This window comes from Mauremys reevesii, linkage group 2 (genome assembly GCF_016161935.1).
Source record: "Mauremys reevesii isolate NIE-2019 linkage group 2, ASM1616193v1, whole genome shotgun sequence".
In the NCBI taxonomy this organism is placed as follows: domain Eukaryota; kingdom Metazoa; phylum Chordata; order Testudines; family Geoemydidae; genus Mauremys; species Mauremys reevesii.
Window position 1 is genome coordinate 155559942 of NC_052624.1, and position 118544 is coordinate 155678485.

The window sequence follows — 118544 nt, forward strand, 5'->3', positions numbered from 1 at the left end:
GCCCTTGTCTCTTTTACCTACAGAACACAACCCTGGCTGTACAGAAGACAGAAAGCAGAGTTATCTCTGTGAAGATGAGATGTTGTGGGAGTTTCTTCCCTGCAGTTCTCAGTGGAATTTCTACTGCCTGCTCCTCTGAGAAGGATTAGATCTCTGCCTGTATCAAACACTGAACACCTGCCCACAGAGCGGCTGGTGGTGCTGATGTGAGAGGGATGCCTTCCCTCTCACAACTATACTGTCTTGTTTCCAAATGGTTTGGCAGGGAAGTGTATTTAAAGTGGTTAATATTGTTATTTAGATTATGGGAACACACAAAGGTCCCCACTGAGCTCAGAGCCCCATTGCGCCAGGGGCTATCCACATAGAGAGAGACAGTCTTGTTCCCGGTCTTCCTTTAGCATCTATTCCCCCTCCCCCACTTCTCATTGTAGTCTTTTCCTCCCTCCCCTCCACTGGATGCAGAACACCATGTTTCCCATCCCAGGCCAAACGCAGCTGAGTCCAAAGGGTTAAGGGAGGCCTAGGTCTGGGAGCGAATTCAGGCAGCACTGGGGGGAACTGCTGCAATGCTGAGCAAGGCCGTGATTTGTGAGGGTTGGCCACTGGCCAGCACTGGGATCAGCCCAAGCAGTGGCCACTAGGTAGAGCTCCAAGCTTGCTATTGTCAGTAAAGGGCAGCACACATGCAGGGCTGAATTGTTACTAATTTGTATCACCATAAGTGCCTGGGAGTCTGAGTCCTGGACCAGGCCCCCATGGTGCCCAGCACTGTACAAACAGAACAGAGGGATGGTCCCTGCCCCAAAGAGTTTACAAAACCCATACAACTCCCTTAAAATCAATGGGCATGATGTGCATCCCCATGTTTTGATGGGGTAGGATAGACTAGGGGTTCTCAACCTTTTTCTTTCTGAGGCTCACCCCAATATGCTATAAAAATTCCATGGCCCACCGGTGCCACCACAATTGGTTTTCTGCATATAAAAGCCAGGGCCAGTGTTAGGGGGTAGCAGGGAGGGCAATTGCCTGGGGCCTCAAGGCCCATCTCCCCCTCCCCCCAGTGAAGCTACGTTACTTACCCTTTGGCTTCAGCCCTGGGTGGCAGGACTCAGGGCACTGGACTTCAGCCCCGTGCAGTGGGGCTTTGGCTTTCCGCTCAGGGTTAGATTCTGAGCCTGCTGTCCTGGCTGGGATAGGTGACCCGAGCTACACAGGAGGTCAGACTAGGTCATTTAGTGGTCCCTTCGGGCCTTACACTCTGTGTGCTGTGATGCACTATGCAGCATACAGCGTTCCAATTTGCTAAGGACTTTAAATGCACTGTGAACTGCTCTTGGCCCTTTTCCATGACGAGGCTCACAACAGTGCACAGTGGCATCACAGGGGCTTGGCTTAGCTGCCTGAACTCATCAGGTTCACTGACCACTGCTTCTGCTCTCACGTCCCTGAGGTGATGCTCCTATAGGACCCAATCCTGCTCCCGTTGAAATTGATGGCAGATCTCGCAGCGGGATGAGGATTGTCCCCAACTTGCAAGTACAAATGGTTTGGCAGGGAAGTGTATTTAAAGTGGTTAATATTGTTATTTAGATTATGGGAACACACAAAGGTCCCCACTGAGCTCAGAGCCCCATTGCGCCAGGAGCTATCCACATAGAGAGAGACATTCCCTCTCCCAAAGAGCTTGTGTTGTAAATAAGAGAGGAATCAGAAATGAAGGGACTTGCCCAAGGGCATCCAGTAGATGAGTGGCAGAGCCAGGCCTAGAAACCAGTTCTGTTGACTCCCAGTCCAGGGTCCTGGGCATTAGGTAATGCTGCCTCTCCGTTAAACAGTCAGGTTAATATTTTGCCCATTTGTGTGACAGTCTCAAACTCCTTTGCAAACATTAACATTCACTGCAGGTCAGTGTTGTTAGTCACAATACAGAGACTAGGACAGAGGCACAGAGAGGGCAGGGCCAGCCTCATTTTCAGTGGGCTGAGCACCCTCAGCTCCCCCCGATGCCAGCTGGAGTTGCATGTGCTCAACTCCTCTAAAAATCAGGCTAGAGGTATCTCAAGTTGGGTGCCAAAAATCTGAGGCCATTTTTGGACAAAGTGCCTGACGTTCCATAGTGAGTCAGTGGCAATGAAGAAGATAGAACTCAGGAATCCGGGGTCCCAGATTCCTGCTCTGGGTACTAGCTAAAACTTTCTTCCAGAGATGGGAATTGAACCCAGGAATTCCAGCTCCCCCTTCCTTTTCCTATCTGCCAAATAACATTCCTTGTCTCCTGTTTTCATTTCAGTAACTGTTAAATTCAGAATTCCTCTCATTCCAATTCCTTACTCAAACATCACTGCTGAGGGGGAAAGCCTGTCTCTTTAATAAATCACCTTTGCTGTATTTCCCCTTTGTTTCCCCCCACCCATCCCGGGGTAGATAATGTCAGGATATACACTACTTCAATTACACAAAAGCGCAGGTTAATTTTAGACCCAACATTTAGATTTTTGTAAAAATGAGATTTTAACGCTAAGTGCCATTAAAAAAAGTTTCCATTCAACAAAGAACCCTTTGAAAACAGTGGTTTTTTGTCCCCCCCTCCTTTCATGGTGTGCAACCCATACACTGCAACATTGGGCTCGTGCACGAGAACGCACAAGGGCAAGAGGCAAACCCAGTGTCATTGTCTGTGTAGTCTTGAGAGGAGACAAACAGCGTCTGCGGTGAAACGTTTCAAATGTAAAAGCTGAATGTCTCAGACACTTTACATGTTGATAACTTCAGGCTCTCTTAGGATTACAGGAAAAGATGTTTGGTTTCTGGACGCTATTGGGCCAAATCCTCAGCTGGTATAAATCAGCCTCCACCTATTGATTTCATAAGTGGCCTGGTCTCTCATTCTGATTGCCACTTAGGAGAACTGGAAATCTCACTGATCCTGTCCTGGAATTTCATTCAGAAGGCTTCATTCTATTCTTTTAGCAAGAGGTACTCCAATGTACAGAAGTGCCCTTTAGCAAGTCCATTCCTTAATTCTTTCAAGTGGGCTTGCTGGAAACTGGATATTCTGTACCCACAACAGGACAAAAATGAGAACCCCGCTGGCATTATAGAGTGAGTGTAGTGCCATGTGGCATCATGCGACCTGGGGAGGTTAGGTTGACCTCACATGTTCTCTTTAAGAACCAGAAAGCTAAAATCTGGGAAGTCCTTGACAGCCAGTCACTGGGCGGAATGTACTTTCTCCTGACGTAGCCATTTATTTATTTATTTATTTAAGCTGTGGAATAAACAAGTAAACCTCCCAACGCTGAATGTCCCGAGTTAGCAGCCAATTCTCCTCCATCCTGCAGCCGACTATCAAATAAAATAATTCATGTGTTTCTGTCCATTTTGGATAAGTCTCTACGGATCCCCAGGCACTGCTGCTATTACGCGTTGCCGAATGGTGCAGTGAGGTAAGAGGCTATGCTTTCTATCAAGAGAAAATTTTACATGGGGGGGGGAAACTATAGAAGATAGCTGGAGATATCAACCAAGAGCTGAACCTGAAGACAGGTTCAGCTCTTGGGTGGGTTTTGTTCTTGGCTGGCTACTTTGCTAATTCCTAAAGGTGTTTGCATTTAAACAAGGTTCTTTCGCTTTGATCCTTCAGTGAAGTTACGGTGCTGAACCAACAAAGTGACTGTTGTGCTGTCATAATAGAGGTAGGATGGTCTAGCAGCTAGGGCAAGAGGCTGGGAGTCAGGACTCCTGGGTTCTAGTCCCAGCTTTGGCTGGGAATGGTCTGGGTCAGCAGCCTTTCAGAAGTGTTGTGCCAAGTGTTCATTTATTCACTCTAATTTAAGGTTTCGCGTGCCAGTCATACATTTTAACATTTTTAGAAGGTCTCTTTCCATAAGTCTATAATATATAACTAAACTATTGTTGTATGTAAAGTAAATAAGGTTTTTAAAATGTTTAAGAAGCTTCATTTAAAATTAAAACACAGAGCCTCCCAGACGGGTGGCCAGGACTCAGGCAGTGTGAGTGCCACTGAAAATCAGCTCCATGCGTACTATAGGTTGCCTATGTCTGGTCTAGTGGTTAGACCAGAGACTAGGAGCCAGGATACCTGAGTTCTATTCTCAATTGAATCTTAACCTCTCTGTACATCAGTTTTCCTATCTTTTAAATAGGGCTTTTTAAAGAAGCTACTTAACCACCTTGGGAAAGCATGTTGAGATTCTCAGCTGAAAGATGCTGCATAAGATGCTGTAGCCCACAAAAGCTTATGCTCAAATAAATTTGTTAGTCTCTAAGGTGCCACAAGTACTCCTGTTCTTTTTGCAGATACAGACTAACACAGCTGCTACTCTGAAACCTATATACATTCAAAGCATTATTAGTATTATTTATTAACACACTGCAACCAGAGCCGACTCCAGCTTTTCTGCCGCCCCAAGCAGCAAAAAAAAAAAAAAAAAGCTGATTGGCAGCAGCTCAATCGCGCCGCTTGATTCTTCAGCGGCAATTCAACAGTGGGTTCTTCACTCCCTCTCTTCCTCTTCGGCAGCACTTCGGCAGCTCAAAGAGGAAGAGAGGGACTGAGGGACCCGCTGCTGAATTCCCGCAGAAGACCAGGAGGTGCCGCCCCTTTGTATTGGCCGCCCCAAGCACCTATTTCCTTAGCTGGTGCCTGGAGCCGGCCCTGACTGCGACATTGAAGCAAAAGATGTATGTGGGCTGTGAGCTAGTGAAGGGTTGCATTTGCATCCATACAGCCTGAGAAAGGACCAAGAAACATGAGATGTATATGGAAAAGTCATTTTTGTACACTTAGATACATTTCAGATATCATTTGGGGTAAATCTCCCCATACTCGGTGTCCCCTCTCTCCAGACCACAGCATCAAATCCATTGCACAATATTGGGAACTGACACCCATTAGCAGAGGAATAAAATGCACCCAAATGTGATTCTGTAAACAGCAAAACAGACAGACAAGAAAGGATGGGGTCAGGATCTGCTCTTGCAGCCAGGGCTGGAGAAAGCCAAAATCAGCTTCTCAGCTGGGCTGGGCTCTGTTTGTTTTTCATGAACAATGATGGAGAGTAGGAAGTGGTGCCAAACCCAGAGTCCTGACCCCAGTTCACATGGCAGGTGCTTGATTATTATTATTGCTATTCGTTATTTATATTACAGTGGAGTCTCCAGGCCACAACGGAGATCAGAGCCCCACTGCTCTAGGCCAGCGGTTCTCAAAGTGTGGGTCAGGACCCCAAAGTGGGTCACGATCCCATTTTGATGGGGTCGCCAGGGCTGGCTTAGACTTGCTGGGCCCCGCTTAAGACCCACACTAAGAGGTGAATCCTGCTCTTCCCATGACTGCGGAGGGCTCCCGGCAGTAGAACAGGTCTGGTGGGATTGGGGGAGGGGCTCTGCAGGGATGCTTGGAACCGTGTCCTCTGGGAGTTCCATGCATGTCGTGGGGCCCGGGAAATCAAGGCCCTAGGCTCCCCAGCGCTCATTCCCATGGGAAACATGCATAAGGGCTGGTGCACTGGAGTCACCTCCAAGGGATGGCGCTGCAGGATACCTCCCCATGTCCACTGTGGACCTGCCCAGGACCCAGTTTGATTGGTAGCTGGACTATCAGGGTGAATGGGAGGCTCTTCCCTGGGTGAGTTTGTAGACTGTCTGAGGGCCAAGAGCTCCGGGAAGGTGATCCCTGTGCTTTCCCCACCCCTGCCTGTCCAGCCCAGGTCCTGCCTGCAAGGATGCAGGGGATGGTGCTGTTCAAACGCTGGCTCGCTCTGTTTCTGCTCGCTGTCGGAGCTGGAGGGGCTCAGAGTCAGGACACCGGTAAGTGGGGACTGCTCCCGGAGGGGCATTTATTCCAATATACTGCCTAGGAGGGCAATCCCAGTCCTTACAGGTAGGTGCTGATGACTCCCAGGGTGTACCCCAATGAAGACCCCAGGCCTTACTCTCTATGCACAAGGAGGGGCAGGGACTAGTGAGGGGACCCACAAAGTGAGACCCCAGGCCTTGCTGTGGAGGGGACTCCCAGGGCTGTACCCCCTTTAGGGACCGATGTTTAAAGACAGAGGGCCAGATCCCCAGCCGGTGTAAATCAGGGGAGCTCTATTGACTTCAGTAGAGCTACCCCAGATTTACATCTGCCATGGATCTGGCCCACAGGGTGGATTCTTTGGGGGGGATGCGGGGGTGGGCGAAGGGCCCCTGGCTCATGAGAGTTCCTTAGTATTTTGGAACAGCCATGAAAAGTGAGCGGGGAGGGCATCATTTAGGGGATGTTTGCACTGCAGCTGGGAAGCCTGGGCTGACAGACTGAGTCACAGGGGTACGCCTGCTCTACAGCTGGGTCAGCTGACTCAGGCTCAGGGGCCGGCTGCAGGGCTATGACATTGCAATGCAGACCTCCAGGCGAGCCCGCCAGCAGGAGGGTCTCAGAGCGTAGCCCTGCAGGGCGAGCCTGAGCCAACTGACCTAGGCTCTGAGACTCAGCACCGTGCGGTTTTTTATCACAGTGAAGACACAGAGCTTAAGGCCAGAAGGGACCATTCTCTAGTCCAATCTCCCATATAGCACAGATCACGGGTCCATGCCTCTTCCACACTGAGCCCAACAACCAGAATTAGACGAAAGCACCACAGCCCCCAGGAGACCAGACGATTACGTGACACAGGCAGAGAACAGGGACCGAGGTGCGCCTCCCTTACCCGCTAGCTCTGAGCTCGGCTGGCTAGCTGAGCCTCCGTTGGTGCGGCAGCGTCCACACTGCTGTTTGTAGCCTGAGTCTGTCTGCCCGGGCAGGAGACGCGCTCCCAGCTCCAGCGCAGACATCCCAGAAAGGTCCCGAAGTAGGGCTGAGTCCTGAGAAGCCGTTGACCATGATGGGCAGGTGGGCGAGACCTTGGCACACAAGTCCCCAGGCGAGTGTGGGAGGGAGACGGACTCCTCACCCCTGGGGCTGCTGTGGAGATGTGGAGAGGGCGGTGGTGAGTGAGAGGAGGCCGGGAGCTGGCTGGGTCTCCATGTTCTGCCCTGCAGGAATATGCCCCCTGCACCTGCTCGTCGGCCTGGACGTCACTGATTACCAACAGTCCAGCCTACACCAGTACCTGGAGGGCATCATCTGGGAGCTGTCCTCCCTGACCAGGGTCAGCTGCGCCCAGCTCAATGTCACCCTGAGCATCCAGAGCGTGGACCAGGGCGGCGAGGTCCTCTTCCGAGCTCGCCTCACCAAGTACCAGCACGAAGTCTTGCAGCAGCTGCGCGAGGTGCATGCCTTCAGGCGCACCTACCTGAACCAGCCCTCCCTGCACAGACTGCTGGAGATGAACCGAGGCCTGCCAGAGAGTAACAAGGTAGAACCTCAGCTGGCCAACAGCTCCGCATAGGCACATCCTGCAGGCCAAGGACACCCGCTCAGCGGGCTCCCTTCCTCGGCTATCTCTAGCCATTTAACTCCCTTGCTGCCAGTTTCCTGCTCAGCTCCCATTGTTCCACCACTTTTTCAAAGAGGAAGGCTCCTAGGAGCTCAGCAGAGGGTTCACCTGGGTTGTTTGGCTGCCCGGGTCAGCACAGCAGGTGCATCTGGCTTGGGCAGAATACCTGCTACATCAGGCAGAATCAGAGCTGCATTGCTGCTGCTGGGGAGTGCTGTGTAGTCCCAGGCTGGGGGACACCAGCTGTCTCTGCCCTGGATCCTGCTTCCTCCACAGCAGCCTGTAGGCTGATGTGTCCCAAACATGTCTGTGCCCCAGGTGGTGCTCCTGTTTACGGACGGGTTGGACGATGATGTGAGGAAGCTGGAGGAGATGTCAGCTGCTCTGCGGGTGCAAGGTATGTGGCTGGATCACACAACTTCCTGGTGACCGGTGGTTAGATCTGGAGGGGAAGAGGTTTTCAAAAAGTTAGCCCGGGGCACAGTCAGACCTCAGGAGGGGATTGAGCCCAGGGGTATTGATGGAATGTGGGGATCTCAGGACGGATTGAGTGTGGTGCCTCTGTTCCCCTCTTATCCCAGGGACTGTAGTCTTTCACTAAGTTGCATCTGGTTCCATGATGCCACGTTTTACCATTGCCCCATGGTGCTGATCTGCCCTGGCACCATCCACCCTTTCCCTCTGAGGATCGCAAAGCACTTTACAAACATTTACTAATCCTTATCCTCCCTGTGCGGCGGGACAGTGTTATTGCCTGCACCCTATGGGTGGGGAAACCGAGGCATGGAGCGGTTGAGAGACAGAGTCAGATAGGGAGTCATGTGCCCCATGGTGCCAAGTCACCTAACCCACACCCCGCTGCAGTCGGTAACCTGTGTCTCCCCTGCTCCGTATGCCACGCTGACCCCAGCTCTGGCCTCATTTCCGTCCTAGGCCAGCTCGACGCACTAGTGACTATTGCAATGAACAATGCTACCAACCTGGAAGAGCTGCAGCTCATTGAGTTTGGGCGAAGGTTCAGGCACAGCCAGCAGCTGAGCATGGAGAGCCCCGAGATTGGCAGCGTTTTGGCTCAAGAGCTGGTAAGGGAGGGCCCCTTCCCAGCAGGTTGGCTCATGGGCCCAAGGGTCTGACTCCTTCCAGCAGAGGGCAGAGATACTTGACAAGTATCAAGGGGTGGGTCTATCTTTTGGGGTCCATCCCTGGCCCAGCTGTCTGGGTTGCACAGAAGCTCCTCTGCTCTGAGCGAAGGAAGCCTGATGACCAGGCTTGTCTTCCTAGCAGTGGTCAGTCACTTGCTCTGTGTCAGCCTGCAGCTCCCCTGCGCCTCGCACGAGACCCCAGGGGACTCGCTCTCCGGGCCATCCTGGTTGTGACGCTGACGCTCTCTGTCCCGCTGCAGCTGGCTGTGTCGGAGAGGAAGTGCTGCCACCCGTGCCCCTGCACCTGCATTGGATTGCCAGGCTTGCGAGGCCCCTTGGGCATTCCAGGGCGCAAGGTAAAGCGCTTGCAGTGGGTCACCGGTACTGGTGCTGCATGCAGGGCTGTCACATGCAGCCTCTGCTTTGGAGGGCGGGGGGTTGTGCTGTTCCCTTCCAGTGCTTTGGACCAGGCTCTAGCAGGAGTGTGAGGCTGTGTGTCTCACAGCCTGCACCCCCCGACTCTGCATGGAGGTGATGAAGCAGGAGTTGTACACTGGGTTTCTTTACACTGGTGCAAAGCTCCACTATTCACATGCCACACCAGTGTAAATAGCGACTCCTGCAGATGAGGCTCCAAACCATGCTTGGGCACAAACTGCTCTGCACGGTTTTGCGGAGTATCTGCACTGGTGGTGTGACACCAGCAGAGCAGCCAGTGCAAAAACACCCTGTGCAGAAGAGCCCTAGGAAAACGATTGTTCCCAGCTACATGCCTTTTGCACTTACTCACCGGTCTGAGAAGTCAGGATGAGGCCAGATGTTTGCACATCTGGATCTGCAGAACATGGGGGAATGATATAAAGGCACAAGGGGATTTTTGTTTTCTATGTTTCTGAGAAGAATTTAGAATGTTCTCTTTCCCTTCCAGTTGGGATAAATCTCCTGGTGTCTCCAACTTCCATTCCTATTGGCCTTGCTGGGCCTATGTTGTCTGACCCAGCTGGCTGGTCCCTACACAGCTGGGACCTTGTCAACTTGGCCTCTATGTTGCCTGAGCTCTATCAGCTGATGTTGTGTCAACTGGAGTCACCAGACATTGAAACTGGTCTTAACCACTTAGTCATAGTGATTAATTCTTAGCTCTTCCATACTGAGTGCTTTCCTCTGGAGATCTCACAGCACTTTACAAACATGATTGTTTTACTAGTGGAGAAACTGAGGCACGGAGGTGAAGTGATTTGCCACTAGACTGCACTCCATCCCAGGGTTGGAGAACCCAGGCATCCTGAATCACAGTACCTTGCTCTAACCAGAGCTGAGGATAGAAACCAGGAGCCTTGACTCTCACAGCCTCTGCTCTAGCCACGAGAGAACTCCCTCCCTGAGTCAAGACTAGAACTCTGGGGCTCTGACTCTCAAATTCCTGCACAGAGCTGGGAAGAGAACCCACCTAGTCCTGATTCCTAAGCCCCTTGCTCTATGCACTCCCCTGCTGTGCCTAGAACCCAAGACTTCCAGCCGTGTGCTCAGTCCACTAGATCACTACTGTCCCTTCACTTGAATCCCCAATTAGGCAGCTGCACACAGCACAGCTGTTACTCAACCCAGACCCCCACCCCTCCCAGTTCTTAAGCTGCGGCACCACCATGTGAGCCAAAGAGATCGCTCTGAGTGAGGTGGTAGGAGCTGTGCAGAGCTTGCCCTCAGGCGCTTGCCTTAATTCTGCACTGATGCTCCCCTGTGTTGTCTGGGGCTCACAGGCTGGGACTTTATGTCCTGCTGGGTCCTAGCATTCTGGGCACTGGGAGGGGAGTGAGCCCAGAGCTGATGCCGCTGACTGTTCTCCTCTAGAGCGCTCAGACTGGAAGCTAGTGGTGTAGGCTGTGTCTCAGGGGAGCTGACTTCAAATGTTCTGCTGTCTTGGCTCTAGGGGAGGAAAGGAGCAAAGGGGCTGGTTGGAGACCACGGGCACTATGGACACAGCGTGAGTAGAACTGTTGTCTGTTTCTGAAATCTCCAATGGAGGGGTGGCTGCTGGGCTCCTTGACCCCAGGGTGGGGCCCACTTTGTAGAAATGGGGTGTGTGGGATGTACCCCACAAACACAGATCGGGGCCGATATCCTCTTTCAAGGGCAGAGATGCTGTGCACAGGGTGGGAAGGCCGCTGGGCATGGCCCTTGGCGTGTACTGGTGAACAGAGCGCTGGCCATAAAGACCCGATCCCCTCCCTGCATCTTCAATCGGAACAGCATAGGGGTGGGGGCTCTGGCGTAACTTTGCCACGCCTGGTGTGGACACTGGAGTTTGCACACCCTGTTTAGAGCTTGGTGGCAGCAGAACAGCTTGAGCAGAAACCAGAGCAATCATAAAGCCTGGGGATAGTGCTGGAGCCGACACTTGTAAGTATCCCACCAGCTGAAGATAGCCCTCTCACCGGCTGCCTCTGGCATCCCCTAGGCAGTGCAGGCTAGAGTCCCAGGTGCCAGAGGTGGAACAGATCAATCAGAGACCATCTAATTCTGTCCCTCATGGGCCGGTGCAGGATTGTGCCCTGGAGATTCATCTACTCTGCTTCTAAAGTCCACGTCATGGGCTCCCACTGCTTTCCATGCTTACACTGGCCCATGAGTCCGCTGCCCAATGGCACTGGACCGTCCCGTGCTCACTCTTGCCCCATGAGCAATCGAATAGCATTCACTGCTAGGGAGAGCTTCCTGATACCCAGCCTGGATTCTCCTTAGCTCAGCGTTCTCCCATTGCAACTCCTGCTTATACTCCCTAGACATTCCCCCAGCTAGACAAAGCCAGCTCTGAGGGACTCCCAGCCACTCATCTCCGTAGGGATGTATGTGTTGCTTATCTCTGAAGCCTCCTTTTTCACTGGAGTGCTTGAAGGTCTCTCCTTTCCAATCCCAATTCCAGGGGGAGCAGGGACTGCGGGGGCTCCCAGGGAGCTGGGGAACCCAGGGATGCCCAGGCCAGTGTGGACCCAAGGTAAGATGCCAGACCAGCCTTGGCAGCTGCTTTCCCTTTGGTTTGGAGATTCCTCCACCTCACTGACTTTCTCTCTCTGTCTTGCTTCAGGGACTGATGGGATACCCTGGAGAGCAGGTACAGAGGCCTCACTGTTTGGTGTGCGTGTAGAATCTAACAGGCAAATACCATGTACGTTGTAGAGCAAACCTTAAGATGAGCATGGCAGGACTCAGCTTCGTGGCTCATCTCCACAATAGCCAGGGCTGCTAGTCATGCTCTCTCCCTAAACATCTCCCTGCATGTGGCACTCCAGGCGCACTCCTCTGGGGCCAGGCAGTGCAGGTGTGCCGGGGAATCTGCGCCATCCCAGGCAGATGGAAGGCCAACACCCGGAGCCGTGCTGTTTGCCAGCCTCCAAATATCCACTTGCAAAACTGGTAGGCGCAGCAGGCCCCTCAGTGCCTGGTGTTTCCCTGTCACTCCTGGCTGCACAGCGGTGAATGGAAGGGGAGGAGGGGCTGGACAATGAAGAGCAGAAGGGGAGGTGTCTCGAATGGGAGGAGAGGTGTCCACAAGGCATCCTCTCTGCTAAGATGCAAAATGTTGAGAAGGCCTGGCCCTAATGGATGTGGCCAGCAGGGCCGCCCAGAGGGGGGTGGAGGGGGGCAAGTGGGTCAATTTGCCCTGGGCCCCACAGGGGCCCCCACAAGAATATAGTATTCTATATTATTGCAACTTTTTTTTTATGGAAGGGGCCCCCGAAATTGCTTTGCCCCAGGCCCCCTCAATCCTCTGGGCAGCCCTGGTGGCCAGGAAGGACATGAGCTGCTCCTGAGCCTGCTGCAGAGTGCCTGTTTATTCAGACAGGTCCCAGGTAGCATCCAGGACTAAGACAACTACAAATCTCTTTCCAGGGAGCTCCCGGGGAAGCTGGATACGATGGCATCCCTGGGGAGAAGGTGAGCTGTGCAATTGCATGTCCTGCAGCAGAGCTGGGCAGCCCCAGGTCCCTGCGCCACCCCCTTTGGGCCGCGCTCGCTGTGTGTCCCCTAAAACAATCCACCCTATTAACCTCCACAGCTCCTGGAGAAATGACAGTCCTCTGCCAGAGCAAACCCAGGCTCTCAGGGGTGAATGACACCAGCCTCCGCTGCTGGAGCTATAACTCCAACCCAGAACCTGTGAAATTCATGGCCAGACTCTCAGTGAGCTCTGGCTCATGCCCTCTGTCCTCTTGCTGGCGTCTCCTAGCCTCTGTGGGACAGGCACTGAGGGGAAGATGCAGCATGCAATGAGCACTCGGTCTGGAGCTTCCCCTACCAGGAGGCAGAGGATCAGCCCTTAGAGCCCAACTATCAATCGTTTGAGCTCTCCCAGGGAGACTAGAGGGCATCAGCAATGACTAAAGCACAGCAAGGGTTCACCCCTTTCCCGGATTCTCTCATTCCCAGGGGGAAGCCGGCCCATTTGGGAATCCTGGGACAAGAGGATCCCGCGGGAGGCAGGTGAGTGGGCAGCAAGGCTGAGCGGGTAAAGAAGCCCCAGGAGGAGGAGATGGTCCCGTGCCCACCTCCCCCAGCCCTATAGCATCGTGACCTCAGACCCCTGATCCAAGCATCACCCCACTCTGTGTGGCCCAACTCCCATTGTGATGCTGCTTCCCAGACAGCCACTCATCTTCAAGCGGGTGCCCCGGCAATGCTGACTCAACAATAGACTCCTGCACTTCCCAACCCTTCTGACATTCACCCCTGCTGGCTCTGTGCTGCTAATCCCTTCCTCCTGCCTTGATCCAGGGGCGGAAAGGCTCCCAGGGTCTCCGTGGTGACGCAGGGCCTCCAGGACCCCCCGGCGATGCTGTAAGTGTGCCGGAGAATTGCGGGGAGTTAGCTCTTGCAGTGCAGACCCTGTGGGCAGTGACTCCTGCCAGCTCACTGGCCTCGTTCTGCAATGAGTTCAGTGGGTCTCAGTCTAAGCCCCTGAAATCACCGTGGCATTTGGCACTAATTGGCCCACTAGTCAGTAGCCTCAGTGGAGAGGCCAAGGGCTGGCTGGGCCACAGAGGAAATGGGGTGGTTTTGAGAGTCGTGCTGGGGCGCGTTGGTGGAGCCGTATAGGGAGGAGTTTGCCCTATTGTTGCCTATGCCCTGTGAATACATACACAGACCTTCTCCCACCCTCACCCTCCCCACCTCGGGCAGGGAATCTGGCCCCTTCCACCCGTGCTCAATTCGCCCAAGCTGTCTTAGCCAGCAGAAAAGCAAAGTGCGAGGGGAGGGCTGCAGAGTGCACAGCTGGGGTCCCTGGTGGGCAAAGGGGACATGTTAATCCCAAATGCCCAGCTTCAGAGACAGCATCCCCTGTGCCCTTCCAGAGAGGCACAGACTGGGGCCAAGTGGGCATGTCCCCCACGCTGGCCACCCTGCCACTTGCCGCTGGATCTTGCTCTAGGCAGCGAGTCTGGCTTCAGAGCCTAAGGGGAGAAATGAATGCTGAGTTCACTGGCAAGGAAGGGGGTGGGACAGTGTGTGGGCTCACCCCCTCTGATTCCGTGCTCCACAGGGAAATCCTGGGAGAAGCAGCACAGAGCGTGGAGCCCCCGGAAGGAAGGGAGAAAGAGGCACCCAGGTAATGGCAATGAAGCCATCCCAACTCTCTGAGCCATTAATGACTCCAGACAGATGCTCCTAGCCAGCCCTGTTTGCTGCAAGTCCAGATAAACAAAAGGCGGCAGCTGTAGTACCCTGGGCCATGCTTCATTCAGAGCTCGCAAGCTGAACAGAACCAGACCTGGGCAGTACTTGGCTGGGAAACCTGTAAAGAAAATGCAGAGTGGTGCACTGGTGATTCAATAAGGAGAGTCTGACAAGAGTGACCATTGGCAGTAATTTCTGCAGGATCAGATGTTTCAGTGTTGCCAAGCAGCCAGTGGGAAGAGGTACAGGCAGGAGCCGGAGCCAGGGCAGTGTGTTGGCCCAGCTAGCAATGGGAATGCACCCAGTCATTGAGCAAATAGGAGCCTGCTTCCAATACCTGCCTTGGGATCACCTGGGTGGGTTCTTGCCTGTGGATTGGCTGAACCCTGGTTGAATGGCCTGGGGCCTATCACAAGACCAGCAGGTAATTGCGTCTGATTCGTCACACTGGCCCAGGGATGACTCATCAGGCTGAAGCAGGCTCAGGCTGGGAAGTATCACAGATATAAGCCAGAGATCCTGCCTTCTAGTGACTGGTCACAGGAAGCCTCCTGGAGCTTTTGGTGATAGTAGAAATGTTAATGCTGGCTGAGGCCCTGGGTTGGAAATTGCTCCCCACAATTTCCCTAGTGCAGGGCATTCATCTTCTCTTCCTGGCCCTCACCCGGTGTATTGCGTTGCTGCCAGGTTGTGTTTGATGGCCAATGAATGGATTTTTCTCTGGGGAGACAGCACGGTCTGCTGGTAGATTTGCAAAGGTGCAAGGTGGGCAGCTGAGGGAGATCAGTGCTGTTTGTGGAGAAAGGGAGTTCTCTGGATAATAATGGCGAGGTATTTGCTCCCCCAGGCTGCCCCCTCCAGAGGCTGGGAGTGCTCTGGGGAAGGCGTGCGCAGGGCCTGTTGAATGGTGCAATGGGGTCAGAGAGCCCCCTGGAGAGCAGGGGAGCCAGTTCTCCCCTTAGGCACCATCCACACCAGAGCACGGTGCTGATTTTGCACCGGTGTAAATGGCAGCACAGGGCAGTGCAATGGAGAATTGGGCTCCTGCTGAGGGGCTGGGAGAGGGAGCTTGCTGGGGAGACATCCCTGTGCCTAACAAAGGAAAAGAACCAGAGTCTGTGCAGGCAAGGTGGCAGTGTGGAACCCTGGCCCACTCTGCAGCCTGCCCCACTTGGGGTCTGCAGGAGGTGGTGAGCTGGCTCCGTGGCCCTGGTGCAATCAGACCAGAAGCTGGACATTCTCATCCCAGGCCATTTCTCACAGCTTTGTTCTGCTTCTCTTTCTGTTCCCTTCCCTGACCAGGGGAACTCGGGACCAGAGGGCAGCCCTGGGCCACCTGGGTCACAGGGGCCAACTGCAGATCCGGTACGTTTCGCGCTCGTCCTGTGCGGGATGTCCAGTGCCTGTCCAGTGCCTGTCCTAAGCCCTTTGTGCCCTGAACGTCCCCCAGCACCTGATACCCCCAAACCCTGACCGTTAGCAGGTCACTGAGACCTCTGCCCCTAACCAGGTGAAGGTGGGGAAAGTAGCTGGCCCCTTCCCTAGCATGTGTGCTTGATGTCAAGGCCCATCTGCTCAGCTCCTTGTTCTGTTTCCATGGGGCAGGGGAGGCTGGGACGCACTGATCTGTAGCTTGTACAGTAAAGCCATGACGGTCCTGCAGGATCTGAGCTGCCATCAGCTTCTGGAGCCTGCTTCCTGTCTGCTGGGAGCTGGTATAATTGCAGGCAAGGTCCCCCCTTGGAGAGCCCCTCCCTGTCTTTACTTATACCATGCATGCTCCGGCCCCATGGAGGTCTGTCATCCCAGAACTGGGCAGAGCTCCCCACTGAGCCCTAGGTTTCAAAGTGGGGTCAGGGCTGGGCTGTGCAAATGGCACCCCAGGAGCTGGGTGAGAGCTCCCACAGGCACCCAGCCTCCAAAGTCTGGCCCTGGGATCAGAACTGGCTGTTGAAACTCTCTCTCTCTCTTAGTATCCCAGTGTTTGCCCAAGGCCACTGGGTTGAGCCACGAGGGCAGGGGTAGCTTTGGACTCCAGCATAGTGTGAACCTGGCTGGGTTGTGTAGTAAAGAATCAATTCTGTCTTCTCCCCAGAGCACATGCCTGAAGGGGCAGAAAGGAGCCCAGGTGAGAACTGATGAGTCCCTGTTACCTGCCCCGAGGGAGGGAAATATCCTTATCCCCAGTTTGCAGATGGGGAAACAGGCCCAAGGGCAAGTGACTTCCCCAAGGTCACAGCGAGTTAGGGGGATTGCTGGGGCTAGAACCTAGTCTCCCAGTTCCCCACCTCTGACCCACACAGCTTCCCAGAGAGAACCTAGGAGTCCTGACTCCAGCCCCCCTGCTCATTCTGGAACAGGGGCGGCTGTGGCTCTAGACATTTTGCCGCCCCAAGCAGGGCGGCATGCCGCGGGGGGTGCTCTGCTGGTCGCCAGGAGGGCGGCAGGCGGCTCCGGTGGACCTCCCGCAGGCGTGCCTGTGGAGGGTCCGGTGGTCCCACGGCTTTGGTGGTCCACCGGAGCCGCGGGACCAGCGGACCCTCCGCAGACGTGCCTGCGGGAGGTCCACCGGAGCCGCCTGCCGCCCTCCCGGCGACCGGCAGAGCACCCCCTGCGGCGTTCCGCCCCAAGCACGCACTTGGCGTGCTGGGGCCTGGAGCCGCCCCTGTTCTGGAATCTCTCCTTACTAGCTTTTGTTGTTTAGTGGAATTGTTTCCCACATGTCTCCTCTCCTCCACCTCCCCTGGAGCGGACCTTTTGGTGAGGCCAGTGTACACCAGTAGCAAGCCCCCCCGCACCCCTACAGCGGGTAGTAATGGGCCACTTTGCAGGTCCCTGGAGGAGTTTTCATCCCTTCCCAAGGACACATTCTAGCAGAGCCAGTGGGTCGTTTTCCACCCCAGGTCAGGTTAGACTGGCCGGCTTTGGGGGTGGGGAATGCTCTGACAAAGTCCAGGCTCAATGCCTGAGCTGCATGGCAGACTTGGTCCCTCTGGATCCCGGTGGGTGCAACAGCCCAACAAAGGCCATCCCGGCCTGTTCAGAACCAGCTGCCTGCCTTTGGCACTCTCTGACCTAGTGCATCCTGGCTGCAGGGTGTCCCTGGAGGGAGGGGTGAGACATCTCACTCTGGTCCTTCGGCTGCATCCAGACTGAACCTTCCTGGTCTCTCCATAGGGCAGGAGGGGCATCGCAGGTGCTCCAGGCGCTGTTGGGGAGAAGGGCTACCAAGGTGCACAGGTGAGGCCAGCTGGATCCACCTGCGGGCGCCTGCCTAGGACAGTCTTCCTGAGCTTGCGCTTGGAGCACCCACATTTCCCCTCTGCTGCTTCTGTTCCAGGGGCTACGAGGTCTCAGAGGGACAAAGGGCGTCACAGGTCACCCGGGGTGCCGTGGAGCTCAGGTGCCGGCTCTCGACTGCCCCTGCTTTACAGCTGGCCAGAGATGAGGACGGTGAAATGAGGGAGTGGTGCTTCTGCTCAGTCCCTCCAGTGCTGGGATCCATCCATTCATCCTCCAGCCCCAGCAGAGACCCAATGGTGTTAGAGGGCAGAGTGTGTTCTCTGTGGTTTAAATGGTTCCCTTGCATTGTTCATGTTTCCCCGGGGACATACGGGTGTTTGCTGCAGGCTCCAGGGCATCTGCTTTGCCAGTGATGAGCCTCCTCACCACAGGACCCTGTCTCTGCTGGAAAATGGTCCTAAGGACTGCCCTGTCCACGCCAGCTGCGGCTCTAGTGACACAAGCCTCCAGGCAGCCCCGCTCTGCCAATGCCTCCTAGCGGTGGGTCCTCCTTGCATCTCCCAGCTGATCACCCCAGCAGGTGGAGTGAGCTGAGCTAGTTGCCGGGCATTGCCCCAAGGCATTATATTTAGTTCCTCTTACGCCAGGGGGCTGGATGTCCTGGTACCAGAGCCGTTTTCAGAGTTACCGTTGTCTTTTGCCTAGGGGCTTTCCGGAGATGTGGGCTCCCCAGGAAACACCGGCCCCGCTGGTCCCCAGGGTGAGAAGGTCAGTGAGATCACGGTGTATTGCGTAACAAGGCCATGCTGCAGATCTCTCCCCCAGGTGCTCTTGACTATTGGGTGCGGCTCTGTTTGCAAGAGCCCTGCAGGGTATTTCCTGGTGGCTAAGGATGTTACCCCTGGCCCAACGAGTGTGTGTGTGTGGGGGGGGTGCATTAGTTAGATCTGGGTTCAGGTGGGGAATCTCCTGAATTTCTCATCACCACCCCTGAAGGTTTGCCTGGGCACAGCGTCCCCTTTTCAGCCCTGTTGGTCCATTAGCACTTCCCCTGAGCTGGCAGGCTTCTTTCTCTTCCAGGGGCAGGCCGGAGGAAGAGGCGAAAAAGGGAACGCAGGGTCTCTGGGGCCCAAGGGGGCACTGGTGAGTTGGGTGCGAGGAACGTTGGCATTGCTCTGGAACAGGTATATTTCTCATGGTGCTGGACTTGGTCAGCCAAGCATCCAAGAACGGGAGCTCCTGGCCAGAGGCCACTGCAGATGGGAGCTAAGGTTCCCACCCCTCCTCTTCAGGACCCAGCTCTTCCCCCTTTGAGACCCAAATGACTTGTGGGAGTCCCCTCCCAAATGCATTGCAGCCACCCCGCACCAGTGCAGAAGGACCTAGGACCTGGGTGTTGGGTGAAGATGCTCCTGGTATGGCTCCAGCTGTCCCTTAACGAGGGGATGCATGAGAAAGAAAAGTCACTTCCATTCCTGGTCCGGGGTGCCTGGGAGAGGATCTCCAGAGCACTTTGCAATATGTTCCCCTCCTGCCAATGCAGACCCCCAGCAAACTAGGGAACTTCACAGGACAGGCTGGCGCTTTCGGGCTGGGCTGGGACAGAGGTATGTGCAGGTCCTACAGTAATTGTGTGTGTTTTCTAGGGGGACAATGGATGTGATAAACGAGGATCTCAAGGGAGGAAGGGCCCAAAGGTAATCGCTGCTGCCAGCAAACCAGCAGCATTAACCCCACGTGGGCAGAGTCCATTCTCCTCTCCCCACCCCCTTGCCCTCCGCACTTCCCTTATTGAGCCTGATTCTGGTCTCACCGACACTGGTGTAAATGAGCAGTTGCTCCACTGAAATCATGAAACCAGCCCCGGGCCTGGAATTCTTCACTTTGCCCTAACTGTTGCTGTGTGCTGCAGAGCCGGCTGCATTTCAGTGCCAGGGGAAGCTGTTCCTGAGTGTGGAGTGTAAGGAGCTTTGGGATCCTACCAGCCAAGGGTCACTGTGTGGGCATAAGGTGCTTATTCCAAAGGCTTGGGCTGGTGATTGAGGGATTCATGGAGGAGCCCCATTCCTCGTGGCATTTTGACTGCAGATGGGAGCCTCCATCCCTATACACCGCTGAATTCCAACCTCTCCATTGTGGCTGTATGCAGCGTGAGCTTTGCCTGCTCCCCTGTGATCCAAGGGCCCCGCTTAGCTTCGCTTCCTGCCGGGATCCATTCCCTGGGTGCATTCACCTCTCTCCTGCTTTCTTGTGTAGGGCTCCCGCGGAGGCCATGGAGACCCTGGTGCTCAGGTGAGTGGAGAGCCAGCGGTGCCCTCTTTGCTCAAGAGCTGCTGCCATCAGCCTGTGGCTACAGCAGGAAGGCGGCTGCTTAGCATTGTCGTTTCACAGTGACTGCGTCGGGACTAGGGATAACTACCCAGAGTCCGGCAGCGCTTCCGTGTTACCTGCCAGTTGCTCAGCACGGGCCGTGGAGGCAAGGTTAGCATGGAGGGCATAGGGGACAGGAGGGATGGGGACCAGCGGGGTTGCTATGCAGTATCTCTATAAGTGGGGTGTGAGGGATGTCCCTGAGGGACATCCCTAAGGGACAGGCAGTGGCTTCCTCTCACCCAGTGCTGGTGCCTGACCCTGCTGTCTATTTCCTTCTATTCTCAGGGTGAAAGAGGCGACAAAGGTGCCAGGGGGGACAAAGGTTGGAAAGGCCTGCGTGGATCCAGGGTGAGTACGGTGCTGCCATGGCCTCCGATACAAATCAGGCTTCCTTCTCAGGATGGATCCAGCACATACGCAGTCTGCCATGTCACAAAAATGCCCATCTCTCCCCCCAGTGCCAACCCTCACCCCACACCCTATGCCTAATGTCCGCCTGCAATCTCAGCTGGTCATATGTGAGCAGCCAGTGCTCCCCACAGGAAAGCATCTCTGATCCACCTCTGCTAAACACACCACTCTCCTGCTGCCAAGTACAGACCTAGGGAGAGGGGCCCTTTGCCCTGGACTGTAGGTGCTAACACGGCACCTAACAGGCTCTGGAGTGGGGGAATGGGGAGGAGTGGCACTTCCTGCTGACTGAGTTTAGCTGATAGATCTCATTTGTTCCTGCCTGTGAAGCACGGGGCTAACCCCGGGGTCTGTTTCTCCTGTACGCTGTTTTTTTGCTGATCTGCAGGTCTCTAAAATTGCCCCTGATCTTTCAGGGGCCTCTTGGGAGAAAGGGAGACCAAGGGCTGCGTGGAAGCGTGGGACCTCCAGGAGAGATGGTAGGGTCTTGATGCATGGACTTCTTGGTGGGACTGCATTGGAGGGGTAGGGAAGTGGGTCTGGGGGCACAATCAGCCAGCAGCTGTGTCTGGGCTTATAACAGGTATGGATGATTTATTTTGGCTATTAATAACCCAGCTCTTCATGCTGAGATAAGGGTCACCAAACCTCATGCTTCAGGGCATAAACAGATTACCTGCCAAGGTCAGGAAGAAACCCATGTCCAGCATGGCCCTGATTGGTCAGGTGTATCAGAGGTATGTTTCTCTGAGGAACTAGATATAGGCCCTTGCCAGAGGCAGGACACTGGCTCTGGTGGGAAAATGCTCCCACTCAGGCAAATAAGATTCACCCTACTGAGTGAGTGCTTGTGTGTGTTGTGATTTTACTGCTCTGAGTTCTCTGGTGCTTTCTCAATAAGGTTTCTCACTACCTTTTCATTCTCTATTTTTCCTTTCTGCTTCAAGGGTCTGAGAGGTTTACCTGGAGTTCCCCTCTTTACGGTAAGGGGTTCTTCTGTTATGCAGTGTCTCGCTAGCTTGGCTGTGTGCTCGTTGGGTGGGTCAGGAAAGGCGTGTGATGGCTTGCGGGGAGTGCTGCTGCAGGCATGTATAGTAGCCTCTTCCCTCTGGTGCTCCCTGCCATAAGAGGTTGCTATTCATCCTTTAAATCCGCACCAGCTACTCCTGACTCTCACCACTGTACTGGGTGCAGCTGGCTTGCCTTCTGAGCTGTTGCATCTCTCTAAAGGGCCATGAGACATCTGAGCAGGAGGAGAAGCTGTAGAAATGGCTGTCCTTTGAGAGACAGGATGGAGCAGGACTTAGCAGAGATACTCCAGCACAGCCAGTTATGTGCTGGGTGTTTGTGTCCGCATGAGCTCCTCCATACCTGGGGGAGCTGTTTGTGGGGTGGATGGAACCCAAGAATTGCCCTGCACACAATATGGGTGGATCTAAGTCTGAAGAGGCAGCATACCATACAAGGTCATAGTTTGAATGATCACATGCAGGTGGAGCTTGGTTTATGGGCAGAATTTGGGTAAGTACCACCCAGAAAGTTGCCCTCTAGTGGAAATACCCCAAGGATACAAGATCTTCTGTTAGTTCAGTCCTGTGAATGACTCCCATCCCTTTTGACAGAAGGAGCTTGCAAAAGACCTAAACACACAGAGAACCCTGGGTCTAGTTGGGTCTATTGCATCACAACCTCTGGGGTCAGCTCTGACTGGCCCACAGGTCTCCCTCCCTGTGTCACTTGGGAGAGCTGGGGAGGCAGAGGGGGAACCCCACTGGCTTGGAAAGAAAAAGCAAGGAACAAAACTAGAACTGACCCGGCTTCCCACTCTCCCTTCCAGCCCTGTGAACTAATTGCCTCTGTCCGAGAGAGATGCGGTAAGTGCTCTGCCTGCTTTGTGAGGAGCTGGCAGAACTGGGGATGGGAGGTCTGCCCGAGTGAGAAGCACAGTGAAATCAGCAGCATGAACTAAGACCTGAGATATGTAGTTTGCTGTGACAGACAAAGGTGCTGGGAGTTTTGGAGTGACAGATGGACATGCTGGATGGACACACTTATGGATGTGGCCGGGACAGTGGGACATGGATGGATGGACAGACAGGTGGATGGATGGACAGAGGGACATGGTGGATGGGTGAACATGCCAGGGACAGACAGATGTGCTGGGTGGGTGGATGTGGCAGGGACATTATAAGATGTAATGGCTGGTTCATCCTGTTCTCTGCCTGGCTAGTGGTAGTAACTGGCTCACTCTCTAAATGGGCAGCGCTGCCCTCTGAGGAGTGCTCTGTGCTGCTCCAATGTGCAGCCCCAGGGACAGCCGCCATAGGGTCTTTACTTTTTCCTTCTCCGTGCAGACCCCGACTCCCTGGCCTGCCCGCTCTTCCCCACCGAGCTGGCCTTGGTGGTGGAGACGTCCGCCAATGTCACTCCCGCTGAGTTCGGCCGCATGAAAGATGCCCTGGCCTTCCTGCTCCGGGACCTGCGCATCTCCCAGGGCAACTGCCCCGCCGGGGCCCGTGTGGCCCTGCTGTCCTACGCCTCCACCCCCACTTACCTGCTGCGCTTCACCGACATGCAGACAAAGGGGATGCTCCTGCGGCTGGTGGGAGACCTGTCCTATGTGCACTCTACCCAGAGGGGCCGCCTGGCTGCTGCCATGAGATTTGTGGGCCGCAATACCTTCAAAAGGGTGAGGCCAGCCTTGCTGGGCAGGAAGGTGGCGGTGTTCCTGACCAGTGGCCGGGGCCAGGCCCAGGAGGGCATTGGCAAGGTCGTCCTGGAGTATGTGGCTCTTGGCATCGTCCCGGTGGTGGTAACCTTCAGCTCCCTGCCGGTAGTGGAGCAGGCATTCCAGGTGAGCAGGCTGGGCTAGGGTACAAGACTGGTACCTCCCTTGTAGGGGGCCAGCCGTACATTACATAACGCTGGGCTTTTTTAGTGATTTTTCCCACCCATTCACCCCCTTGTATCACAAAACAAACACACTGTCCCATGAAATGAAGGATCCATCCACCCTCTACTGCATAACATAACTTATGGACAGCCCCTACGTGCACTGTGCAAAGGGGACCCGGCATGAAGTGCTGGCACAGCCCATGCTGCGCCCTCTCTGGTGGCTGGTCCAGGGCAGGACAAGAACCTACTAGAGCTGCCAGCTCTTTAGCTCAAATGGAAGAGTCCTGGGTTCCTGCTGGCAGCCCATGGAGATGGGGGATCTTCAGAGTTGTCACCTCTAAAACACTGTCCTCTGGGGTAAGCTGGCTGCCTCCCCTTGTGCCAATGGCTTTGTGCCACATTCTGATGCACTGGCTTTGCGCATCTCCATGGATGTTTGGGGATATGTTCATGGCCTGAGCTCTCAGGGACATCCCCCAGGCTTGTGCCCTGGTAAATAACGGCTTGGCCAGGGGCTGCAGGCAGCCCGGTGAGTGCCATTGCTTGCACCTCTTCTGATTGACATGTGCAAAGTCTCACGTGCGGCTGTTGGCAAAAGCCAAGACGCCTGTAAACAAACAGGAGGCCCCTGTGGCCAGGCTTGTGCTGTGGTGCCAGGCTGTAGGACTGGATGGGGGGTTCCGTGCCTCTTCCCCGTTGCCCAACGGGGTCTGTTCTGTGAGTGGGAAGGAAGAATCTGCTCTCCCAGCAGAGCTTTGGGCGGGAGCTTTGGGGCTCTGGAGCCTGCCCCCTTGCACTCTGTTTCCATCACGGCCACTGGGCCAAATCACCCCTCATTTACACCTTGTCCGTCTACCTCTCCTGCCAGATGGACGAGACATTCAGAGTGGTCCAGCTGCCGGCTGCGGACTCGTCTCGGGATGTGGAGGCGCTTCGGGAAGCTGTCTTCCTCTGCACGCTTTGCTTTGGTAAGGGGCTTTGCTGCTCCATGGGACTCTTGGCTGAAGAGCCTAAGAATCAGTCTATACGGCAATGAAAGACCCATGGCACAGCTGCAGCTGATTTGGGCTCGGGCCGCAGAGCTATAAAATTGCAGTGTAGACGCTCAGACTGGAGCCCAGGCTCTGAGGTCCCGTGTGGGGGGAGGATCTCAGAACCCAGGCTCCAGCCCAAGCCCCAATGTCTACACGGCTATTTTTAGCCCGAGGAGCCCAAGTGCTGCAGTTTTATGGCCATGTAGATGAATCTTAGAGGACCAGAGGGAGTCCCGGGCCAGCTGAGATACACCTGCAGGCTTTGTTATTTCCCCATGTCCTAGAGACCCTGCTGCAGAGCTCCCCCTTTCCCTTCCGCTTTGGCCAGCAAAGTTCCGCATCTCACAACTCCAACCTGAGCATAGGGTCTTTCCCAGACCTCCTTACCATGCTGCTGTTGGGCTCATTGCTGTGAGACAGGAGCAGTGGAAAGTGCTTTGGGATCTTTGTAAGAAATACCCCCCTCCTCCAGCGCACGCATGCTGCAGAAGGAGGCAAACCCTCTCCCGCCCAAGGTCACTGCCGATCTTCCTTCCTTACCCCATATCTGATGCTCAGTTAGACCCTGAGCATGTGAGCAAGAACCAGCCAGCCAAGCACCTGAGAGAGACTGAGAATACTCAAGTATCAGAGGGGTAGCCATGTTAGTCTGGTTCTGTAGAAGCAGCAAAGAATCCTGTGGCATCTTAGAGACTAACAGACGTTTTGCAGCATGAGCTTTCGTGGGTGAATACCCATTTCTTCGGATGCAAGCAGTGGCACCACAGAGCCCTGGCCCACCCCCATGTAGTGTCCCATCTCCAGCCATGGATATCCACAGACTGATGGATTTGTCCTCCCCTCCAGAGCTAGGGCAGTGCTAGTCTATCAGTGACTTGCCCAAGGTCTCCCAGGGAGTCTGTGGTAGAGCCAGGAATTGAACCCAGTTCTCTTGAGTCAGAGCCAGAACCCCCAAGACCACCCTTCCTTTTCCCCCTACAAGTGACATCACAATGAGTAGCTTCCTGCTTGCGGGCGTATTTCAGCTGTTGCTTCAGGAAAGATGCACCATTATTTTCTGTCCCACCCCTCTTCTCCCCAGATATATGCAAGCCTGGGAACTGCACGAAGGAGCCCCTGCTGCAGAACCCGCTGGGGCTGGACCTGGATTTGGTTCTGCTGGTGGATAACTCCCCCCTTGCCCTGCCAGTGGGGAGCCTTGGGAGAGTCGCCCATCTCTTCAGCAGCATCCTGGACCATTTGAAGATCTCCCCCCGCCCTGAGCTGCCTGATAGTGGTGCCCGTGTCTCCCTGGTGCTGACGGGGCCCTCAAGGGCTCACCTAGCTTCTGAAGAGGTCTTGTGGGAGTTTCCTTTCACCCAGCATGGCTCTAGAGAGAGGATCAAAGAGCATCTGCAGCTCTCACTGGCTGCCAGGGAGGCAGCAATGCCGGTCAGCCAAGCCATGGAATGGACCCTGCGCCAAGCATTCCGGGAGAGCCCTTCACACAAGCTACGGGTGCTCTTTGCTGTAGTTACCAGGGAAACTGACCTGTGGGACCAGGAGACACTACCAGAGCTGTCCCGCTTTGCCCAGTGTGGGGCATTTGCCATGTTCATCCTAGCCCTGGGCCCGGACGGGGCTGGCAAGCAGGAAGGGATCGTGCCAGAGCCGCTGGCTTTCCCAGCGTGGAGATACCACTTCCTGCGGCTTGGCTCAGTCCAGGAGCCGGAAATGGAGTATGCAGAGAGGATGGTTCTGGGGTTCCTGAGAAACCTGCTGGGTGAGTGACAGCTGGGGCTTAAGGATGGGGGGAATTCCCATCTGCCATGGAAACCACAGCAACCCACCACCTCCTCCAGCCATGGCACTGATTGCAGCAGTCATGGACAAAGGGAGAAGGAGAGTTTGTCCAACGACCCATCAGCAGGGACCGACTCTGGGACATCCTTCCCCTCAGCATGTGCCAGTATGCCTTGAGCTGAGGGAGTAACCCCTGCTAGCTGGGGACAGTAGTAGGCAATTATCTTCTATATGAAACAGCCACTAGAGGGGCTGGTGACTCACTTAGCCAGTGTGCTACACTTGGACTAAGTCTTTCTCCAGGACATAGGAGTGCTCCAGGACATAGGATCCAGGGCTGAATATAGATGGGAGGCAGTGAGCCTCACAAGGTAGGGGGCTGGACTGGCTGGGAGGCAGAATGGAGGCCTCGCTCATTCTGTACCTGCTTGTGCTTTACAGTGGAAAGCCGACGGCATCCCCTGGAACGCACCAGTGCTTGGTGTGAGCTAGAGCTCTCCCCGACCAATCCTAGTGCTACGCCTCCACCTCCAGTGAGCCCAGATAGGTGAGTGGATGGCATGTATTGATTCTGCCTTCCTAGACCCTCTTCTTAACTGCCTGGAACACAGCAGGGGACTGCACCTTGGCCGAGCTACCTATGGCTGCACTGCAGGCTGGAACCTCTGCATCTCTGCACTCAGGGCAGCTGGTGCAACTTGGCTAGCCCAATGGCAAATTTTCTTCCTCTACTGTTTGTGGGGGGACCATGGTTCTCCAGGTGTGGCCTCCAGTGCCCAGCCAGCCGGCTGAGTCAGCAGAGCACCCTCCCCAGATCAGCGACTCCTAGGAAGTACTGGCTCCAGGAAGCAGGGGCATAAGCAGAACACAAGCTGTCATATTAACAGTCAGGAGCTGCAAGCACAGCAAGAGCAATGGGACCTGGGAGATGGGAGGCTGAGGAAGGTGGGGAGGGAGGAGGCTGAGAGGAGTGTCTGCATTCCTTACTCTTTGCACACACCATTTCTGGAGTGGGGCAGAGGCTGAGGCTGCATTCCAGGCACCTGGAATTTTTTCATTAATACACTGAGACTTGGTATTAATGGACCACTGGGGTTATTGGAGGCAGCCAGACACCTGCCCAAAGCTAATGCCAGTGTCGTGTGCCAGGTCATACTAGTTCTCTCTGTCTGGGAGGGTTCAGTAGCACTATTGCTGTGGGATCTCAGCACTTGCATGGTATTCTTGGGGGCAGTCTCCAGTCCAGATCTGGGCCCGGAAATATCATCTGAGTTTCTGACCAGGCCTTTCAGAGACATCATTTTCAGAAGCCTTACCAGCCAATCTGGATCTGTCACTGAAGAGTCGAATGCTTTAACAGGGTCTCCAAACCTGGTGCTCTGCCTCAAGATGGGATGGAGGCAGCCACCATCAGCCCCAGCGAGGTGAGAGGTGTTGTGGACAGTGAAGATCCGTGCTTCCTTGGCAAAGACTCTGGCGTCAAGTGCACCAGCTACTCCTTATTGTGGTACTACCGGGTGGACATGGGTTCCTGCAACCGCTTCTGGTATGGTGGCTGTGGCGGCAATGCCAATCGGTTCAACAGTGAGCAGGACTGCATCCGCGTGTGCATTGACCGAAGTACGTGGGGCAGCCTGTGACTGTCCATGGCTTGGTGTCAGGGAGGGATGTGTGGAGGCAAAAGGACCTGTCCTGGGGACATGGCACCAATTGACGAGATGAATTCAATTAGCTTTGTCACCTGTAAGGCTGAGCCAGAGTTTGTTCCAAGGCAGATGGGCCAGAATTGCAGTGGATTCTGGGACCGCAGCTATCTTTGACGGAACTCTGGTTCTCACACACTATTTTCCTTGGCTGTACAGCTTTTATCTTGCCTATATGCTGCCTCACCAAGCCCATTGCAGCTGTGGCTCAACTGCTTTCAACACCTCACAATCCATAACAACTCCATCTCAAATGGCTTTGACTGAACGCTGGCGCAACCCACTAATGTATTTAAGAAGTTACCTCAATGTACCCAACACCTTTGCTTCTCAGCCAAGGTGCTAATGACTTTTAATGTGCTCTTGCTCCAAGCAGAGACAATCCTGACTGATATTTTCACAGGGAGAGCCGGCTCCATAAGGGGTGGGGGCTCAGCCTCACCTATGCCAGTGTATCCCCACCTCACCTCCTCAGATAAAGGGAGTGAGTCCAAGGGGTCACATGATGGGAGTGTGTGACTCAGAACCTGCTAAGGAATATAAGGGCAACCAGAGTTCAGCTACGTGCTCCCATAACATGACCCCTTGGAATTGTTCCCTTCACCTGGAAAGGTGGGGCTACACCTGGTACAGGTGAGCCTGCCTCAACTCCTCCTTAAAGGGGCAGCTCACCTTTTGACAGATGTCATGGTTCAGAACCCAGTCGTGCTGCTGCCATTGTCTAATATACCATATACTCTGTGCCAGCACAAGATTAGCCCAAACATCCCATGGCTGAGATTGCTCCATCCTTGGGTGCAGGGGGAGCGACTTAAGCAAGAATCATCCTGCATTGGTTCCATAGCCTGCGTTAGGTATATCTCCATATATTATAACATATCTCATAGAACTGGAAGGGACCCAAAAGGTCATTGAGTCCAGCCCCCTGCCTTCACTAGCAGGACCAAGTACTGATTTTTTTGCCCTAGATCCCTAAGTGGCCCTCTCAAGGGTTGAGCTCACAACCCTGGGTTTAGCAGGCCAATGCTCAAACCACTGAGCTATCCCTCCCCTCGTCGTGTACTGATGCTCTGACTGTTGTGATTCTCTTGGATACAGGTACGCATGCAGCTGGGCTTGGGGAAGAGAAGAACTTGACTCAAGGTAAATGCTTCGTGGAAGGACCGAGGGTGGAGCTCTAGCATCTTTCGCAGTGGTTCTTGTGAGCTGAGCTGCTCTGCAGGAGGGACTGTCTGGAAGCCTGGCATAGATGGCACATGGAGTTTTCAGGGGAAATAGGGCACTGAGCACACGGTCTATAGGTTTCCCTGTGTAAGCCTCGTGTATCTCCCGGGAAATCCAGTGTTTTGCAGTGATGGGCCAACTCAGAGTTTGGAGGTCCAGGGGGATAGGCATGGAGGGAAATCTGGTCTAGTGGAGAAGGTCCTGGCCTAGGAAGCCTTGGCTACACTTGCAAACACACCCTCTCCAGCGCTGCAAATTGCGGCGCTGCAAAGCGCCAGTGTGGTCAAAGTACGTTATTCCCCACAGGGAGGTGGAGTACGGACAGCGCTGGGATAGCTCTCTCCCAGCGCTGGCGCTTTGACTACACTTAGCGCTTCAAAGCGCTGCTGCGGCAGCGCTTTGAAGTACAAGTGTAGCCAAAGCCTTAGTTCCAGCTACGGTGTGATCTCAGGTGAACCCTTCAGTGCTCTGGGATCCTTCAGCATGAAGTGAGCTTGTGTGGGCCAAGCCCTGCAGACCTTGATAATCCATTGACTTCAGTGGGAGTTCTGCCTGCCTGAGCAAGTGTAACCCCTGGTGAGTGCCTGTTACAGGTCCCCCTCTGTGCCTATCCACAGGGCATATCGGTCTGCTGCAGTCCCAGCCAGAGAGCCCTGGCTCTTCAGCTCAAGCTGCAGCAGCTCCCACTTTTAGCTCTGGAGGTCCCTGTTGTGTCTGGTTTGGCCCTGTTAGCAACACCCTGTGATGTCTCCGACTGCATCAGGAGCCCTCTGATACCTGTTGTGTTTTGCAGCTGTGTGCCTGGAGGACAGAGACGCAGGCCCCTGCCACTCCTTCGCCTTGAAGTGGTTCTTTAACAAGACTCAGCCTGCGCGCTGCACCCCCTTTTGGTATGGTGGCTGCGAAGGGAACAGGAACAGGTTTGAGACCCGGGAACTGTGCGAATCCACATGCCTGCCCTTAGCAGGGCAGATGCTGCTGCAGCAATCTGCTGGGGAGTCCGTGCAGGCTGACGAGTCCAGGCCTGGCTGTGCAAGTGGGGCAGATGTGTGAGGAGCAACCGGGAGAGAATGGGGAAGCTCCTGACATTTTTTGTCATGCAGTCAGGTTAAGCTGCTGCCCATCCTCTGCTACTGAACAGCCAGCCACCCTTATGCACAGGGCACATGTTACACGGAAGCTGTGGCTTTTAATATGCAATGAACTAAATCTCCCCCCCACACACACACACACCCGCCCCAGGCTGCAGCCAGCAAGTTTCCATAGTATTCTGCTTGCTGTCGCTAGTGCTCCCTTCATATCTGCTCCTTGCCCATCTGCTGCCCATGTGGCTAGCTGGAACACCACATCCCAGTTTCCAATACACTTATGCCAAGAGATCCCAGAGTGTCTTCCCCTTCACGCCCAGGGTGGCCTCCAGCCACAAACCCGATCTCACTTTTAATTAATATAAACAGCTTGTAAAGGTGGCTCAGCTGGGAGGCTGGAATGACACATGGCACACGTTAAAGGGACAGATACCAGGATGGGTAAGGCTTCCTGGGCTCTTGATGTTACCCCACATTCTTCATTTTGGATGTTTGTCCCCAAAGGGTCATCGCTGATTTGGAGGGAACAGAGCAAAGCGAAACAGCCACATGGTGCGGGAGGGAGAGTTTGATTTGATTCTAACCACCCCTGTATTAAACCCTCATGATGTTTGCAGATGAGAGAATCGGCACCTGGAAAATTGCACAAATATGTTGGGGGCAGATTTTTAAAATAGCTGTGCATCCTACAGCTCCCATTAAGCCACTTAAACAAGTGGCTGGAATTCAGCAGGAGCTGCTTGCAGCTGAACCCTCACGAGGATCTGGCCCTCTCTCTCCCTGGGCTGTTGTGTCCCAAATCTTGGCTCACTTTTGTATATGCAGATAAATGAGGCAGTTGTATGACTTGTTGCCTGACTGGCATGTTTGGGCATGCCCAGCATGCGGGTGCCCATTTTTTATTTTTTTTTGCAAGTGCGGTCTATCGCAGCCACAGAGCTGGAGAGTGGCACTGAAACTCGGACCCTCATTCATGTAAGAGATTTTGCTGCTCTGTGCCTAGAATCTGTTAAAATGTAAAATATTTTTTAAAAAAATAAACCCATGTTTCACACTCACTGGTGCTGCTTGGTTGTAGAAGCGGCGATGGAAAGGTGTAGGGATCTGGGTGGTAAAGCGGCTGTGTAACTCTTGATTTCTCAGGCTGTCCCTGTGTGCCCAGCAGAAGATGAAGCCACAAGAAGGGGAGAGGGTTTCTTCCAGTTGCCCAAGGAGGGGTAACGAGGGAAGATGGGATGAAAATGGAGAGAGAGTATAGGGGGATGCATTTCCCATTGGTGAGGAACTGGGATAATCTCCCAAGGGAATGGGTGGGAGCCTTATTGCTTGAATCACTTTAAAAGTAACCAGAGCTGGGGCAATTAGACAGTAGAGAACAATCCAGCATTGGCCAAGGAGTTAAACCAGAGGGGACCTACTCCGTCTCTTCCATCACTGTCTGCCTGGTCCATGCAGGACCGTGGGCTTTATATAGGGGGTAAGGAGTCCAAAAACCACAATGCTTTGGAAAGAAGCAGGGATGGCTTTCAGGGCAGCTAAGTACCATGAACGGGGACCATGCAAGCACAGGCTGCATGTGAAGCACATCAGAGAATGTAAGTGTGTGAGAGAGAGCGAGCATAACAACAGTCTGTTCCAGTGGAAAATCAAAATCCCCTCCTGAGAGAAACCATCCCAACTCCTGCCAAGTACTGAGCACTATTAGCACACTCTGGGTGGGGCCCAGGCACCCCAATTCTGCAGGGGGTTGTTAGAAAACAAGCTCCCATGTAATCCACACCACCTGGCTTTCCTTCCGGCCCATCAGTCACCAGCTGATGTCTGAATGGGGGCGAGCACCGAAATGTCTGTGACAGAAGCTAGTTCATAGATCATGTGTCTGTACTCTGACTCTAAGTTGGTGAGATGTGCTGTTGTACGTCCCTAAGAAACATACTGGAGGCGTGTGGGGAAAATACAACCCAGCTCCATAGCTACAGATGCAGGAGGGAGGCAACTGCATTTAGGATGACCAAATGTCCTGATTTTATAGAGAGAGCCCTGATTTTTGGGTCTTATTCTTATATAGGTTCGTATTTCCCCCCCGCCCCCCCCATCCCCTGTACCAGTTTTTCATATTTGCTGTCTGGTCATCCTAACTGCATTGCCAGCCTGCTCTAGATCCCTGGGGTGCGCTCACTGGCTTGGGGAAAATCTGCTGCCTATAGGTTTGTTTCCCCTGCCTCTTCCCCTGGCTGCTATGGATTCTCAGCCTAAAGGATCAGGCCCGGGCCTGCAAAAAATGCTGGAGAAAAGCCAGATCCAGAATTTGTAAACAAGCACACGCCCCCTTGTGGTTGCCAGAACCTTTCCTCTTCCCCCAAGGTGCAGCTGGTGATGCATGAGCCTTCTGTGCTGACTGGGATTTAGCCTCCATTATGCTCCTTTACCTCCCATCTGTGTCTGGCCTGTTTATAGCATGAGCTCTTTGGGACAGGGGTTGTTTCTCACTAGATGTCTGTACAGTGCCTAGCACTATGGGGCCCTGATTTTGGCTGGGGCCTCTGGGTGCTACTGGAATATTGTTACTACAGTGTCAAAGGCATCCCACTATTGCAGCCTTCACCATCCCATGCTGAGGCTAAGTCCTAAGAACCTTGGGCAAGTCCCCTGGTTTTCCTCAGCTGTAACACCAGGGGGATAATATTACCCTACTGCAGAGGGGCAGGTAAGGCTGAGTTAATTGCATGTCTGCAAGGGTGAGGGGGTATTCCTATGGCTAGAAAGAAGTGTGATGAGGATTAGGCATTGCTCCTTCACCAATCCCTCCTGAGCCCCAGCACAGCCCTCCCATCTCTTGGCCTCTACCCAACAGCTAAAAAAGTTCAATCTTCTGCTTACCCCACCCCTGGCAGTGAGGTCTTTGTTCTCAGGTGCAGAGCTTCCTAACCCCCCTGAGCTGCAACCAGCAGGCCTGAAGCTGAGCCTGCAGGAAGGGACAGAGGAGAAGGTCCCCAATAAGCACAAAGGTCAGGGCAGGTGTATTTCAAATGGCTCCAGTGCTGTGTCTCTATGCCTGCCCTGTCCCCTTTTTGCTGCCTACTAGGAGGCTCCATAGGCAAAAGACATGACCTACTAACAAGGATGCCATCCATTAATCTATTATTCATGAGCCTGTAGGGTTGCGGTGCCACTTTGAGTTAGTGTAAATCCTCTATCAATTATGTAGCCCTCTTACAGTTCAGTGCCAGTCCAACTAGAGAAGACAATAACCCGGTAATTCAGGGCAGGCGGAGTTGGCCAGTCCAGAGTCTTTGGTACCAAGGACCCAGGCTGTGCCATCTGCAGCTGCCTGGCCACCATTAGTGAAGGCCAACAGATCCCCCTGGAGGATGTTTTGATCGTCATAAATTGTGAAATTCAAACTGATTCAAATTCAGTGGCAAGACTCCCTGTTTGGAAACCCCTTCTTCTGCATGCTGATTAAAGCTATTTTGGGTGCCTGTTTTACAAAGACTTTGTTTAATTGTTTCATCTCCAACTTCTAGCAATTACTGTTGGAATGCTAAGACTTTCTTCCTTAATCCCATCTATATAGTTACAGCTTCCTTCAGCTTTTGCCATTCTTTGGACTGGGGGTAGTAAATTTTTTTTATTGCGGTCCAGATTTCTTGGTCAAGGTCCAGACTCCAGAGAAAATAAAAAGTAAATAAAAATATTTTAGGGTACATTCAAAAGCAGCTGGCAGTCCAGATTTGGCCGTGGTCCACCTGTTGACTACCCCGCCTTAGATTTTTGTACAGTGGGTGAACAATCACCTAATATTGAGTAGTTGCTTTTCAAGTTGCCCATTTTTTAATAAAAAAATCATAGGGCAAGATTAATAAATCAAAGTGCATCCCCATACATATTTCAGTGGAACAAAAAGCATCTGGTACGCTAGAAATTAATTAACAAATGCCAAGAGTGCGAGACTGTTTCAATTCATTATTCACCAAGATAGTTTTCTTCACAGCATTAGCATAATTAATACTTACTTAGTGAATTATATCTTTATGCACCCTTACCAAAGATAATCTCTAGTTCTCTCCTACCCATGTGGAGTCTCATTTTTAGTAAAAATTCTGTTTAGTGCTTTTCTTCAGCTCTCAAAACACTTCACAAATGAGGTGAGTACAATCATCTATCCCCACCCCCCCTTTTTTTTAAACAGATGGGGGAACTGGCACAGGGAGGTGTAGTGACTTGCCCAAGGACAGACAGTGGACCAGTAGCACAGCCAGGAATAGAAACCAGGTCTCCTGAATCCCAAACCAGTACTTGAAACCACTAGACCACACTTCCTCACATGTAGCAGCATATTAACAATTTTGTACACTGTAAAAATTAATTTCTGACAAACATGAGATTAAATTAAATATAAAAATATTAATCAACTTTAAAAAATGAATAAATTCTGAACTGGAATGTTGCAGACAGCGCCGAGGACCTTGCCAGAGGACCATACTGCTGTCTGCCAAAAAACGCGTGATGCAAGAGGAAAATGAAACTTGCAACATTATAGGATAGTTACTTCCAATGACCACACAAAACAGGGTAAAAAGATGATGATTAAATTAAAATTAATGATACAAAAATTCTTCACCAGTTTACCAGATTCCTTTTTATTTAGCCAAAGACAGAACTGAGACCATACCTGAATGTATGTTTTATTAATTGAATTACATAAATATTAATAAATTAAATAAGGAGTTATAGAAAGCAAAGTAAGGTGATATGACAGTCAAAGTTAAATCTATGAATTTAACATGAAGTATTCCAACTTTTGTCAAGTAGGTATAGTCAAACCTAGTTAATTCATTTCACACATCATAAAGTGGAAATATTAGCAAAATCATCTTAGTACAGAACAGAATTAACTGTCAGTATAAATCTCTTAATATAGGTCATTGTTCAACACTTAACTGGCAGAAGTAGAAGTTTCCCACAATTATTACACTTTGTAAAGCTCAATAAGGTTTAAGGAATTCCATGAAGCTGCAGAAATGCTAAACTCTTGAAAGTCTCTGGAGATATCTTTATTCTGCCAGGTCATCTTCATCCCAGATTTTGGAATTCAGAATGACAGTAAGAACTGAAACGGGTACTGGATCCCTGTACAGCTTAAAATTCAAACCTCAGGGTTTTCAAACACATACTCTAAATTAACTTTCACACCAATAAAATTGCACCAAACAGGCAACCTCAACTTTGCCCTCTAAGTACATCTAACAATGTACATATGCAAAAATCATCTAAATTTTTCAACAATTCACACTAAACCAATACCTGAAAAACAGTCATCACCACAAAATACTTCACCTCTACACGAATACTAACTTAACAGAAAAATACCTAAATAAAACATCCACATCGTCATCCTCTTAATTCACTAAGCATAAAAACCCATTAAAACACCACTATTACCATGTACATCAATATACACAACTACCAAAATATACTCTAACTGTTCTGACACAATAGGTGCTAAGTTAAAATTGCATGTGTGGTACAGTTTGGTTGGTGTGACCGTTGAAGTAGAGTAGGTGTTTGAAAGTTGTGAAGTTGAGGGAGTAACTGCCAGTTTCCAGAACATTTAATTTTGTTTGCTTGTTTTTAGCATGTGTGAGAGATACAGAGTTTTAAAATATTAAGGTAGGTGTTACCTGGAGTAAATGTTAATCTTTCCACCTGAACTATTTTTGAATTGGGGGGGGGGAATTGAGGATGAGTGGAGAATACAAACACATGCCTTCCCTTCAGTTTCATCTTTGTACTTCCCGTAGGAAATTATTATTTATTTTTAATAATAGTAAGCTATGATCCTATAGCGCTTGTGTGATCTGCATTACAGATTCACAATTATTCCTTGGTGCCTAGTGACAAACTTGTTAGTAAAAACAAAAAGTACATAAAGCATTAGTTGCCCAACTATATAAAAGTCACACACTTAAGTCAAAGGAGCACATCTTCTAAGATGTGTATAACTATTTTACATAAAATCGGGTAGTCACCTGGTAAAACACATTTTAAATACTTGGTTACATAGGTACATGAAATCAATTTAGATGCAAATAACCAGTTCTATTGACAATTTCTAATTGGTGATAGATAGAAACTTAGTTAAATTCCATATGGCATCATAGCTATGGTACTATTTTGGTATCAAAAATGGGCTTTCTTATGAACTGGGAGAAATATTAATAGAGTGCCTACTGGAAAAGGTCTTCCAACACTCTTCAGGGTGGCCACTCGCACCCAACATCTCAGTTTTCTTCTATCATTTTCAAATAACTTTTCTTCTGTAGCCAACAGAGACTTTAAGAAAGTAAGTTTGACTACTTGCTAAACAGAAACCCAAATCATCAAGCAATGTCATGAAAGCCTAGTAAAGATTAAGTTTCTTGAATTAAATAAAAAAGATACATCCTGCTTTTCTACCAGAATATGAAAGTATGATGCACAAAGCATGCTTTATGGACTCATTAGAAAAGACAATTTGAGAGGACATACATCATTATAAAATAAGATGACATATCAGTTCTCATGTGGCAGAGGTAGTTACTGAATTGAAAGGTTATAGAAGGAAACTGTTTGCCACTCTTCAGTTTTGTGAAGACACAAGTAACTGAGCTTCAGAGTTTGTTATATACTGTCTATTAACATTGATCAGCATTCAAAAGGTAACAGATACTAGTCACATTGTTCAATTTATCCTTCCAATGCATATATATACTGTGGTGCTGGACATGGTATAAACCTGAAGAGCAAACAAAAATATTATTTTAAAGCCATGTTAATTATGTTGCAAATAAATATTTAATATTGCTTAAGGAAATCTATTAATGAACTACATTAGATGAATTTATATTCGTTATGTGAATTTATAGTATGATTTACCTTTGAAATAGATCACACAACTATACTTTGCTCTCAGAATTTGTTTCCTTTCTTGTTCTTCACAGGTGGTTAGCATCTCTTTTCTTGTTTTTAAGTTGGTTGGTTCTGTTTTGTCCAATTCTCTTAAGAGGATTTAAGAGTGTGCAAGACAGTTATAGCAGACTTGCAATGCCATTTGAAATTCTAGATAAAAATAACAGAAACATGTTAAATGTTTAAAGACAGTACAAAATAAAATTAAAAAAGAAGTAGACAAAAATACTGTTTCAGTTATTGAAATAAAAGATTGATTTTCAAATTACTGGTATTCATTTCAAACTCTGGAATGCACCAATAAAGTGGACAGATGTACAGATTAACAAATGAAAATGTATATTTGCAGAGAGCAAGCCTCAAATGTAAAAGGAGAATAACTAAAAGTGACTAAATATGTATTTTAAGAAAAGTAAATCTAGCTGACTCCCTAAATTAGCACAATACACAGAAAGCAAAAAGGAACAGGAATGTTACAAAATAAATCCTATCTAAAAGCCAAATTCTCTAAATTACTTGATGATTACTGCACCAAGAAGTTCAAAACTCTTCATACAAAATCATCAGGAATTAGATGATTGACAGCAACATAGAATTAGCAAACATTAATATCAAAATTAACGGAAAAAGGAAAACTGTACAAAAAGATTTATTACAAAAGTTCCACAGAACCCTTTCTTTCACAGCTTACCAGTAACAGCAGCAGGATGACGGGTGGCCAAGATCAAAGTAAGCAGGGCAAAATACTTGGATGCACAATTCCAGCAAGCTGGAAGTGTAGTGTGAAGGGCCAAGACTCTGGACACAGTACGGGAGAAAGAAAGCAGGAGACTTGGCTGCAGAATACCAGGCAAGTTGGAAGCGCGATGTGAAGGGCCAGGACTCTGGACACAGTTTCATGGGGGCACCATAAATAGTGTCTGATGAGACCTGTACCCTGTTTACAGGGTGCTCATTCAGACCAGTTGGCTCACTTGGCCTAGTGCCAAGAGACCAGAGGGCCAAGACCAGATTCCCAGATTACAGGACAGTCACTCGCCTCAGGCTGTGAAGAAAGCACAATGCCAAGAGACCCAAAGGGCCTCAGAGACCAAACCCTAATTACAGGGAGGTCAAGCTGCCCATGGTTCTAATCCACCAGATTTCAAAAGAGAGATGCAACCTGTACCCTGATTACAGGGTGGTCACTGGGATTAGCCAAATAGCAGAGACCGTAACCTGAATTACAGGAAGGTCAAGCTCCTCAAAGTACCAAAGGGCACAATATGTCCCATTTTACAGATACTTGAGACATGCACCCTAATTACAGTGCTGTCAAGCTGACTAGTGGGCCGGAGCACGGCGTAATGCCATATGAGCAAGTGGGCAAAGACCTGAACCCTAGTTACAGGGTGGTCACATTACTCAAGTTACAAAGAGCACAATGTCCCTCAAAAGCGAGGAGTGGAGGGTGACTTCCACCCTGGTTACAGGTCAGTCACTCTCACTAGCCAGCTAACGGAGCCCAATGTCAAAAGAACAAAACAGCACAGACCTGGACCCCGCTTACAGGGCGGTCACGCTGCTCAAAGTATTAAAAGGCTCGAAATTCCCATACAGTGTCATTACATGACTTGAGATCTGATTACAGGGAGGTTACTGTGCCCAGAGTCCCTTTCCTCCTTCTCCATCTTCAGTGACTTGTTCTCCTTCCTCCTCTTTGCTTGACATTCCTGACACTTCCTTCTTGTCCACTTGTGCTTGGAGCTGCCTGAAACAGAGAGAGCACACAGGAGAGTGTAACTCAGATGCACTTATGACAACTCCACATCCCAAATGCAAACTGAGCGTAAACTACAGATCCAGTGTGGTTTTCCAGGTCTGCAGACAGCCTGGATATTCAGCTCCTAGATGCAGTCCTCAGACACTTAAATAAGGACTCTCTCCTCCTCCTCAGCCCCACTGGGTGAGAAAAGTGCCAGACCCATCTGACTCCAGAGCCACAATCTCCAGGTTTCCCCTTGACAACTATTACACCAGGCAGTCTCCATACAAAATGAAGAGTAAAAAGCAATGCAAATCTGTAATTATACTGGGCTAAGTGCAGCATGAGCTTGCATGAGTGAATACCCACTCTCTCTCATCTGAAGAAGTGGGTATTCACCCACGAAAGCTCATGCTGCAAAACGTCTGTTAGTCTATTAAGAGCACCAGGCAGTCTCCATACAAAATGAAGACGGCTACCCCTCTGATACTGGATAATTAAGGGCAGTATGGAATTAATTGACAAGTATTCCAAAATCTATGTCAGGAGGTATACTGCTGGGATTGACTTAGACCCAAACTGCAACAGGACCCTCCCTTTCTCAGCTTACCTGCAACGGGAGCAGGATGTCGGGTCTCCAAGAGCACAGTACATGAGGAAGAAAGCAGGAGACTTGGCTGCAGAATTCCAGGCAAGTTGGAAGCGCAGTGCGAAGGGCCAGGACTCTGGACACAGTTTCATGGGGGCACCATAAATAGTGTCTGATGAGACCTGTACCCTGTTTACAGGGTGCTCATTCAGACCAGTTGGCTCACTTGGCCTAGTGCCAAGAGACCAGAGGGCCAAGACCAGATTCCCTGATTACAGGACGGTCACTCGCCTCCGGCTGTGAGGAAAGCACAATGCCAAGAGACCCAAAGGGCCTCGGAGACCAAACCCTAGTTACAGGGAGGTCAAACTGCCCGTGTTACTGAAATGGTTCCAATTCCAAAGATTTCAAAAGAGAGATGCAACCTGTACCCTGATTACAGGGTGGTCACTGGGATTAGCCAAATAGCAGAGACCGTAACCTGAATTACAGAAAGGTCAAGCTCCTCAAAGTATCAAAGGGCTCAATATTTCCCATTCTGTGGATACTTGTGACATGCACCCTGATTACAGGGTTGTCACGCTGACAAGTGGGCCGGAGCACGGCGTAATGCCAAACGAGCAAGTGGGCAAAGACCTGGACCCTAGTTACAGGGTGGTCACATTGCTCAAGTTACCAAAGAGCTCAATGTCCCTCGAAAGCGAGGGAAGGGGGTGACTTGCACCCTGATTACAGGGCAGTCACTCTCAATAGTCAGCTAACCGAGCATAATGTCAAAAGGACAAAACAGCACAGACCTGGACCCCTAGTTACAGGGCAGTCACATGCTCAAAGTTACTAAAGAGTTCAATTCCCTCGAAAGCAAGGGAGAGGTGACTTGCACCCTGATTACAGGGCAGTCACTCTCACTAGTCATCTAACGGAGCCTAATGTCAAAAGGACAAAACAGTACAGACCTGGACGCTGCTTACAGGGCAGTCACGCTGCTCAAGGTATTAAAAGGCTCGAGATGCCCGTACAGTGTCATTACATGACCTGAGATCTGATTACAGGGAGGTTACTGTGCCCAGAGTCCCTTTCCTTCTTCTCCATCTTCAGTGACTTGTCCTCTTTCCTCTTCTTTGCTTGACATTCCTGACACTTCCTTCTTGTCCACTTGTGCTTGGAGCTGCCTGAAACAGAGAGAGCACACAGGAGAGTGTAACTCAAATGCACTTATGACAACTCCACGTCCCAAATGCAAACTGAGAGTAAACTACGGATCCAGTGTGGTTTTCCAGGTCTGCAGACAGCCTGGATATTCAGCTCCTAGATGCAGTCCTCAGACACTTCCATAAGGACTCTCCCTTCCTCCTCTGCCCCACTGGGTGAGAAAAGGACCAGACCTATCTGACTCCAGAGCCACAATCTCCAGGTTTCCCCTTGACAACTATTACACCAGGCAGTCTCCATACAAAATGAAGAGCAACTGGATGATTAAGGGCAGTATGGAATTAATTGACAAGTATTCCAAAATCTATGTCAGGAGGTATACTGCCGGGATTGACTTAGTCCCAAAGTGCCACAGGACCCTCCCTTTCTCAGTTTACCTGCAACGTGAGCATGATGTCGGGTCTCCAAGAGCACAGTACATGAGGAAGAAAGCAGGAGACTTGGCTGCAGAATTCCAGGCAAGTTGGAAGCGCGGTGTGAAGGGCCTGGACTCTGGACACAGTTTCATGGGGGCACCATAAATAGTGTCTGATCAGACCTGTACCCTGTTTACAGGGTGCTCATCCAGACCAGTTGGCTCACTTGGCCTAGTGCCAAGAGACCAGAGGGCCAAGACCAGATTCCCTGATTACAGGACGGTCACTCGCCTCCGGCTGTGAGGAAAGCACAATGCCAAGAGACCCAAAGGGCCTCAGAGACCAAACCCTAATTACAGGGAGGTCAAGCTGCCCATGGTTCTAATCCACCAGATTTCAAAAGAGAGATGCAACCTGTACCCTGATTACAGGGTGGTCACTGGGATTAGCCAAATAGCAGAGACCGTAACCTGAATTACAGAAAGGTCAAGCTCCTCAAAGTATCAAAGGGCTCAATATTTCCCATTCTGTGGATACTTGTGACATGCACGACGTAAAGCCAAACGAGCAAGTGAGCAAAGATCTGGACCCTAGTTACAGGGTGGTCACACTGCTCAGGGCTCCACTGAACTCAATACCCCCAGAAGCCAGAGGGACACAAACTCTCCCCTAATTACAGGGCCAGAACTCATACCAACTGGCTGAAGTAGAACGGTGGCAAAAGAATAAAGGGCAGAGACCTGAACCCTGGATACAGGGTGGTTATGCTGCCCCAGTACTAAGGGATACTGCACTACCTGTGAGTCACAGACATGTGACCTAAATTGTCCTTAAAGGCCAGTCATTGCCATCAGCCCACTAAAAGGAGCTCTACCTAAACAGAGCAGAAGGGGAGAGACCAGATCCCTGTTTACAGGGCGGTCACACTGTCCAAGGCGCTAAAAGATGACATCAGAGCCCTTACTCTTCCCTTTTGTGGGGAGGAGGAGGATAAATACGTTAATACACTTTGAGCTCTTTTTCCAATTCTGAGAAGAGTAAAGAAAAAGCGCTGCAGCGATTTAACTTAAAAAAATAAAAATAAATAGCTAAAAATTAAAAAGCTTGCACACCCACTTGTATCACATGCTCTCGCAAACACATCCTTACAAAACAAAGGGGGACTTCCCAGAACAGAAAGAGAGCTCATGGCAACAGGTCACTCGACCCACAGTGTTAAACTCGACCAATCTTCCTCCCCTCAAAAAACCAAAGGGAAAAGGGACAAGACCTGCACCCTGATTACAGGGTGGGGTCCAAGTGACTAGGCCAACAACCCAAAGGGGAAAGGACCTGAACCCTCCTTACAGGGCAGTCCTTCGGGCTTACTCATTAATGGAAAATACATCAAAGAAAAAGAAAAGGAGGAGACCTGAACCCTACTTACAGGGTGGTCACTCAGCCCAAAGCACTAAGGGGAACTTAGTCCTCCCTAAATAAGAGGCACATGGCCTGCACCCTAATTACAGGGCAGTCATACTGACCAGGCTAAGAACAGGACACAATCCCAGATGAGCAAAGGACAGAGACCTGAACCCTAGTTACAGGGAGGTCACACGGCTCAAGTAAGAAAGATATCAGTAACTCCCATAAGCGAGGGAAACGTAACTCTCACCCTGATTACAAGGTGATCACTCTGACTAGCTGAATTAAGGAGCATAATCACAGAAGACAATTTTAGACCTGAACCCTGATTACAGGGCAGTCATGCTCCTAAGGGCCCTAAACTAACTCTAATCCCTGATAAATGAGAGGGATTCGACCTGCACCCTAATTACAGGGTGGTCACTCTGATTAGAAAGATATAGGTGCATAAAGCCAGGGAGCAAAATAGCAGAGACCTGTCCCCAAATTATGGGGAGGTCACGCTCCGCATGGTATGAAAGGGCTAAGTATTTCCCATACTACAGAATGGGTGTGACATGCACCCCAATTACAGGTGGTCACACTGACTAGATTATCAGCAGAGCATGATGCCAAAACAGCAAGAGGGCAGAGACCTGACTCCGAATTACAGGGAGGTGAGTCAAACTGCTCAGGGTTCCAAAGAGCTCAGTATCCCCCAGAAGCAATAGGAATATGACTTCCACCCTGATTACAGGGTTGTCATCCTGAGTAGTGGGCCAGAGCACGGCGTAATGCCAAACGAGCAAGTGGGCAGAGACCCGGACCCTAGTTACAGGGCGGTCACATTGCTCAAGTTACCAAAGAGCTCAATGTCCCTCGAAAGCGAGGGGGGGGGTGACTTGCACCCTGATTACAGGGCAGTCACTCTCACTAGCCAGCTAACGGAGCACAATGTCAAAAGGAGAAAACAGCACAGACCTGGACCCTGATTACAGGGCGGTCACGCTGCTCAAGGTATTAAAAGGCTCGAGATGCCCGTACAGTGTAATTACATGACCTGAGATCTGATTACAGGGAGGTTACTGTGCCCAGAGTCCTTTTCCTTCTTCTCCATCTTCAGTGACTTGTCCTCTTTCCTCTTCTTTGCTTGACATTCCTGACACTTCCTTCTTGTCCACTTGTGCTTGGAGCTGCCTGAAACAGAGAGAGCACACAGGAGAGTGTAACTCAAATGCACTTATGACAACTCCACGTCCCAAATGCAAACTGAGAGTAAACTACGGATACAGTGTGGTTTTCCAGGTCTGCAGACAGCCTGGATATTCAGCTCCTAGATGCAGTCCTCAGAAACTTCCATAAGGACTCTCCCCTCCTCCTCAGCCCCACTGGGTGAGAAAAGGACCAGACCTATCTGACTCCAGAGCCACAATCTCCAGGTTTCCCCTTGACAACTATTACACCAGGCAGTCTCCATACAAAATGAAGAGCAACTGGATGATTAAGGGCAGTATGGAATTAATTGACAAGTATTCCAAAATCTATGTCAGGAGGTATACTGCCGGGATTGACTTAGTCCCAAAGTGCCACAGGACCCTCCCTTTCTCAGCTTACCTGCAACGGGAGCAGGATGTCGGGTCTCCAAGAGCACAGTACGTGAGGAAGAAAGCAGGAGACTTGGCTGCAGAATTCCAGGCAAGTTGGAAGCGCAGTGCGAAGGGCCAGGACTCTGGACACAGTTTCATGGGGGCACCATAAATAGTGTCTGATGAGACCTGTACCCTGTTTACAGGGTGCTCATTCAGACCAGTTGGCTCACTTGGCCTAGTGCCAAGAGACCAGAGGGCCAAGACCAGATTCCCTGATTACAGGACGGTCACTCGCCTCAGGCTGTGAAGAAAGCACAATGCCAAGAGACCCAAAAGGCCTCGGAGACCAAACCTTAATTACAGGGAGGTCAAGCTGCCCATGGTTCTAAACCACAGGATTTCAAAAGAGAGATGCAACCTGTACCCTGATTACAGGGTGGTCACTGGGATTAGCCAAATAGCAGAGACCGTAACCTGAATTACAGAAAGGTCAAGCTCCTCAAAGTATCAAAGGGCTCAATATTTCCCATTCTGTGGATACTTGTGACATGCACGACGTAAAGCCAAACGAGCAAGTGAGCAAAGATCTGGACCCTAGTTACAGGGTGGTCACACTGCTCAGGGCTCCACTGAACTCAATACCCCCAGAAGCCAGAGGGACACAAACTCTCCCCTAATTACAGGGCCAGAACTCATACCAACTGGCTGAAGTAGAACGGTGGCAAAAGAATAAAGGGCAGAGACCTGAACCCTGGATACAGGGTGGTTATGCTGCCTAAGTACTAAGGGATACTGCACTACCTGTGAGTCACAGACATGTGACCTAAATTGTCCTTAAAGGCCAGTCATTGCCATCAGCCCACTAAAAGGAGCTCTACCTAAACAGAGCAGAAGGGGAGAGACCAGATCCCTGTTTACAGGGCGGTCACACTGTCCAAGGCGCTAAAAGATGACATCAGAGCCCTTACTCTTCCCTTTTGTGGGGAGGAGGAGGATAAATACGTTAATACACTTTGAGCTCTTTTTCCAATTCTGAGAAGAGTAAAGAAAAAGCGCTGCAGCGATTTAACTTAAAAAAATAAAAATAAATAGCTAAAAATTAAAAAGCTTGCACACCCACTTGTATCACATGCTCTCGCAAACACATCCTTACAAAACAAAGGGGGACTTCCCAGAACAGAAAGAGAGCTCATGGCAACAGGTCACTCGACCCACAGTGTTAAACTCGACCAATCTTCCTCCCCTCAAAAAACCAAAGGGAAAAGGGACAAGACCTGCACCCTGATTACAGGGTGGGGTCCAAGTGACTAGGCCAACAACCCAAAGGGGAAAGGACCTGAACCCTTCTTACAGGGCAGTCCTTCGGGCTTACTCATTAATGGAAAATACATCAAAGAAAAAGAAAAGGAGGAGACCTGAACCCTACTTACAGGGTGGTCACTCAGCCCAAAGCACTAAGGGGAACTTAGTCCTCCCTAAATAAGAGGCACATGGCCTGCACCCTAATTACAGGGCAGTCATACTGACCAGGCTAAGAACAGGACACAATCCCAGATGAGCAAAGGACAGAGACCTGAACCCTAGTTACAGGGAGGTCACACGGCTCAAGTAAGAAAGATATCAGTAACTCCCATAAGCGAGGGAAACGTAACTCTCACCCTGATTACAAGGTGATCACTCTGACTAGCTGAATTAAGGAGCATAATCACAGAAGACAATTTTAGACCTGAACCCTGATTACAGGGCAGTCATGCTCCTAAGGGCCCTAAACTAACTCTAATCCCTGATAAATGAGAGGGATTCGACCTGCACCCTAATTACAGGGTGGTCACTCTGATTAGAAAGATATAGGTGCATAAAGCCAGGGAGCAAAATAGCAGAGACCTGTCCCCAAATTATGGGGAGGTCACGCTCCGCATGGTATGAAAGGGCTAAGTATTTCCCATACTACAGAATGGGTGTGACATGCACCCCAATTACAGGTGGTCACACTGACTAGATTATCAGCAGAGCATGATGCCAAAACAGCAGGAGGGCAGAGACCTGACTCCGATTACAGGGAGGTGAGTCACACTGCTCAGGGTTCCAAAGAGCTCAGTATCCCCCAGAAGCAATAGGAATATGACTTCCACCCTGATTACAGGGTTGTCATCCCGACTACAGGGCCAGAACAAGGCGTAATGCCAAACGAGCAAATCGGCAAAGACCCGGACCCTAGTTACAGGTCGGTCACATTGCTCAAGTTATCAAAGAGCTCAATTCCCTCAAAAGCGAGGGAAGGGGGTGACTTGCACCCTGATTACAGGGCAGTCACTCTCACTAGTCAGCTAACGGAGCATAATGTCAAAAGGATAAAACAGCACAGACCTGGACCCTGATTATAGGGTGGTCACGCTGCTCAAGGTATTAAAAGGCTCGAGATGCCCGTACAGTGTAATTACACAACCTGAGGCCTGATTACAGGGAGGTTACTGTGCCCAGAGTCCCTTTACTTCTCCTCCATCTTCAGTGACTTGTTTTTCTTCCTCCTCTTTCTTGGACACTTCTCAGATGCTTTGTTCTTCCTGTGTTTGGAAGTGCTGGAAATGGATATAGTAGAAGACAGACATTAGAACAAGTCCCAAGTTTTCCCAACAAAAATCAGTTGTTCATTTATTATTATTTCTGTGAAAAACCTTTTATTGCACCATTAATTGGATAAAGCTCTTTTATTTAATTATCCATAGAATCTCATTGGAACTGACACATTTTATGTTTTCTAACATCCGTGCAGATTGTCAAAAACACGAGCATTTCCACAGTGTTTAGATGACCCTTCTTCGGCATCATCTCAGCCTTTCCTGCCCTAGCCCTGAGCCCCTTCTTTGATGTCACCTCAGCCTTTCCTGCCCAGACCCTGTGCCCCTTCTCTGGTGTCACCTCAGCCTTTCCTGCCCAGTCCCTGAGCCCCTCCTCCAGAATCACCTCAGCCTTTCCCGCCCAGGCTCTGAGCCCCTCCTACACAATCACCTCAGCCTTTCCCGTCCAGGCTCTGAGTCCCTCCTACACAATCACCTCAGCCTTTCCCGCCCAAAGCCTGAGCCCCTCCTCCAGTGTCACCTCAGCCTTTCCCGCCCAGACTCTGAGCCCTCCTCTGGCATCACCTCAGCCTTTTCTGTCCATGCTCTGAGCGCCCCCGTCCAGTGTCACCTCAGCGTTTCCCGCCCAGACCCTGAGTTCCTCCTCAAGCATCACCTCAGCCTTTTCCACCCAGTCCCTGAGCCCTCCTCTGGCATCACCTATCACCTCAGCCTTTCCTGTCCAGGCTCTGAGTCTTCCTCCAGTGTCACCTCAGCCTTTCCCACCCAGATTCTGAGCTCCTCCTCCAGCATCACCTCCGCCTTTCCCGCCCAGACTCTGAGCCCCTCCTCTGGCATCACCTCAACCTTTCCCGCCCAGTCCCTGAGCCCCTCCTCTGGCATCACCTCAGCATTTCTCGCCCAGACCCTGAGCCCCCTCCAGTGTCACCTCAGCCTTTCCCACCCAGGCTCTGAGCCCCTCCTCCAGCCAGGGGCGGCTCCAGGCACCAGCATGCCAATTGCGTGCCTGGGGCGGCAAGCCACGGGGGGCGCTCTGCTGGTCGCCGCGAGGGAGGCAGGCAGGTAACCTTTGGTGGCATGCCTGCGGAGGGGCCACTGGTCCCGTGGCTTCAGCAGACCTCCCACAGGTGTGCCGCAGAATCTGCAGGACCGGGGATCTCCCGCAGGCAAGCCGCCGAAGGCAGCCTGCCTGCCGTGCTTGGGGCGGCAAAATACCTAGAGCCGCCCCTGCCGCTGGCGTCACCTCAGCCTTTCACAGCCTGGCTCTGAGCCCCTCCTCTGGCATCACCTCAGCCTTTCCCGCCCAGTCCCTGAGCCCCTCCTCCGCCGTCACCTCAGCCTTTCCCACCCAGGCTCTGAGCCCTCCTCCAGCATCACCTCAGCCTTTTCCCCCCCCAGTCCTTGAGCCCTCCTCCAGCATCACCTCAGCCTTTCCCGCCCAGTCCTTGAGCCCTCCTCCAGCATCACCTCAGCCTTTCCCGCCCAGTCCTTGAGCCCTCCTCCAGCATCACCTCAGCCTTTCCCGCCCTGGCCCTGAGCCCCTTCTCTGGTGTCACCTCAGATCTTTCCCACCTCAGCCCGAGCCCCATCCCCCAATTCATGCTGCCTCAGATCTTTGCCCAGCCTGCTGCCTCAAATCACCTTCCTCACCCCCTCCAGTGACATTGGCATTTCTTGCCTGAACGTGAACCCCCCTCGTGCCCTGAACTCTCTGTGCCTGGCTGGAGCCCTGCCCTCTGGTGCCCCATCAGACACTCCCCACCTCCCTCCTCGAGTTACCTCAGTGCTTCCCACCTCAAGCCCAGCCCCTCCCTCCGCTCGTACCCCCTCTCTGAGTTTGCCTCCAGCCTCCTCCTACCCCCTCAGCATCGTCCCTTCCCGCTCTGCAGCAACCTCAGCATCTCCTGCCTCAGTGCCCTGCGTCGCTGTTTCCTGCCCAACCCACGCTCTGGCTCCTGCCACCTCAGAGCTTCCCACCAGAGACCAGCTGCTTCCCCACATCTCGCTCCAGCCTCGCCTTTGCCCCTCCTGTCACCTCACAACCCGGCCACCCACTCCTCTTTCTCAGGCGGCGCCTCTTACTGCTCCCCACACCCCTCCGCACGGCACTTCCACCCCTTCCTGCCTCAGTTGCAGCCCCATAGCCCTGCCCCCATGTGGGAGCCTGGTCTGAGCCCCCCTGTCCAGCCTGCGGCGCTTGTTCCATCTGGCACCAACCTTCCTGATGCTCCAGATTGGGGGGTTCCTGCACGGTTCTGCCGGCTGCCGGTGGCTCCGAGTGCTGGGGTGGCCTCCTTCTGCCGCTTCTCCCCGTTGGGCTCCCCCTTTCCCGAGGGCCTGGAGCAGCATCAGTGCTTCAAAGACCAGGGGCTCACCTGGGCATGTGGCCCTCTGCCCCTGTGCCCCGTCCCGGCTCATGCTGCCTCAGAGGTTCTCTCTCAGTGCCGCCTCACAGTTGGCGCCCACCATCCTCTAACACTAAGCCCCGGCCTAGGCTTGAGCTGACTCAGCCTCCCTCACACCAAATGCCCTCCCTCTCGAACCCATTCCCGCCCGGCCCGAGTCCCGCCCCCTGGTGGTCCCATGTGGGCTCCGTCCAGCCCTTGTGCTCAGGGCTGTTTTGGTGCCTGGTGCCATGGTGGCAGCGGGGCCTGTGCTGACTAGAGCTGGCCCTGGAGGTACAAGAGGTAGAGCTCACCTCTCAGGCCATTTCCCACTGCACCCCCTACACTGTGCCGCCCTGGCCTCTTCCTATCAGGAGGTGGGGACCAAACCATCCCCTGCTGTTCCTAAGCAGCTCACAGAACCAGCCTGCACCTGCTTCCCCACAGCACCCAGCCCATCCCTGCTACCCAGGCTCTAGTACCAAGCCCCAGGGCTAGTGTAACCATTTAGGCGACCTAAGCAGTCGCCTAGGGCGCTAGGATTTGAGGGGCGCCATTTTCTTCGGCAGCGACCGCGGCAGGCGGATCTTCGGCCACCCCGGTCGCCGCCGGCATTTAGGCAGAGGGAGCTGAGGCAGGGGAGCGTGGGGAGGGCCCCTGCAGCAAGTAAGGGGGGGGGGCGGCACGCAGGGGAACTCCCCGCCCCAGCTCACCCCTGCCCCACCTCCTCCCCGAGCATGCCGTGGCTGTTTCACTTCTCCCGCTTCCCAGGCTTGTGGCGCCTATGCTGATTGGCGCCGCAAGCCTGGGAGGCGGGACAAGTGAAGCAGCCACAGTGTGCTCCGGGAGGAGGGGGGCAGGGGTGAGCTGCTTCACTTCTCCCACCTCCCAGGCTTGCGGCACCAATCAGCATAGGCACCACAAGCCTGGGAGGCGGGAGAAGTGAAGCAGCGAGAGCGTGCTCGGGGTGGAGACGGAGCAGGGGTGAGCTGGAGCGGGGGGGCACCTCAGGGCGGAGTGGGGGGAGCGCCTCAGGGCAGGGGCGGAGGTGCAAGGTGGAAGTTTCGCCTAGGGCGTGAAACATCCTTGCACCAGCCCTGCCAAGCCTACCCTGGCTTCCCTCATCCCCAGCACCATGGTGCCATGCCAGGCACTTTGGAAGAGCCCATCACCAGCCCAAGGAGGAGTTGGGCCTCTCCCAGCCTTAGGCAGCGATTTCCCATGTGCACACATGGACTCCACTGATGGGAAAGAGAAGCCAAGAGACAGCAGCCCAGATCCTCAGAGGTGTTTAGGCCCCTCACTCCCGTTATGGCTAAATACCTTTGAGGATCTGGGCCTGTATGGCCAAAAGATACAGCAAAAGTTTCTAGTGTAAATAGATATCCCCTGCATGGGCATCGGAAAGGGAATTACCTGCTCACTGAAATGTGCTGAGGTGCTGTCAACACATCAGTATATTGTATTCTCAAGATCATTCTTTTATCCATAGAGGCTTAAATTAATCTTCTAGGCAAAATACTTTCAACCTTGATTTAATTGTATGGATGTGTTTTATTGTACACAGAAATAAAGAGCTTACAGTTTTACAATTATATCTACGAGAGACAAAATGTCATAATCCAATACCTTTAATTTTAAACCATACTAGAGTTACATGGAAATTCTGTTCTTTATTCCCCCTTAAGAAATAGAGTATACAGGGGTTTGCGTGTGTGTCTGTGTGTGTGTGTGCGCGTGCATGCATCTTTATTGATAACACAAAATATCATAATAATCCCAATAGATTGCAGGGAAATAGTGTTTACAGAGGACATATGTAGATTTGTTTTAAAAAAATCACATTCAAGTGGAAAATAGGGTTAGAAAACAGCAGCTGAATACACAGCTACAGGCGCTGCTTTGAATTCCTTCAACTTATCTCAGAATGCCTGTTGTTTAGGTCACCTACTCTGCAGTTATATTACCAAGCAAAATTCAGCTTGAACTATAGATAATGGGCTGATAGTGTAATTTATTTGTCCTGCTGGTAGTTAATAATGGATTTATGTAATGACTTATTATGCTAGCCTTCAGTATTAAAATTGCATGACATTAGAAGGACCTGATTTCTTATTCTGTCCAAATGGCAATCCTCTGAATTCCCTTCTGTTCCCTTCCAATCTAACCCAAGAGATCACTTCCACAGCCCTGATTTACTTTTGCACCTTTCTTGGGTATGTTGATCAAGGTAACAGCCTGACAAGGAGAGGAAATAAAGACACTTATCACAGTGCATACTGTGTGTTGCACAATCTAAGCCATGTTAAGGCGTCTTAAAGGACATTTTTTGGTCCAAGGTAAATAAGAGCCATTTACATTTGTATTGCAACAGGGCTCAAATACATTTTGCTTTTCTCCCTTGAATGCTAAAAAATCAAAATGACAGGTGACCTTTGTGAAATGAATTAGAAGGTCCTAGTCCAGTTTCTCATGTCCAGATCACAGAAGCAATCATTGAATTTGGCATTAATTAGTATTTTTGTTAGCAGTTACTGTACATTTACCTCTAGGGTGAAACATGACAGCTAATATAGAACTGGTTGGGAAACAGTAATTCTATTTTGCAGAGGATTTTGCTATTTCAAAATCAGATTTCATTCTGGTTTGGAATGATAACCAACATATTTGAAATTCTCTGTGAAACGGAATTACTGATCTCCACTGAGCTCTAACGCAGCCTAGTGGGCTGCCCTAGACCTGGGGAACCTGGGGGGCCTTTGAAGACCTAGATCCTCAGTAGTACAACCTGGTGGGCGGTGTTGGAGCCAGGGACCCTAACAGCCCTGCCTGACGAGGAGTCACGAGCCTGGGAACTGGGGCTCCCACAACTTCCAGGCTCCCAGCTTCCCACCAGCCCACCAGGCAGGCAGCTGAGAAGCTGGGAGCCTGGGTTCACTGCATTCTGCCAGATGGTCTGCCAAGGAGCCAGTCAGGTTTCTCGTGGAATCCTGCCTGGCAGGCAAAGGTCCACTGGAAACGTGCTTGGTTTCTGTTGGGATTTTGTCAGAATTGACACAGTCCTGTAGAATGTTCCAATTTAAACAAAACAGTAAATTCTGACAATTCTTTTTTTCTAATAAGCTCCACTAATTAGCAGTGGAGAACAACATGACACCATAGTTTTAAACAAAGTCCAAATTAATTTAGTTCACAAAGTGACTCCTATATAGAGCCAGGTGCATTGTAATTGCCCAAAGGCACATAAAGTGGATTAAACTAATTTGGATTAAGGCACTTTTATGCTGGAATAAGAGCATCCACATCTGGAGTTAATCAGCTATTCTGGACTAACACTCCATGTAGACAAGCCCTTAGTCTGATGAGTTGTCCCTGCTGTCATTACTCTGGCCACATTGTGCTAGCCCACTAGGCTGTGAGGTCATGTAAAGTGAAGACACAATACCTCATTACCCAGAAGAAGAAATAAGAGGGGTTGGTGAGGGATTGTAGATTTTATTCTCTAAAAAGAAGTCTAACACCCACAATGGCAAGCAATCTTCTCATTCTATAATGTCCCTAGCAAATGCCCGCTGCATCCAATGCAAACAGATCAGCCCATGTACAGCTGTTATTTATAGCAGGGTCCCTCTGGCTCCTCTTCCCATTGGCACAGCTCTTCCATCTGGGTTCCCCCAATTCTGGAAAGCTGCCCTATTCAGGAAAGCATCTAAGCACCCACTTGAGTCCCCTTGAAGGTAGAGGAACTTAACCATGTGCGTTGAGCTTTCCTGAATTGGGGCCAGCGAGAGAGTTCTGCACAGAGCCAGCTGCACCATAATCACCCACAGGTACAGAGTCAGCAAAGCCACAACTGGGGGTCTGGCTGAACACGTGATGTTCCCATTCTGCTGGGACCCCCTCAGAAAGCAATGGCAGGCAGGAGATGCTCTGTCCTTTATGGATCCTGCAAAGCAAACACACGGGGGGTGAAAAATGATCCCTGTGAACATCCTGAGCTGTAAGTGTTGCTTGGCCCCGGATGGCCCCTCAAGCATTACCTCCCTCATTTCTCTGCTTTTAGGGAGAGATTTCCAGAGGCACAAAGGGGAGTTAGGTGTCCACTGGTTTCATGGGAGAGTTGGGCAGCTAATGGCCCTGGCTTACTTCGCCAATGTCCCCTTATTCTCATACACAGGCAATAACTTCTACTAGAGCAGCAGAGTGTGGACTCTCTATCAGTCACTCTCTTCTGTGCTAAAGGGCCTGCTAGCATCTCCGACTCCAAACTGTCACTATCACCTAATGTGACTGCTGGGGATTTGTATCTCCTTGTCTCAAGGTGAGCGTGAAGCATCCACTCCCCTTGCAGCAGGCATGCAACCTTGCAAGCTGCCTGCTGACTCTCTCAGTAGGCCTAAGGGAGGACTGTTCCAGCCTAATGGATAATCTCCTCTGAAGGCTGCAACATTTGCCAGCTGTTCCTGCAGGGCCTCAGATCGGCCTGCAGGGTGGATTCATAATTTAAATCATGATTTAAATCACTAGTCAGGAAGACTCAGTTTAATCATGTATTTCTACATAACAGTGCATTCTTGTTGGTTGTTATAACCTTAATACATATTCTTCACAACTCAGAGATAGATATAGGTTTCATTTTTAGAAGGTACACACTATACATTTTTAAAGTGATTTATTTTGAAAACTTTTCAGATTACTTTTACAGCTATATCTGAAAATGAATGATTGTTTGATTATTTTGTTTACCAAAGGTAATTGAAGCAGGTATTTATGAAGTCATTAGAAGGTGAACTATCTCCAATTCAAGGAGGATTTTCTTGCCATGCTGTATTAGGAGGAGAACATCACCACACAGACATTTAAATTGTTTTATTTAACTAAAACAACAATGTTATGTATTCTGGATTTTTTTCTTCAACAGCAAACATATAATATTTTAACAAAACAAGCATATGAATTTTTGAATTTAGTTAAACATTCAAGTTTTTAAAATAAGGTTTGTTTTTGTTAAAATTGTTTTTAACTAAAATAGTTAAATGAAATATTTGAAAAAAAAATTAAATCGACATCAGCCAGTTCAACATGAGAAACTTAAAATATGGGCTTTTGCAGCTAACTCAGTCGTCTTCACCTTCATTTTCCTGTTTGCTCATAATCTGGAAAAGAAAAACAAGCTCTCCTGCTTTTTCAGGTCCCAAACAATTTCTCAATTTGGAAATAATTAGTCCAAAGGAAGAAAATATTATTTCTACACCAGCAGAAGAAGCTACTGCTGTTAAAAGTGAGATTATCACTTCAACAGTCTCTGAATCCAAGTGCTAAAGTGGCTTCCACCAGTTCACTGCTGTGACTTTCTTTAAAACATCATCAGCAAACATATATTTCTTGAATGGCTCTTATTCCCAAACTGGGTCTCTATTATGGCCTGCTGCCATTATAACTTTTCCCTTCTTGTGAGAGAATGGTATGGTAGATCTCAAATCAATGAAGGCTACACTCAGAAAGACCTCAAGACTGCTGGAATATGCTGCTCAAACAGTTTCACTTTAGTTTCTACTGCCTGTTCCTCCCGTCTCACATTGATCTCCAGACCTCTCCTTGTCCAGATCTATTCCACCCCCAACAATCTTCTATTCATTGAACTTTTTGAAACTTTGCACTTTTAGAGAGAGGTAATGGATTGACTCTGTGTACACAAATTTGCAGAGGGTTGAGGTCTGTTATTTCTCATCTCTATATATTTATTTATTTATTAAAAAATATTTTTGCTGTTAACAAGCATGTTACCTCTGTTGAGATGAGTTCCTGTCTGCATCCTGTAAAACTTGCCCATACTGGTATTGCCCTGGCCTCTTCTTTTGTCATTCAGTGTTGAACGCATTCTAAAACAATATGCATTTCCTCACTTTTTGGGGGCGAAGTCAGACTTTAAGGCACCTGCTCCCCTACTTGGTGTAAACTTTGCTTGTGCCAATCAGAAACGAACACAAACAGGTTTTGGGCCCCGTCCCCTATGACATTTCTATGATGTCATAGTTGGTACTTTAGGCCTGCCTGCCATGTGCAGGCAGGGAGAGGAGAAAGAAAAACGAATCCTGTGTGTCCTGTGTACACCCGTAACCGAGCCTGATCACCTCGAAGCCTCTCTCTCAGCTCACGTGTATCAAACAGAGTTTCTACGATTGCCGGTCGTTATGCGTTGGTTTGTATTTGTAAGTATCAGTTATTACTAAATGCTGCATCTTTGTTTATAAATATTGTTAATAGATATTTTAGTCATTGTGTGTTTTAAGTTTCATTAACTCTATTAGCTAATCATACGCTGCTCCCTTACCCCTTGTAATTATCCCCAATAAAACTTTAAATTGATTAATTTTAGTTGTGTGTGTGTCTGCAGTTTGCATCGTGACCCATACTCTCCTTGCATCCCTTACCAATATAGTCTATTGCCACGTGCAGCCTGGTAAATAACAGGCCTGCATTTTTCTTTCGCCCCTGTGTGCCCGTGGCAATTTACAACCTCTGGAGACACAAATCCACAGTTTGAGAACTGCAAAACTAAGCATCTCTGATGGTATCTTCTAGACCGAGCACTGAGTCACATTGGGTAGACAGAAAGATTAACCTAAATAATCTATATAGAAGCCCCTGGAACCACATAAGATTGAGTCCCAATCCATGAACTATTGGAACTCATTTACAAAACTTTTCTTAAACATTAACTGAATATATTATCTCATACTATCGAATTAGAATTTATAATCCCTACTCCATGATGAGATATCTGAGCTATAATGTATCTTAATTAAAACTATCTTTAGATAGTTTTTTCTCAAAAAGCATTTTATCAAAAAATCCGATTTAAATTAAAAAATCTGTTTTTTAATTATTATTTTTTAAAAAGCATTGATTTTTATCCACCGTAGGCCTGGCTGTGAAGAACTCACTCCTGTGTCTGCACATAGGCCATGTCCCCCAGTGCCTGCTCCCCAAGACCAATTCCCAACATGCCTGTCACACATGCTTCTACTGTAGTGTGTGTGTGTGTGTGCGTGTGTGTGTTAGGAGTGGGTGGTTAGTACAGGTAACTGTGATTGTTCAGCTATTGAGTACAATCGGCTCCCATTCTGACACCCATCCACAGTGCTACTCACTTCCCTGAGGCCTTGCTAATCCCAGTAGATAGGAACGTTGCTGCAGAGGATGTTAATTGTAGTGCCCAGGATGGAGCGATCAGCCAGGGGCATGGGAAACCCTTTCTCCTCCTCCTCCTCCTCCTCACTCTGCTCAGGAGTTGGGATGAGAGACTTGAGCTACGGCAGGAAATAATAAAAATTAAACACACACACCAAACACCCTGCACCCTTGTTTGCAGCAGGAATAGACACAGGCTATTGACATTCCCATATATCTTAAATCCTTAATGTCAATACGATACGCACACTAAGTTTTCTCCTAGTGCCCACTATATTTTCAGCACCTTCACTCCACCTGTGAGGATGGATTCCACATCTGGAGGGCTTCCCACAAGGCCACTGCTTCTGAAGCATCAAAAATTTCTAGCAATGCTGCCCTGGCTGGTGACATACAGGCCAGCCTGTTTTAATAGGACATGAAATTATTTGAATATAAATATGGGAGGCTGTGGAGACTAGTGATTATAGCAGATGATGAAAGATTCAGCACTCGTGGGTTCTGTTCCCACTTCTTGGAGGCTGTCTTGTCTAATGGACTGGGAATCAGGACTCCTGGGTTCTCTTTTTGTCTCTGCCACTAACTCACTGTGTGCCCTGAGGCACTTAACTTATCAGTATTTCTCATTGCCATCGACCCCCCCCCCCTTAGGGCTTTGAGGGTCAATCAGTGTTAGCAAAGCATTTCCATGCCCTCATACATCACATGCTTTATGAGAGCAAATCATTCTCACAACAGCTGTTGAATGTAAAAGATCCAAATAGAGAAACAATTAAACTCCAGAGGCTACTGTGGAATCACACACCAGCAACTAGACATACACTAGCCCATTTTGCATGTGTAGCTGCTTTTGCTGGTCAAGCTGATGCATGTGCATAACTCCAGGTGTTCCTGATGCACCATCCTTTGGAGGGTTTGATCTTTGGAGTCTAAGTAGCCTCTTATCTCTGTTATCCACGTACTATCTTCCACCCTCCTTCCCCCACATTCTTCTGTTGGCCTCAGATTCAGCACTGCATGAATTCCATTTCCCCCATGCATTCCTATACCTACCTCTACATCCAGCATGGTTCACACTGTGTGCGCATTCTCAGCTGCTCACCTGGAGATGTTGGTGGAACGCCTTCGCAACGGTATCCAAGCCCTGAATGTTCTCCTTGTCCATCTTGGTAATGTAGCAGGCTCGGCCTTGCCAGGATTTGTAGCTGATCAGCAGCTGTTTGCAGACAGAGCACATAGTGATTTATAAGCCCTGGTTTCCCATCACTGCAGCTCCCCGGTATTCACCGGAGCTGAATCACCCTCTCCTACTGCACAGCCACTTCTGCTTCCGCAATGTCACCCCACTCTTTCCCCCTCATGACACTAAGCCCAGGAGCCTCCTAGACCCTTCATGGGCCTTTCCTTTTGAGACTTAAAGTCATCTGATTGAGATGGGCCAGGGTTGGTGCCATCACTCCAAGCCCTATCCAAAGTGCGGGGGTTGGGTAGATAGGAGCTGGGTCCAAACCTCCTTGGGGATTGGTTTAGCAAGATGAAAATTGAGGCTTTGCAAACCCAAACCCACCTTCTTATTTTGCTTGTCTCCCCTGCACCCTCCCCCACCACCTTCCATCCCACGCTGGCCAATGAAGACAACAAACCATCCTTCTCCCCTCATAGCCCCAACTCTAGCCCCATTCACTCCCTCTCTAACTTGGCTCTTCCTCTCTGGTCATGTTTCTTTTGTGGAGCTGGGTTTTCTGCATCTCTGGCAGTACCCATTTCCTCCCCTACCCACCAACCCTGCATCATGACAGAGGAAGAGGAGACCAAGACAGGATTCCCGTGTGCCAACAGGTGCTGCTCCTTGCTTGTCCAGAGTGCTGTCTGTTGAGTGACCCAACGGCTTTCCCCCAGGGACTGACTCCCCTGCTCCATTCAGGGGCGTGATGCCACGCCACTGAGGCTGGAACCCCTTCAGATTTTGACTTGAGGGGCTGGCACCCAGCAGTGCCTAATAGCCTCTCAGAGTGCCTTCTGTTCTAATGCAGCATTGCCACGTTTGTGCTTGGATGTCCCAGCCATGCATGGGTTAAAAACAGCCTCACTCCCTGGACAGGAGGATTCAATGCAGGATCCCGGCCTCATGGCCTGATGGCAAGGGTCCATTCTGAAGCACGCCCCCTTCCAAGCAAGCACTCTCTGCTTACATTACTGTAGTCGTACACCACTGTGCCCGGGTCATGGGTTCCTGCATCAATGTGGAAAGTTGCCACCTCTTCTTCCCAGTCCATGGAGAGCCGCAGTCGAGACTCTTCCCCCTCCAGCCCCTCAATGGTCATTTGCAAAACCTAGGAGGAGATCATAGAGCCTAAAGAGTGAGCAGCAAGGAGAGCAGGGGGTGGGAAGATACGGAAGGGATGGGATCTCTATCATCTCTGCTATGGGTTCCCTGCATCAAAAAGAGCAACATTGCTCCATTCTAACGCATTTGAAACACAGCCATTTCAAAGGGCCCAGGGACATTTTGCAGCTGCTTTTCATTTCTCTGTTGCTTCTAATAATCAACCCTGTTCCTTCCCTCAAGGCTGGCCAGGGCCCCAGAGTCTCTTGCAGAATGGGAAGAGTAAATTTATTGGGAAGAGACTCCCGAGACTGATTTTGTTTCTCCTAAATGTTCTCCTGCTAACCCGACAGAACGAGGCCTATCTCTTCCCTGCTGTCCACACATATTGTGATGCAAGGTAGACAGGATCTGTTCCAATGGGCCAGGATTTCAATCAGCCCTCTTGGAATTAAATGCAACTGCAACATCTTCCTCTGGCTTGGTCCTTGACTTTGCTCATTCACGGATGCAATCTGTCCCCTCTGTGCCAATTCTGTTTCCTCCAATGAATGACTACCTGAGTCCCCTCTGCATCCAACAGGACCCCATCTGCTCTCTCTGCACCCGTGCATGACTGCCCCAGTTTTGTTCTGCATCTCCGTGCATCTGTCCCTGCTTCCTCTGCCTATTGCTAGACTTGGGCATGGTGACAGTGATCTCTTCTGCAGGGCTGCAGCAGTCCCCTGGGCACCTATGCAGGGCCGTACCCTTTGCACAAGTCCCCTTTGCACCTACATAAGGCTGCACTATGGTCAGCTGCATGGATCCCCATTGCATCTGTGCCTAGCTGCCACTATCCCCTATTCATCTATAAACTGCTGCATTTGGGCATGATTTTAACACCTTCCTTTGCACCTGTGCACAGCCTCAACTGCTCCTTCTCCCCCTTACTTACAGTCTCAGTGTGTTCCTGGGTCACGTGCAGTCCCAGCAGCAGGGCTCCCAGGACGACCACAACTATCAGCACAATGACAACCACGATGATTAGGATTCTCTTGATGTGCAGGGGGCAGCCGGGGAACTTGGGCAGACGGCAGAGTAGCTTAGGGAGGCAGCAGAAGACACGTTTCCAGCAGCTGCAGCAGGACTTGCAGCTGGGGCAGCCTGGGCAGCAGTTAGTGCAGCTGGGGCAGCCTGGGCAGCAGTTAGTGCAGCTGGGGCAGCTGGGGCAGCAGTCAGTGCAGCTGGGGCAGAGGTCCATCTCTGAATCCAGAGCATTGTAGTGCTGGGGACACAAGCACACAGAGAGAGAGAGGTCACTGCAGGAGGGATTGAAATGCAAAGCAAAAGGGAACAGGAGGAGGTGGAGAAGTAAGGAGTGTGTAGATGACAGCGAGGGAAGGAGACAGGACTAGGGAGAGAGAGACAGAGAGAAATGAAGTGCAGGCACAGGATTTGGGCCTGGGACGGGCCATGGTTTTAAGTAGCATCTTCCATGCTCAAGAGTGTCTCCAAGTGCTTTTTAAAGTAGTGAGCTAGATCCCAGCACCGTGGCTGACTCTGTAGGCAAGATGCCTCACTAATAGCTCCAATGCAGCTTCAGGCAATAGCCCCAGCTTTCTGGGGAGAAGCACTGGTTGAGTCAGAAGGGCCATGCCCCCTCCTTTCTCTGGGGTTCACCATTTGATAGTTCTCATGCACCCTTGACAGCTGCTAGAGTGGTTACATTTCAGAAATGTGCGGTCGGTGACTCTCAGTCTCAGCCAGATCTGCACCCAGCTGAGCATGGCATCTCAACAGGCATTGGAGGAACCAAGGAAGCAGGTGAAACGTTTTGTACATCATTATGGACAGGTGCAAGTACCGAGACACACCTGGAGACATGCATACACAAATACAGAGACACACAGACACACAGGTTCAGATGCCAACCCACACCCTGCAAGCTGGGAGGAATAGAATCCGCCACTGACTCATAACCATAGCTGGGCACTAGAAACTATTGGAGCTGCAATGTATGAGCTACGGAGGATGTGATCGCTTTCATTAACCTTTGCCCTTTGCTAAAACCCAGCCCGGGGAGGAGGGGATGAGGCTGAGGCTTACCAGCGGGTCCTCAATCAGAGCCTCCTTGATGCTGATTTCCATCTTGCTGCTTCTCCTGCGCCACTTGGACATCCCCTTAGTGTGAAGGGCAGAGAGAGACTTAAATAGGGGACCTGAGGTAAGAGAAAGTGAGGGGGGAAGCGATGCTGGAGTTCCCCAGCTCCTTCTGGCTACAAATCAAGTTTCTAATTCACTTCATTTTTGTTTGTGAACCTGTTTCCCTGGAGCCCTTCAGAGCTGGGTTTCTGATAAACTCCTGGGACTGTGTCAGTCGAGAGTCTCCGAGGACACTTGTCTCTGGGCACATGGGCCTCTTAGTCCCCAAGAGCTCCACCATCTGGGGTTTTGAGGCCAAAGTCATCCAGCTCCGAGGGGCTAGTGCTGCCCTTCAGGCTGGAGTATCCGGCCCGTCGATATGGCCACGGCCAGGCTTGGCTCAGTGCCCCGAGTCTCTGAGCTCCTCTGGCACCTGATGGTGCTTCAGATGTTCAAAGCAAAAGCCGAAAATCAAAGGCCTTTCACAAGAGCACTAGTCGTGAGTGCCCGGGCCCTTATCGGAGTGTGGGCAGCCAGGGGCCTTTGGGGAGGGGCCTTGTGTAAAACTCCGTCATTTCCAACAAGTGTTTGCACCACCACCTTGCCCAATCTCTCCAAGGCGGCGACTTCAGGAGAGATGGAAACTACCTGGGGCTAACACAGCTGCATCCTTGTGCTACCAGGGCTGCAGCTCCTGGGAACATGGACACCTCAGGAGCTGGGAGGGGGTGAAGAAAGGAAGCTCTGAATGGAGTGAGACCTTCAACAAGGGAAGCTTGCAGGGATGCATCTGCACAGAGATGTGGAGCATAGGCACCTTGGAAAACGCGCCCCTGGGTAGAGGACCAGCACAAGGTCCCACATATGCCCCTACTGAATTGGGACTTAGATGATGCATAGTCATAGCCATGAGTGCAGGAGACTGGACTAGATGACCTCTTGAGGTCCTTTCCAGTCCTATGATTCTATGATTGTGAAATTCACCCACTGAGTGCACTGATCTATGAGTCGTTAGAGGTCTGTGCTTAAGTCGTGCCAAACTCCTAGGGTGAAATCAAAACTTTCCTTAACTTCCTTGGGACCAGGATTGTGACCCAGTTTTGTAAAGTTATTTAGGTGTTGCTGTGCAGTGCCTAACTGATTTAGCAGCCTAAATATCATTTTCAAAAGTGATTTAGGCACTTAGGAACCAAAATCCCATTGACAGTCAAGGGAATTTGGCTTCTAAATGCCTAAATTTCATTAGAAAACGAGATTCAGGCTCCTAAATCAGGTAGATGTTGCAACCTTCAAAAATCTGAGCCTTCACCTTTTATTCAAGCTGGCCTACAGCCAACCCTGATCTCACATCTGGCCTTGACCTACCTGCTGTTCTAATCCAGCTATCTATCTATGAGTATCAATACTGCCATACATCGCTGGTATCCGAGCACCTTCCACATAAAATCAATAGCACTAGCAAAGTCCCTGGTTGATTTCATGGAGTCTCTAGCACTTCTCCCTTTTTTCAGGGTAAAAAACTGTTTGGGAAAGGGATTTTGTTTTTCAAAATTTTATCAATTGACTTTTGGGGTTTTGGGTTGATTTGTTCTAGGGTAGGATTTTTAGGTGGTAGTGTTTTATTGGGTAGAAGAGGGGGTCAGTGCTGGGGCTTGGGATCCGAGAGGGGTCAGAATTGTTTTGGGGTAGAGGAGGCGGTCAGGTTTTGGATTTTAGGGTGGGTCTGTGTTGGGGTTTGGAGGTAGAAGGCAGTGTCAGTGCTATGAGTGTCTGCTGTATGGTGAAGAGGCCTTTTCAAAGGGGAAGGTTTGGCAGCGTTTCCTACAGACGGTCAGACTTTCTGGATTTGTTTGATTTCCTTTGGGTCTTTGTGTCATAGTCAGATCCCTTTGACAGAGAATGCTTTATCTCCAGCTCTCAAGTGCTTTGTCCTGGGCTTTGAGATCTGCATTGCCCCAGTGGAGCCCAGCTGTCGTGGTGGTTCATAGATCAAAAATAATTCATTGATATAGCTGGGGCTTGATCCATTAATTGTTTTTAAAATTAAGAGCAAGGCCTTAAACTGAGATTGGAAGCTGACTGGGACCAGCAGAGGGACTTGAACACAGGTCTGATGTGCTCATGTCAACCTGAGCCAAGGAGAAGGGGGCAGCTGCATTGTGTGCTAGCTGGAACCTGTGCATCATTTTCACATTCAGATACATTGAGTTACAATGATCCAGCCAGGAGGGGATGAATGCAGAGATCACTGTGGACAGGTCCTCAGTGGGAGGAAGTTTCCTAGTGAGCTGGAGGAGAAAGGAAGGCATTGGTAAATACTCATGATACCCGATCTTCCAAGCTTAGCAAGGAGTCGAACAGTTCCAGGGGTCACATCTCTCTGACGAATGGAGCCTTCAATGGAAGGTGGAGACACTGCCTCGACCAGTTCTCCAAAGCGTTTCCCCTTTCTGACCGGCATCACTTTGGTCTCGCCTGGGCCCAGCTGCTCTTCATCCAAGAGCTGATCTCTTGCAGGCATTCCAACAGTTGGTCTTGCGCTTTCTCCTCTTCTTTCACTGTCCCTGAACCCACAGCTGCCCGCACAGACCTTGAGAAAGAAATGGTTGCACATTCCTCAACCCATAAGAGCCAGGAGCTCCCCAGCCTCCCTGCTCAAGGGCTTGGAGGAGCCTGCAGATTTGCTGTCTGCCTCCTGACAGCCCTGGCTCTGGTTTCTGCTGACTCTGAGTGCTTGCCAACGGTCAATGGGAAGGTCTCTGCATTTTCCTTGCTCTGTGCAATGCGTGTTCTTAGTGATGTTTGAGGGAGGGAGAGAGAATCAAGTAGCTCTCAGGGCCATTTACCCTCAAACATTCTTTATCCTGGAGGGAGTCCTTGGAATCCTCATCGGCTCCATTTGCTGCATGAAGCCCTTCCCAGACATTCTGTTCTCTCCACACCCGCCCCGCTCCTCAATTGCAGTGAGAACATATTCTTGATCTTCTGCCTCATTACCTCACCTGTGCAAAGGCTGATGTTGGGTAACAGGCAGACCAGGGACATCAAATAATGGAGCTGAGCTGGGGCTTGTGGACATCTCAATGGCTTGGCATTGCAACACACGGGGGACTGGGCCTGGGATGCTGATTCCACTCGGCCCAGATCTCCCAGCAGAGGCATCAACACAGAGGATGGTATCCTACTTCTCTGGTGTCTGAACGAGCAATTCATAGATTCCCAGGCCGGAAGGGACCATTATGATCATCTAGTTGACCCACTGTATAACACAGGCCATAGAATGTCCACAGAATTCCGAGATCAGATCTTTTAGGAAAACATCCCATCTCGATTTAAAAAGTGCCAGTGATGGAGAATCCACCACGACTCTGGGTAAATTTTTCCAATGGTTAGTTACTCTCACTGTTAAAACTGTACTCCTTATTTCCAGTCTGAATTTGTCTAGTTACAACTTCCAGCCTGCTTTCTATTGCCGGGGGTCGAAGGGCCGTTTTCCAGGTTTGTTCCACTTGGCACTGGCCAGTGAGCTCTTTTGTTTAAGTGGCGAGTCATTGTCAGCCTAGCCAATTGCCTTGTAAGAAATCCAGGGCTTAGACCCCTCTTCCTATGATGGTATCTGCCAGCTTTAGGGGAGATTGACCCTGCCTGACAGATTAACCTTACACTGCTGGTGTTCAATCTCTGTCTGTCTCCCTAAGATGTTACAGCAGCAAGTTTTAATTGGTTTCAAAGTTTCAAGGAGGGTATCACATGAAAATTGTGCCTTTCCTGTTTCATCACTTGTTTCCCAAAGGAGATGGTACCAAGCTGCAGCGTGAGATCTTAACTTTCCCAGAGCTCGGGGATGTTCAGATCCAAGGTTGTGCTTTAGGTTGGATAGCTAAGGGGAATCTCTGTCCCCTGCCAGTTGTTCTTGAGTTCCCTTTCCAAGACTAGAGGGTGAGATCATTATACTGATACATGGATGAGCAGAGCCAGCACAATCCATACACAATCGTGCTGTAGTAGTGTATGTCCACGCCAACAATGTGACACACGCACACATACTGCTATGCATGCATACACTATAACACCCCCATACATATACGGAGGCCAGCACACTCACTTATGCACACCCACACGCAGAGACACACATACCAACATACCTCTACAAACACGCAGACACAGAGTCCTGTGTGGAAACACACACATACACTGGGACATATGCGCTCAGCAACAGACACATACAAAAACATATATCACCAACACTCTCCTGTACAGATGCACACTGACATCCCTCCACCTCCTGGAGGGGTTGGAAAGCATGGTGAGATGAATCATTTTAAACTGGATTCTGTAATGAATGGGGAACCGGTGGAGCTGTCTGCAGGGGAGGAGATGGGTTCACCTGGCCGTGCTGTGAAGGCCTCAAGGACGAGCCAGGAGCTAGGGAGAGCTTTCTGTGCGTTGTGACCCATCCTGTTCACAACTCACTCAGCTTGCAGGGTAGGTTTTGTTTGTGGTTGTGGTAGCTGCTGGGCCACCTGATGATCCCCATCTTCCCAACTCTGCAACCTGAGCATCCAGTACCAGCACCAGGCCCCCTTGATGCTGCATAAAGAGCCTGATGCAACAGAGAGAGGCTAGAAGTACTGGAACACAGGAGTCACCTGAGTGGATCTGTACACAGACCCGCCAAGGCCAGTGTCTTGTTTCTGACAGTGGCCAGTAGTGGATGCTACAGAAGAAGCAGCCCCTTCATAGATCACCTGACCAAATTTGAAATTGTGTGTGTGTGTGTGTACACATATTTGCATTTCTTCCTTCTCCCCTGCAGCAAGCTGATTAGCCCCTGTAGTATGAGATTATCTCACCCCTAACTGAAGATAACAACAGGGCTGGGGTTTTCCATTTGTTTCATGGGGAATTGTGTGTCTAAATCCCAAAGGTAATGTTGCAAGTCTCTGCCCGGGCTATTATTAATCATATAATCACCCAGCCAGTTTCCAAATCCAGCTCCAGGATCGATGTAATAACCGGATGCGTTATCTGTGTCCCAGCTGCACTGAAATCTGCTGAGTGATCATGCACAGCGAGGAACATTCAGCTTGTGCAGAGGGGCCAGCGCAAGGGCCAGGCACTACTGATGTCCTACTTTAGCCTTTGTCAGAGGTGCACTGGCAGTCACTTGCCCACAGTCAGATAGCAGGTCAATAGCAGAGCTGGGAATAGAAGCCAGACCTCCTGACTCCCAGTCCAGTGTTCTGTCCACTAGCCATCACTGCCTCTCAACATGTGTGAATTTACCAATGTTTAAATCCTATTGGGTGAATGCCCATTCACATGTTCTGGCCCTGGGTATAAACAAGGCCCTGAGCAGTTTTGATTAAATCAGTACCATATGGCAGGATCCAGCAGGGAAAAGACAAATCTCTCTAAGAAGAGAATAAAGGAAGCAGCATGTTCGTTCTATGGAGATTTTACTTTTCAGACAGAAGCACAAACTCAAACTCTCATTTTATTGCAAGCGCCACCTGAAAATTCCCAGCTGCTTTGTGTGGCAACAGAACAAAAGCTTTGCAATAGCTGGAGATCATGCAACCACCCACCCGCCGGCCCACGGGCCAAGTCTAGGCCCAGCTGTGTGGTGATTGCACACACACACAATGTAGTCATCATTGTAAGAGAGAAGTCCCAGCACTGTGGATACAAGGGCGCCACGCCCATCTCACTGGGAAGTGACAGCAGAGATGCGGAGCTCAGACTGCACGGGGACCTGTAAGATAAATGGTGGCGCATGAGAAGTTTGAGCTATAATAGCCGCAGCTCTAAGAAATCCATACAGAGAAAGCCACTTGTGGCCAGGTAACCTTGTCTGTTTTCCATCTCGCTATTTATTATTTGCACTATGGTAGTGCCCAAGGTCCCAGTTGAGGTCAGGTGATGCATTGTGCTAGGTGCACAATGTGGTGAGGTCTGTGCCCCAAAGAACTCACAGTCTAAATGGATAGGACAGCCAGTGGAAGGGTCATTATCTCCATTTCACAGATGGGAGAACTGAGGCAGAGAGAGAGAGAGAGAAAGGGACAGATTTTTAAGGGATTTCAATGAGAGTTAGAGGCTTAAACACCTCTAAAAACCTGGCCCCATGTGACTTGTCGAGGGTCACACAGGGAATCTATGGCAGAGCAGAGAAGTGACCCTAGCTCTCTTGAGTTCCAGCCCAGTGCCTGAACCACAAGGATACCCTTTGGCTTTTGTTATATTTTAGACACCTCCCAACCCAGGCAGCAGAGCAAGGCCTTTCCCTCAGCCACCTTCCCAGCCAAGGCTGCAAGCGAAAGGGCCAAGAGGAGACCATCCCCCACGTGAACACACAGTCCCTTGGGTTCTCAAGCCTGATTCCACCCATGGCACGTAAAACTCTGCAATGATGCTGCTAATGAGTCAATAAGAGGCTGCTATGGCCTCCTGCTGACTGTTGCATTCTGGTTCCTCTGCGCAGAGCGGGTGGAAGTCTTGTCTTTTTACCAGCCAGATGGAGACATTTCTTCTGCATCCTGCTTGTCCGGAGCCTGGTGGTGATTTGATGGTTGGGAATGGATTTGATTGGTGTCTGGCAAAGGGCTTGTTGCTTTTGCAAATCTGTGTGTGTGGCGGGGGTGTGGGGGGAATCCTCTGGCAAAGGGCTTTTGCAACTGTGTGTGTGAGTGTGTATGAGAGAGAGAAAGTTGCTGTAGGCAGTTCTGATGTTTTAGTCAGTGACTAAAACCAGCTCCCCTTGATACCCAGCTGCTTTACTGCTCACCCACCTGAGTCCTTGCTAAGCCCAGTAGATGGGAACGTTGCTGCACAGGATGTTAATTGTAGTGCCCAAAATGGAGCGATTGGCCTGGGGCACAGGGAACCCCACCTCCTCCATCTCTTCACCCTGTTCGAGCTTGGACAGGAAATAATAGAATTAGATATGCACCACCCCCACACACAGGGTGACCAGATGTCTCGACTTTATAGGGACAGTCCTGATATTCGGTGCTTTTTGTTATATAGGTGCCTATTACCCCCCACCCTCTGTCCCAATTTTTCACACTTGCTATCCGGTCGCCCTACCCACACACCATTACAGGAACTATAATTTATAGTCCAGGCTGGGGGACTAGGAGTTTACAATCCTTAGACACCATCAGGTGCTAATCGTAACAAGATGTGCTCATGTTGTCGTTTTTTTCCTGCTCTGGAAACTAAGCTCTCAGTGCTTCAGAATAGCCGTGGAAGCATCCTGTGCTGTGTGAGGATGTCCAAACCATCCACCACTCCTCTCCTGCACTAGCAATGCTCTCCTCACCCAAATATTAGATTATCCTACCTTGCCAATGCATTGATTGAGCTGGTACAAGAGAGGCAGTGTCTTCTAGCAGCGAGAGTGCGGGGGTTTGGGGCGAGGACTCCTGGGTTCTGTGCCCAGTTCTGCCACTGCCTCAGCAGGAGACCTTGGGGAGGTCACTTTCTCTTCCTGTGCCTCCACTGTACCCCAAGTAAAAGGAGTACACTGCTGACTTGCGCTGCACCTCACTCTGTGTGCATATGATTCAATTACCAGTCACAAAGCCTTTGGAGAGCCTTGGCTGGAAGCCATTTGATAAGGGCAATTCATTCTTTGCACCCCCTTGTGGTTGTATGCATTGAATACTGTACAAGAGGCATGGAGCAATTGCTCCTGTGCTGGCCTGAGCCCATTTCCCCCAGGATGGGGAGGTGGTGATCCTGCAAATGCCCACTGTGGGGAATTAACAGTGCAGTCACTGGTGGCACGCAGTCACTGTAGCCTCTGCCTGATCTGTGCAGGCAAATACTCACTAGTTGCTTCGTTTATAAGTTTGGCTCTGAGACCCAAATTCAGGCCTCACAGAAGAGGGTGCAGCACCTACTGACTTCAATGGGAGCTCAAACTGCATGCACTCTGACTGCAGCCAGCTGTCTCCCAGGGACTCAGAGAGCAGCCTCCAGCCTCTGCAGTGTTTTAATCTTTCACAAGTTTCTCACTCCCAAGTGCCCTTTCTCCCTGCACTCCTGTGCTTGCCTTTGTACCCAGCACGGCTCACACCAAGTGTGCATTCCCAGCTGCTCACCTGGAAATGCTGGAACACCTTGGCAATGGTATCCAGGCTCTGAATGTTCTCCTTGTCCATCTTGGTGATGTAGCAGGCTCGGCCTTGCCAGGATTTGTAGCAGATCAGCAGCTATTTGCAGACAGAGCACAGAGTGACTTTTAGCCCTGGCTTCCCATCATGGCAGCTCCCCAGGTTGTATTCACTGGGGCTGAATCACCCTCCCAAACTGCACAGCCCCTTCTGCTTCCCAGGGCCGGCTCCAGGCACCAGCATTCCAAGCTGGTGCTTGGGGTGGCAATCTGCAAGGAGCGGCAGTCCCTGTTGTTTTGCCCCCAAGCAGCGTGCTGAATTGCCGCCGCGGACAGTGGGAGCAGTCCGTGCGCCCTTAGGGCGGCAGGCGCGTTTCCGCGGCGGCGGCAATTCTGCGGCAGCTTCTATGTTTAGCAGTCTGCGGCTGCTTCAGCTAAACATAGAAGCTGCCGCCGAATCGCCGCCGCCACGGAAACGTGCCTGCTGCCCTAAGGGCACACGGACTGCCCCCGCCGTCTGCGGCGGCAATTCGGCGCGCTGCTTGGGGCGGCGACCCTGCTGCTTCCACCATTGTCACTCCTCTCCATCCTCCTCTTGTCTGCTGAACGTGGCACTCAGCCCAGGAGCCTCCTATACCCCTCACGTCCTTTCCCTTTGAGACTGTAAAGCCATCAGCTCGAGATGGGCCAGGATTGGTGCCATGTCTGCAAGCGAGCTCCAAAATGTGGGGGTTGTATAGATAGGAACTGGATCCAAACCTCCCTGGGCTTGGTTTTTCAAGATCAAACCACAGGCTTTGCAAACTCAAACCCACCTTCTTATTTTGCTTGTCTCCCCTGCACCCTCCCCGACCACCTTCCCTCTCACATTGGCCAATGAGGACAGTGCCCCAATCCATCTCCCTTCGCTGTCCCCAGCCTGATGCTTATTCACTCACTTTCTATTGCTTGCATTAACACGTGAGTGTTTTTCTCTCTCTTTATTTCCCCTGGGACCCACTTGTCTTTGCTTACTAGCAGCTATGAAGTGATGTCACACCTGGCTGTGAACTGACCACACTCTGACATCAGCATAATGCTGGGCCCAAGCCACACAATCCAGGTCTGGGGGTGGGACTTTGAATACCCCAGATCTTGGGTGTATTCAGATCTGGGGTTTTGGTTCAAGCTTGTCTCTAGGGTACATACACTAGCTTGGCTCAGCCTGCATCTGGGACAGTTATATGGACCAGGCTGAAATTATCACTGGTTCCGCTACCTCTAATCAAGAGAGTGGTAGAGACTCCAGGGATTCTAACCTGCTCTAATCCGACCGGCCAGGTCTCACCCAGTCTGAGCTATGGGTATAGCAATGAATGTTCCCTATAGCTCTAGCCAGCTTTGCCTGGCTGGCCACCTGTTTGGAAGAGGCTCCCCGAAACCTAGCGAAACAAGCGTGCCCTACTTACGTGGTGGTAGTCGTACACAACAGTGGCTGAAGAATTGATTGCTGCCTTGATGTGAAAAGTCCCTGTCCTATCTTTCCCACTCATGGAGAGCTGCTGCAAGGACCCTTCCCCATCCAGGCCCTGAATAGTCATTCGCAAAACCTAGAAGGCAAGGAAAGTCACAGAGTGAGGCGTGCCCAGTGCAGGGGGCTGGGTGGGCCAAAGCAGAAGATACAATGCATCAGCTGTTCATTGCCTATACCCTGAAGAAGTGCCCTCTTTGCCAGCAGCACTCCCTTTGTCCCTGCTGACTCAGTGCAGGCAGAGACATTAGTAAATCAGAGCCCTGGGCTGCAGCAGCTTCCCATTTCAAGGTACCCACTGAAACTTTGCTGAAGTCTTTCACTTCTTTGCTGGCCCCGATAATAGAGAGCTATTCCTCTAGTGTCCCAGTCTCCTCTGCAGCTGTCTATGGTTCCAGCTGTCCTCTGTGCTTGTCCACAGCTCCACTCGTTCCTGCTGCCCTTGCATACTGGAGCTGCCTCTTTACCTGGCTGCTCCTGCCTCTTAGCACTGGTGCACAGGTGCATTTCCCAGTCTGCTTGAGTTCCCTTTGCAGCTGGGTGTGGCTGCACCCACCCCATGCCGTAGCAGCCCACTTTGCCTGGGTGCATCTGCTTCCCTGTGCTCCTGGGCGTGGCTGCAGCAGCCTCAACGTGCCCCCGTCCCCTCTGCACTGGCACACGGTTGGACTTGCCCCTCTGAACCACTGCCTCTGGGTTTTTAACACTGTACTTACAGTTTCTGTGTGCTTCTCGGATATGTGCAGTCCCATCAGGAGGAAACCCAGCACAACCAAGACTATGATCACAACCACCACCATGATGATCAAGAGTCTTTTGAGGTGAGGGGAGAGGCAGGGTATCCTGGGGACGGGACTGTAGTCCTGTGGGAACAGAAAAGAACAGTAACAGCAAGAAGAGCTGATGTGGGTATGCTGGAGGGACAGGACCCCACTCCCCCTTTATTATATGTATTCCTGTAGCACTGAGGAGCCCCAGTCATGGCCCAGGACCCATTTGTGCTAGGTGCTGTACTAACACAGAACAGAACTATCTATCCTCTGTTCATTGCCATACCGGAGGGGCCTCTATCAGAGCCTCCTTGCTGCTAACATCCATCTTGTTTCTTGTTCTGCAGACCCTGGCCGTCCCTGTAGTGCTCCTCCAGTAATAAAACAGCCCCCGGAGGCTCCGTGGCTGGAGAGGGGCTTATATAGGGGACTCTGATATAGTGGAGGGGTGGAGGGAAAGGGGAGGGCATGCTGGAGTTCCCCAGGCCTTTCTGGCTGCAAGCCAAGTGTTCACTTCATTTTTGTTTGTGAACCTGTTTCCCTGGAGCCCTTCAGAGCCGGGTTTCTGATAACCTCCTGGGCCCGTGTCAGTCGAGAGTCTCCGAGGACACTTGTCTCTGGGCACATGGGCCTCTTAGCACCCAAGAGCTGCAACCACAGGGGTTCTGAGGCCAAAGTCTTCCAGCTCCGAGGGGCTAGTGCTGCCCTTCAGGCTGGAGTATCCGGCCCGTCGATATGGCCATGGCCAGGCTTGGCTCAGTGCCCCGAGTCTCTGAGCCCCTCTGGCACCTGATGGTGCTTCAGATGTTCAAAGCAAAAGCCGAAAATCAAAGGCCTTTCACAAGAGCACTAGTCGTGAGTGCCCGGGCCCTTATCGGAGTGTGGGCAGCCAGGGGCCTTTGGGGAGGGTCCGTGGGTCAGTCACATTCTGTCCAATGTGCTGAACGGGTCATGGAGTCTGATCCCTCAAACACTGGAGTGCTCCCTCTAGGTGTCTCATCCCAACGTTGTTGCTTCCACATGTTGCAATTAGAGACAGACCCAAACCAGAGCTCTGAGCCACTCTCTCTCTTGACACTGAGGGCTTCAAACTCTGGTCTCAAACCGGGATCTAAATAATTGCAGCTGTGGACAGCCTCTGTGGTAAGGGACCTTACTAATAGGGGTGAGACCTTTGACAGGGGAAGTTTGCAGGGCTGCAGCTGGGCAGAGATGAGCTGATTTCTACAGCTCACTGAATGAATGCAGGCACTTCCTAACACATCAGCTGGTCCCCCAGTGAATTTTGACCTCTTTGCTGTTTGAGAGCTAACCTCTGACCCTGCTCCAGGCTGACCTGACCTTACAGTTGTTCTGCAGTTAACCATGGCCTGACAGCTGCTCAGCCTGACCCTGTCTGCAGCTGATTGCGTAGACTGTGTGACAGAACATAAAAGGACTGGCAATAGTACACAGCTAATAAGTCCTCAGCTTCCCCGCCTGAGGCCTTGAAGCCTGCACAGAACGGAGATTGCTCCTTTGTACTGGTTTTGCACTGGGGGTGCTGGCCCAACCCTCAGCAGGAAGAGCTCTCCTTGTATTTTTCTTGCCCTTAGGCTGTCAGATGCACCTTGAGCTTCAGAACTGCCCCCAGCCAGGGCCGGCTCCAGGCACCAGCCGACCAAGCACATGCTTGGGGTGGCACCTTGGGGAGGGGGTGCTTGGGTTTGTTTTTTTTTGGTTCGGTGGGGCGGCGCTGGAGGTGTTTGTTTTTGTTTCGGCGGTGCGGTGCACGGGGCGGGGCTTCGGCGCGCGTGCTCGGGAGCGGGGTTGTGCGTGCGGTGCTCGGGGCGGGGTTGTGCGGTGCGGCGCTGGGGCGGGTGTTTCGCGGCGCTGTGGGGTTGCACGCGCTCGAGGGGCGGGGCCGGCGCGCGCCGGGGGCGGGATTTTGGCGGCGCTCGGGGGTTGGGAGCTTCAGCGGCGTGGCGCTGGGGGGGGCGCTTGCGGGAGGGGGTGTTACAGCGGGGCAGCGCTCTTTTTTTTTTTTTGCTTGGGGCGGCAAAAAAGTTAGAGCTGGCCCTGCCCCCAGCTTCCTGCTCTGCTCCCCGGAGAAAGTCCAGATGGAGCAATGATGAACCCTGTGCGCTGAGGCCCCTTCCAGTGAAGGGGAGCTGGGCTGCCATAATGTGTCCTGCCCCGGATCCACCCGTCTCCTCACTCCATAGCTTCTGGCCATGTCCCTCCCTTTGCTGTCTCCCCTCTCCTGATCCATGGGAGCTCAGTGACAACCCAATGACTTGCCAATCACTTCTCCCCCTGCCCTGCCTCCACTGGGCTCTGGGACCCTTGTTTGTTTGTTGTCAGTGTCCTGGCCTCAGGCCCAGCTGTGGAGAGTAAGAATGCCCTCCATAGAGCCATCCCCTCTCATTGTTAGCCAGGAGAAGGATGTGCCTGGGACGAGAGCCACTGTTCAGCTTGTGCCTCCTGAGTCACTCAGCTCATCGTAAATTATCCAAGAGCAGCTCAGTAAGGACGGGTCAGATGGGAGGGGGTTGGGGAGTGTACAAGGTGGTGGTGGTGGTGGCGGCAGGGGTTGATGGGGGAGGGAATCGGGGGCATAGGTAGAATGCTGCAAACCCAGGGGCAGAGAGATCGGAAGGAAATGAGCTGGCAGGGAGGGCAAAGTCGTGGGAGGATCCTGCTGCAGGTGAAGGTCTCTGTACAGCTGGTGAATGGGAATGAGTGTGATGGGGAGGGTGAGTCAGCAAGGGCCAGAAGCCAGTGGAAGAGTCTGTGCTTTAACTGCCCTAACCATGCTCTCGGGATACACACAAAAGCACTCAGGTGCACACACTTTCATGTGCACACCTGTTCACCCACCCAAGTACACTGACCCACACGTACATAGTCACACACTCATGCATGCATGTGCACCCATGTTCACACACACATAAACACACAAGCGCACATAGAACATACACAACCCAGGTGCACACAGGCTCATGCCGTCACACAAGCACACACAGACTCTCAGGCACATAAAAGCCCAGTCAGAGCCGTTCACAACCCATACATGCTCCATCGGTCACAGCCCTGCACATACAAAGTACACACACAGTCATATATTTGTATACACACCGTATTTGCATGCACACTACAAACATTCACAGTTACATTCTTGCACATGTATTTTCACATTCACATGCACACACAGAGAGACACACATATGTATTCAAACACACATGCAGAATTCATACCTGGAGAGAGAGACACACATACACAGTTACATGCAGTACATACACACTCACGCCTGCAAACACACTAGTGCATGCAGTGTGCACAGGCACACATGCTATTGCACGCGGCACACTCACACACTCCCCATGCACCAGAGATCCTCAGCCATGATATCACTTAGACAAATCATTCAGCAGCAAAGCACTCCTGCTTCCCCCACCCTAGCAGTTGAGTGTGGTGCTCTGCAGAGAAGCATGATGGACTGTGGCATCCTCACTCCCAGGATTGCTTCAGCTCTTCACTGCAGCCTCTGGGCTTGACAGCAAAGCCAGGAGAGGAGGGAGGAAGGATTACAGAGCAGAGCTGAAGCAACAGTCCACAGGGGGATTCTTCTCCTGCAGGGGAGGGAGGCCAGGCCAGGGTGATGGCTGAGCTGCAGCCAGGGAAAGTGATGCGGACGGGGCAAGTCCTTGCCTTCCTCTTGATCAGCCTGGCCTACCTCTGGCTGCCTGCAGGCTCCAAGCGAGCCCCCAAGCTGCCCCCGTGTCCCCAGAGCTGCTCCTGCACCAGGGACACTGCCTTCTGCATCGACTCCAAAGCGGTCCCCAGGAACCTGCCCCCGGAGGTCATTTCCCTGTGAGTATCATCAGAGCAGGAGGGCGTGGGTGGAGGGGGGAATCACTGGGATGAAGAATGGGGTGTGGTGGGGGAGGTAGGTGGGCTGCGGGAATCTCTGGGGTTGGGGTTGAGGGAGATGGAGGTGGGGAATCCGTGGGGTTGATCGAGCTTTAGTCTAAAAGGCTGAGGGCCCTTGATGCTATTGGAGGGTTCCCAGAAGTCAGCATGTTCCTTGGGGTTACATCAGAACAGGGTTGTTGTGGGTTTGAGATGGCGTGTGTGTGAATCCGTGGGGTATATGTGTGCACAAAGGTATGATGTGTGTTCAGTAACAGCCCTCTGTGTGCGTGCAGGGTCTGGTGTATGTATACTGTAGCTGCTTATTGATATGAGACAATCATGTGTGTGTGCATGTAAACATGTCAGCATGACCATGCTGGGTCTCTATACCTCTTGGGTGTATTTTTCTTTCTGCTCATGTTATGTGTCTGGATGTGCATCAGTGTAAGCATGTGCATGGGTGGGTGAGCATGTTGTTCCTCAGGTGTGTGGGGGGTGCGCATACGTGCAGTGCATGTGTGTGTTGTGCAAATGCATTATGTTTATAAATGAGCAGGGTTGTGTATGGAAGTGTGTGTCTCTGTGTGTGTGAATGAAAGCGAGATGTATGAAAAGTAGTGTGTGTTGGTGCAAGTGCAGTAAGTGTATGTGTGTGTGTGTGTGTGGGGAGAGGGCTACACGGACACTCTCATTCGTGTGTTGCCACCTCCTGGGTAGCTCCTCAGCACAGAAATAGGCAGCCCTTTCCTTCCACTGTTTTAGTCACAGCTGATCCAGACCTAGCAATAGGTCCTGATTGCCCCCTTCGGCATGGCACCATCACCTCTCATTGACCTCAAAGATCTCCTAACTGCCGGCGGGTCCCTCCTGGCCTGGCTGGGGTGAGAGCAGGGAAGGAAAAGGAATGGTTTAATAGAATCTCATGCGCCTGTCACTGCTGTATCTCCACAGTGACATACTGGAACTGACCCTTTGTAGATTGCCGGGGTGGTGTGGGGGAAGTACGTGCGTGTGCTTGGTAGGTATGTGTGTCTGGTGCCCCTATATTTTTTGTCTGGGGTGTGCATCTACTGTGTGGCATTTGCATATGTGTGTATGTGTCTGATGTTAGAGTGTGTGCATGTGAGAGAGAGAGTCCCTTTTTGTCTGGTGTGTGTGTGCACCGCATACTCCCCTGGCTATGTCCCTGGTGGGGCCTGAGAAATTCCATAGGAACACAGGAGCTGCCAGACTGGATCAGACCTGAGGGCCATCTAGCCCAGTGTCCTGTCTCTGAAAGCGGCCAGCACCAGCACAATAGCAGATGGGAGATAATCTGCCTCCCACCCCCTGCATAACTCCAATCCTGATCTCTAATAGAGATTGTCTGAAGCCCTGAAGCATACCCCACTTCTGCCCATCCTAGGTCCCTTGTCCTTGGTTTGACCCCCTCAAACCCTAGAGCCCAGGGTGGGACGCCTGCTGACCTCATTCTTTCATTGTCTGCAGGAGCACTCTTCCTTCCTGCACACGCTGGCTCTGCTGCAGTCCATCCCCCTCGCCAGGGTGCTGGGGAATGGGAGAATCGGATGATGCAAATGAGGAGCACCTGCTCCATGCTGTGGGTCCTGCATTGCATTATCAATTCTGCCCCCTCTCCCCCCACACATACACACTGAGCATCACTGCCTCCATTGGTTTATTTCCAATCAGACTGCACTGGCTGGACCTGTCCCAGGCAGACCAGCTCTCTGCAGCGGGAGGCAGACAGGCTCCCTTTGAACACGCATGGCCCTATCGACTGGACCTGCGGGACCTCCCTGGACCTGCAGGCTGTAATTACAGCAAAAAATAGAGAGAGAGCTCTTTAAATATACCTCCTCTACCTGGGGAGCAGAGGGCAGATATAAACCTCCCCCTGGAAAGGCCGTACCTGGATCCAAGAGCAATAACTGGAACACGCCAAGCTAGGACTAGGATAACAGGAGACTGCAGATCAGGATTGAGGGGTGTCGGCAGAGCTGTGGCAGGCCCTGGGGCTGGGAGAGCAGGGGGGCTGTGGGCCAGCATTGAGGGGCGTTGGCAGAGCAACACGAGAGGCAGAGATGCTTACACAGCACATACCAGTTGAACTGGGCAGGAAATGCTTGTCCTCACCTGCAAGGATTTTCAAGATTTCTACATTTTCTCCACCCTGAATTAGGACCAAAAGTTGAAATCTTGAAAACATTTGTAAACCAAAGATCAGTAGAAAATTTCAAATTGAGTCTGGGGAAACGCATCATTTCAATTTCAACCTTTTAAAAAAAACTTTTCCTTTACCGTGCACTAAAATTTTGAAACTAAAAAACATTTTGACCTGAAAAACAAACCTTTTTTTTCTTCATTTGGAAAATGTCCAAAAAGGTGAGCCCTCGGCAATTTAAAATGTGTTTTCAAGTTTGTTCGGAAACGGGGAAACCCGTAGAAACCAACCATCCTTCCCTGAGGGCAGCTTCGGTTTCTGTGAACGGGCATTTCCCCACAGAAACAAATTTTGCTGAGAAGTCCCTGACGGGCTCTGCACACTGCTGTCTGCCTAGCTCCAGCACACACTATCCTGCTGTCACTTCTCTGAGTGCTGAACGCCCCATCCTCCTGCAATGGTCCTGAGCTTTTCTCTCCCCCTTTCCTTCTCCGCAGGACCATGGTGAATGCAGCCTTTACTGAAATCAAAGCAGCAGCCTTCGCTCACATCCCCCTCCTGCAGTTCCTGTACGTCTCTGGGTCTCTCATTGGGATGGGGGCTTGTTATTGCTACAGCAGTCCCCGGGGATGGGGACACAGGCCTTTCCATACCCTGTGAGGCAGCAGGGGCTGGTAAAGGCTCGGCAGAGTCTCCTTCGGGAGGCCTTGGAGCTGTAAGGTTTGATCTCCCGCAAAGCTGGGCCTGCCTGATCTAGGTGGCTGAATGGTGAGGTCATGGGAGATACAGATGGGCAGAGAAAACCTCCCCTCTATCCCCTCTCTCCAGGACAAACCACAGGCACGAGGGAGGACACCATTCTACACGGAGGCACTCAGCCATGTGCAATGGGAAGGCCTCCCCCACTCCATGGAACCCTCCCCTGCCTGGGCGTCAGGGGTTAACCCCTGGCCACGGCTGAGCTGCAGTAGGTAGCATTTGAACTCACAGCCTGCGTCCAGATCTCTGCCTCCTCAGTGCACCCCCAGTGGTGGGAAGGGATTCCCGTCTCTGTTATTCTCAGCCTAGTACCCCCAATGCAGCCCAGCTGGAGCGCCCCCGGAGCTGATGTTTCGCCCTTCTCTTTGCAGCTTACTGAACTCCAACAAGTTTACACTGATCGGGGACGATGCCTTCACCGGCCTCTCCCACCTGCAGTACCTGTACGTTCGCCTCTCCTTCGCACCAGGGTCGGCTGGAGGGAGGGGATAGTGGGAATTGAGAGGTGAAGGTCTTTCGGGGGGCAGGGGTTGCAGGGAAGGTGCCACCTCTGGTTAGGGTTGGGGGGTCATGGCATCCCGCCCCATGGATGCTCTCCTCCCATCTGAAGGGGCCACCCCAGGAGAGAGGGGAGCTCAGTCCCTGGGGCTGCTTGGTAGCACCACCTCTCAGGGAGCAGAGGGCGTGACCTGTGTCCCCATTTTTCCCCGCAGGTTCATTGAGAACAATGACATCCGCTCTCTGTCAAAATTCACCTTCCGAGGACTGAAGTCCCTGACACACTTGTGAGTATGGGCCGTGCCGGTGGGCATGGCATGCTTGGCATGGGACTGTGGGTGCACCTAGCACGTCCTGTGGATATGGCATTCCCATGGTCATGCCACACCTCACAGCACTTGTGAGTTTAGCACACCTCACCATGTCTGTGGGTATAATGTGCAGCACAGAGCTTGTGGGTATAATACGCCCGGCATGCCAGGCACGTGCCTGTGGGGATGGCATGCCTGACACAGTACAACGGGTCCATCTATTTGTGAGTTTCGCAGCAAGCAGACAACCCTGCCTCTCTGACTTTTAGGGTGGTAGCTCCGCCTATCAAAGAAAGCAGGAGCTGTGGGTTGGGGGTTGCCACTGTGGACACAGTGCTGGCTTCCGGGACAGGCCTTCTGCCCAGGGTCCGTTCGAAAGGAGGTGCCACTTTTCCTGGTAATAAGTCTCTCTCTCTCTCTCTCTTTTAGATCCTTGGCCAACAACAACCTGCAGACACTGCCCAAAGATATCTTCATACCCCTGGACATCCTCAGTGACCTGTAAGGCCCCGCCCAGGTCTCCCGACACCACTAAGGGCCTGTTATTGAGGGATATGCTGTCCCATGCTCTGTAAAGCCAATGAGCAGGATATCAGAGCGCAGGAACCTTGGTCCTCTGAGCAGCCCAACCTGCCTCCCCATTCTCCTGCCTACCCCAGTGCCTTCACCCCACCCCTCCTGGCCTGCAGATCCAGCGCCCAGCTCCCTAGCCATCTCTTCGGGGATGGAGGATGTCAATATCCACATGCACCTTAGGGCTCTGTGGGCTCAGAGCACAGGAGGGAGAACAGAGGGATGGGGCTCTTTAACAAGGCACAAGGGACTAAATGTGCTCCCCACCCACACACCAGGGTTGAGACTAGCTTCCCCCAGAGCTGGAACCATTTCCTTCTCCAGGCCCAGACCGTAAGCACATGCTTTGGGGTTCCCGGCCTTGTCTGTAGCTGCGGGGTGAGGGGGGGCGGTAATGGGGTTTCATTGCTCACGTGACCAATGCTCCATTGTAAACCCTCCCCTCCGCAGGGACCTCCGGGGCAACGCTTTCATCTGCGACTGCAAAATCAAGTGGCTGGTGGAATGGATGGAGAGGACCAATGCCACAGTGCCTGCCATCTTCTGCAGCAGCCCTGTCCGCTACCAGGGGCAGAAGATCTGGGACCCGGCCCTGAAGGACTTCAGCTGCATCACGACAGGTAGGAGTGGCTGCTGCTCTCACTGCTTCACTAGGCATGACTTGTGCTTGTTTAGCAGGCTGGGGCTGGAGGCAGGGGAGAGTGGACATGGGGCCACTTTCCATGGACATGGTTGAAAAGCAAAGCCGTTGGTGATGCTGCCACGGCCAGGAAGCAGTGGGCTGGGTGGTGTGACGGGGGTCCCCACTGCTGCCTCATCTTCACCCCTTCCCTCCCAGACTTTGTGGTGCACCAGGTCCTGCCATTCCAGTCAGTGTCAGCTGAGCCCTTTGTCTACAGCAGCGACCTCTACGTAGCACTGGCACAGCCCAGTGCCAGCATCTGCACCATCCTCAAGTGGGACTATGTGGAGCGCAAGCTACGGGACTTTGACCGCATCCCTGGTAAGGACCAGCCATGCAAACAGACATCCTGCCATGGCCCTGTACTTCCTTATAGGAGTGGGGCCAGAGATGGGAGACAGCAAGTCCCATAATAGTGAGCACTAGGAGAAACAGCAAGATCCTATCGTCAGGGGTTCATGGTCACTTGCAATCAGTCTCTCATTGCATGAGCCATGAAGAGGCACGTGGCAAGGGGATAGGAAGAGGGGACGTTAGCCTCCCTGGCATGATTCAGGGCATGGTTCCTGAGAAGCTGTGAGCTACCTTTGGTGTTTACGGTGCAGAGCTTAGGGGCAGAAACACCTGGCAGTGCCGGGTGGTTCTTCCCACTCCCTTTGGGCAGAGGCAGGGAGTGCGGATTGCAGGCGCTGCATCCTCGCTGTCACAGCAAAGCAACCTGGAGCCCCCTTCAGATTCAAGGCCAACAGCAGGGTGCGTGAATGCATATATGGGAGAGTCTCCAAGTGTTTGTGTGCACATGTGAAAGTGCCGCTGTGTGTGTATATGTGAGTGGTTATAGAATCATAGAAATGTAGGACTGGAAGGGACCTCCATAGGTCATCTAGTTCATGTCGTTGCACTGAGACAGGACCAAGTAAACCTAGATCATCCCTGACAGGAGTTTGTCCAACCTGTTCTTAAAATCCTCCAGTGACGGGGATTCCACCCCCTTCCTGGGAAGCCTAGTCTAAGGGAGGGTTTGGATTTTCCATCACTATGCAGGTGTGTGCACAAGTGTGTGGTATGTGTGTCTGCAAGCAGGTATGCTAACGCTGCTCACTTGGGACACTCTCCTCCACTAGCTACTGGAAACTGCTCCAGAGCTATTCCACTTGGACATCATCCTTCCAGATGGGCACTGAAATCCAGTCCGGGTTCTTCTCCTCTCCCCGCACACCAGGAAGCGCATGTGTCTGTGACAGACACAGGTGAAAAACATCTTCAGTCCTGATAGGGAGAGGGAACCCTCAGCCTAATTCACTTTGGGTATGAAGAGCCGGAACTGGATTTCTCTGCCCACCTGGCATGGACTCTGGGCTCTGGAGGACAAGAATCTGGGGCTGGATCTCTGTGGCCCCCCAGAATGGGCTCTGGGTGCAGACCATGTCTAATGCATGCACAGTTTGCACTGGAGCAGGGGGCCAGGGGCCTGACCTGCTGACTCTGCCTCTTGCCCCCTTGCAGCTCATTCGGCCGTGTATTGCAAGCCCATCGTGGCCCAGTCGCAGCTCTACGTGGTGGTGGCACAGCTCTTCGGCGGCTCCTACATCTACCGCTGGGACACCAACGTGGACAAGTTCATCAAGATCCAGGACATGGACAGCAGGAAGATCCGCAAGCCCAATGACATCGAGGCCTTCCAGATTGACGGCGACTGGTACTTCGTCATCGCCGACAGCTCCAAGGCCGGCTCCACCAGCCTCTACCGCTGGAACCAGAATGGCTTCTACTCCCACCAGGCCCTGCACCCCTGGCACCGCGACACCGACGTGGAATACGTGGAGAACGAAGGCAAGCCCCGGCTCATCATCTCCAGCAGCTCCCAGGCCCCTGTCATCTACCAGTGGAGCCGCGCCCAGAAGCAGTTTGTGCAGCAGGGGGAGGTGGCCGAGGTGATGGACGTGCAGATGGTCAAGCACTTCAAGTTCAAGAAAGACAATTACCTGTGCCTCAGCCGCTACATCGGGGACTCCAAGGTGGTCAAGTGGGAGGGGCAGCGCTTCACCGAGCTGCAGACCCTGCCCTCGCGGGGCTCCATGGTCATGCAGCCCTTCCTAGTGTCCCAGCGCCAGTACATGGCCCTTGGCAGCGACTTCTCCTTCACCCATGTTTACCTGTGGGATGAGGAGAAGCAGAAGTTTCTCAAGTTCCAGGAACTCTCCGTCCAAGCGCCCCGGGCTTTCCACTACGTCCCCTTGGAGGACATGGACCTTCTGCTGGCACCCAGCTTCAAGAGCAGCACACTGGTCTACAAGCACGTTGTGGTGGACCTCAGCTTGTAGGGGGGGTCCCTGCCACCTGCCCAGCTCCCTGCCTCACGCCTAGACACTGTGCAGAGAAAACGTTCTTCAACTTGCAACACCCCTGGAGCCGGGGACTCCAGCACACTGCCTCGCCTCAGGCTAAGGCTTCCTGTCTGTGCCCATGCACTGCCCCACTGCCATATCCATGGACAGGTCCAGAACACACACATACTCACACAGGCCCGTGAGTCCATGCATACCCAGCACACGTTCCATCCATGCACTCGTATTCAGGAGCGTATGCTCACCACAGCCATCCCTCCATAGATAAACTCATACGCATACGCACATGCCCTCCAGCATCTCATACACATTACATTCCTGCCCATAGGCCTCCAGTGCGCGTACACTCCAACACCCCCATGGACACCCCTTCGCAGTCTCCTAGCCATACCATATGCATCTACACTCACTCTTTACATGTCCATGCAATCCCTGTGCACCCCATAAACAAACACACATTCCCGCACCCCTTAACCTCACATTCATCTCCCCGCATAGAGCCTTATATTCATGCCCATTTACTGCTGTGCATGGACAGCCACGTCCATGTACACCCTCAGATCCATGCCTGTTCACATCCACTCTGACTACTGCACCTTCCATGCACACACAGCTACTCCCATGTGCACATTCTTATCGGCGAACCCAGATATGGTGCACTGGCGGTGCACCGCGCCATGCTGCGTCTCCCACCCACCAACACATATGCATACATCCCTGTATCTGTCACCCTGAACCCTGCCTGCAGTCCCCTCTGCACACATGCTCCTGTCCCCATACAGAGCGCCGGGTAGCAGGCCTGGAAGAAGAAAGTCCCTTGTCGTCACTTCTCCCGAACTCTTCCTGAAGCTTCTGCCGCACTTTCTGTAGCCATCACCCATGTTCAGACTGTAGAGACACTGCTCTGTGTGGCTCCACCACTCCTGAGACCACCTGACCCCCTTTGGCTCCCGCAGCCACCCTGCAAGAGGGCTCTCTGGAAGTGTGCCCAGTGGCAACCTCAGCCCAGATCATCCCAGCGCCCTCAGTGAGCTGCCTTCCACAGCCTTCTGGGAGCTAATGGAAGTATAAAGGCACCCTTTGTACCTCCCCCACTTTACTGCAGTGAATTGTTTTGCTTCCCTCCAGGCATCTTCTCTCTGTCAAGCTGCAGGGGGCAACATTGTCTGGTGGTTAGTGTAAGGGACTGGGGCTCAGGAGTCCAGGATTGGCTTTTCCACTGACCTGCTGTGTGACCTTGGGTAAATTGCTGTGCCTCAGTTTCCCCTTCTGTAAAAGGGAGATACTGTTTCTTCCCCTCCTTTGTTATCTGCAGACAGGAAGAGCTATCAGCATGCTAGCTATCAAGTCTAGTGCATGAGCCCATGTGCCTTGGGTGCATATATCCCCATGCACAAATCCAGGGTCAGTGGAGAGGGTCAGAGAGCATGCGCTAGTGCACAAATCTAGTGCATGTGCCCAATACATCATCCCCATGCATATGCACTGGTGCACAATCCCAGAGCAGAAATCTAGTGCATCTGCTCCAGTGCACAATCCCGCTGCATAAGCACCAGTGAGTCTTTCAGGCCAGACTGGATGGCAGCTAAAGGGAAATGTGCCTGTGCTGCTTTGTCTAGTGTGTGGATTTCTATCCTGCCTTTCGCTTCCCATGTGCTTGCATGGCTCAAGTTAAACGGAATTGCTGACAGCCACAGTGACAGGGAGTGAAAAGAGAGACTCCTCCAGGGAGTCACATGTCCCATACAAGAGGGACTGGAGAGAAGGAAGCCAGGGGTTTCCTGAACTACGAAGGTTCAGCCAGGGGCGGCTCTAGAAATTCCGCCGCCCCAAGCAGGGCGGCGCACCGCACCGCTCGCGCCGCCCTTCCCCGGTCCCGCGGCCGGGGCAGAAGTGCCTGCGGACCGTCCCGTGGTCCCGCGGCTCCGGTGGAGCATCCGCAGGCATGCCTGCGGGAGCTCCGTCCGAGCCGCGGGACCAGCGCACCTGCGGCATGCCTGCGGCAGGTCCGCTCATCCCGGGGATCCTCCCGCAGGCATGACTGCGGAAGGTCCGCCAGAGCCAAATGCCGCCCTGCCAGGACAATGCCGCCCCACGCGCCTGCTTGGCGCACTGGGGTCTGGAGCCGGCCCTGGGTTCAGCCCACCCAGCTCCTGGCGTGATCCCAGCGCTGGCTCTGCCTGGCTTTTGATGTTTATGGATGACATCAACCAATGGCCACAGGGCCCAAATTGTCTCTCGGTCTCACTAGTATGTTCCCCACTAACAGGGTGGAGTCCCGTCAGTGTCAGTGACAGGAGCAATTGTCCCCTGAGCTCCTGTATTCTACTCAGGGAGACAGAGCTCCAGCCTCCAGGCTGATTCTCATTCACCCCGAGCCCCTTTACACCACTTGCCTTAAAGAGCATGTAACTAATCAACCCCCACGTGGAGGCCAGATTGGTGCAAAGGGGCTGTAGTGTCCACAAGAATCAGACCTGTAGTGTTTCGATGTCCCCTTTGTCTCTAGTGCATCACCGGGGATTGGAGCAAAGGTCCCAGCTTGCTCTGTGATTCTGTGCATCCCAGGCATTGGTGGGAGGCACAGAGCAGCTCAGTGGGTGATCGTTTCCCAGCTGTGGGAAAAGCCTGCACATCTTTAAGACGTGCAGCAAGGATCTCTCCCTTCATATTGTGCTTATTTCCTTTGATCATCAGAGAGGGAGTGGGGACTGGTTCCCTGTACCCGGTTTGCTGATATCCTACTTGTGTTGGGGAATGAGACCCTGCCCCTCCTCACTTCCTTGCAGGGTGCCTAGAGATGGGGAACATCAGAAAGCTCTGCTCCAAACCCCCTCTCCTCTGGGGCCTCCGGACCTCTTGCAGCTGCAGATCTCAAAGGCAGGGGGCTTTCTGGTGGGTCGGAAACACCAGGGCAAAGGAACGTTGGTAGTTGGTTTTGGTGCTTTATCTCCTGGCAGGCTAACCAGGCAAAGGCACCTGTTTCCCATTACGTCTCTCTGTTTATATGTCCATATTCCGATCCACAGACTAGCCCCATCTCTATCCATTTGTCTCGATGGTTCATGTCCTTAAAAGTCTTTAGGTGCCTAATTCCCACTGAAATCAATAGGAGGATCTAAATACCCTTGAGGATCTGGGCCTCTGTCCCTGCTTATCCCTCCTTTCCCCCAGCAGTTTGATCATGCAAAGCGTGGAAGAGCTGGGGATGGGCTATGTGTCGCCTCCTCCTGCCTGTGGGTGTGGTTTCATACAGGAGATAAAAGCCTACTATTGCTGCTCACTGCAGGAATTATCCCTTTAGCTCATGTGCTTTTAGCATTGATGGCTCCAGGTTCAAACTCTGCTGGTTGTTACTGGTGGAGGACAGGTTGTTACCTTTGCAGTAGGGGTACCTGGAAAGAAGGGAAAGGCTGATCAGCAGGTGAGGGCTTCAGGAGGGTTCCCCTGTCCCTAACAGAGAATGAGCCTGAGCTCTTCAGACATAAGGGCATCTCGCCTGTCCTCACCATCTTACTCCTGAGCTGCAGTGCCCCAGTCTCAAACCCTCCTTTCCCTGCAGCTCCCACAGGCCCTGACCCTCCTCCCATTGGAGCGAGTGGCACAGCTCCCGCAGACTCCAGTGGGAGCAGGATCAGGCTCGGAGGAGCCTGCTGTCAGTGTGCAGTGACCCCATCAGCAGCCTCCTGTTCCCCTCCCTTCCCAGCTGGAGAGAGAAGCAGCCCTGAGGTTCTTTCGCCATCTGCTGGGGAGTGGTGACAGGGACGACCTGGCCCTGCTGTGCAGGGGCCTAGGAGGAGGGAAGGTCCACATGCTGTGCTCTCATCAGCTGCCTCCTCGCACCTGTAACTCCCCTCTTGGCCACACTGCCCCCCTCCTCAGCCCCAGAGCAGGACGCTCTCTGCATACAATTTATAACCAAGGTGTACGAGCGCTACAGAAATGCTTCAAAAAATAAACGCACTGTGACACTCATGCTGTCCTTTGTTCTGAACCATGAGCTCTGTGCTATGGAACGTGCCAGCCCCAGGGATGGAGTGAGTGAGTGAGTGTGTGTGTGTGTGTGTGTGTGTGTGTGTGTGTGTGTGTGTGAATGCACAACCTAATGGGGGTGTTACAAACCTGATAAAACTCTCTCCTCCCTGAGCATCCTCTCCCTTTCATCCCAAAATAGACTTCCTAATCCCACAGTTCCTCTCCCAGTCCCAGCACACACACACCCTCCCCTAATCTCATAATATTTCCTCTCCTTAATCCCAGAATTTCCTTCCCACTAATCCCTGACCCTCCATCCTGGCAACACACAGCCCCTCCAGTTCCAGGACACCACGCTTTCCCTTGAACCCCTTTTCCATTTTATCCCCAATTGAGGGAGAAGGTTCAGGGATTGGCAGTTGCCTGTGGCCAGTGCTTTCTTTCCCATTGCCCCCAGGGGACCTCTTGACAGCATCTCTTGGCCACCCCCCAGCCTGAAATATCCCCGCTGGTCACCCAAGAGCAGTTATAAAAGAACGGCCAGGCAATTGTAGCTGGACTCCTGCCACCACCACCACCACCCCCGGCCCCCCGCAGCCCCCGTTAATATCTGACACATTACAAGTGAGAACTCAGCTGCGTGTGGACAGCCTTTGAGCCCTGTGTCAGCCACATTTCCAACCCGATGGGGCAGAAATCCTCCTGACAGATACTTTATGACTCATACTGTGTCCATCCATCCATCCATCTAATATTATACATGCCCATCTATCTAGCTGTCTTTCTGTCTCTGTGACTATATGTGCCTACTCTCTCTCACCAGAGAGATTCATTCACTCTATCTGTTTTACACAGTGCTAGTCCCAATAGTAGCCAGAGTGCCGTCAATAATATTATCGGGAGGCAATATTTAAGCAATAATGACTAAGAGAGCATGGCCTGGCCCCTTAGTAAACAGATGAAGGAGTTGTAGGCCCGAGAGACAGCCTGGTCATTAGTTGATAGGGAATGGCTCACCCATTGGTCATTTTTATTTTTATAAGGCCTGACCCAAAGCCCACTGAAATCAATGGGACGTTTTCTGTTGAATTCAGTGAGTTTTGGATCAGGTCCATACAACATGACACAATGATTGCCTTTCTGTGCTTTAAGGATTAGCAGTTGAATGCCTTGTACAATGGCCAGGGTTCTCACTGGCTGTGACTCTCACTGCTGGTCCATTCATTCCCAATTGGCTGTGCTCAGCAGGGACAGTCCCTGTTTATTTTTCCCAGCTGACTCTCACTTTCTCCTCTGTGATACAGCCCCCAGCGTTTCTCAATACTGGCCACCGTGGCTGCATTCAGCCATCAGGGGATTTTCCTGAGGCCACCACAGCCTCCTGGACAGAGATGAGGAGAGCAAGGGGGCAAAGCAGCAGCCCCTCCCTGCAGTGCCTAGGGGCTCAGGAGACAGGCTTGGCCCCCCTTTGCCCCCCCCGTCTGGCTCCAGCCATGGGGCTCTGGCTCTGGGCTTCAGCCCTGGGTGGCAGGGCTTGAGCAGGGCCAGCCTTATGGGGCGTCATGGTCAAGAGGCAAGAAGTGGGATGAATCTGAGGTGCAAGGCCACGAAAGGGAGCTCAGGGCAATGGGGGCAGGGGCGGAGGAGCAGGGCCCCAGGGGACAATGGAAAACCCAGGGGGCAGTGGAGAGGCATCAGGGGCTAGAGGTGATGGGTGGAGGGCCAGGGGAGGCAGTGGGGGCCTGGGGCAGCAAAAACATAACTGTACATTATTTTTATTATTGAGTCTGCAAAACAAACAAACAAACAAAAACCTACATAAATTAATTACACTGATTTGGACATGTATATGTGCATATTTATTTGTTTTTCCTAAAGTTGTTTTAGGAAAATTTGTCAGAGTGGCCACTAGGAAGAGTTGATGGCCACCCTCTGAGGCCACCAAAAATTTTGTTGTGAGAACCCCTGCATTTGTCGAATAGGGATCAATAGAAATCAAAGGAGCCCCCAAATGCCTCTGTTTATAGAGTCTAGAGGCTGGCAAAGGTCCCTTCCTAGTGGTGAAAGCTCAGCAGAGTGATCGATGGGAAACCGCTCTTGCTCCCAGCCTTCCATTAGCTTTATAACCCTCAGCAGCCTTCACAACATTTTATTCAATACTGAATTAAGCTAAGTGGCATGTGTCATCCCAGCCCCCAGGGACAGGAGCCGCTCTGGTTTCTTATATAATCAAACTCTACCTTGAAATAACATCTGCTGCGTGATCCCCAGATAAAGAATCCTATTTAAATATCCGTGGTGGAAGGCTCAGCACACCAGGACCTAGTATATAACAGCTGCTCAGACACTCTGACAACAGAGAATTACACCAGGAGCCGGATGGTCCCACCTAATTTGACCAAGGGCTGATTTTTCATAAGGACCGAGTCCATTTTGCACAGTAGTGAATTTGCACAGACGGGCTACATCTAGGCTGGTATTTCCAAATGGGGCTAAGGGAGCCGGTGTCCAACTTCCAGTGGGAGTCACTTGGGAAATCCCAGCCTTCATTTGCACAACGAGTGGGTTTGCAAATGAGGGCTGCCTCCAATTTGCACCAGGGATTAACTTTCACCAGGGTTGCATCTCTTCCCATCCCCACCCCACAGGTGCGCATCTACCATAAATTGTCTGTGAAATGATGTAGGTTTACAACTCAAAACTGCACACAAGAATAGCACCATTCAGGTGTGCTCACAGCTTCCCTGAAAGTGGAAAGGGAATTGCTTGCTGTGGATGCTTCTGACATAATGCTCATAGGTCAAATTCACCCCTGATATAACTCCATTATCTTTATTGTTACATCCGGGAGGAATCTCAGTCCCTCTGCAATTAAGGAAGTTGCCACCTGCATAGCACACAGATAACCACAGTCAGTGTTTGGCTGGGCCTTGAATTTAAGAAAAAGACTTGTGGCAGCGCTTATAAAAAAAAGAATGTACTGCAGGATCCTTCAGGCATGAGCCAATACATCATTATTTGCAATGTTGACACTGCAGGGAATGGGGCTGTTAATGCAGGATGCTGTCCTATTATTTTGATAAGGGAGGTTTCCAAACATAGCAGGGTGCAGGGAAATTGGCTACCAATTCATCTCAGAGACTGAATGACAGGCACTTCGTTCTCACAACCAGTCTTTCCTATTATTGAGGTGTCTGGGCACCAAAGTTTCATCGGAGCCTGGGATCATGTGAGAGATTCATCAGAGCATGTAATCATCCTTTGCCCTTTTTTGTGACTCTTCTGAAATAAAAGGTCATAAATAAATAAAGGTCATAGGTCAAATTCACCCCTGGTGTAATTCCATTGGCTTTACCATTACACCAGGGATTAATCTGAATCCCTAATCTTTATATGTGTCAATGATTTTTCACAATGTCCCTGTGTTGTAGGGATTATCATCTGCATTTTACATAGGGGGAAACTGAGGCACAGATTGCTTTCCCCAGTTCAGCAAAGCATTTAACCACATGCTTAACTTTAATCCTGTACTTAAATCCCATGCACTTAAAAGTTAAGCACATGCTTTGCTGAATTGGGGGCATTGATTTTAATAGGCTTTGAAAGACTGCCTGGCCTTAAGGTCAGACAGCAAAATCAGTGGTAGATCTAGGAGTACAACTCAGATCTACAGAAACTCCATCTCTAAGCCTTCAAAAATCATGAGATTTCAAAAAATAACAATACACTTTAGGCTCTTTTTCTTTGTGTAATGGTTTCTGAGCATTCAGGGTGCACTTAGGTCATGTTTTCAGGCTTTTTTCTGCAACCAATAGAGCTAGAAACTTGCTTTTATTTATAATGGAAAATGCGATTCTCACCTAGTCATATGACTCCAGGAGCTGGGGCTTTAAGGAAAACATCAAATATAGTGAGACTTGACAACACTGAATCTACTGAGTCCCAGGTCTGGGTTTTAACCAGAAGACCATCCTTCCTCCTGCTTGTGTAGCTCACAAGTACATGTGCTTCTCTCAACGGACAAAAAGCATTGTACGAACACTTCAAAAAGAGTATATGTTGGGTGCGCTTTTGACTTTTTCACAGCCCAATGGCAGTATCTCCCACTGCCCATTGCAAAAGCAGCCCTGATAAACCTCAGGCACCTTCTTTTCTGGTCTGTGCCCTCTGGGTCTTGTGTCGTTTTCACATTGCACTGGGGAAAGCCGTTGCCAAAATGCAATTTTCATTTACCCGTCAGAGCCTGCGTGGTTTGTTTCTTTCCTTTGGGCTCTGGACTATGCACACCGATTATTTGTGTGCATGCGTCAAGCACCTTCCCTGTCGGGATACACACAGCCTCATGATGCTGTTGTTTCACATGAAGTCCCTTTGTGGTTCACAGGAGCCGTCAGCAAAGAACTCAGAGTGAAATAGGCAAACAAACATTCCAGAGGCACCACGGCAACAAAACTGTCCAGTGACCGTGCCTTCATCCTCAAAGGGTTCCCAGCCTTAGAGGGAAAAGTGCTAGCCAAGGGGGCTGCATCACTTGGAGCTTTTTACAATGATCAGTATTGATTTTCTGTTCTGAGAAGTGGTGAACAGGCCAATTTCCCTTCCTTGTTTTTTTGTGTCAGAGACTTGTGACCTTTGAGACTTGTTTGGGTCTTGACTACCACAGCAAATAACAACAATAATAATAACTGTGCAGTCCAGCTCTCGCCCACTGGACTTAGCTGAGGCCCAATTGCTGAGTCTTCGCTGAGTTTTTTTCACTTTGATTTTATGAGGGCTCCAATCTACAACTGGAGGCTGAAATCATTTGTTAGGAAAGCACCTATGCAAATTTCTGCTGGAGCTATATTAACCCCTCCCTGACGATTTGCAAACACAAATCTCCCCTTTGTGTGCACTCATGCCCCAATCCCAACCCTGAGGAAGGAAGCCTGGGAAATCACATTGGCTTAGCAGCCTGTCTGGAAGCATAATCTGCTATGAAGACCACTATGGACAATTCTTTGGGGGTCCCTTTTTCAGATCTTGGATACCATGGTCATAGGCACTGGAGACACAGAGAGAGAAGTTCAATAGATCAGCAAATTCAGGCTCTTGTTTGAGCAGGAGGGAGGGAAATTCCATAGCCAAGGGCTGACAATACTCTAGCTCCAGTTCTTCTCTGTTGAAACCCAGGGGGCATTGGCACTTCATAGAGTTGTAACTGTCTTGTTATTACATACAGAGATAGCCAGAGCCAAACCCGCAGCTGGTGCAAACCAGAGTAGCTCTGTTGACTGTAGTGGAGCCATGGTCGTTTATGCCAGCTGGGCATCTGACTTACTAGCTTTATAGAGGAAATTAAAGGGGACTCTTCTGAAATAAAGGTCATAGGTCAAATTCACCCCTGGTGTAACTCCATTGGCTTTACCATTACACCAGGGATTAATCTGAGTCCCTAATCTTATGTATTGTTTTTAGAGCCCAGGGCTTGCATGTGCTTTGCAGGCATGTCCTGCTTCTTAGCTTTCTAACACTAATATGACGTCATGAGTGCACTTCTGATAGAACAGAGACACTGCAGGACAGATCCTCAGCTGGTGTGACCTCAGGTTGCTCCACTCAAGCCAGTAGAGTTACCCCAGTTACACCAGCTGAGGATCTTGGCTTCACAAAAGGAATGGGTTGGAAGAAGGGATTTGAAGGAGCAGAGGGAGGGTTGCTTAGTTCTATGCACATGAAGTGGGAGGCTAATAACATGGGATCATAGCAACACGATTAGAGCATTAAACCCAAAGCATTGTACATGTCACTGCTCAGGTACATACACTAGAACAATCAGTTTCATTTTTGTATCTCATCAACTTTCACCTATGTATGTAGTACCACAGGAGCTTGAATAGGACCTAAAATCCAGTTAAGACTCCTTCACAAAGACATCTTTGTTGCAGGGATACTATTCACAGAGCAGCAGGAGGTTGGGGCATGCAGTACCTGCCAACATTGGGAAGCTATGAATAGAGACCTTTGGAGAAAGATACAATGGAGTTGGAACACTATTTGGAGGGACAGAGTGGAAAAGTTGTAGATGTTTTGCTGAAAAGATAGAAACTGTGGCTCCAAAATGGGGACATTTGGGAAGTCTGGACAGGGCTGCAACTGTCTCCTTTTGTCCTAGCCTGTGGGGAAAGTAGAATCCTATGTGTTTTGCCATCCCTGGTGGTTTCCATGGAAATGATATTTACATCATGAATGTATCATAAATTTCCGGCACAATAAATAAATTAAAGCACTGTGTCAAAGCCAACTATTGCTCTTAAGGCAAGCAGCAGTTTGATCCTCAGAGCTCACAGCAAAAAGCTGAGATTCAGGACACCTGGGTTCTGTTCCCAGCATTCCCATTGACTCACTGTGTAATGTTGGACAAGTCATTTCTCTGCTCCATGTCTCTATTTTCCCACCTGTAAAATGGGCAGAGTAGATTTTGAGGCCAGAAGGGACCATTATGATCATCTAGTCTGAGGATCTGAGTAGCATAAGATGGAAAATTTCACCCAGTAATTCCCGCATATAGCCCAAAAACTTGTCGCTGAACAAGAGTGCGTCTTTTAGAGTGATTTACAAGTTGTTTTGACAAAGAAGGATATGTGGCGAAGAGAATTGCAAATGAAGGGCAAATGCACGGATGTTTCACTGATCCATTTTCATCATGTACACAGTAGTGATTAGAACAGGAGTACTTGTGGCACCTTAGAGACTAACAAATTTATTTGAGCATAAGCTTTTGTGGGCTATAGCCCACTTCTTCGGATGCATAGAATGGAACATATAGTGAGGAGATATATATACACAGTAGTGATTAGTGATTCATGAATAACTCTTTGTTCCTTTATTTGACACTGTTCATGCGAGGACTTCCCAAGAGCTCACAGATCTGAATGCATTAAGCCACCCAACGCAGGGAGATAGGTAAATAGCTACAGCATTTTATCAGTGGGGAAACTGAGGCACAGAGGGGTGAAATGAAGTATCCTGGGGAGTAGGTGCCAGAACTTAGATTTCAACTCGGATTATCTGATTCTCACTGCCCTGCTCTGGCTACTTGACAAAGCTGCCTCTGCTTTTTAAAAATTGGCAGTTGTTGCCTAGCAACAACCCACACCATTCTTAAAGCCACAAAGCATTGAAATCTCAGCAAAACCTTTAAGCCAATGCTTAGCTTTAAGCACACGCTTAAGTCCCAATGAAGTCCACTTAAGCTACTTGACCTCACTGGGACTTAAGCATGTGGTTACAGTTGTTAAGCATTTACTTAAGTGCTTTGGTGAATCAGGGCCTTAGAGAGTTGGGGTCCTGGTTACATCTGTTGTTATCTGGGGTGAATTCTCTGTCACTGGGAGGCGATTTTAATTCTAGTCTTGTGATATTTGCTGTTTTCTTAAAGCCTCAGCTCCAGGGTTCATGTGGTTACCTGAAAATGTTAGCTTTGTTTTTTTAAAGGGAAGTTTTTAGCCCTTATGGTTTCTGAGAAACACTTGCATATGTGACCCAAGTGCACCCTTAATGCTCACAAGCCAGAAGGTAACAAAAGAGAACCCCCAATGTATTGTTTTAAAATCTCATGATTTGGGGGGTGGAGGCTGACCCTGGGTTTTTGAAGGCTCAGTATTAGCGCTGCTAGGTCGCAAAGGGTCCTCGTGCTGGTTCCTTTCACCCCATGAGATTGGATTTGCAAAAAGGCCAAAGTTTTCAAAAGCAGCCTCTGTTTGGAGGCAAATCAGTTTTCAGACCCCTGGGTCTGAAATGCAGAGCCACCAAGCACCCGCAGCTCCTAGGGACACCTGGGGGTCTGGTGGTTTATATGTTTTGCGTTCCTATATTTTATTTATTTATTTTTATTTAAAAAGCATTGGACCCCGCTCGCCGCCACATGAACAATTAATTCAGCGGGAGGTGCACCGAGTTCTCTGTCTATTGCTGACTTTGATCAGAAGGGGGAGCAGCAGCAGCGGGAAGCAAAGGGCCCCTGAAGGCAGAGGGGGCCGTCCCTGGCCCTTTTAAGAGCAAGGCCCCTTTAAGGAGCGCTTCCTGCTCCGTCACGGCGCGTGCACCGCCCGGCTCGGCCCTGGGGTTGGGCGGCCGGCTGCAGCCTGCGACATTCAACTGGCTGCAAACGCCGCCTCGGCGCACCAGGGAGGAGCCTGCAGCCCCCGAGCTTGGGCCAGCGCAGGGAGCAGCAGCCGGGGCGTGCAGAGCCTCCCCCCTGCACCCCCAGGGCTCGGTAGCCGCAGGCAGGGGCAGGCAGAGCAGCCTCTTCCCCGCCCAGGGTGAGCAGCGGGCAGAGCCCGGGGCAAGGGGCAGCCAGTCAGGGGATGCCAGGGCCAGTTCAGAGCTAGCCAGGGGCCAGTGGGGACAAGTCAGCGGCAGGCCCTGCCTTGCACCCCCCCGGAGGGAAACTGGCAGCAGCCGCGAGAAACCAGCCGAGCAGGGCCCCGCTCTGCCCGAGAGACACCCAGCGCAAGGCATTCCTGCGGCATTAGCTAATCCAGAGCCCAGCCGAGCAGCATCTGCCAGGCTCCGCCGCCGAGATCTCTCCCCTCTCCAGCGCTCCGTGGCCACCCAGCCTGCTGCTCCCCGCAGGAGCCAGCTGCTCTCCGCCCGCAAGCCCGGGGCCCCCTTGCTGATGCGCCATGGTCTCCTGGATAATCTGCCGCGTGGTCGTGTGAGTATGGTGCAGAGCTGGTTGGCTTGTGGGGAGGGGAAGGTAGATTCGCCCTTTGACCCAACCTGGCATCTCTCGTGGCACCTGGCTGCGTTTTGGGGGTCGCTGTCGGGGGCGTGTAAAGTCACACCGTGTTTTGGTGGCCTTGACAAAGCCATACCCCGCCAGCGCTGTTGGAGTGCGGCCACCTCTGCGGTGGGAAGGGGGTGCTGCCTGGGATGGAGGTGGCATTCTAGCAGATACAGGAGCAACCCCCCAATTTATTGGTCACAGACGTGGGGGGTTTCTTAACTTCCCTTGGCGGGGCTTATGTCATTCAGCGTCTCCCTGTTAGTCTGTATCCAGAAAAACAACGAGGAGTCTGGTGGCACCTTAAAGACTTTAAGGTGCCGCTGTACTCCTCATTGTTTTCCTCTAGAGCAGCGTTCCTCCACTGTTTTGATACCTGGGACCAGCTTGCTGCCTTCCTAAACTGTGTCAGGGAGATCTCAGGGACCGGTGCCAGTCTGTGGACCGGTCATTGGAAAAACACTGCTCTAGGAGACCCACCTGGAGTAGACGGTATGTACAGGTACCTTGGAAGGAATATGGGCTGAGTTGAAACTGCTGGGACTTAAATCTGTGACCTTAGGCTGACTGAGTTTTCAGACCTGAGGGTCAGACCAGCATGAGAGAATCCTAGAAATGTAGCACTGGAAGGCATCTCGAGAGGTCATCTAGTCTAGTCCATCCCCCTGTGGTGAGGCTGGGCCAAGAAAATGTAGATGGTCCCTGACAGGTGTGATCCTATCCTGCTTGTCACCTTTGACTTTTGTCTGACCCAGTTTGAGATGTCTCACTTACCTTTCCTCTACCTCTAGGGTTGGCTTGAAATAAACTATATCAGAAGGAAAGCATTTTGGTTTGAGGGCTATCCACAGAGTATCCTGTGCGCCTTAGCCAGCATGTAGGAAAGCCAGACATCAGCTTTCCTGCATTCCCAATAGCCTCCATCTCTCTCTGTCACTCTGCTGGTGGACATCTGTGCCTATTGGGTTCCCGAGACCACCTCTGAAATGGCTTCTGAGTTGTCAGTTCTTGGGACTCAGACCTGGGTCCTAGTCGTGCCTCTGCTATTGAGCTGCTGGGTCACCTTGGGCAAGTCACTTTGCTTATCTGTGCCCCAGTTTCCCCTCCCACCCTGTGTCCTGTCTATGTAGATGGTACACTGTCATTGTATGTGTGCACCCCCCCTTGCCCAGTGGGGTTCCAGTCTCTGCTGGGGCCTCTGCAGGCTATGGGCATACAAATAACTGCTGCAAAGTGGGACCTGGAAGCACAGACTCTGCTGTTGGAAATCCATTTCAAGGCTGGTGCAAAGGGAGTTAAACAAGTGTTCTTTTCAACAAACAATTCTAGAACAGCTGGTGTAACAGTCAAAACACCTGTTCAACACCATGTCTGTTCGGGTGGCGGAGGCGGGACCTAACTTGTCTCAAATTCTAATAGCAAATCCAATTCTTTCATATGTAGCACCCCAAGGAAAGTGTCAGATGGTGAAACAGGGACAGCGTATTTCCAAAAACTGACCTTTTTATTTGTGGTGTCTGTTCTGACTTACTAAATATTTAGCTCCTGGAGTTACAGCCAGTTGGTGCAGTCTGCCTTTAATTTGGTACCTTTTACCTCTACCCAGCCCTTGGAATGTGTGCTCTCCCTCCCCTACCCCAGTCAGACAGCAGCCACCCAAAAGCAATGGCTATTTCAGACGGGCCCTGCTTTCTAAAATAAGGGCAAGTATCCTTCTTTGCTGTGGCATTCCACATAGCGCCCATCAGGGGCTCCTGGCATTTGGGCAGATGTGCCAGCTAATCTGGTAGGAATCTCGTTAGTAAGTAAGTTAGTTAGTTAGTAAGGGAGTGTTCTTTAGCAGCCACTCATTATGTAGCATTACTAGTGAAAGCCCTACATGCTTGTGTCTGTGTGTGGCAGGATGTCCCAGACAAGTCCGTTAATTTCCCATCTGGTAAGTGATCTCACGTCACAGACTGCACAAGCTGGGTCACATGCCAGCTTCCTGTCAGGGCTCCAAAGGCCACAGGTTAGGGCTTTGGTGTGCTAGGGATGCACCCACATGCCGGAGGTGGGGCCGGGGGAGTTTGGGGAGCTGCTAAAACACAAACTGTTGGGCCACTCACTATGGTAGGAGTTGGAAAGTGCACTGGGCCCTTGTCTGTACTGGGGATTTTAACCTCTAATGTAGCTGCACGTGGTGGGTGCGGGGCGCTGGTGCAGCTACATCTGTGGCTGTGAACTCTTGTGTAGGAGACAGCAGTGTGGATTGGATTTAAATCACTGCTCAGGAAGACTCGATTTAATCATGGATTTCTACATAAGAGTGCATTCTTGTTGGTTGTTACCAACCTGAAGATCCTGCATGTTCAGACATGTGCCTTTCGTCTTCAACACAGCTTCCTCCTGAGAAGGAGCACTTCTCATGATGTGAGAATCAGGCAGTCAGGCCTTGCATTACTTTGTTGCACTGTTTGCATTTTGTATGCATGCCTGTCTTACCCGCAGGTAGAGGAACTTCATTAAAATATTTTCAAATTGGGTCTCTTTTACGGCCTGCTGCCATTATAAATTTTCCCTTCTAGTGAGAGGATGGTATGGTAGATCTCAAATCAATGAAGGCTACACTCAGACCTCAAGACTTCTGGAATATGCTGTTCAAACAGTTTCACTTTTGTTTCTACTGCCTGTCCCTCCCTTCTCCTATTTATCTCCAGACTTCTTCTCCTTGTCCAGATCTGTGCCCCCCCCAACGATCTTCTAGTCATTGAACTTTTGGAAACTTTGCACTTTTAGAGCGAGGTAAGGGACTGACTCTGTACACAAATTTGCAGAGGGACAATAGGGTTGAGGGCTGTTATTTCTCACCTCTATATAATTTATTTAAAAACATTTTTGCTGTAAACAAGCATGTTACCTCTGGAGACACAAATCCACAGTTTGAGAACTGCAAAACCAAGCATCTCTGATGGTATCTTCTAGACTGAGCACAGAGTCCCATTGGGTAGATAGATTATTTAGGTTAATCTTTCTATACAGAAGCCCCTAGAACCTCAAAAGATTGGGTCCCTAATCCATGAGCTATTGGAACTCGTTTAAGAAAAGTTTTGTAAATATTACATGAATATATTATCTCATCATGGAATAGGGATTATAAATTCTAATTCGATAGTATGAGACATCTTTGAGCTATAATGTATCTTAATTAATGCTATTTTTAGATAGGTTTTTCCTCAAAAAGCATTTTATCAAAAAATCCGATTTAAATAAAAAAATCGGATTTATTTTCATTATTTTTTAAATCATTGGCTTTTATCCACCCTGGGAGACAGTAATAGTGACCCTGGGAAGAACTTGTGCACCCCTGTACCCAAGACGCAGGGCATAGAGCTGCAGTTTCCTGAGCGTGGGGGAAGCTGCTTAACTACTGCCACTTGGCCTGGTTTTGCTCTCCTGCTCACAGCTTTGTGACGGTTGCATGTTAATGTGTAACCGGGACACTGTGGGCCGGGGACCCTGCAAGGACAGACAGCAGAGAGCTGGTAGCTCTGAGTTTGCCCTTAAGGCGAGGGAGGCGGTAGCGTTTGCAGAATACTATGTTCAGGGAGGGTGGGGATAGAGGAGAGAGTCACCTCCCTGAAGAGCCATTGCTGGTGGGGCCCTCTCTGTTAATGACCTGCCTCATTGTGCATCACAGCTGGGGTTGACTCTGGGTGGGGAGTGCTGGGCCCAGCTGTATACTTATCGCTTGCCCCCAGTGGGAGGTAGCATGTGCAGTGACTTCCCAAAGCGGGGCTGGGGGATGGTTTTACTGTGGCCTTCCCATCTCTCTGCTATAGGTGATGTGGTGGCAGTCAGCTCCAGAACGTGGACTGGCTGGTCTGCAGCTCTAGATAGGCTGCAGGAGTAAACATGTCTAAATAGGGCTGTGGCCAACCTGTGTAGTAATGTGTTTTTTCTTGCCAGTGTGGGCTACCTCCTAGCCTCCACCTCTAGCCAGGCTAAAGCCAGGTTCTCAAACGTGGTAGTGTGGGGCCAGCGTAGGAGAGCAAAGCTGGGATACAGCCTGTATTTCTATTTGGTTACCTGGGTGTAGGCAAGGGGCCCTCTCTGCCTGGGAGCCAAGCTTTCAGAGCTAAGCATATCTGCCCTGGTGGGCTGGCATGGAGAAGCCAGTGCATTCTGGCTGGGCTTGCACACACCCCATTTTGCTATGGGCTGAGTCTAACAAAGCGGTTTGAGCTGGGGCTCCTATGCCCTTACGCTAGCAGACAGAGCTCTGGACTACGACTCGGGAGACTTGGGCTCAGTTCTCAGCTCTGCCGCTGGCCTGCTGGATGACCCAGGGCAAATCGCTTCACCTCCCTGTGCCTCAGTTTCCCCATCTATAAAATTGGGGGGGGCGGGGTCAATGTTACCGACCTGGTTTGTTAAAGTACTGGGAGATGTACAGATGAATGGCTGGTACCTGCCCAATAAGGCAGCATTGGCAGTGTACTGCAGACCAGACTCCCCATCGCCCGTTACACCTGGAATCCCGGTCATCCTGACGCATCCTTAACAATCCATGTTTATGGCACTTTAAATCTTCGGAGCCCCATGGTAACCCAGCACGCTTCCAGCCCTTCAGTTGCTATCTCTGGCTCCAGTGCCATCTGGGTGAAGCAGCAGAGGCCAGACGTGCATGTGCCTGGACTCGGAGAGGTACCTGCTGATCGTATCGGGGGAATCTTAGGCCTTGGTGTCGGCTCGGAAGAGGGTGCAGGGGATTCAGTTGGTGGTGGCAGGAATGCAATGCAGCGGGGGCTGGGTTCGGGATGATATCATCTATGTGTTTGGATTTTTTAAAAATAAATTTAATCTGAACGCGACACATGGGAATAACTGGGAGAAGTGCAGCTACTGCTGGGGGGGGGGGGCTGGCTGGCTGGTGCTGTTCTCTCAGGCTGATTCATGCTGCCCACATGGCTCTGCAGCCTCGCGCAGACTCTGCTGTGGCTCACTGCTGCCGCATTACAGGAGCCCTCCATCCCCTTGCTCCCCATCTCTCCCTGTGCCCTGCTCCCATCTGTCCCTCTCCACTCGAGCACTTCTGGCAGCAGGGCCAGGTTCCCCGGGGGCCAGGCCCTGCCCCATGGGCCGGCTCTAGCAGTGTCCCTCCCCTCCCCCACAGTGTGTTGGAACCTGTTGGTAACCAGTTCCGGTGAGGAAGTGCAGCCTGTTGCCATCCTGTGATTTAGCAACAGCCCGTTGGACTGGCTTGGCTTGTGTAACCAGGAGCTGGTGTGGCAGCCCAGGCACGTTACCTAGCCATGCTCCAGGTGTGTGCTCACAGGTGCCGTCAGACTGATAGCAGGGAGGGGAATGCAGTCCAGAGGGATGATGCTATGGATGAGACTGATACACTTCCTGCTCCTGCCTCCAAACTCTAGGGTGTGTCAGGGAAATAGGACCTGAAATCAGACTCCCCATTAAAGGGTGCTTGGAGGGGGGCAGGACATGACCCAGGTTGAAGGGTAGCAGAGGTAGAACCATGCTACAGAACAACCTGCCACCAGCTCAGAAAAAGGGCTTAAATCCTGAACACACCGCAGCCCCGGTCAGGGCAGTTGCCTGACACGCTGGATTTACCTGAGCTCTCCTGTCGGCTTGGTTCTTTGTCTCCACTGCTGTGAGGTGTCTGTGAAATGGAGTGACCTGGGGAGGGCTGGTGCGCGTGGGCAGGATGTGGAGTATCCTGACCTGTCAGTGCTAATAGCTGTTCCCCGCTCAGGATCACCTGCAGGCTCTGAGGAAGTTGTGCCGCTCTGGCTAATTACTGGCTTGGCTGGTATATGTCACGGGGTTCAGGCGCGCTGCCTGCCTGGGGTGCTTGGGAGGTGGCCCTGTGTCACAGGGAGCTGGCCTGGATACAGGCTCTACTTTCCCTCCCGGTACCACCCCTGAGTCCGTCCCCCTGCATTTTTCTTGCTGCCAGTCAGCTGCCATCTCATCTCATTGCCGCTCCAGAGGGAGAGGAGTGAACGTTCCCTGGGCAGAGGCACCGGGGCAGCATGGTGCTGGAGGCCGTGAAGGCAAAGCTGCGGAGCAGAGCCAGGCAATGCTGCTTCTCTCTGCTGGCCCTGCTCTACTTATGGTGGCCAGCCTTTCTCACCCCCTCTCTCTGTTACAGGCTGGTGTTCGGGATGCTCTATCCGGCCTATGCCTCCTACAAGGCAGTGAAAACCAAGAACATCCGGGAATACGTGAGTATGAGGAGCGTGGAGTCCGCTCTGGGGAGGCTTCTGTGAGTTATTTTGTGTGCAGGCACAGGGGACCTGGTGGGGAGGTGACCCTAGGGAAGAGACCAAGGAGGCAGATTACTGGGGGGGGCGGGCCAGACCTGGAAGCAGCAGGGCTGATTTCCCTGCCCCCCTGAGGCTGGGCATAAGAGGGCAGTGGTGGAGGTGCACGATCGGTTTGCTGGGAGCAGGGTTGAGTGTGGAGAGGCTGAGTGCCGGGGCTCTGATCCCCATGCTGTGTGCCTGTCTCCCACCTCTGCTGGGGGATGGTGACCCAGGCTGGTGACCCAGGCTGACCCTGTGGGCGGTGAGGATGAACTTGTGTGTAAGGCACCAGGCATGTTTTTTTCCAAAGGGATTAAATTCCCATGGTCCTAAACTCGAGGGCTGGTATGTGATTCTGCTGTAAAAGCTGTGCCCCCTCCAGCAGCAGACTGGCACTCTGATCACTGCAGGGGTGAAGAAATGTGTCTGGGGGCTTGGACCTGAGAGCTAATAGCAGGTGAAGGGCCCTACCCGCTTTGTGAAGGGCAGGTAGGGCTACCCCAGGGCTTGCATGGCAGCCCGTCCCTCCCCTCCTCTGCTGGCTCTGAGCCCTGCAGGCTGGCATGGGTATATGCAAGGGGAAGGCTCTCACGGTCCGTGCTGGCTAACCTGTTCCCCCTGTCCCTGCAGGTCCGCTGGATGATGTACTGGATTGTGTTTGCGCTCTTCATGGCTACAGAGACCCTCACGGATACATTCGTTTCCTGGTAGGGCACCAGCCTTGAGGGCCCTCTCCTGGTGGGCATGGGTGGCTTTCCTGCAGGAGGCCCTCTGGACCGTACAGAGCCCACTGCAGGGCCATACTCTATACAAGGGACTGATGTCACTTGGAGCATGCCTGAGCCTAGCCATCCGCTGTAGGGAGGTGGGATGGGTTTATGGCTTCTCTTACCCATAGCTGCTTGTCTGCCCACTCATATCCTAGTTTCTGTCCTGGGACGTGGCCTCGGAGGGTCTGCAAGTGCCCTTTGATCCATTGCCCCATGCCAAGGGGAGGGGAAGGGAAGGAACAATTCCCTCCACGCCCTCCCAGTTGTCCGTCTGTCCATCTGAATCTCCTGCATGGAAGCCCACAGGGTAGTGGCAAACAAGCTCCTGTCTGTCCTGCTTTAGCAAGGGTGGAATTGATTGACCCTCTCCCTGGGGACTCGCTGGGCCTGATTGCAGGCTGGGGCTGGGGAGCAGCTATCCTTTCAGTCCAGAAGCAGAAAGCTCCCTGAAATTCCCCACTCCCCCTCTTGGTGGACAGGAGCAATCAGGGTTGAGCCATCTCGCCATGAGGATGAATGGCAGAGGTATGAGGTGTTGGGCTCTGGGGGCCCCGGGTACCCTCTCACTGCTGCATTCTCAATCTGGCAGGTTTCCCTTCTACTATGAGATCAAGATGGCATTTGTCGTGTGGCTGCTTTCCCCCTACACCAAGGGAGCCAGCCTGCTCTACCGGAAGTTCGTGCACCCCACGCTGTCCCGCAGAGAGAAGGTAACGGGTCACTTGTCCCCACGCTCTCGCCTTGCTTCTGGGGTTCAGCAAAGCCGCCATCCCTCCCTCAGGTAGCTGCATTGTTAGCGCTTAAAGTGAGGGGCTGGCTGGCCGTGCTGATCAGAATGGAGGCAGGTGCTGTGCAGCCTTTCTGCACCCTGTTCTCCCAAAACCCCTCAATCCTGACCCGCATCCCCCTCACTATTACAATTCAGAGCCCCAGCCATAGTTTTGTTTTTAAAAGCCAGCAGAGGTCATTCTGACCATCTACTCTGACTTCCTTCATAGTGCAGGATAGTACAGGCTAGTGAACCTCCCACAGGACTTCCTGCATCCAGCACATACCTTGTGGTTGAGCTAGAACTTTTTCTTTATTTAAAAAAAAAAAAAAAGTGTCATCTGGTCTTGATCTTAAAATCTCTGCTGTTGTCCCTCAGTCCTGCCCTGTAGCACTGCCTGTTATTACAGTCCTGGGCTTCCCCCACACAGCTCTGCCAATGCTCCTCTGCCTGACCTGCTGAACTCCCTTTAAATCCATTTAAAGGTCAGTTCCTTGGTGGGGGGCTTTTATTCGACTTCCTAGGACCCTGAACTTCCCACTAGTGAGGTGGGGCGTGTGTTGGGGGGAGCAGTAACAGGGCTGTGTGCAGGATTCCTGCATGGTTCTCGGTGTAGGGGTATAGTTGCATGGACTCTGTATCTCTGTCACCTGCATCGGAAGGAGCCAGTTCTGCATGAGCGGAAGACATGGCCCCGTGAGGCTCATAGTTCAATAACTCCTCCCAAACAAAGCAGTGTGCAGGGTAGGATGGCAAGGCGAGACCCTGGCTGGAACAAGGTAGCGCTGCAGTTGAATTTAAGGGGTACAGCGCTCCCAAGGCCAGGTGGGCATTGGCTCAGGCCTCTCCGCTGGCACAGCTGTGCGGGGTTCCTGGTGCCCTTGTGTCTTGGAGCAGGTAGATTCCTCTTCTTCCTTCCCAAGGTGGGATTTGGGCCTGGGCCTGGCCTCTGGGAATGCTCACTGTGCTATGTCTCTGCAGGAAATCGACCTGTACATCACCCAGGCCAAGGAGCGCGGGTACGAGACTATGGTGAACTTTGGCAAGAAGAGCCTCAACATCGCAGCCACAGCTGCGGTCCAAGCTGCGGCCAAGGTACCTGATCTCCCTGGGTGATTTGGGAGGCTGTTATGGCTATGGAACATCCCAGTAAAAAATCAGCAGAGCTGGCAGATGCCAGTGAGATTGCGCCAGGGTGTGGACTGGGTGCTTGGGGCTGCTGTGTGCCACATCCTGGCAGCTCGCAGCCCTAGTGTTCCAGATGTATGCCCAGGTTACTATTAGTTTACCGTGGCTTTGAGGTTAGGTTTAACCCCACAGTCACTGCTCACTGCCCCTCCAGAGGTAATGCTGCCGCTCTCCTTGGACCAGCATGCTGCCCCCTCTCTGCACCTCTCGCACAGATGCGGCTTTGCCTGTTTTTCCTGTTTACCAGGTGCTTATTAAGCTGGATTCCACTGAGCTCTCCCATAACCTTCCCCACCCCCAGTGTCAGAGGCAAGTAACATCCTGCTAAGAGGCCTCTACCAACTGGAAAAATCAGAGGAAATAATCAGGCTTGGCTGCCCAGGAGCCGGGTGTTTCAAAGCAAGCCGTGCTGCCAGGGGGCTAGCACCCAGGACTGGGTTCTGTTCCTGACTTGCTGCAAGTTCCCTCTCTTCTGTGCCTGGGTCCCTGTCTACCCAGCAGGTACCCGCCTGGTAAAGCGTTTTGAGATCTCTAGGTGAGATGTCACTTAAGTGCCTGTGTTTACGTGGTAAATGCCAACCTGACCTCTGTTCAGCAGGGTGAACCACCCCCACCCAACAACCCATTGGGGTTATGGACTGTCCCAGCTGTGTTAGCCCCCACGGGGCAGTACTTTGCAAGAAGCTTCCCCTGAGGCTCCATTCACCTGGCCGTGGTGCGACTAACCCCTTGCTGCTCCTCACCTGAGTGTTGCGGCAGCAGATCTAGGTGCTCCAAGCTGCTACTGCAGCCCAGTGTCTGACTTTGACTCAGGGTGTCCCTGACCTGGTCTCTCTCCATCTCCCCCATCTCATTTGCCTGGCAGAGCCAGGGAGCCCTGGCCGGGCGTCTGCGCAGCTTCAGCATGCAGGACCTGCGCGCCATCCCTGACGACGCCCCTGTGCACTACGAAGACCCCTTGTACCTGGAGGAGCAGGAGATGAGGAGGCGGCCGATAGGTGAGAGGCGGGGAGGGGAGGGGCTAGGTCCTGGGGATCTAGGGTTTGTAAAAGCGCTAATGGAAGTGCAGCTTAGTTCTCTCTGGACCCCATAACCCACTGGGTGCTGGCTAGCTCCTTTGGATCTGGGGCTGGGCTAGGGAGACTTCCCTGGCCACTGAGAGATGGAGGTGGGGGGTGGGGCTGGGGCCAGGACTCTGCTGAGGAACTGGGCCCAAGGACTGTCTGAGGCTTCACCTCCAAAGGGGCACTGGGATCAGGCTGGCAAGGGGAGGGCTGCATGTCTGGGCAGGAGGGGAGCTGCTCCACACTTGGAGGAGGAGGCAGGGTGGGTTTGTGGCCAAACTCCCCTCTGGCAGCAATGCTGCTAATGTCGGGGGTCAGGCTGGCCTCCAGCAACTCCTAAACTGGAAAGAGGGAAGGTGCGACTTAGAAAGCCTTGTGGGAGATGGACCCTGTGTACAGGATTTGGGGTGAGTGGGATTCCAGAGCTGGTCCGAATGGTGCGGCACTGGCGCTGGCTGGAAGGGGGCAGACCAGCTCCTGTGTAGAACGTGCTTGCTGCATGTATAGGGTGTGGGAGCACCTCTGCAGGGCCGGTGGGTAGAGGAAGGGCAGATGGCTCAGGGCGAGGCCTGGGACTGAGTCGGGAAAACTGGGTTTTATTCCTGGTATCATGGTACTGGGTGAGTTGCTCCTGGTGTCTGCCAGCCTCAGTTTCCCCACCTGGAGGATGGCTCCCCAAGTTACTTGGTGTCAGTAAAGCACTCTGCAGTGCTCTGACAGAAGGTGCTAGAGAAGAACAAAAACTGAAGCCCATAAGGAAGACAGCATTGCCTCATTGCTGGAAGGCAGTATAGCTTAGTGGATAAAGCACTACACTGGGATTCCGGAGACCTGGGTTCTGCTGGCCTGCTGTGTGACCTTGGGCAATTCACTGCACCTCTGTGCCTCAGTTTCCCATCTGTAAAATGGGGGATAATGGTAATGTCCTCCTTTTGTAAAGTGCTTTGAGATTTAGGGATGAGAAGTACTAGATAAGAGCTGAGAGTTAACAACATCGCATTGGCACAAACTGAAGGTGTTAAGGGAGGAAAGGAGGAATCTCTCTGAAAGGCTCCTCCTGCCCAGTGCTCAGCATAGCAACCAGAGCGCTCTGTTTTTCTCCCTGACTTTGGCTTTCCAAAGCCCCAATTACACATCTGTGCTCATGGCAGGCAGAGGGACTTGGAGCGATCCTGGTTCAGAAACAGCCTCTGCTAATTAGCAGCTGTGGCAAGAGAACATTGCGAAAGGCAGTGGAGGGTTCAAAGCGTGCCCTCTTGCCAGCATGGCACTTGGCTTCTAAAGAGATGGGCATGTGCCAAGGGCCACAGCAGGGATCCAGTCCACCCCTGTGCCATGCACTGATCCAGCACTGGGCTTTCTTCCCCCCTGCTCCCGCGCACCCAAAAGGTTACAGAGCTGCCTCGGCCGGCCGGCAGCCGGGACACGAGAGTGACACGGAGGAAGAGGAGTGCTGGTCGGACTCCCAGATCTCTCCCAAGGCTCTTCCCCGCAGCCGGGACTTCGCGCTGTCCAAAACAATCTCCAGGAGCCAGAGCCTGCGCGTTGTGAAGAAGAGACCCCAAGTCAAAGAGGTGACGATTCAGGCAGGCTGTGTCCTGCCTTGATGCACCAGCCTTGCTGTCCTGGGAGACCCATGGGCCAGGAGCTGTGCCAGTGTCTGCCCCTGGGCTTTGGTGCTGGGGAGGGCTGTGCCCTCGGGTGGGGGGGAAAGGTGGAAGCCTCTGTTTCCACCATCATCACTTCTAAAGGGCACCCTGGCTGCTTGGGGGGCAGCTCAGCACATGGAGCCGCCTTGGGAGAAGGGAGTTAACGGAGCAACATTGGTGGGGCAGGTGCATCGAAGGAGGCCTGACTTGCTTCTCCTTTGCAGGGCTCTTCCAGGCTGGTGCGGGGCCGGGCGAGGAAGAAGACGGTGCAGCCGGATCAGGACAGTTAGTCAGCCTGCAAGAGCTGGGCTTCACCGGGAATCTTAACCTGACGTGATTTGGCTGCCACACCATGGGTGGCACCTGTCTCCTTGGGGCCATGTGCCACTTCCTGCTACATGCCTGGCAGAGGAGATCGCTGTTTCTAATGGGGCAGGAGGTCCCCATACACCCCACTGTAAATATCTCGTCCCTTTCCTGTCCTGATAGGTCCCTGTACCTTCCTGTCAACTTACTGCTGCTCTCTCTGCCCCAGGAGCTGCCTCTATGCACAATGGTTCCCTGAGTGTAAATAGCCCAGCACCAGACCTGCTGCACTCTGCACATGGGGTTCAATCTTGACTCCCCTGCTGTTCTGCTGGGCCCCAGCATGACTCCTCCATAGCTGGGTTAGCGGCACTTTAGACCATGGAGCTATTCTCCTGAGCTACTTCACGTGCCCTGTCACTGTCCCAAGGTGAAAGACCCCCCCCTGTGCCTCCATCGATCTGCTGCAGGTCAGCTCCAGTGCCTCTGACCCCTCCTGCTGCCATCCTCCCACTGACCCAGGCAGTTCTGCCCGCCCAGGGGGGTGTCTTACATCCCTGCAACTAGTCCCATAGGGTGACGACTCTTGTTTCACTCGGGTTTCTCTGCTGTCTGCCACTGCCCAGCTTGGGAGTGCTCTGCACCACCCGGTGTGCCTGAGCACCCTGGGCGGGTGCAAAGAACTGCTTTCTCTCCTGCTTGTGGGTCAGGAGTTGTGGTGAGTAGCAGCCTGGACCAGGCCCAGGAGGGTCACATGCATGCTGTGTCCTGGGCATTACATCCTCCTGCTCTGCAGTCTCTAACGCACAAGTTTGGGGGGATATTTATTTGTAGAGTAACTAGCAGTTGCCTTATGGAATCTGAGTGACCCTCTCCAGTCCTTCGGTTCCCAGGGGTCCACCACGGAACGTTTGTGGCTGAAATGACTGATGCTTTAAGCCACGCAGAGCGCTTCTGTGAGCCGTCAACTCTCCAGAGATCCGTTCATCCACCTCTGAATGGAACGTACACATCAGCCCAGAGGCTCCCTTAGTTACTGTCTTGCTGACCTCTTCTAAACATCCCAGCCGTATCGAAAGGCAGAGGTGTGATGCAGTGAGAACTTCCCCTTCTGTCTCAGTTACACGAAACCAAAGACCTCAAGTGCCAAAAGTCCATGCGCTCCTTTGCCTTTAGACCCAGAACACAGCGCTGGGAGCTGGTCACCTCTCTGCCCCATGTGGATTTCTGTAGCCACCTCCATCTCCCCTGACTGCAGCTCAAGGATCAGACCCTCCACAGTCTTGCCTCAAATCCTTGTTACTTGAAAACAGACTGACTGATTGCTCTCTAGCCCCACTTCTGTGTCCTTCACCCTCAGCTGGTTTTTATGTTAGACCCTCATGTATAGAGCTTTTGTATATTTAAATACATGAACTTGTGAAATGAGCTGGTCTGGGAGTTTCTTTTGAGTCAATTGTCCCCCCTCAAGAACAAAGCACGGAAGTGTGGCCTGCAGGCTTAGGGTCCTGGAGTTGGGGTCCTTTAGCAACCCCAGCTGCCATGTTTGGGCAGCGCACACAGGGACTGCAGAGTGAAGGATTGTTACTGCAGCTGTACTCTTCCCACACGCCTTCTAGTAGAGGGTCTGAAATGCTTCAGACACCTGCTTTCTCCCCCATTCTGACTCCATAAGGTGGGTAATTCCCCTTTTATAGATGGGGAAACTGAGGCACAGAAAACCAATGATAAAGCCGTACAAGGAGTGCCCCTTTCTAATCACAAGTGAGCACTCTTTGCATGAGATTGAGATGCTGCTGGCTGTTTAGACATGGTGCTGTGCTGGGAATGAAATGTTAGTCTAAAAAATCATCAACGCAAATCCACCATCATTGGCAGAGGTGGGGTGGGTGGGAGTCTGTAGATAGGGCAGCAAATGCTCCTGTTTCAGCTGAGATGAATCTCAGACCAGTGTCTTGTCCTTGGGGTAGAACCAGCTATACCCCAAGCACAACTGTTGTCGCTCTCTTTAAAGAGTTGAGGCCAATGCTGGGAATTGCACTGGTGATCCTTACTGCAGCTGGGATGAGATGACTATAAAGCTCCTAAATGGAAGTGACTGCTACAAAACAGCACAGCTTCTAGATAGGAAAATGTGCTACAGGTATTCTATAGTATGTCCACAAAATAGTGGATAAAGGAGTACCAGATGAAATTGCTTCTTTGGACTTCCAAAGGGCCTTTGGCAAAGTCCTTCAAAAGAGCTGGCTAAGGAAGTGAAGTAGTCCTGGAGTTGAGACAAAGTACTGTCTACACTAGAAAGTAGTTAATAATAGAAAAGAGAGTATGTGTAAGTGCTTAATTGTTAGTATAGTACATGGGTCTGCAACTTTTCAGAAGCAGTGTGCCGAGTCTTCATTTATTTACTCTGATTTAAGGTTTTGCGTGCCAGTAATACATTTTAACATTTTTAGAAGGTCTCTTTCTATAAGTCTACAATATATAACTAAACTATTGTTGTATGTAAAGTAAATAAGGTTTTTAAAATGTTTAAGTATCAGAGGGGTAGCCGTGTTAGTCTGGTTCTGTAGAAGCAGCAAAGAATCCTGTGGCACCTTATAGACTAACAGATGTTTTGCAGCATGAGCTTTCGTGGGTGAATACCCACTTCTTCGGATGCAAGCAGTCTTGCATCCGAAGAAGTGGGTATTCACCCACGAAAGCTCATGCTGCAAAACATCTGTTAGTCTATAAGGTGCCACAGGATTCTTTGCTGCTTCTTAAAATGTTTAAGAAGCTTCATTTTAAAAAAAAATGCAGAGCCCCTCTGGACCGGTGGCCAGGATTCGGGCAGTGAGAGTGCCACTGAAAATCAGCTTCTGTGCCGCAGGTTGCCTACCCCTGGTATAGTAGAAGGCAGTGGTGGAGGGGCCACAGCGTTCCCCTCTAGCACTGGTGTCGAAAGCATTTGTAAGATCTTTTGGATGAGAACTATTCCTTTGTTCTGTTTGTACAGCGCCTGGCACATGGGGCTCTGGTTCGTGACTGGGGCTCTTAGTACTTGTTGTGTAGTAGCACCTAATGGTGATCTGGAAAAGAGGATGAACCAGGAGATGGCAAAATGTGCAAATGACACAATTATTTAGGTAAGTCGAGAGTGAGCAACTTCAGAGCCTCCCCCTGAGTTCGGTGAATGGTAGGCAAGTTACAGAAATAGAACAAAAACTTCCCTGCTTCAGGGCACAAGCTGACCACTGACTTTCTTCCTGACCAGAGTCACTTTCTGGGCAATTGATTTTATAATGGTCCCACAGAGGGTTTCTTACACCTTCCCTCGAAGGCTGGAAGCGGGAGACTGGACTGAGGGGAGCACAGGGTTGATCAGGTCTGGAGAATCTCCTTCCTGAGCCATGCAGGTGCCTGGCGTTGTGAGCTTTCTAGTTCCTAAACCTGTGGCAGACCATGGATAGGGGCAAGGGAGGGAGCAACCATGGCCCCTGGGCTGAGGGCCTAGTCTTGGTGGCTACTGGGGCCTGCGCAGGGAAGAGAGGAAAGAGTGTTCAGCTGTTGTGTGTGATTTTTCAGTTCAAGTGCAGCAAATCAGATGCTCTGGGTGCAGCCTCAGAACGGCTGCTCTGCAGTGAGGAGGGTGGGGGATGGCAGGCTGTTCACCATTGCCCCTGCCAGGAGCCATGCTAGGGGGATGGAGGAGTATTGCTGGGGGGGAGATGGTTGGGCTCCTCAGCGCTGATGGCATTTGGTGATGCTGAGTCTGTGCCTGGCTGCCAGGCACAGGAGGGTTTCAGATCCTGGAGTATATCAAGGTAGCAACTGGGCTGCTCCGTGTGATGCCAGTCCTGGCTGGGCAGAAGTTGCTTTGCCCGGGAGTGGCAGGAGGCGGTTGGAAAGCCGGGCGGTGCAGCTGGAGCAGAAGGTTGGGGCTGGGCTCTGCCTTGTCCTTACTCATCTCTTGGACATAAACACGCACTTAACTTTTCCAAATCCCTGCAAAGAGCCCTTGGAGGGTTGCTCCTGGGAGGAATCTGATCTGGAGGTCAAGGAGGAAGAGCATCCCTTGCTGCAGTAGGTGTGAGATCCCACAGCGTGGCAGTAGCAGGCTCCTCACAGTGCAGCCAGCTGGCTTGTCTCCCTGCAAAGAGCTCCCGCTTTCCATGTTTGAAGGCCAGCTGGGGGAAAGGGGAGGCAGGGGAGGCGGGGAAGGTTTGGAGGAGGAGCAGGGAGCCTAGCTGCTTTGGGCTGTGACCTCATTCCAGGCTGGCTGTAGATGCAGAGGTCAGGGTTGTGGCGGCCAGCTTCCTCCTGCAGCTCTTGGCTGAGTGGACCTGGGGTGATGTCTGGCTGGGGGAGGCTGGGGCTGCCTAGTAATGGCTAAGTGTGCCTGGTGCCTCTGCCTGGGGCTTGGCATGGGGGGTGCCACTGGAAAGGCTGCCAGGGAGGGTTTGGTAAGTACAAGGGTTTGTTGGTCTGGGTGGGGGCCAGCTCCTGACCCCACAAGCAAGTCCTGGAGCTGCCCCAGGCACTCTGCCCATCCCATACGAATGGGCATGAGTGGGGCCATAGAAAACAGTGTGTGAGGGCTTCCAGATCATCTACAATGTGGAGCTGAAGCTGGGTATGGTAGGGATTGTGAGACGCTGCATGTGAGGCTGGCCAGGACCCTATGGATTCTGGGTAACACAGAAAGTGGTGCTGAGGTTGGGTGAGGGTCTTGGAGACTTCTGGGTAATAGCAGGGCTGGGCACTGGGCCCCTGAGCTCCCAGGGTTTGCTATCTTCTGTACATAAATTAGTGCAGATGTGGGGTCTGTGGTGCTGCTTCTCTTGGGTGGGTAACCTACTGGGTGCCTTCCCTCCTGGGGGGCCAGGTTTGCTGGGCTCTCTGGTTCTGAGATGCCTACGCCTCCATCCTGGACTCTCGGCACTGCCACCTTATGCTTCATGCATCTCCATGAGGCCTGGACGCTGGGTACGTGTGCTCAGCCCTGTCTAAGCCCCCTGCTTCCCCCTTGCATTAACCCCACCCACACCTTTGAGGCAGCTGGTGCAGCCCCTGGATCCGCAGCTGAACGCAGAGCCAGAGGTGTTCCAGGAATGGCTGTGGGCCCAGTCTCCCTCCCTCTCTGGGCTGGCAGTGCTGCCTTGGCCCTGTAGCAAGCAGAGAGCAAGTAGGCCATCTCCCCTTCCTTCTCTGCCCCAGGCCAATGCAGGATTGTTCCCTTCACTCTGGGGCTTTGTCCAGAATCTCTGAATGCTTCACCGACAGGGTTCTCACCATTCCCTGGGCAAGGTGCTCCCACAGGCTGAAGAGCTCACTGCGGGGCATCCTAGTCAGCCTCTGCTCTGCTCAGTTTCATCCCTTTGCTCATTGGACCGTCTCTCCTCCTTCCTTGGTTTTTGCCCCCTTCTGGGCCTTCCAGTGTGTTACATCCACCCATCCCCTTCTACGTCAAGCCCCACAGACAAGGGCCCAGGTCCTCCACCACGTGTAGCTACTTACACCAGTGTTCATGGGTGTGAAACACTCGTGACTGGCTTAGTGCTGGGGAGGGGCAGGGCACTGGACAGCCAGGTCCCTGCCCCGAGGAGCCAACAGTCTCATGAGAGGAGCGCTAGTTGTGAGTCACAGCAGCCACGGGGAGCCTGGTGGGCAGCTGCAGAAGGGAGCTGAAGTGAGAGAGGGTTGGAGCCGGCCCCGCAGTCCACCAGAGGAGGGTGCGGACATGGAGGTGTGGGCGGGAAGAGGAGGCCTCTCGTGGCTGGTACTTTTCCCCCATCCATGGCCGAGGGTTGGTGCTGGCAGAGTGAGGGGGGATTGGGGCTGTGCAGACCCCCAAAGGGCAGGTTCAGGGGGGTGGAGGCGGGGAGCCAGCAGGAGGGGAATGGGTGGCAGGAAGGTGATTCTGGTTTTCTCCCCATCAGCCACTCTCCTCCCAAATCCCCCCGTGCCCTGGCGAGCTCTCTGTGCCGCTTTCTCCCCAAAGCGGTGCCCTGAAGAGCCCTCTCTGGCTCAGCCTCAGCAGCGTCCTCGCTTGCACGAACTGCATGTCCTAACCTTCCAGGCGGAGAGCCCAATCCTTCCTCACGAAGAGTTTTGGCCAACCTTATTTTTAAACTGTGGCTCCTCATTGCCTGTCCAGCTGCGATGTCTGCATGAGCTCTGCCCCTGGAGGTGAGGGGGGCTTGCGTGCATGCTAAGCAGTGGAGCCCAGCGGAAAGGGGGTGACCCTGCCGGCTGCATGGAGGGAAGGCATAGACAGGCCCCCGTTATGTGGGGCAGGGCTTTGGGTGCGCTGCAGGGGGCCATGCAGCAGCCAGTGGGCGTTGGAGCAGATTAGATGGAGGTGGCTGGATTAGCTGTGTAAAACTGTCTTGGAGACGATTACTTAAAGCAGTGAAGGAGGAAGGCTGGGGGCAGGGAGGAAAGAGGCCAGAGGTGGCCTGTAATCCTGCTCAATCTGCTTAGGCAGAGCGGTTCCTCCAAGGATCTGGCTTGGGGAGGAGGATGCTGAAACAGGACTCTGTGATTTCCATGGTCATTTCATCATCCCAGTGTGCTTGTAAGCCTCTGGCTCCTAAAGAGTTAAGGTCACCCTAGGGACGACAGTGTTTCTCGCTGCTGGAAGACTCCACTCCCTTTGCTTGTGTAACCTTGCTGTTGGCAAGGGCTTGATCCTGAGAGGTGCTGAGCATCCCTGTGCCACTGCTATTAGGACTCAGCCCCCTTCCTGATGGTGGGCCTGATTCTGAGCACATCTTGTTCCCATCTCTGCAGGAGAAACCAGTATAACCACAGACTCCCTGGGCTGGGGGAAAGCCACAGCCAGTGGGCTTTAGTGAACAGAGTGATGGGACCAAGGGGTGTTTGAGGCTGTTTAAACATCATAAGTCTCAGGAAGAAAAGTGGCATTGTTATCCCTATTTTACAGGTGGGGAAACTGAGGCAGGGAGCGGTTAGGACCCCAGGGTCACAGAGCAACTTAATGGCAGAGCTGGGAATAGAATCCAGGAGTCCTGACTCCCACTCCCTGCTGCTCTAGGTGCTTGAGAACATCTGGCTCCCATCTTGACAGGAGAGATCTCCTTGCAGAGTCCTGCCTAGGATGTGGACCCCAAGGAGGGGCATGGAGAGGGTTCCTTTCCCAGGAAGGGCTGGCCAAGTCTGCCCATTGCTCCTCACATCCCCTACCGGAGAAGCTGCTTGCGGGGTGTGTCTCACCGGCCGGTGCTGCTCAGGACAGAGACAGTGGGACCCTTCCCCCCACCTCGTCCAGTGCCAGACACTGATACCAGCTGTGTCAGCTCACTGGCTTGTGCCAGTTTGCAGTCAGCAAAGCCATAATCGCCCTTTTGGCACAAGACCAGCAGAGCAATTATCGGGCTGACCTGAGCTCGCCCAGCCGTGGAGAAGTTTCTTTCCAGTCACCAAACCTGCTGCCAGGGTCCCATCTGTCTTGGGCTAATTGGGTGGGGTCAACGCTCCACATAAATGCAGAGGCAATAGCAGAAGGGAGAAGTGACCACTCCCCTCCTCGCCTGCTCAGAAGAGCCAGGTTTCCCCTCTTTTTAAAGTTTCTCTGAGAATTTTGACGGGCTGGTTAGACCCAACCATTGTGGGGGCAGGTGATGTGCAAAGTTCCCCTCCGTGTGCTGCCAACACCTCTCTGTCCCAACGCACAGCTCTCTGACCTCTCAGTCGTGACCTGCAGCCGTGCTCTGATCTGTCTGAGCGGATGCTGCCGTTCCCCAAGCCATGCAGTGGTAGTGCCCAAACAGCCATTTTGGATTAGACTGAAAACCACCAACCTCATTTCACTCATTCGTCACAGATTCCCAGACCAGACATCAGCTAGCCTGCTCTGCTGCATAGCCCCAGCCATTAGTCAGATCTGAACTCAGGGGCTCTGCTGCATCCACTCTTCCTTTGCTATCTCACCATGAGCCAGCCCCTCCGTTCCCTTGTAAGAAGCCCCTGCCCAGGCGAGGCCATGAACAGCTGAGCACTTGATGTTCCCTGTGCGGAGGTTACAGGAGGCCACTAATCTTTGAGCCCAGGGCTGCTCACGTCTCTCTAATCAGCTTCCCCAGTGCTCGGTCCCTGAGTGAATGTACTAGAGCAGGGGTTTTCAACCTCTTTTCATTTGCAGACCACTAAAAAAATTCAAATGGAGCTGCAGACCCCTTTGGAAATCTTAGACATTGTCTGCAGGGGCCTGCGGACCACAGGTTGAAAACCACTATATTGCAGACAGAAGTGGGGCCAGATTGCTGACCTGCCTCGTCAGCTTCCTGCTAATCCCCATCTCTCACTGTCCAGGCTTCCCTGCCAGCATCTGCACACAGCATGGGCAGCCATTCTCCATGGACTGTCAAGTGGCAAAGCCAGGAATAGAACCCAGGAGTCCTAGCTAGCAGAGATGTGTGGACCCCCTGAATTGGGTTGGGTTCCATGCACACATAGTGCCTGGCCTTTGGCACCAAAAAGTTTTAGGCCAGATTTCTCAATCATTCCCTCATCCCCTGTGACCTTTCCAGAAGAGGTATTTGGCTGGGTTTCCCTTGTCCTGTTAATGCTTCATGGACGGAAATACAGGGACAATGTCTGTGCAGTGCTCTGGGACGCAGGGAGTATATTCCAGAGGCAGGAGCCAGGATTCCTCTGTGCCCTGTGACCATGCCAGATGAAAAGTGATCGCTAATAAAGCCTGTGCCAGTGTCAGACAGGGAGGGGTCTCCCTCAGACTGGATGGGGGGGCAGATAGTGGGGTCTGTGCCAGTGTCAGAAAGGGAGGGGTCTCCCTCAGACTGGATAGGGGGGCAGATAGTGGGGTCTGTGCCAGTGTCAGAAAGGGAGGAGTCTCCCTCAGGCTCAGGGGTGGCTCTAGCCATTTTGCCGCCCCAAGCACGGCGGCACGCTGCGGGGAGCGCTCTGCCGGTTGCCAATCCCGCGGCTCTGGTGGACCTCCCGCAGACTTGCCTGCGGATGCTCCACCGAACCCGCTGGACGTGCCTGCGGATGCTCCACCGAACCCGCCTGCCGCCCTCCCAGCGACCGGCAGAGCGCCCCCCGCGGCATGCCGCCCCAAGCACGCACTTGGCGTGCTGGGGCCTGGAGCCGCCCTTGCTCAGACTGGGGGGGGGGCAGATATTAGGGTCTGTGCCAGTGTCAGACAGGGAGGAGCCCACTTGGGCTGGGGTGGTAGTTGAATCTGTGCTGGGGTCTCCCCTAGTCCCTTTGTTAAGGTGCGCAGGGTCTCTGGGGCAGGGGTGCCTGTCTTGATGAACCGCCGAGCAGGAATGTTGTTAGTGGCCTCTGGTGATTCTGTTTGGATTGCAAGGGCTGTCTGGGCTCTCTGAATTCTCTACCAAGCAGGGCAGGAGGGTCGTTACTCTTAGTGGTTGGGCTTTTAAAACAAGATAAAATCTAACTGACCTTTTTTTGAGGGTTGGGGGTTCTTGCATCCCCTCCTGCCTTCCGTGACTCTGAGAGGGAATCACTCTGTTTTTCAGAAGAGCTTGTGACTCTGGGTTTATGTTGGGCATGGGTCTCTGTTGAAAATCTGGCCCCCATTGTGGGTGCGGAGCACTTGGCAGCCTGGCCCCAACAGCCCTGGGATGAAAAGAGAAAGTCCAGCTGCCTAAGTACACTGGTTATTAGAGGTATTCCAGGAGCAGCTGGAGGCCTCAAACACTGGATGCTGGAGTGACACTTGGCGTGAGAGACAGTCCCTGCCTCAAAGAGCTCGCAGTCTGAATAGACAAAGCCAAAAAGTGAGGGAAAGGAGGGGTTATTCTCCCCATGTTACACGTGGAAAACTGAGGCACAGACAGATGATGTGACTTGCCCAAGGTCACCCAGGGAATCTGTGGCAGAGTCAAGAATAGAACCCAGATCTCCTGATTCCTAGTCTAGTGCCTCACACAGAAGATCATGCATCTTTCCTTGTTCGTTGAATGGATGTCCCTTTATCCACCACCAGTGCTTTGGAAACCCTCTCCAAGCATGTTTTCCCCCCGACAATGGGTCTTGGGGACCATGTAAAGCAGCCCTTGGGCTGCCTAAGCCTCATTCCTGCTCCTCACTCAGCTTGGTCAGATATGTCCCACAACCCTCCTTGTGGTGCTTCCGAAAAGGATGGAGACGGGGCAGCTTCTGGTATACCAGGAGGACGTGGCTAAGCATGAACTGGTGTCCAGAGTCCCCCATGTGGGATCCCTCCCACACATAGACATCCTGGATAACCTCAGCCAGCCTTCTTGGGTTGGATGTAGGGAGGGTGGGGGCAGAGTCAGTGGCCCACAGGCTGATGACTGCTGCATCATGCTGACCAAGTCGGCCAAATTCTTCTGAGCGGGGGGAATGCACCGTTCCCTGGGGAGCAAGAACACAGTGCTCGCCTGGGGGCTGCCCCCCGTTGCCCTGGCTGGTTACTGACCGTCCTTGGCTGTTATGCCAGTTAAGCGTGTGTGCAGGTGGCGGGGGAGCGCAGCTGGGAATGAGAAGAGCCAGAGGAACAGAACGCTCTGTATTCTTGGCCCTGCCAAAGTTAAAAGGGTTTAGCTGGGTGTGATTTGGTGGGCGAGGTTCTGTGGCCTGCCAGGTGCAGGAGGTCAGTGATGGTCCCGTCTCACCTTACGGTCTATGATGGCTGAGTAGGGAGGGAACGTGCTGCGTAGGTCCCTCACCTGCCCTGCTAGGCACTGGGAGGGCTACTCAAAAGATGGAAGGAGGAGTGGTTGTGCCAGGAACAGGTCCTTTACTAAGAGCCACTAGCTAGCACCCAAGTTCTCACCTGGCAGAGAATGGCCAGCCTGGTCCTGCCTTCCCCACATCTCAGCAAGGTCACTCCCAACAGGTGGGGCCAGGCCATGCTAACGCCTGCCTCCCTGGATACAGGGGCCTTGCCAGCCACCAACAGACAAAGACCCTGCTTCCCAAGGGGGTCTCTGAACAGGCAATTGATTCTCTTAAACTGGGCCAAACTAGCCCTAAATGGAGCCGGCCATTGCTCGGATTGGACTGCATGTGAACCCGCTTTCCTGGGGATGAACATTCACCTCCAGCTTGCCAGGCAGCCACATTCCTGGTCAGCCAATCTCAATGCACCTGGGCTGGCACCTGCCCCTGCTTGACGCTAGAGGTCAATAACTGGGGGAGGGAGATAAGATAGGTTGTTTATTCATTAACAGGCTGCAAAGACCAAATTTCTGCTGGACTCTTAGTCCTTGGGGAGGTCCTGGCCATGGACCCAAAGGAAGTTACCAGCCAGGACTGTCTGGTGCTTTCCCCAGCCAGCATGCCTCACAGCATTTGGCATACACCTCCCTTAACACTGTTACTGCTGGTCCTCTGGGCTGCTGTCACTTGAGCTGCTGGGGCTTACTCCAGACAGCAGGTGACCCTTCATACCTGTATCTTTGTGCTTTTAACCATGCACAGAGGGAGAGGTGGGCTCTGCCCCTGACAGCCCCCTGTCTACTGTTCTGCCAGCCTGCCCCTGGCACAGCAGAGGTGCTCTGCCAAGTTATACCTGGTGTGCTCTAAATGCAGATACAGGGAATGGCTGGCAACATTCAAGGAGTTAAGCTGGCAGCCCTGCTACTTGCACTGCCAGCCTGTGGATAGGCATGGAAGGAACAGGCCTTGAACCACTGAGGGAGAGATGGGTCAGTATATACC

At 51.9% G+C, this 118544-nt stretch overlaps 5 protein-coding genes and 1 long non-coding RNA gene across 38 annotated transcripts; 3 read left to right on the top strand and 3 right to left on the bottom strand.

Moving 5' to 3' along the window:
* Positions 1 to 3271: 3271 nt before the first annotated feature.
* LOC120399274 (collagen alpha-3(VI) chain-like) lies at positions 3272 to 31071 on the top strand. Of its 5 annotated transcripts, XM_039527381.1 has the most exons (32): positions 3274 to 3449; positions 5731 to 5835; positions 7048 to 7364; positions 7764 to 7842; positions 8379 to 8527; positions 8848 to 8943; positions 10518 to 10571; positions 11511 to 11582; positions 11673 to 11699; positions 12479 to 12523; positions 13016 to 13069; positions 13361 to 13423; positions 14127 to 14192; positions 15563 to 15625; positions 16356 to 16388; positions 17438 to 17500; positions 17601 to 17663; positions 18209 to 18271; positions 18584 to 18646; positions 19150 to 19200; positions 19760 to 19795; positions 20162 to 20224; positions 20704 to 20766; positions 21235 to 21270; positions 22125 to 22161; positions 22642 to 23141; positions 24051 to 24150; positions 25298 to 25978; positions 26440 to 26545; positions 27359 to 27618; positions 28800 to 28844; positions 29719 to 31071. In XM_039527381.1, the coding sequence occupies exons 2-32, from the start codon at positions 5751 to 5753 to the stop codon at positions 29976 to 29978; spliced, it is 3693 nt and encodes a 1230-aa protein (XP_039383315.1). In that variant the 5' UTR covers positions 3274 to 3449; positions 5731 to 5750; the 3' UTR covers positions 29979 to 31071. The 5 variants fall into 5 exon arrangements, with proteins under 5 accessions (XP_039383319.1, XP_039383315.1, XP_039383318.1 ...); XM_039527384.1 differs by lacking the exon at positions 14127 to 14192; XM_039527382.1 differs by lacking the exon at positions 3274 to 3449 and having other exon boundaries at positions 5649 to 5835.
* A 4570-nt stretch (positions 31072 to 35641) lies between these two features.
* On the bottom strand, positions 35642 to 48919 carry LOC120396511. 9 transcript variants are annotated; one of them, XR_005593190.1, is made up of 7 exons: positions 48634 to 48919; positions 43863 to 46416; positions 40887 to 43445; positions 39319 to 40469; positions 37656 to 38714; positions 36932 to 37114; positions 35642 to 36791 (listed from the first exon to the last, which is right to left on the bottom strand). It is a non-coding gene; the product is annotated as an uncharacterized LOC120396511 (long non-coding RNA). The 9 variants fall into 9 exon arrangements; XR_005593191.1 differs by lacking the exon at positions 48634 to 48919 and adding an exon at positions 48275 to 48358; XR_005593197.1 differs by lacking the exon at positions 48634 to 48919 and adding an exon at positions 48058 to 48164.
* Positions 48920 to 51635: 2716 nt separating this feature from the next.
* On the bottom strand, positions 51636 to 63633 carry LOC120398155. 5 transcript variants are annotated; one of them, XR_005594214.1, is made up of 8 exons: positions 63447 to 63633; positions 60409 to 60483; positions 59258 to 59587; positions 58187 to 58327; positions 57097 to 57210; positions 55955 to 56113; positions 54588 to 54682; positions 51636 to 52746 (listed from the first exon to the last, which is right to left on the bottom strand). XR_005594214.1 is itself a non-coding variant. In XM_039525256.1 (7 exons), the coding sequence occupies exons 1-6, from the start codon at positions 63604 to 63606 to the stop codon at positions 55970 to 55972; spliced, it is 1002 nt and encodes a 333-aa protein (XP_039381190.1). In that variant the 5' UTR covers positions 63607 to 63633; the 3' UTR covers positions 51636 to 52746; positions 55955 to 55969. The 5 variants fall into 5 exon arrangements, 2 of the variants coding, with proteins under 2 accessions (XP_039381190.1, XP_039381191.1); XR_005594212.1 differs by having other exon boundaries at positions 60409 to 60521; XR_005594213.1 differs by having other exon boundaries at positions 61810 to 63633.
* On the top strand, positions 54845 to 83166 carry LGI3 (leucine rich repeat LGI family member 3). 6 transcript variants are annotated; one of them, XM_039525249.1, is made up of 9 exons: positions 63771 to 63816; positions 74461 to 74695; positions 77399 to 77470; positions 78032 to 78103; positions 78374 to 78445; positions 78899 to 78970; positions 79493 to 79662; positions 79881 to 80045; positions 81231 to 83166. In XM_039525249.1, the coding sequence occupies exons 2-9, from the start codon at positions 74484 to 74486 to the stop codon at positions 82046 to 82048; spliced, it is 1653 nt and encodes a 550-aa protein (XP_039381183.1). In that variant the 5' UTR covers positions 63771 to 63816; positions 74461 to 74483; the 3' UTR covers positions 82049 to 83166. The 6 variants fall into 6 exon arrangements, with proteins under 6 accessions (XP_039381189.1, XP_039381186.1, XP_039381183.1 ...); XM_039525250.1 differs by having other exon boundaries at positions 63814 to 63832; XM_039525255.1 differs by lacking the exons at positions 63771 to 63816; positions 74461 to 74695 and adding an exon at positions 54845 to 55012.
* Positions 65887 to 90458, bottom strand: SFTPC (surfactant protein C). Of its 11 annotated transcripts, none has more exons than XM_039525260.1 (7): positions 90281 to 90457; positions 85199 to 85467; positions 70790 to 70936; positions 70012 to 70152; positions 68553 to 68663; positions 67236 to 67363; positions 65887 to 66199 (listed from the first exon to the last, which is right to left on the bottom strand). In XM_039525260.1, the coding sequence occupies exons 2-6, from the start codon at positions 85256 to 85258 to the stop codon at positions 67247 to 67249; spliced, it is 576 nt and encodes a 191-aa protein (XP_039381194.1). In that variant the 5' UTR covers positions 85259 to 85467; positions 90281 to 90457; the 3' UTR covers positions 65887 to 66199; positions 67236 to 67246. The 11 variants fall into 11 exon arrangements, with proteins under 11 accessions (XP_039381194.1, XP_039381192.1, XP_039381201.1 ...); XM_039525258.1 differs by having other exon boundaries at positions 89908 to 90457; XM_039525267.1 differs by having other exon boundaries at positions 85451 to 85467; positions 90281 to 90454.
* A 3658-nt stretch (positions 90459 to 94116) lies between these two features.
* On the top strand, positions 94117 to 108296 carry REEP4 (receptor accessory protein 4). 2 transcript variants are annotated; one of them, XM_039526061.1, is made up of 8 exons: positions 94117 to 94350; positions 100969 to 101041; positions 101753 to 101829; positions 102482 to 102602; positions 103643 to 103756; positions 104715 to 104847; positions 106303 to 106487; positions 106787 to 108296. In XM_039526061.1, exons 2-8 carry the CDS (start codon positions 100982 to 100984, stop codon positions 106850 to 106852), a joined length of 756 nt encoding a protein of 251 aa, XP_039381995.1. In that variant the 5' UTR covers positions 94117 to 94350; positions 100969 to 100981; the 3' UTR covers positions 106853 to 108296. The 2 variants fall into 2 exon arrangements, with proteins under 2 accessions (XP_039381995.1, XP_039381994.1); XM_039526060.1 differs by having other exon boundaries at positions 94192 to 94745.
* The last annotated feature ends 10248 nt before the right edge of the window (positions 108297 to 118544 follow it).

What these genes read in the sequence shown, in the direction of transcription:
- LGI3 (XM_039525249.1), top strand. Translation starts at nt 74,484, where the DNA reads ATGGCTGAGCTGCAGCCAGGGAAAGTGATGCGGACGGGGCAAGTCCTT. An exon ending in CTGGACATCCTCAGTGACCT is followed by an intron (nt 78,971 to 79,492) that starts GTAAGGCCCCGC and finishes TCCCCTCCGCAG; the next exon opens with GGACCTCCGGGGCAACGCTT. An exon ending in GGACTTTGACCGCATCCCTG is followed by an intron (nt 80,046 to 81,230) that starts GTAAGGACCAGC and finishes GCCCCCTTGCAG; the next exon opens with CTCATTCGGCCGTGTATTGC.
- REEP4 (XM_039526060.1), top strand. Translation starts at nt 94,714, where the DNA reads ATGGTCTCCTGGATAATCTGCCGCGTGGTCGT. An exon ending in CCAAGAACATCCGGGAATAC is followed by an intron (nt 101,042 to 101,752) that starts GTGAGTATGAGG and finishes CTGTCCCTGCAG; the next exon opens with GTCCGCTGGATGATGTACTG. An exon ending in CGCTGTCCCGCAGAGAGAAG is followed by an intron (nt 102,603 to 103,642) that starts GTAACGGGTCAC and finishes ATGTCTCTGCAG; the next exon opens with GAAATCGACCTGTACATCAC.
- LOC120398155 (XM_039525256.1), bottom strand. Translation starts at nt 63,606, where the DNA reads ATGCCTCTGCTGGGAGATCTGGGCCGAGTGGAATCAGCATCCCAGGCC. An exon ending in CAACATCAGCCTTTGCACAG is followed by an intron (nt 60,522 to 63,446) that starts GTGAGGTAATGA and finishes CTCTTACCTCAG; the next exon opens with GTCCCCTATTTAAGTCTCTC. An exon ending in CCCAGGAACACACTGAGACT is followed by an intron (nt 58,328 to 59,257) that starts GTAAGTAAGGGG and finishes ATCTCCTCCTAG; the next exon opens with GTTTTGCAAATGACCATTGA.
- SFTPC (XM_039525260.1), bottom strand. Translation starts at nt 85,258, where the DNA reads ATGATCAAACTGCTGGGGGAAAGGAGGGATAAGCAGGGACAGAGGCCC. An exon ending in CCGAGAAGCACACAGAAACT is followed by an intron (nt 70,153 to 70,789) that starts GTAAGTACAGTG and finishes CTTGCCTTCTAG; the next exon opens with GTTTTGCGAATGACTATTCA. An exon ending in AGGTGTTCCAGCATTTCCAG is followed by an intron (nt 67,364 to 68,552) that starts GTGAGCAGCTGG and finishes TTCCTGTCCAAG; the next exon opens with CTCGAACAGGGTGAAGAGAT.
- LOC120399274 (XM_039527381.1), top strand. Translation starts at nt 5,751, where the DNA reads ATGCAGGGGATGGTGCTGTTCAAACGCTGGCTCGCTCTGTTTCTGCTC. An exon ending in ACGGGCACTATGGACACAGC is followed by an intron (nt 10,572 to 11,510) that starts GTGAGTAGAACT and finishes TCCCAATTCCAG; the next exon opens with GGGGAGCAGGGACTGCGGGG. An exon ending in ATGGAGACCCTGGTGCTCAG is followed by an intron (nt 19,796 to 20,161) that starts GTGAGTGGAGAG and finishes TTCTATTCTCAG; the next exon opens with GGTGAAAGAGGCGACAAAGG.